Here is a 136,417-nt window from a genome sequence, read left to right on the forward strand (position 1 = left end):
GCTCCGGCACATGGCAAAGTGACACGGTTTATTACAGGAAAGGCCAGACTGTGACAGGAGATGGGTGCCATCCGCGCAACCGCCAGCCCTGGCTGAGCTGATGGTCCACCTAGCTGGAAAGCGGGAGGGCCCCACGGGTTGGGTAGGCGGGCGGGGAGGGCGGCAGGTCATACCCAGGGCCTTGGGAGCTCGGCCTCCCTCCCTCTCCCATGCATGTGCACGCACACACGCATGTGCACACCTGAACGCACACAAGCCACCTGGGTCCCTGGGCTGGGAGCCTGGGAGCCTCCCATGTGCCCAAGCGGGCAACCCCTGGCCCTCCTCTCCCCACAGACCCCACCACACTGCACAGCTGGCCACCCTCTGGCACTTCCTACTCCTTTGTTCATTTGAGGACCTTGAGCCCCTGGGGCCATCAGTGAAATCCCCAGGCTGTTGGCGGGGGCCACTGCCCCCTGCTGCTGCTGTACCCAAGCCACTGGACAAGGATCCCAGGACAAGGGCCTGGCCAGGCCTCCAGAGCAGTGGCCGCTAGCCAATTCTTTGAAAAGCCATTCCTTAATACAAGTTCTCCGTGGATCTTCCCTCCTCCAGGGCATTCTCTTAGGGCAGTTGGGAGAGGTTTATAAACTGTTTTCCAGCGTACTGTTTGTGAATTTTAAAGATTTCCTCCAAATCTTTGCCAGGAGATTGCAGAGGGCTGCACAGGCTCCCAGAGGACGAAGATTCTACACCTGGCCCAAGTGGGACAAGGCACGTGACTTGAGATAAATCCTGGCCTTTCGGAACGTCATTTATAAAACGAAAGATTTGGACTCAATGGCCTCTAATGGGCCTTCCCCTTTTATACTGCATTTGTCCAAATATGGGCTTCAGCCCTGTCCAGGGAAATGCAAACTGAAGTGTGCACACCCCCTGGATGCCTGCAGCCCAAACAGGAGAGGGCATATAAAAGAAACCCACAGGGCCCCCAGAAGTTCCCGATGTTCTCAGAAGGGACAGTGGCCACAGAGGGCAGAGCTAATACCCCCTGACCACAGCCTTTGCAAGCAGCTTCCCAAAGGCCTGACTCCCCATGGAGATGACAAGTTCAGAGGAGCAAGCCCGGCCACCCCAGCCAGCTGTCTTCCTTGGATCACACACGCCTCTTTCTCCTGCGAGCCCAGCAAGACCCACTGAGTCTGTGGCCTGTGGACTGCTGAGGGTCGGCCCCAACCACGGGCTCAAGGCTGGCCTGCCCAGAGGCGCCAGGATCCAGCTGCCCCAGGCCAGTTAATTTACCTTCCCTCTTGCTTTTCAGATGCTTAAAGTTTCATGTGTGTTAGCCACCCCAAAACATTGCATTTTAAAAATTGCAATTTCAATGAAATTCTTAAGGTAGTTTTTTCAATAGTCTGGAATATACTAAGCCGTTTCATGTGTGTTAGCCACCCCAAAACATTGCATTTTAAAAATTGCAATTTTCTTAATTGGCTCACGAACAGTTTGACTTGGTCTCATTTGGCAGAGTTAATAGCTTTAAGAAAAAAATACACACATGCACACACACACACACACATTTTTAATCAAGGAAGAAAAGTATTTTAAAGACACACCAACTTAAAAAGTTATCACAGTAAAAAATAATAATAATAAAAGTAAATACTTAAAACTACAACAATTAAAAAATTAAATAACTCACCAGTTAAATGGATGAAAAAGAAAACTATGCAGTGAAAAACAAGCTAATATAAAGCATTCCAATTGGTGAAATGGAAATTTTTTTAGTTTTATGATTTTTTCCAAGGAATTGCTTCAATGGAAATTTTGAAATACTACAAGTGATTAGTTCATGTAGATTTTAGGTGCCCATGTTAAAATTTAAAATTCTGCATAGAAGATTTACCAAAGGAACACTGGTAAAATACCAGGATTTGTAAAATTTTAAGTTTTGGCAAATATTGTAACTATCATAATTGGTTGGCATTGGAAAGTCAGGATGGATTCAGAATTAGGTGAAAATCTATTTCACAAATATTTCATTTGATTAAAAATAACAGAGTTGCATGTTTGAAATGAACCCATAAAATCATATCTTAACAAAAGAAAAGATTGTAATTTTAAAGTAATCTATATAGGGCCATGGTGGCTCAGCAGGCAAGAATGCTTGCCTGCCATGCCAGAGGACCCAGGTTCGATTCCCGGTGCCTGCCCATGTTTAAAAAAAAAAGGTAATCTATATACCTTTAGTTGCCATTGGAGGAAAAAAAGCAAAAACCTAACAACCAAAAAACATAGAAAACATTAAGACTGTGTAAAGTAACCCTACAATGCTGCCATGCATACATTACAAGAAAAAAAAGCTGTATACATTTATGAATTAACAGTTTCTCCATCAGTTAATATACAGAGCTCTCTTTATACCAATGTCTCCTACTGTTCGTCACTTAACTGGACTTTGTCTCTTGCTTTCAGAACTCAGGCAGTGTTTGATGTGCTTCCACACTCCTGGTGTCTTCCGCGTGTGTGCACTGGAACTAGAATAACACTGGAGACGTATGCCCTTCTCTGGGCTTTGACATCTGACGCAGAGGGGTTGTTCTCTTTGCTGTCTCCTTCCAGCTCTGGCTTTTCTGCTGGAAAGGGGAACAGTGGTCTGAATGCACTTGAACCACTGCTGCCAAGGGAACACATCGCTGGCCTGCAGAGCGTGAGACTGGCCTGGAGAGGGGTCGCGGAAGCAAACTCTCAAGATATTTTTAGCTTTATCTGAGTTGCTGGAACCCCTGGAAAGGATCCTTCCAATCCCACAAGTCCTGCAGGTCTTCTGAGGTGGCCAGTAACCTTGCAAGAGTGATGCTCATTCTGTGTCAAAACCAAGATGCCTTGAAACAGGAAAATGTAAAGTTTATGTCGTTTTCATTCTTCACTCCCCATAGTAAAGCATTGCCTGTTTTGATTCTAGGATCCTTCTGCTTTTCACCCAGATACTCAAGTTTTTCAATATACTATTGGCATTCTGATTCACCTTTGTTCAAGTTGATATCAGAGAGAACTTCTTGTATTATCGATACAGCTTCCTCCAGAAGCTGAATGTTAGGGGGTCTTTTGGAGTATGTCTAAGAATTTCTTTTAATAGCAATGGGTATTTGACTAGGCAACTTTGAGGAATAATTAGGAAGTTCCAAAGATCTTTTTGACTGAAAGGAGACTCAAGACATCACCAAAGGAAGTCTCGGACTCTTGAATCTTGTTCTTTTTTATCAAAAAGAGCTTTGGTTGCCAACTGGTTACTACAATAGCATCTGCAGGCACTCAGGTTTGGCATCCTGTCCACAAGAACCAGACCAACTTGCTCCACCATTCCATCAGGCTTGGCTGCTGCTCCTATTCTTGACAAATCTTCATGCAAAGGTATGTAAATGTTCAAATCACTAAAAATGTGTGTGTTCCTCTTCTGACATAATAGACAACATGGGATCATGGGAAGCCCTTCTTGCAAGTTTGAGAGCCTCAATTAAATTCTGTTCACCTCGAGACATTTCATATATTGCCTCCTAACATTTAAGTTCTCTGCTCTCCTCTATTCTGCAGTCAAACACCTCTGACCACAGGCGCATGATCTCTTCTTCTGGCAGGTATTAGGACTGCTGATCTGCCATATGAATTCTGGGCAGAAGCCAGGGATCTGTTGTCATCACAGGGGGGTAAGCATTGTTTGACCAAAGCATCTGCCTGCTCCATTTCTTACAGGAGAGACCAAATGTGCCAAGGAGGTGACCCAAGTTAGAGGTCAAAGTCTTTTGTTCTTGGCTCCTCTTGTTCTCTGAAGGACTGATTATTAACATCTAGGACTCAAATGGTCCTATTAAAAGGTAGGAGACCTCCAATCTCATCATGTGCCATCATGCTTTGCCAAGTATCCCTTACAATCTTTAAGACTAATCCACATTTGAGTCAGCCCTGCAAAAAATTGCCTCAGAGCTACACAGGCTTTTCTTCTGAGCGCCACACTTGGCAGCCCTTTGTAGGGCTTGCGATGGAGCTAATTGCTTCCAGTCATTAGGATTTCTTAAAGATGGGGTAAAAGATACCTCTCAAAGATGGCGGACCAAGATGGCAGCTTAGCAATGTCTGTGATTTAGTTTGTCCTCCAGAACAGCTACTAAATAACCAGAAACATTACAGAACAGCTCCTGGGCCACATCAGTGACCGGACACAGAGCGTACCCCAGTCTGGACCAGCTGGATTACAAGCCTCCCCAGAACCGTGAGTTCCCCAAGGCACAGAGGCTGGTGCCCCTCCCCCACAGGCCGCTTCCCAGAGGGGAAAGGAAAGGAACTTTACCAACAGCAGGGGCTGAGCCCCACCAGACACCAATTTTGGAATTAATTAACAAATTCTGAGTACTAAAAACAGGCCCCCAGCTCAGGTGGACCTGGTCAAAGCAGAGGTCAATCATTTTTGCCCTGGTGCCAAGGGGGCAGGGCTGACAGAAAAAGAAAAAAAGAAAAGAAACACACGTTTTTGTGGCTTGACTGCCTTTGGATACAGTGGCAGGGCTTCTCAGGCTGCAACTGCCCCAGGGGTACACAGAAACAAACTCGTTGGAGGGCTTGTCTGGAGCCTGTGCCTTCCCCAGGGCAGGGATGAGGCCCAACTCAGGTGGAATCCCTCCCTCAAGGAATTCAGACCCCAGGGCTTGGAAATTTGAAGCCATTAAAACCAGCCTACAACCTCTCCTCTGTCTCTACCATGCCCCAGCAGGGAGAGTCTGCCAAAATTAAAGGTACTAAATCATCTTAAGCTGGTGGGAACTGCAGGCAGACAAGCACCACATACTGGGCAGCATAAGAAAAACAGAGCCCAGAGACTTCACAGGAAAGTCTTTCAACCTGCTGGGTCTCACCCTCAGGGAAAATTGATGCAAGTGACTCTCTCTTCCTGACAGAAGGCCAGCTTGGTCTAGGAAAATCCAGCTGGGGTCTATAATACCTAAGTAGACCCTCCTAAGGGTGGCAGGGTGGTGGGGTGGGGGTGGGGTGGGGTGGAAGGCACCATACAGGCAGGGCAAGAAACAAGAAAACAAGAACTGAAAAATTCTTCTCTGTTAAACAAAACCTAAGCTGGAGGTCCGGAAAAAGCTGAACTGAATGTGAAAGAACAGATAGACAACAAATTAATCCAGCAAGAAAACACTAGGTAAAAGAAGTGAAAGCAATCTCCAGAATAAACTAATTAAGGTAATTAAAAACCTAGACACCAGCAAAAATAACAAATCACACTAGGAAAACTGAAGATATGGCCCAGTCAAAGGGAACAAACCAACAATTCAAATGAGATACAGGATTTGAAACAATTAATTCAGAATGTACTATATATTAATAAAAGTAACAATTCAGCACGAAGACATAACAATCATAAATATATATGCACTGACCAGAATGCTCCAAAATACATGCAGCAAACACTGAAAACACTGAAAAGAGAAGTAGACACATCTACCATAATAGTTGGAGACTTCAATTCACCACTCTCATCAATGGACAGAACATCTAGACAGAAGATCATAAAAAAACAGAGAATTTGAATAATACAATAAATGAGCTAGACTTAACAGACATTATAGAACATTATACCCCACAACAGCAGGATACACCTTTTTCTCAAGTGCTCATGGATCATTCTCAAAGATAGACCATATGCTGGGTCACAAAGCAAGGCTCAATAAATTTAAAAAGATTGAAATCATACAGAACACTTTCCCAGATCATAAAGGAATGAAGTTGGAAATCAATAATAGGCAGAGTGCCAGAAAATTCACAAATATGTGGAGGCTCAGCAGCACACTCTTAAACAACCAGTGGGTCAAAGAAGAAATTACAACAGAAATCAGTAAATATCTCAAGGCAAATGAAAATGAAAACACAACATATCAAAACTTATGGGACACAGCAAAGGCATTGCTAAGAGGGAAATTTAATGCCCTAAATGCCTATATCAGAAAAGAAGAATGGGCAAAAATCGAGGCATTAACTGCCCACTTGGAAGAACTAGAGAAAGAACAGCAAACTAACCCAAAAGCAAGCAAAACAAAAGAAATAATGAAGATTAGAGCAGAAATAACTGAAATTGAGAACATGAAAACAATTGAGAAAATCAACAAAACCAGAAGCTGGTTTTATGAGAAAATCAGTAAGATTGATGGACCCTTAGTAAGACTGACAAAAAGAAGAAGAGAGAGGATGCAAATAAATAAGATCAGAAATGGAAGAGGAGACATAACCACTGACCCCACAGAAATAAAGGAAGTAATGAGAGGATACTATGAACAACTTTATACTAATGAATACAACAATGTAGATGAAACAGACAACTTTCTAGAAAGGCATGAACAACCAACTTTGACTCGAGAAGAAATAGACGACCTCAACAAACCAATCACAAGTGAAGAAACTGAATCAGTCATTAAGAAGCTCCCCAAAAAGAAAAGTCCAGGACCAGATGGCTTCACATGTGAATTCTACCAAACATTCCAGAAAGAATTAGTACCAATCCTGCTCAAACTCTTCAAAAAAATTGAAGAGAAGGGAAAGCTACCTAACTCATTCTACAAAGCCAACATCACCCTCATACCAAAGCCAGACAAAGACATTACAAAAAAAGAAAACTACAGACCAATCTCTCTAATGAATATAGACGTAAAAATCTTCAACAAAATCTAGCAGATCGAATCCAGCAACACATTAAAAGAATTATATGTCATGACCAAGTAGGATTCATCCCAGGTATGCAAGGATGGTTCAACATAAGAAAATCAATTAATGTAATACACCATATCAACAAATAAAAGCAGAAAAACCACATAATCATCTCGATTGATGCAGAAAAGGCATTTGACAAAATTCAACATCCTTTCCTGTTGAAAACACTTCAAAGGATAAGAATACAAGGGAACTTCCTTAAAATAATAAAGGGAATATATGAAAAACCCACAGCTAATATCATCCTCAATGGGGAAACACTGAAAACTTTCCCCCTAAGATCAGGAACAAGACAAGGATGTCCACTATCACCATTGTTATTCAACACTGTGTTGGAAGTTCTAGCCAGAGCAATTAGACAAGAAAAAGAAATACAAGGCATCAAAATTGGAAAGGAAGAAGTAAAACTATCACTGTTTGCAGATGATATGATACTATATGTCGAAACCCTGAAAAATCCACAGCAAAACTACTAGAGCTAATAAACGAGTACAGCAAAGTGGCAGGTTACAAGATCAACATTCAAAAATCTGTAGTGTTTCTATACACTAGTAATTAATAATCTGAGGGGGAAATCAAGAAACAAATTCCATTTACAACTGCAACCAAAAGAATAAAATATTTAGGAATAAATTTAACTAAAGAGACAAAAGACCTATACAAAGAAAATTACAAGAACTTGTTAAAAGAAATCACAGAAGACCTAAGTAGATAGAAGGGAATACCATGTTCATGGATTGGAAGACTAAATATAGTTAAGATGGCAATTCTACCTAAATTGATTTACAGATTCAATGCAATTCCAATCAAAATCCCAACTACTTACTTTTCAGAAATAGAAAAACCAATAAGCAAATTTATCTGGAAGGGCAGGGTGCCCTGAATTGCCAAAAGTATCTTGAGGGAAAAAAAAACGAAGCTGGAGGTCTCACGCTGCCTGACTTTAAGGCATACTGTGAAGCTACAGTGGGCAACAGCATGGTACTGGCATAAAGATAGATCTATTGACCAATGGAATTGAATAGAGTGTTCAGCTATAGACCCTCTCATCTATGGACATTTGATCTTTGATAAGGCAGTCAAGCCAACTCCCCTGGGACAGAACAGTCTCTTCAAAAAATGGTGCCTAGAGAACTGGATCTCCACATGCAAAAGAATGAAAGAGGACCCATATCTCACACACTATACAAAAGTTAACTCAAAATGGATCAAAGATGTAAACATTAGGTCTAAGACCATAAAACAGTTAGAGGAAAATGTAGGGAAATATCTTATAAATATTATAATTGGAGGCGGATTTATAGACCTTACACCCAAAGCAAGAGCACTGAAGAAAGAAAGAAATAAATGGGAATGCCTCAAAATTAAACACTTTTGCGCATCAAAGAAATTCATCAAGAAAGTAAAAACTAAGAAATGATGATCATGCATCTATGTGATGATATTAAGAATTACTGATTGCATATGTAGAATGGAATGATTTCTAAATGTTGGGTTCTTTGTTTTTCTTTAATTAATAAAAAAAAAAAAAAAGAAAGTAAAAAGACAGCCTACACAATGGGAGACAATATTTGGAAACGACATATCAGATAAAGGTCTAGTATCCAGAATTTATAAAGAGATTGTTCAACTCAACAACAAAAAGACAGACAATCCAATTACAAAATGGGAAAAAGACTTGAACAGACGCTTCTCAGAAGAGGAAATACAAATGGCCAAAAGGCACATGAAGAGATGCTCAACATCCCTGGCCATTAGAGAAATGCAAATCAAAACCAATGGCCATTATCAACAAAACAGAAAATGACAAGTGCTGGAGAGGATGTGGAGAAAGAGGCACACTTATTCACTGTTGGTGGGAATGTCAAATGGTGCAACTGCTGTGGAAGGCAGTTTGGCGGTTCCTCAAAAAGCTGAATATAGAATTGCCATATGACCCAGCAATACCATTGCTAGGTATCTACTCAAAGGACATAAGGGCAAAGACACAAACAGACATTTGCACACCAATGTTTATAGTAGCACTATTTACAATTGCAAAGAGATGGAACCAGCCAAAATGTCCACCAACAAACGAGTGGCTAAACAAACTGTGGTATATACATATGATAGAATATTATGCAGCTTTAAGACAGAATAAAGTTATGAAGTATGTAAAAACATGGATGGACCTTAAGAACATTATGCTGAGTGAGACTAGCCAAAAACAAAAGGAAAAATATTGTATGGTCTCACTGATATGAACTGACATTAGTGAATAAACTTGGAATATGTCGTTGGTAACAAGGACCATCAGGAGATAGAAATAGGGTAAGATATTGGGTAATAGGAGCTGAAGGGATACAGACTGTGCAACAGGACTGGATACAAAAACTCAGAAACAGACAGCACAGTACTACCTAACTACAATACAATTACGTTAAAACACTGAATGAAGTTGCATGTGAGAATGATAGGAGGAGGGCTGGGGGCATAAATGAAATCAGAAAGAAAGAGAGATGTTAAAGATTGAGATGGTATAATCTAGGAATGCCTAAGTATATAATAATAGTGACTAAATGTACAAATTTTAAAAATGTCTTTGCATGAGGAAGAACAAAGGAATGTCATTACTGCAGGGTACTGAAAATAGATGGTAATTAATATTTTAAAATGTCACCTTATGTGTGAGACTAAAGCAAAAAATGTTTGTTACAAAATTTATATTTTGACTAGTGCATTTCCTAATATAACTTATGTAGGGAGTTTGATTGAATACTATAACTACTTGGAATCTCAGGTAGGACATGAGATTTTGTTGGTTTGTCCAGAGTGATGCCCCGATGAATCTCAGAGTGATTCGATCAGCGAGTGGAAAAGTATTTGCAAAGCCCCCTTTGGGGAATGGTGAGAACGGGGAGAAATTCAACTTACCCAAGTTGAATGCTTGATAGTCTCACAAGCAGTGTGGACAACCAAAGCTATAGACTTAGCCCTCAGTCTTGGGGGTTGTTCATATGAAACTTAACCCCACAAAGGGTAGGTCAAGCCTACTTAAAATTTAGGCCTAAGAGTCACCCCCAGGAGAGCCTCTTTTGTTGCTCAGATGTGGCCTCTCTGTCCAGCCAACACAACAAGCAATCTCACCACCCTTCCCTGTCTACATGGGACATGATTCCCAGGGGTGTGGACCTTCTGGCAACATGGGACAGAAATCCTAGAATGAGCTGAGACTCAGCATCAAGGGATTGAGAAAACCTTCTCGACCAAAAGGGGGAAGAGTAAAATGAGACAAAGCCTCAATGGCTGAGAGATTACAAACAGAGTTGAGAGGTTATCCTGGAGGTTATTCTTATGCTTTAAGTAGGTATCACCTTATTATTCAAGATGTAGTGGAGAGGCTGGAGGGAACTGCCTGAAAGTGAAGAGCTGTGTTCTAGTAGCCAAGTTTCTTGAGGATGATTGAATAATGATACAGCTTTCACAATGTGACTGTGTGATTGTGAAAACCTTGTGTCTGATGCTCCTTTTATCTACCTTGTCAACAGATGAGTAGAACATATGGAATAAAATTAAATAATAGTGGGAACAAATGTTAAAATAAATTTAGTTGGAATGCTAGTGATCAATGAAAATAAATTTAGTTGGAATGCTAGTGATCAATGAAAGGGAGGGGTAAGGGGTATAGTATGTATGAATTTTTTTTTGTTTTCGTTTTACTTCTTTTTCTGAATAGATGCAAATGTTCCAAGAAATGATCATGATGATGAATATGCAACTATGTGACGATATTGTGAATTACTGATTATATATGTAGAACGGAATGATCAAAAGAGGAATGCTTGCGTTTGTTACGTGTTTTTTGGTATTTAAAAAAATTAAACTAAAAATTAAAAAAAAAGATGGGGTAAAAGGTCCCAGAATTACCAGTCAATTGGTTTGATGTTGATGCCAAATAAAATTCTAGAATCCCACATCATACAGCTGTTTGGACAATTAAAATGTCCAATTTATTCACATTTAAAACGAAACAAAACCATGATGAAATATCAGTAAAGTAACAAATATTAATAATACCCAGTGCTGATGAGAAAGAAAAACTCTTTAGTTGCTGGTGGGAATGCAAAGACATTCTGGGAAACAGTGTGGCAGTTTCTCTTTAAAGTTAAACATAAAAAGAATATATAAACTAGCAATACTACTCCTTGGTATTCACCGTAGAGAAATGAAACCTACGTTGATGCAAAAAGTTGTATACAAATGTTTACAGCAGCTCCATGCATAATTGCTAAAAGCAGAAGCAACCTAAATGTCCTCAACAGATGAAAGGATTAACAATCACGGTCCGTCCATCCATCCATCATATATACTAGAAACATACATACTCCCACGGAATATGAAAAACATGGAGTACTGATACAGGCAATAACATGACTCAATCTCCCAGGCATTATGCTGAGTGCAAGAAGCCAGCTCCAAAGTTAAAAACTGTGTGATTCCATTTATATGACATTCTCAAAAGGAAAAAACTATAGTGACAGATTTCCAATGGTTAGGTGTGCGGTAGGGCATGACTACAAAGCGTTAGCAGGAGTTTTGGGGGTAATGAGAGCTACTCTGAGATTTGTGTAGTTACAAGTTCACATAGGTGCTAACATTCATAGAACTGTATGCCCTGAAAAAGTAAACTTTACTGTTAATTAAAAATTAAGTTAAAAAAAAACTTACACACACATATTTTTTTGTCAAGCCAAGCACTCTGTGTTGCAAAATTATAAAAATTGTAAAAAATTTCTAATTTGCCAGTTGTCTCCTTCTCTCCTTCCTCAGCAAAAAATACCTCTGAATTTTAACTGGGCACCTGGCTGCTAAGACATGACTCCCCAGCTCCCCTTGTGTGACTAAATTCTGGCCATGGAGCTGTCAGGCTGTGCCATTCTGGGAAATGCCCGTGGAGGCAGGAGACATGCTTTGCTCTTTTCTCTGGTGGGGCACAGACATGGCGGCTGTCCAGGTAACACAGTAGCCGGGACCAGGCCCCACTGAAGCAGTCAGTGCGCCAGACGTGGTTCCTGTCCTCAAGATGCTCACCTTCTGGGCCCCACATTTCGGGAAGGGCATTAGCCAACTACAGTATACCAGAAATATTACTGAATAGCAAAATTATTATAAAATAGCAGAAACACACTGAGTGCTGTTGGGGATTGAATCTTGTACTCCTCAGGACAAGTTCAAGTCTTAATCTGCACTCCCGTGGTGTGAACCCATTGGGAAGCAGGGTCTTTGAATATGTGGTGTCATTTATGAGTAGAGTCCTCCGAGATTCTCTCCAGGTGTGGGGCACGTCTTAATTCAGATTATTGGAGGCCTTACAAAGAGTAGCTGGAAAACAGTAAGGACTGGAAGTCAGAGAAAGCCACAAGAGGACACCAAAGAGATAGCTTGCCACATGACAGAGGCAGAGATGCAACCAAAGAACCTCAAGGAATGTGGCAAGCTGGCACTAGGACACTACAGACTCTGAGATGGCATGGCCTGTCCAGTTCTTGATGATGGACTTTTGGCCTCCAAACTGTGAGCCTATGTGGATCGGCTGGTGTTTCCCTGGAACTCAGAGTAATTTTATGACACCCAAGACCCAGCAATAGAGTGCTGCAGCCCTAAAAGTTAGCGTAGCTACATACAGCAACAGTTAAAGTAACCAAAAATGAGATCAGGCCTCAATTAGAGATAAAAAGGAAGCCAATCTGGCTGGGACTAAGGTAAATCAGAATAGAGGATAAAAGTTGATAATGTTTGTACTCTAGAACTTCATCTCCTGTATGAACCCAAAGGCAGAGAGGTTTACGAAGTCTAGACATATAGATTGTTCTATAACAAACAATCGAAACCAACCTATATGGATAGCTCATTAAACAACTCAAACTGCTTGAGTCCAGAATGGGAACGAGGCCTTGTAATTCTGTGTAGCTTAATATAATCAGACTACAGTGGGCTGACAAAAAGTATTGGTAGAGAGCACATATTCTAACTCAGTCTGTCTGGATAGATCATTTAAACAATCCAAACACAGGAAGCCTAGAATAAGAATGAGGGCCTTAAATCCTGTATAGATTTAATGTAATGCCTGGATATATCCCAGAGTATATTAAGCAGATAATTAGAAAGTATTGACAAAGTCCCTTGAAGGATGGGAGGAAAGAAAATAAGGAACTATTAAACTATTAAACCACTAGGGAAACCCCCAATACTGTGTCAAACATTAGGGACACCCAAATCAATAGGCCAAGCCCTTGATCTTGAGGCTTGCTCTTGTGAAGCTTATTCATGTACGTAGCAATGAAGCTTAGCCTACCCGTAGGTATGCCTAGGAATTACTTCCAGAGGACCTCTTGGCCAATCTCTAAGACCAACTCTGCAAGTGAAATCATTGCCCTCCCATCTACGTGGGACATGACATCCAGGGGTGAAAGTCTCCCTGGCAGCGTGGGAGAGAACTACCTAGGGATGAGTCTGGCCCTGGCACCATGGGATCAACAATGCCATCCTGACCCAAAGGGGGAAAAGAAATGTAACAAGTAAGATATCAGTGGCTGAGAGGGTTCAAATAGAGTCGAGAGGCTACTCTTATGCAAGCTTCAGTTGGATATTACAACCTATCATAACTTGCCAAACCCCAACCTAAGCCATTCCTGCCAATCCTAAAGAACATCTAGGGCATTATATAAGATTCAACAAAGGTTCCATACACTAGGGTAACTTTCCAGAAACCTACAACCACCAGATGGGTCCCTGGACCAGATAAGTCCTGAAATGCAGAGGGGTCAGCCTCTCCAGAACATCAACTAGTTCTATCCCCCATCCTACATTATTGATAGCCCATTCCAACATGAAAAAGTTAGAATGGGTATAGCTCAAATACCCCTAAAGAGTAGGAGAAAGATCAAAGGTGATGGTGGAGTTATACAGAGAAGGTAGGGTTTAACAAACGAGTATGAATGCTGAATCATTATATTGATATTTCTTTTAGTCTCCAGTATCTTAGAGCAGCTGGAAGTAAAAACCTAAAATTGTGGAATTGTAACCCATCCCAAACTCTGAAATCTGTTCTACAACTAGTTGTTGTGATGTGCTTTGAAATGTATTGGTTTTTTGTATATGTTATTTTTCACACATAAAATATATATATATTTCTTCTAAGCCTCCAATGTTCTGGAGAAGCTAGAAGGAAAAATCTGAAATAGAAGAATGGTAACCCATAACAAACTCTGAAATCTATTCTGTAACTATTTGTTGAAGTGTACTTGTTGCTTTTTCTTTCTTTTCTTTGTGTATGTTATATTTAACAATTAAAGATGTTTTTAAAAAAATGTTTAAGAACATTAAATTTTTTATTCCCTTGATTCACTGGTAAATCACTAACATAAACATAAACACCAATACTACCCAAATAAAATTAGGTATGGATGACTTAATAGCATACGAAGGTATGAAATTCATAGTTCTTTTTCTAGGACCAGGAAAGCAACGTTTTACCATGTATCAAACAGGATTGATAATCGATGCTGACGAGACTGGAATACATTTCAGTGATCAGCTAGATGACTGTTAGTATACTAACACTTCTAGTAACTTATACTGATAAGCAAATTGATCAGTTCACTAAAACTACTACTGTGAAACACTGTAGTGAGAATGGATATACCATAGTGCATCCGAGTACCACAGATTCTACAAACTTAATTTTCCATTAACCAAAATAATCAAACTCCACACCTTGTACAGCTTGAGTGCCACGCCTGCCGATTTGTGCTTTTGTAGCTTTTTGTAGTCTATTCCTTCCAAAGTGCATAGAAGGTACTGTCTTGAAAACGTAACTATGCAAGTTCAAGTATACTCTGAGCAGGGATTACAGAGTGTCCAAAAACTTGGATGGCCGCAGCAATTACAAAGATGATTTTTATTATCATGAGACAAAATTTAATAAAGTTTGTTCTTATTCACCAAGGGTTGCATCAACAAACTGGTCATGATGCTGCTTATAGCATTGCTACTAACTCTGTTTTCCAAGCCCAATGTGCCAGCTGGCTGATAGTATGTTCTACAACGGGGCCAGAACAGTGTTGAATTACATCCTTTGGCATGAAGCCATGATCCTTCCTCTGTGCCAGTGATGTTTAGAAAAGCTAGAAAAGAAATTTCGAGACATGGTATTTATGCCCCTCATGCTTGCCTGATTTCAGCAGGAGTAAATTAGGTTGAACATGGCCTATACCCACAACGTTCTGCAACTACAACAGGTGTTGCCTCAGCACAAGGGAGTACACTGGTGGGTGTAAATACTGATGAAAGACACCAGCCTCTAAGAGGCAGCACATGAGGCTGAAGCACAACTTAAACGCAACAGAGACTTGAGAGAAGCTCAAAATACAAATCTACCAATGAAAAGGACATCATAATTAAGTTTCTAACAAGATGTTTCTAGCAAGCATCCAATACCAGCAACAAAAAGGTCACCCAGGCTAGAAGTGCTCTTCTAGAATGACTAAAAAGTCAGTTAGACCCTGCATTTAATGCTCTTTTCATCCAGGGCATGGACAAAGAAATTTAAAAATAAAGATAAAAAAATAAAATAGGAAGAATAAGCGGTAAAATAAATTGGGTAGATTAAAATACTAGTGATCAATGAGAGGGAGGGGTAAGGGGCATGAGACGCATGAATTTTTTATTTCTTTTTCTGGAGTAATGCAAACGTTCTAAAAATGATCATGGTGATGAATATTCAACTGTTATACCGTGAACAACTGATTGTACACCATGTACAGATGATAGGTATGTGGTTTGTAGAAAAAATATTTTTTACAAAAGAATTGCTTGTTCTTTCTTTTCTTTGTATGTATGTTATATTTCACAATAAAAGAACGTTAAAAAGAATTAACAAGGATGGACATAAAGAAAGTCTGTGATCCAAGTTTCAAAATAAAGTCAACCGACTAAGGGAAAGAAATTTAGCATGACAGCATTTAAAAGAAACTAACCTAAGTCTTAAGACCTGTTGCCAGCAGTCTTTAAAGAGGCCAAATAGGTCTGCCCATGGTTCTGTCACTTACTGTGTGACTGTGAGCAAACTACTTAACCCCCATATTCATGTCCTAGCTGCTACGACAAATACCAAACAATGGGGCTGGCAAAACAGGAATTTACCGTCTCAGTTTCAGAGGTTAGAGGTTGAAACCATCTGGCTGGCTGGCAACATCTGGGGTTCCTTGCCTTTTCCATTATGTGGCAATACACATGTTGAGGTCCTCTCTCTTCTGTTCCAGGCTCTGTTGACCACCAGTTTCTTTCTTTCTTTCTTTTTTTTCAGGATTACGTCTCTTCTTTAATTCTGAATGATTATTCAGCGTGACACTGTCCAATACAGTAGTCACAATATTGACAAAGGAGCACTTGAAATGTGGCCAGTCCATATTGAAATGTGGTTTAAGTATAGAATATAAGCCAAATTCTAAAGAATCAGCATACACACACACACACACAAAAAGAATGTAATATAATAATATTTTGAACCTGCCAAGCTACATAAAATATACTCTTAAATTTATTTTACCTGATTCTTTCTACCTTTTTAACATGGCTACTAGAAAATTTAAAATTTCACACCTGGTTCACATTATATTTCTGTTGGACAGAATTGGTCTAGCCACATGTAGTAGGCTTGAACAACTCCAGCAAAAGAGAACTCAGTATGTCCCAAGGCAGACATTATATCTTTAAACTAGTTCTCTCCAGATACTCAAATAGATTAGCATTCTCAACATTAATAGACCTAGAGATGGGGTCTAACTTTTCAGCTGTACATGCACAGAAGCAAATGCCAGAGTATCCTTTCAAAATCTCCCACTAATATTTCACCCTCAATTTAAAAAAAAAATTTTTTATTAATAAAACATATACACATTCTTAACATATGAACATTCCATATAGTGTAATCAATGGCTCACAATATCATCACATAGTTGTGCATTCATCACCATGATCATTTTTTTGAACATTTGCATTGCTCCCGAAAAAGAAATCAAAAAGAAAAACTCATACCTACCATACCCCTTACCCCTCTGTCTCACTGACCACAAGTATTTCCTTCTACTCAATTTATTTTAACCTTTGTTCTCCCTATTATTTATTTTTATCCATATTTTCAAAAATATTTTATTGTAAACCACAAACAGACTTACAAACATTACTGACATACAAACATTCTTGACGGTTATCACACAGTTGTGATCCCGTTTCTTGCCTGTCTCATGGCTTCTCCTGGGCCCAATTTCCTTTGTTCGTAAGGACTTCAGCCAGACTGGATTAAGTCCCACTCTCATTCAATTTTGGCCACTCCTTAGCTAATACTATCTTCTAAGGTCCTATTTACAAATGAGTTCACACCTCAGGACCAGGAGAAGGGAGGTGACTCAATCCCCAAGAGCCTGTCATTTTCTTGTCCATAAAGACCATGTGTTCACAGGGTTGTCAGGATTAGATGACACATGTATAAAAGCATACAGCATGTGGCCTGGAACAAGTGCTCGGGGATGGTGACTCTGATTAGCTGACCCCCTTCATCAACATAAGCCAACAGCTGTGACCTGACCAATGACAAATTAATGACATCTTTTCCTGTATTAGAATGCAGATCGAGGAGGTACCTGACTGCTTTTGACATTCAACCCTTGCACACAGCACTGAAAGACATCGGTGCCATTTATCTGTGTGCCACGGTTACCCTGCTTAGGTACACCTGGCTAGGTGAAACGGTCTTAGGCTTGTAAAAACCACAGGCGCAAATGTTAAGGGGTGAAATGTTATGACGCTTCCAACTTCCTTTTAAATGGTTATGAGAAAGGGGACAGACAAAGAGATAAAACACATAGGAAGATTTAAACCAGTCATCATAGCGGAAAGCTAGATAAGATGTTCTCTTATTATCCTTTCAATTTTTCAGTATATATAAAAATTTTCAAAGCAAAATTTTCTTTGGAGGGGAGGCTTGTCTTTTTTTTTTTTAACAGGTGAAGCTGCTGGTGATATAAAGTCTGGAAAAAGCTTAGGGACATGTGAGCTCTGTCTTTAAGAATTTGAAGAACTATCCCACAGATGTTTTCCTGTGATACTCCAAAAACAAAGAACATCAGGAGGAGGAGGCTTAGTATATATACTGTAGATACTTAGTATATATAAAGCCAGAGTTGCCTGATACGGCAAACTCTGCTCTCACTGAGGGCACCACTGCTTGTCACACAGTTGCTGGCAATGTCATCACGGAGGCTGTGCAGGGGACCTCAGCGGCAGGGTGGAGGTTGGGACATTTAAAACCCACAAGTTTACACCTCTGACAAGAAGTCTACAAGCAGAGATTTGCTTTGAAATGATTACCTTGGAGCAATCTGTAGAAGAGTTATAATCATTCACATTCCCTGCTTCCCAAGAATCAGAAATCCAGCTCACACTGGCTCAACCAAAAGGAGAAAGTCAGCCTCAGGCACAAGTGTTTCCAGAAACTCAGGAGGTATTTGCAGAGCTGGGCATTTATTTCAACTCTTGGGTTGTTTTTCTGTGTTTGCTCTCAGGCAAGCTCTCCCTTCCAGTCCAGGCTGACACCCTCAGCTCAACAACCTCAGCAGCTTCCCTTACCCCACAATTTCCACAGGAATCCCAGAACGGGGTCTTATCTGGCTAAATTGAACCTATGAAGGGTGGGCCCTGGTTCTCAGGGCCTACTCACTACTCCGACTTCACAGTCCCCTGGGACAATTTCTTCCTCCACTGCTCAAACACCGTGGCTTGAGCTAAGCCATGACCCTACCTAAGTCAGACAAAAGCCAACAGCTTTTCTGCTTGTTCTTGCCTTCTCTTTGACCCCTCACATGCTGTACCCATGAGGGCAACAGGAGGAGAGAAGAGAGACACCAGGACTGTGGGCTCACCTATAGAGTCCAGCCAGTTTCCCACTAACGAGAGGAAGAGGCTCCACTGGGCCAATGTCACTGCACTCTGGGAATTACATGTAGGCCAGACCCGCACTGGCTCTTTCCACTGTACCGTTCTCCTGTTCCACAGTGTTATCACTTCTGCAACGCAACACTGCATTCCTACATGACCCCACGCCATGCAAAATCACACAATGAAAACCACAGGGCTTACGGAAAAACCACGGTAAGCGCATAACACTTCAAAACCTTGCTGATGACACATAAAAATGGCAGAACAGCTTTATATACTTTAAATGGTTAAGAAATACAGAAAAATTATAATACACGCAGCACTTGACCTTGAAAACAACCTGCTGTTTACTGTAGCAGTCTGCCAGCCTACCCACTCAGCTCCCACAGACACCAACCTGTGAGGAGAGGAATAGAACAAGAGAAATAGAAAGGGAAAAAGTACAGGGACAAAAAGAAATTAGGGCAGGTTGTGGGGCCCAGGGCCAGGAAGCCCTGGAAGGGCTGTAGCCTGAGTGACCATTAAGATGGGAGCTGGAGGGTTCTCCGCAATAACGTGGAAGCTGTACCAGACAGGGCCAGGAGGGGCTTGCTGTCCTTGGGGTGTGCACACGGTGTATTGCCATGCAGCCAGATTCTGCCGGCCACAATCTTACATAAACGAACTTAAAGTTCATGCCATGCTCATACACTAGAGAGCTCAAAGGGCTCTCTAGTACATGAACTGCACTGACATATGCGTTTTCAAAACAAGCACCATGGTGGACTTGCCAGTAAATCTACCTCTATATCCTGCCATGCACAGTGGGTTTTGAGCTCACCACCTCCCCTCTGACAAAGACAGGGAGCTGTCCCCAGCTCCTCTATACTGTGCTGCTAGAGTCCCCTCCCTCCTCTCCTTACTCACTCCCAGGTCTCACGGTCTGCAAAGCTCCATCACCCATTCCCCCAGCCTGGTCCTTCTTTAAGAGCAAAGGACACAGGTTAGTAGGTCGAGTCAAAGGGGTGGAAATTAGGGGCTTATTTACAAAGTTCCACCACCAGTTCCTCCAGTCTGGCCCTTCCTTAAGAGCAAAGGGCACCCGTTAGCAGGTCAAGATGAGGGAGGAGGAAGTGGGAGCCTATTTTGTTGCTAAATTGGTCACCTGGAAGAGCTCACACTCTAGACAAGGTTATAGCACTGTCAGCCGCTGAATACCAAGGCTGAGGCCCCACACACCAACCTGCATAAAGAACACTCTTCTGATCAGGAGACAGGCCCCACACACCATATTTCCCCACCACTACCTTTCCAAAGACAAACGCTCTTTAGGTACTAATCCTTATGTTTTTATTCACACGTTTAATAAAAATGTCACAGTTAGGAGTGAGATCATTACAATAACACAAATGGATGTACAGACAGACCCTAAGTGCAGTCAAACTGCTGTGAATCAGACCATGGAGCCACACCCGACTCCTCAGTACCTGCTGCACACACACCCTCACACAAACACCGTTGGCGCACGCGCCAACAACTGTGGGTGTCAGGTTTGGATATAACCCTGGACTGTTTTGTCAGGACCTGGGGATCAGAAGAGAAATGATCAAGGAAAAGAAGCTGGGACTCTCAATATATCTCTAAGCTCTGCCAACAACTCAGAAGGCAAGACTAAAGCACTGGGGCAGTTATTTCCTTGGCACAAAATTTAACTGGCAACAAGGCCAAGGAGAGGCTTAAGTTAGTCTCAGGTTTAGACTTCTTTTTCAGGGCCACAAAAGGGTAGCAAGCAGGGAAAAAAAAGGAAAAATCCTGCCATTTAAATTCTAGAAAAAAAGTTAAGGAAATATTTAAAACTTGATCCCTATTCTCATTAGACCGAGGCATGGCCTGAAGGAAAACCAGATAAGCCAAGCTGACACCATATGATCATGACTTCTTCAGAACAGTATAGCTTTTATTTTTAGCGGTGAAGGGAGGAAGAAAACTTTTCAGAGAAGCGAAAGGACCATAAACCACATCCCCATCCTATTAGTATCTTGGGCAAGATCACATCTACTCTTTCCCAGTCAGTTTATGGCTTGGAGGGAGGCATGTGCCCATTCCTCTGCCTTTAGCCTGAAAAGGATGAGTCCACGGCATCGAGGCAAAACTAAAGTGTGAAAATAATGTTGGAATCAAAAGAACTCACTCAACTCCCTAATTTCTTCTTTTTGATACAAAAGATTAAACACAAACACTAACTACACTTAAAGGTGGTATTTTCAGCAGCTCCACTGATCCTATGAGAACACTGACAGCACAGAGACTACTGTCTGAGAGGGTTCACTTTCAGTGCTCTTGGTAAATGGGGTGAGGACAGGCAGGAGGCAATGTACAACCTGAATACATTGTGGATTCAAAGGACACCTCCACAGGTACGGGTGAGTCTGTGGGCAGTAATGACATGTGAGGAGAGCAGAGGGGTATTTCCTGTACAGACGTTATGGCCCTAAAGCTGAAATGAGGTGAGGACAAGGCACTTGCACTGCACGGTGACCCTTCACATCCAACCCCCATAGCCTGTTACCAGGAGCATGCCCCAAATCCTTTCCTGGAAGACTTAACCAGCCACCTCCACTTTCCAGTTGCACCTTCAGAACTGAAGAAATCCAAAGCACTGTAGAACCAAGTGGGAATTGGAATGCTGGCAGAGGAAACCACTCAGAGGAAACAACGGAAGTTGTCCCCTTCTGGCTTGAGGTGAGAAGTTTGTTCCAGATTAGATCAGTGAAATACCAAATTTCAAAATGCTTGGCCTGAGAATATGATGATATCCCCCTGGACGTCTTCTTCTTCTCCATGTTTTGAAAAGGCGCAGTAAGGGCTCTGGTGATCACAGCAGATACCTTCTAGTACACATGGTGTCTCGTCCCCATTCCGCAACCAAGTGATATGGGACTGAGATGAGGGCAGAAGTAGCCTGTCTTCTCCCAAAGCCTTTTAGGCATACTCGATCCGGGCAGGACCCCGACTACCTTCATTCTTCCTCTCAGATGACTGGGTGGTGGCCTTGGCCTCACCACCCATTTCCAGAGGCTTAGCTGAGATGTAGTCCTTTACTTTGATCTCCATATTCTTGGCTTTCAGGGTGGCCATGTGCAGCTTCTCCAGGAAATCAGGCATGCCTGCCGATTGACGGGAAAATTTGGTTAGGCTGGCATATAACCAGTAGGATCAAAGTTAGAAGGCCTTATTTATTTGATGGAAGGGAGCTAGGTCTTCTTTACTAAGAGACCACAGTCTGACTGATAACCTATGAGCAACAGCTGCCTCCCAGAAGGTACATGGAGTGAAAACAAGCTATGACCTCCAATGCTTTCACAGGGGTACTCATCAAGCCTGACAAGTTCCAAAAGACTTCCTTTTTGGCCGATTAAAATATCAGTTATCAGTGCGGCACAGCCTAAATCACTGCTGATTTGATTCAGATAAATGTCAATCAGAAATACCCTATCGCCGCTCCATTCTCTCCCTAAGAAAGAAGCTGCCTATAGATGACCAGAAAAAGAAAGTTATATGAGGAGCCTTTTGAAGCAAGAAATGGGAAGGGAAAGATACAGCTACTACTGTGGCAAGGAGCCTTTGCCTACCACATTTTCCATGTGAGATTTTATGGTCTCAAACACTACCTACGAAAAAGCATTAATATGCATGAACCTGTGCCGGTTTGAAGCTATTATGTACCCCAGAAAAGCCATGTCCTTTAATCCTTATTAAAGGATTAGTTGGGTGGGACCTTTCTGATTGTTCATGGAGATGTGGCCCACCCAATTGTGGGGGGTAACTTTTGATTACAAGGCTTCCACGGAGATGTGTCTCCACCCATTTAAGATGGGTTGCTTTCTGGAGTTCTTTAGAGGGAATCATTTTGGAAAAAACTTTAGAGCCACCAGAGCAACCAGAACCAACAGAGTTCACATAGCCAGAGACCTTTGGAGACGAAGAAGGAAAATGCCCCTGGGGGAACTTCATGAAACAAGAAGCTGGAAGAGAAGGCTTGCAGACATTGCCATGTGCCCACCCAGTTGAGAGAAAAACCTGGACCTTCACCGGGCTTTCTTAAATTAAGGTAATCTCTTGGTGGTGTCTGAATTTGGACGTTTTCACAACCTTAGAACTATAAACTTGTAACTTAATAAATCCCCCTTTTTAAAAAGCTGTTCCGTTTCTGGTATATCTCATTCCAGCAGCTTGCAAACTAGAACAACCCCTATTTAAGCCACTGAAACAAATGTTCTTTCTAAAACTCTTCTCTGGGTCCAAGTTCCTTTCTGGGACCCTATAAATCTCCTCCCTCCAAACCCAAGCTGGAGGCTTTGATATCTATACAATATTTAAGACAGGACTTTGAAGGACACTGCATTCTCTCCTGGAGGGCTCCATGAGACAAGTACTGGTCTTCTTGCTGCCATTAAATAGCCACAGAAAAATGAAATGCTCACTCCAGGTTCTAAGCCACCCCCCACCCCGGCACCCATCACCACTCACCACTGGAAACCATCCAACTAACACAGTAGCGAGGAAATACAGTCTGGGGATTATCACTATATGTCAACAAGTAGTCAAAGCCATTCTGAAAAAAGAAAAGAAAGCAAAGATGAGAGTATCAAATGATTTACCACAACCTCCATAACCAGTACCATAGAATAACGATTCGATTCTGGGGCAGGGAGTGCTGTAGATTTCACTCTGTGCAGAAAAGAGTTAACACAGAAGGCCCAACACTGCTCTCCTCAGAATGACCTGCTCACAAGGCAGGTCCCTGGTTGACCTTTAGGAACCGGGCTCTCAGTGCCCTGGTCAGCAGTTACTGAGGAGGGTGGCTCACTGTGCCTGGGTTATGCAAACAATGCAGCTGATGCTGATCACTGGTTTTTCTTCTGGAGGCCTGAATTTTTAGTATGTGCTAAGTAAAGGGCACCTATTGACAACCCCAATAAAAGAACCTGGGCACTGAGTCTAATAGGTTTTCCTGGAAAGAAATCTCGCAAATGTTACTGTACTCTCACAGTTGGGGGAGGAATGAACTCTGTGACCCTCATGGGAGGGAGGGCATATGAGGAACTATGCACATGGATGCTTCCAGACTCCACCTTCTTCTGCCTAAGGATCTGGCTGGGTATCCTGTGTCCCTGTCATAAATGTTAGCCATAAGTACATCTGCTAAGTCCTGCGAGTCCTTTGAGTAAGTCTCCAAATCTGGGGGTGGTCTTGGGGACCCCAACACACACTGGGTATGAGCTTGTGCTGTCTGGGATGATGGAAATGTTCTGCAACAGATAGCAGTGAAAGTTACACACTATCATCAATGTACTTTATATAACTAAATTGTTCACTTAAAAATGACTTTCATTAAAACATTTTCAGACAAAAAATCACTGAGAGAATTTGTGACCAAGAGACCAGCTCTGCAAGAAATACTAAAGGGAGCACTAGAGACAGATACGAAAAGACAGAAGAGAGAGGTGTGGAGAAGAGTGTAGAAAGGAAGACTATGAGTAAAGGTAAAAAGAAGGAAAATTATATACGACATATAAAATCCAGAAGGCAAAATAGTAGAAGAAAGTACTACCCGTGCAGTAATAACACTAAATGTTAATGGATTAAACTCCCCAATCAAAAGACACAGACTGGCAGAATGGATTAAAAAAACAAGACCCATCTATATGCTGTCTCTATTCAAAGGACATGAGAGCAAGGACACAAATGGACATCTGCACATCAATGTTTATAGCAGCATTATTTACAATTACCAAGAGATGGAAACAACCAAAATGTCCATCAATGAACGGGTGGCTAAACAAACTGGGGCATATACATACGATGGAATATTATGCAGCTGTAAGACAGAATAAAGTTATGATGTAACAACATGGATGGACCTTAAGGACATTATGCTGAGTGTGATTAGCCAAAAACAAAAGGACAAATACTGTACAGTCTCACCGATATAAACTCATTAGTGAATAAACTTGGAATATGTCGTTGGTAACAGAGACCATCAGGAGATAGAAATAGGGTAAGATATTGGGTAACTGGAGCTGAAGGGATAGACTGTGCAACAGGACTGAATATAAAAACTCAGAAATGGACAGCACAACACTACCTAACTGTAATACAATTATGTTAAAACATTGAATGAAGCTGAATGTGAGAATGATAGAGGGAGGAGGGCTGGGGGCATAAATGAAATCACAAAGAAAGACAGACAATAAAGACTGAGATGGTATAATCTAGAAATGCTTAGAGTGTATAATGATAATGACTAAATGTACAAATTTAAAAATGTTTTTGCATGAGGAAGAACAAAGGAATGTCATTAATGCAGGATGCTGAAAATAGATGGTAATTAATATTTTAAAATTTTAATTTATGTGTGAGACTAAAGCAAAAAATGTTTATTTGGTACAAAATTTATATTTTGACTAGTGTATCTCCTAATACAACTTATGTACATAGTTGGTTGAACAATGTAAGTACATGGAAAGTTGGGTAGGACATTAGATTTTATTTGTTTGTCCAGAGTGATGCCCTGATGAATCCCACAGTGATTTGATCAGTGAGTGGAAAAGTATTTGCAAAGTCCCCTTTGGGAAATGGTGAGAACAGGGGAAAATTCAACCTCCCCAACTTGAATTATTGATATTCTCACAAGCAGTGTGGACAACCAAAGCTATAGGCTGAGCCCCCAGTCTTGGGATTTGTTCATATGAAACTTAACCCCACAAAGGATAGGTCAAGCCTCCTTAAAACTAGGCCTAAGAGTCACCCCCAAGAGAACCTCTTTTGTTGCTCAGATGTGGCCTCTCTCTCCAGTCAACACAACAAGCAAACTCACTGCCCTTCCTGTCTACATGGAACATGACTCCCGGGGTGTGGATCTTCCTGGCAATGCGGGACAGAAATCCTAGAATGAGCTGAGACTCAGCATCAAGGGATTGAGAAAACCTCGACCAAAAGGGGGAAGAGCAAAATGAGACAAAATAAAGTGTCAATGGCTGAGAGATTCCAAACAGAGTCGAGAGGTTATCCTGGAGGTTATTCTTACGCATTAAACAGATATCACCTTGTTATCCAAGATGTAATGGAGAGGCTGGAGGGAACTGCCTGAAAATGTAGAGCTGTGTTTCAACAGCCATGTTTCTTGATGATGATTATATAAATGATATAGCTTTCACAATGTGCTCTGTGATTATGAAAACCTTGTGTCTGATGCTCCTTTTATCTACCTTGTCAACAGACAAGTAGAACATATGGAATAAAAATAAATAATAGGGGGAACAAACGTTAAAATAAATTCAGTTTGAAATGCTAGTGATCAATGAAAGGGAAGGGTAAGGAATATGGACTGTAAAAGTTTTTTTTTCTTTTTCTGTTTTTGTTTTACTTTTTTGTTGTCTTTTTATTTCTTTTTCTGAATTGATGCAAATGTTCTAAGAAATGATCATGATGATGAATATGCAACTATGTGATGATATTGTGAATTACTGATTATATATGTGGAATGAAATGAGCATATATTAAGGATGTTTGCATTTCTTTCTTGTAATTTTAATTAATAAAAAATTATTTAAAAAGATGACTTTCATGTTATGTCCATTTTACTATAATTTTAAAAAATAAATAAACCAAAAGATACACACACAAACCCCTACAAAAAGGAACCAGGACTCCATAACAAAGATGAATTTCCAGTTCTGCAGCTAAAACATCAGATGAGCCGGAAACATCTTGTAATTCCAAGAACCAAGAAAGTGGGTGGGCCACACTGGCTCAGCAGGCAGAGTTCTCGCCTGCCATGCCAGAGACCCGGGTTTGATTTCCACTGCCTGCCCATGCAAAAAAAAAAAAAAAAAAAACCAAGAAAAGCTGCTAGAGCCATGTCAAAAGGACTCAGGAGACAACGTGAAGAGACTCCCAAAGGCCAAAAATGGGATAATTTGAGCATCTTAAGAATAATTATAATGGATTAAAACTAACTAAATATGTTTAAAATCTGTGAGTTACTAACAATATATTCTTTTTTATTAAAAACAAAATAAAACCAAAAAACCCAAAAACTTGCCTTTAGAGGATGCCTAGTTGAAGGAACAAACTCATTATTTTGAAAACTAATCAAGCGTTTCTCTTATTTACCTTTCTTATTTGAACTATAGGAAACCAAATAGCTGCCGAGGACATTTTTCTCTAAAATATTCCAGCTAATACATGAAAATAAACAAATAATGAAGCAATTATAAAATCAACATTTTTAAACCTCTTATGAAACAGTGAATCTAAGCAATAATCATCAATAGCTTCTAAATTCACAAAAAATGAATCAGTCATTATTTGCCACCTGAAAATGGTCTTACCCAAACAAGCAAAAGACCTGAATCTGTTCAAGTCTCCAGACCTAACTAACAATCAATATCCAGGAGAGGCAGGGGCCAAAGGAGGATGTCACGTGACCCTGTGGACACCATGGAGTCACAGCCACCAGGCCCAGGACAAAGAGTTGCAACACTTAAGGGCACAAGAGGAGAAAGCAGACGGGGCTTACTGATTTTCAAGTAACTCAAGAGATAATATTAATAAATTTCAATGTTTAGATCTTATTTGGATCTTGATCTAAATTTAACTTATAAATTAATAAAAACTCAGAGACAATCAGGAAAATCTGAACACAGACTAGATACCTGATATTAGGGATTATCGTCTTTAATAACTGATTCTGATATTAAGGTTAAGTTTCTAAAATTCTTTATCAGATGAATACTGAAACAGTTATAGATGAATTAATATGATGGCTAGGATTTATATTAAAATTATCAGGGGAATGAGAATGATTAGGGGTACAGATAACAAGCTTGGCCATGAGTTCTAATCGTTGGAACTGGGTAACAGATATATACGATTCAGTATATCATTCTCTCTAGTTCTCTTTTTTATCAATCTCAAATTTTTCATAATAAAAAAGTAGAACAAACAAGACACTATAGCTTGGCACAAGGATCTACTTTCCATCTGGCAAAGTCAAACCCGGCTACTTGGTTTCCAAATAGTCTCCCTATACATGGTCAATGTAACTGACCACTAACGTAATTTACCCCTAATCGCTACCTTCCCTTCTAATTGCATGGGCCTCTGGACGAGTCTCCATCGTTCATTCTTACCTTTCCCTTTGTTGGGGTCATGTCTTCTTTTTCTACCATTGTCCTTGATTTCTTCTACTTGTCCATGGTCTGTCTTTTTATAAAGATCAACTCAAGTGCTACTTTTTTCTTAAGTGCATGCCACAGATATACTAAAAAGTTTTATTTGTAATTCCTAACTGTTGCCCCATCCCAGCTGAAAGAAATATTTTCTCAGGTACCTACTAGATGCTAAACACTCTGCATTGAACTGTTTCACAGCATTGTTTCCAAAGGCAGAAATGCTGGAAACAAGTCACTTCTTTTTTTTTTCAAATAAGCAATACAAGGACAAGGTCCAAATTTTAAAAGTCAAAAGCAACATAAGGGAATAAAGTGAAACTTGAGTATTCCTCTCACACTGTTCCCAGCTTCACCAAGTACATTCTTCTTAAAGGCAACTAACCATCTGTGTTAGTTAGATTCAGTTGTCAACTTGGCCAGGTAAGCATACCTAGTTCTGTTGCTGCGGACACAAGCCAATGGTACATGAATCTCATCTGTTGCTAATTACATCTGCAGTAGGCTAGGAGGTGCGTCTGCTGCAATGAGTGACGTTTGACTTAATTGGCTGGTGCTTAAATGAGAGAACGCAATGTAGCACAGTCAAGCAGCTCAGCATTCCTCATCTCAGCACTAGCAGCTCAGCCCAGGCCTTTGGAGATGCAGAAAGAAGTTACCCCGGGGAAAGTTGTTGGAACCCAGGGGCCTGGAGAGAAGACCAGCAGAGACCATCCTGTGCCTTCCACGTAAGAAAGAACCTCAGTGGAAAGTTAGCTGCCTTTCATCTGAAGAACCAACAAAATAAATCCCCTTTTATTTAAAGCCAATCCGTCTCTGGTGTGTTGCATTCCGGCAGCTAGCAAACTAGAACACCATCCATAGTGGCCTTAGCTGTTTTCTATCTCCTAAAGCAAGGACTTTGAAATATTTTTAACCACAGCACAGAGAAAATAATTTTTTTTAACACTGTAGCCCAGTTTGCTCTCTCACACACACACATGCATACACACTTGTACACACCTAAGTAACCACAGAACACCCTTACTACGTCAGATACACAGTTTGTATTCTATTTCTTCTTTTTGAAACTAGTCATAACCCACTAAATTAATTTTATCTTCCAAAATGAATAACAGTTCATAGTTTGAAAAATAGTAAGCAGTATTCTAAAAATAGCACAGAAGTAGATACTGGTCCCCCATTTGAAACAAAAAAATAGTCAAATTTTATTTTGATTGAAGTTAACTACTGTTTCTGTCATACTTGTAAGTCAGGTAGTGAAAATAAAATAATTTAATGAAAACAACAAAACCATATTACAGGACACAGTCCATTCAGTGCTAAAAGAAAACTAAACTGATAGGGAGAAACAAAGACATCAAAAAGTGAAATAGAACTAAAAACAGCCACCACTGTGTCAATACATAATTCATCAGTCCAATCTTCTCATTTTTCAGACAAGGAACAGGTCCAGAGAGGTTTGAAGACTGTTGCCCACTGTAATGAGACTCTAACTGAATAGGTGCTTGCTCTAAGAACTGAAGAATGTTCCAATGATGGGCTAGTAATCATCTCTAGGAAAAAGGGATGTGATGAACCATCCCCATTTGGTCTTGCAGGATCTTCCAGTGTATCACCCATCAGTGGTGGCTCAAGTGTGGTTCCTTCATCTGGGAACTTGCTAGAAATTCAACTTTGTACCCTAGACCTGCTGAATCTAAAACAGAGGTGGGCCCAGAAAGTTCCAGTGGATTTGCATTTATAGCATGCTGCCCTACAGTAAACCATCCCCTCCAAATTCAGATGAAAGGCATTCCTTGAGAATCTCTTAGATGATGTAAAACTCACCTCATCAAATGACTTGTGGGGACGGATAACCATCTGGGATTCATATGACCTGACCCTGACGAATTCTGGAGACTCTGGCACACTGGGATGCTCCACAGCTCTGGTAAAGAGAAAGAGGTGGGGCAAACGTTGTAAAATCTATATATAAAACAACAGAGGAGTCAATTGTGATGATAAACAAGTACTTAAGCCCTCTAGCCTCCTATATTCTGGAGCAGCTAGAAGGAAAAATATGAGAGGATAGTATAGTAGCCCATGAAAAACTCTGGGATCTATCCTATAACCACTTTTTATATTTTTTATTTTTTATTAATTTTTTATTTTTTTTAAATACCAAAAAACACCAAATAAATGTAAACATCCTCAACTTTTGATCATTCCATTCTACATATATACAAACAGTAATTCACAATATCATCACATAATTGCATATTCATCATCATGATCATTTCTTAGAACATTTGCATCTATTCAGAAAAAGAAATAAAACAAAAACAGAAGAAGATTCATACATACCATACCCCTTAGCACTCCCTTTCATTGATCACTAGCATTTCAATCTAAATTTATTTTAACATTTGTTCCCCCTATTATTTATTTTTATTCCATATGTTCTACTCATCTGTTGACAAGGTAGATAAAAGGAGCATCAGACACAAGGTTTTCACAATCACACAGTCACACTGTGAAAGCTATGTCATATACAATCATCTTCAAGAAACATGGCTACTGGAACACAGCTCCACATTTTCAGGCAGTTCCCTCCAGCCTCTCCATTACATCTTGGATAACAAGGTGATATCTACTTAATGCGTAAGAATAACCTCCAGGATAACCTCTCGACTCTGTTTGGAATCTCTCAGCCATTGACACTTTATTTTGTCTCATTTAGTTCTTCCCCATTTTGGTCGAGAAGGTTTTCTCAATCCCTTGATGCTGAGTCTCAGCTCATTCTAGGATTTCTGTCCCGCATTGCCAGGAAGGTCCACACCCCTGGGAGTCATGTCCTGCGTAGACAGGGAGGGTGGTGAGTTTGCTTGTTGTGTTGCCTGGAGAGAGAGGCCACATCTGAGCAACAAAAGAGGTTCTCCTGGGGGTGACTCTTAGGCCTACTTTTTTTTGTTTGTTTGTTTATTTTATTTTATTTTTATTTATTTATTTTTTTAGGAAACTATGTTTGTTTGTTTTTTTTAACACGGGCAGGCACCGGGAATCGAACCCGGGTCCTCGCGCTTGGCAGGCAAGCATTCTTACCTGCTGAGCCACCGTGGCCCACCCATTAGGCCTAGTTTTAAGGAGGCTTGACCTATCCTTTGTGGGGTTAAGTTTCATATGAACAAACCCCAAGACTGGGGGCTCAGCCTATAACTTTGGTTGTCCACACTGCTTGTGAGAATATCAAGAATTCAACTTGGGCAAGTTGAATTTTCCCCCTTTCTCACCATTCCCCAAAAGGGACTTCACAAATACTTTTTTATTCACTGTTCAAATCACTTGGGGGTTTATCAGGGTATCACTCTGGACAAACCAACAAAATCTCATGTCCTACTCAAGGTTCCACGTAAGTTCACTTAAGCTGTCTACATAAGTTATATTAGGAAATGCACTAGTCAAAATATAAATTTTGTACCAAATAAACATTTTTTGCTTTAGTCTCACACATAAAATTTTAAAATATTAATTACCATCTATTTTCAGCACCCTGCAGTAATGACATTCCTTTGTTCTTCCTCATGCAAAAACATTTTTAAAATTTGTACATTTAGCCACTATCATTACACACTCTAGGCATTCCGAGATCATAACATCTCAGTCTTTACTGTCAATCTTTCTTTCTGATTTCATTTGTGCCCCCAGCCCTCCTCCCTCTATCATTCTCACATTCAGCTTCATTCAGTGCTGTAACCACTTTTTGAAGAGTGCTTCAAAAACTATTGCTTTTTTTCTTTTCTTTGTATATGTTATACTACACAATAAAAAAAGTTAACAAAAAAAAAAAAAAAACACCACACAGAAGCTGAGACTAAGGAAAAGACCTTAAAAACTGGCTCTAACTTTCCAAACAAACAAAACAGTAGACTTAATTAAGACAAAAGGCCATATACTAAGTTCTAAAAATGAAACAAGAGTCTTTGCTGATTCATGTCACACTGAGCTTTTTTTAAAATTAATCAAATTAAGAAACATGAAGAAATGTTTTTAACTGAAACCTTACCTCTCTTTAACCTTCCTAGACAATCAGAGACCACTTGCCTTCCACCTGGGATGGATGGGGTGATGGCTACAGGGCACCCCAATGGGAAAACACTTAAGGGGACCAAGAACACACACTCTTACAATCACTATACATGAAGAAAGGACACACCTAAAGGAACTTAGCAAGAGCCACAATCAGCCATACATACCGTGACACCAACACCATCACGTTGTTTTCCTGATCCACGCTATACCGCCGCACATAAACATAATCCCGCGAGTACATCGGATACTAGGGCAACGGAAAGTGAGAATTAGTGTTCTGTCATCACATGAAATTGACAAAAGTAAAACCAAAAGTAGAAATACTCACAGGAAAATGGGTTACCCAGTGCAGAACCTCAGAACCACTAACCGCATCCCTCTCAACCACCTCCAGCTTGATGACCAGGGCGTCCCACTTCTTCCGATACTCTGTGTCCAGCTGCGGAAAGGGAGAAGACCATGGAGTCCTGAGGGAGCCAGAACAAAGCAGCAGAAGGCTCGTGGGATACTCTGACCTAACAGCCTTAATATGAGTAAACACTCACCTGACCTGGGTGTGTTCACTACAGATGGTTCTTTTAAAAGAGGTACTGAAAGGGAATCTTAAAAAGGACAAACCAAAGAAAAGAATAAGAAAAAATACTGTAATAAATATATGAGGAGAAAATAGAACAGATAGTGATACAGCTATATTAACGTGAGACAATTCTAAAAAAGTTGTAAACAGACAAAAAGTCCAAAAGCATGAGTAGACACCTCACCCAAAGAAATGGACTCAGCATTCTTAAAATGCTGGCATCTAAGAGATGGTTCCAGGAAACCTCTTCAGTTACTCAGATGTGGCCTTTCTCTCTTTAAGCCCAATTCTGCAAGTGAAATCACTGCCCTCCCTGCTAGCATGGAACATGACATGCAGGGGTGGAAGTCTCCCTGGCAACATGAGACATGACTTGCAGAGATAAGCCAGGCCCTGGCACCGTGGGATTGACTATGTTTTCCTGACCAAAAGGGGTAAAGAAATGTAACAAAATAAGTTATCAGTGGCTAAGAGAATTCAAATAAGAGTCCAGAGGCTATTCTGGAGGCTACTCTTAACACAAGCTTTAGCTACATTTTGCTAGTTACCACAATTTGCCAATCCCCAACCAAAAGCAGCCCTGTTAATACTAAGGAATACCTAGGTCTCTATCTCAGAGTCTGCAAAAGTTTCATGCACTAAGATTACTTTCCGGATACCTATAAACTCCAGATGGGTTCCAAGGCCAGATAAGTCCTGAAATCCAGAGGGGCCAGCTCTCCAAGAACATCAACCAGTTTCATCCCTCATCCCATATTATCAACACCTCTTCCAAACACAAAAAAGTTGGAATGAGCAGAGACCAAACACCCCCTAAAGACTGGGAACAAAGGAGAAGGAGGAGTGTAACACAGAAGATGGGATCTAACAAATGAGTGTGACGGCTGAATCACTATACTGATATTTCTGTTAGCCTTCTGTGTCTTAGAGCAGCTAGAAGGAAACACCTAAAATTGTGAAACTGTAACCCTCACCAAACTCTGAAATCACTTGTTACAATGTTCTTTGAAATTTACTGCTTTTTGGTATACATTATATTTCACAATAAAAAAATATTTAAAACAAATAAATGAAGTGCTGGCATCTCTAGTAACTAAGGTATTTCAAGTTAAGATAAAATGATCAAACACATCCAAAGTAACAAAAATCCAATACAACTTGACGACTTCAGTGCTCAGGGGAAAGTGGGTACTCGCATACTAGGGGTGGGTGTCACAGTCAATAAACTAGTTACTGAGAGTCAGGCAAAGCAAATGAAAAATTCAGGAAGAAAAAATTTTTTTCTACAACCCTAGGTGATCCTACCCTTATCTTTTCATTTTTATTTTAAACACCATCCCGTTTCCAGGAGTAATGTGTTTTATAGTATTTTTACTCTTACAATTTTCCTATAAGTTTGAAGTTATAGCCAAATAAAAAGTGGGAAAAAACTCAAAACACCTCCTCTTCAAAACACACCTTTGGGGGGGCAAGTCTCTCATCACTGATTATTTTCACAGGTCCCTACACTTTTTAAATGGTATCCTCCAATGTGACCTCTTCTCAGCCCAGCTACTCTGGGCTCAGCGCGATGCTTCTGAAAGCCACCCATGTTTACTGTGTATAACAGGAGACCGCACCTTTTTACAGACAAGCAGTGCTCCATTGTCTGAAGGGACCACAATCTGTCCATTTATCTGTTGATGGACACTGGAGTTGTTTACAGCCTTTGTAATTAGGATTATTTATGGGAAAATTGACTTCAAAATACCTTACTGTAAATAACTGTCAATAATTCACCTAGCACACACATATGCCTGGAGCTGGAGATGAAACAAATCAGTTACATGCAGAGAGTGACCCTCAGATATCACACTACTCCATGTTAACCCTCCACAGGGAGCCCTCAATTTGGTGCCTACCCATGCTTAATTTTTATTAAGCAAGTTAAGAAACAAAGCTCAACTAACTTCAAACTTTAAACAGAGGCAAAATTTTGAGATATAAAAGGAAACCTGGTATGATTTAAGAAGGCAAGCTGGATCATGAAAAAAGTTGAAACCATCTAATCTAAATAGCACACAAAACAAATCCCACTTCATGCCATTTCAATTACTACAAGTTCCAAGAAAAACTAGAAGGAATTTTCTATATTATTCTGGCTGGAACTCTAACATCTTTATCACAAAATTGATTTTTTAAATGTTAAATATGAAACAATAAAGCCATACAAAATACCTTAAAATATTCAAATCCATTCCTCTGTTTTGTCTTTCCAACAGCACTGTGAGGGGGCAGAACAGTCTCATGTCATGGGATAGATGAAGAAATTACAAGTTAAATGTTTACCCAGATGCTATTCAACATGGGATGAGAGGTAGAAAGGTACATAGATGGATGGACAGAAGCAAATGTCATCTGAGTCAGAGAAATTATTCACTGGGACAGAGGCAAGTGCAACTGGCTGTCTCGACAAAGAGATTCAAAATCTGGGAAGAAAACTAACTCACCTGAACATTGAAGAACTGCCGGGGAGTCACATCTGTGTAGGTTCCAAAAACTAGAACGACAAGAAAGCATGAGGGAACACTCCTGCACTCTCCCAGCACTCACCCTGCTCCTATGACAGAGTGACATTTCATCTGAGTACTGACTGAGCTTACAGTGGACTTAGACGCTACAAGTCACACTGGAGCAGCAGAGCAAGACACAGACAATCTAGAGCAATGGAGACAGACACCCTGTCAGCTTGGAGAGGAAAAACAACAAACTAAAAAACATGACAGGTTTTCTGAGAAACAAGAAGAGAGTAACTGAGAAAGGTGAGACACACAGAAAGTCCCATGCATCCAGCAACCACATGACACACTGAAAGGCAGCCAAGCCAGGCCTTACCTCGATACTGATAAAGGTGGGTGCCTGTAATTGGGCGCCGCCACAGCTTAAAATGTTTCTTATCCATCACCATTTCCCACGGTTGCTCTTGGCTGCCTAAATTCTCCTTCCCTTCTCTTTGGGATTTTGGTTCTGGGGGACGGCACTCAATTCCAGAACTCTGAAACATGCCTGACATTTCCTCCAACCGTTTCATCTCATCAATGGATCTGAAAAGGAGAGGAACAGATGTGAGGCAGGTGGTTGGAGTTAGTCTCTGCTTTCCCCGGAAAAGAAACAAATTTTCAAGATGTTGGCCATAAAGTTCTAAGATTTTCATTTGTAAAAGCAAATATTGTCAAACTGAAATATAAATAATCCTCCTTGGTAGCTGGATACTGGATTACAATACGGAAAATGTATTTGTTCATTTCCACTACTTTTTATGTTAACAACACTTGAACATTTATGTAGACATAAAATAAAATGTAGACAAAAACATACCCATGTAACCATCTCCCAAATCACGAGGAAGAGTATTTTCAGCACCTCAAGAAGTTTCACGTTCCCTTCTACCCCTTACCAGTCAATCCCCATCCCCACAGGCAACTGCTATCCTGACTACTAGCGCCTTATATTAGTTTCACCTGCTCTTGAATGTCACAGAAATGTACTCTACAGTATGCATTCTTTAACTGACTTCTCTCAATGTTTTTGAGTTTCATTTATATTGGTGTGTATATTAGTTTGTTTTTTAAATTATTATCCCTTACTCCATTATTTGAAAACACCTATTTGTCCATTCACATGCTCATGGACACTTATACTGATTCCACTTTTGGTCTTAATGAATAAAGTTGCTCAAGAACATTCTTTGTGTGACATATGATTTCATTTCCCTTGGATAAATACAAAGGAGTGGAACAGCTGGGTTATAGGGTTATAGGGTTGTGTTGCCAATTTTCCAAAGTGGTTAAACTGTTTTACATTCACACCAGTAACGTGTTAAAGAGTTCTGGTTGTGCCACGTCTTGCTGGAACTTGGTATTATTAACCTTTTACATTTTAGACATTTTGATAAGTGGCAAAGAACAGAGATTTGAAATAAGCCACCAATGAAAAACTGGAAGAAAAAAAACACTTAACAGAACCATTAAGTGAACTCAAATGTTCTTTGCGGCATCATTCAAAGTAATGCTCAATGATCATATACTTTGTCTAGCTAGCACAGCACCTGGCACAGAGTGCAATGAATGAATATATGGAATGTGCTACAGAGGAAACAAAACAATGAGATGGCCTTTGACCTCAGCAAGTTTACAAATGAATTGTGCCACTCTTAGCCAAAGGAGGGGGAAAAAAATATTTAAGGGGGAAAAAAACAGTGAACCATTTAAAGTAAGAATTAAAACATTAAAATATTTTTCAAAACCAACAAATATTTCATTAAAAGCTGAACTCTTAGGGGTGCAAGGGTAGTTCAGTGGTAGAATTCTCGCCTGCCATGGGGGAAGCCTGAGTTCAATTCTCAGGCATGCAATTCCCAAAAAAACAAACCAAAAAAAAAATTCAACAAATAGTGCTGCAATAATGGGATACTCACATGGAAAAAGAATGAAATGTGATCCCCACCATATAGCATACAAAAAAAAAAAGCTGGAGACTCTTAATTGAATCAGGCTTTACCAATGCAAATTTAACAATGTAAATTCCTCAACACTCCTCGCCAGAAAGAAATGCAGTTTGTAGGACAATCGTGCTTATAAACGCTTTAAGGACAATTAGTTTTTTAATGTAATATTGTATTATACCTGATTCAGTCCCCCGTACACAACAGAAACTCAAAACCTAAACCCCTTAAAAGGGGAGAATTAGAATTTTTGAGGCATTCTCTCTTGAGACACTGGATACAAAAAGACTCATTCTAAGGCAACAGGTTACTCACAGGGCAAGCAGGACCAATGTCCACAGGGCTTCCACAGAACCACTGGACTGCCACTCTTAGGGGAGCTACTGACACAGCAGCCTCCTTAAACTGCCAAGTATTCACACGGAGTGGCAATGGCTGAATTTTTTCCTTAAATTTCCCATGATAAATGAAAATTTCCCTCTGTCACTTCCATGTGATTATTTTATATGTGATATATTTAAACACTCAAACTGAGTTTCATAGCAAAAAAAAAAAAGTCCAACATTCTGCCCAATAATCTTCAGGCCAGGGTCCTGGGCCAGCTGACTGTGAAGGATGTGGGAGGCCATCTCATACAACACCTCAGTGGGGGAGATAAAGAAGAGTGCACATGTCACTCAATTCAGTGACTCTCTTGACCTAATCCAAAATGAAGTGCGACGGCAGGATGAAAACCTGTAGCACTCAGGCTTTTTAAAACTTACAAGTGGTTTTTAGTATATTCACAAATTGTACAGACATTGCCACTATTTAATTCCAGAACACTTTCTTCAGCCCAAAAAAAGAACTCCCTACCCTTCAGCAGTCACTCCCCATACTCCTCTCCCTTCGTCCCTGGCAACCACGGATTGACTTTCTGTCTCTGGATTTGTCTGCTCTGAACATTCCATAAAAATGGAATCATACAATAAGTGACCTTTTGTCTAGCTTCTTTCACTTTGCACAATGTTTCCGAGGTTCATCCACGTTTTTCTGGCATAATATTGGATGGTATGGTTATCTCACATTGTGTTTATCCATTCATTAGCTGATAGAAATCTGGGTATTCTGCTCTGGGGCTAGTCTGAATAATGCTACAAACGGTCATGTCCAGTCTAGCAGTTTAACACAGCTCCCAATTTCAGTGAGGCTACTTTGAGGCTCTTGGTAGGGGCTTTGAATCCTGAGGAATTCACACACAAGCAGAGGGTCTTTTGGAGATTAGCTTCGGTGAACCTGAGGGAGCCGAGTGGCCAGCAGGCTGCTTAAGCAGATTACTACCGTGCAGGTCTTGGCAGGTCTCCTGGCCTTCCTGCCAATGCCAAGAGACCCACACCTCGGACCACTCTGACTCTTCAGGATGACCTTAACCACTATCAGTTTCTCTGCTTGTAGCCAAGAACCATGACCAGTACGAAACAAAGGTTTAACCATTTTTTGAAGGTTCTAAATTTGCATTAAAGTTGCAAACAGGATTGACTGCTGCCACCACAAACAAGTACAGAAATAAGGAAACTTAGAGTAGACAGTAAGATCTTGCAGAGGAGAAACGCAAAAACTAAACCACTGCTAGCCCTGCTCAGGTAACAATTCCAGAGTCATGGCCACCAGTGATGGCGTTTCTCAGAACTAGCAGCCCTCCTTCAATAAGCATCTCTCCTGAATGTCATTTCATCACAAACGACAAGGGGCAGGAATCTGTTTCCTTCTGTGGAATGTCTTAGTAAATCAGGAGCTCATAAAAGAATTATATAGTAACAAGGTTCTAAAAGGCACGACAATAGGAAATATTTTTTAATGGCCATCTAAGACTCAGTTCAGTACAAGGCTCTGACCCACCGCTTAATCAAGCACTCCTATATAATTAAGGGTACTAGATGGCCTTGATTTAAACTATAAAACTAAGACCCTGAAGAGAGATGGAAATGCCTTGTAGAGGCATGACAGTCATTCTTTGAACAGCACATCATCACTGCAAAACTGAATCGTGCAATGTAAACTTCTCTTTAGCCTACTGTGCCAAATCTTGTTTAAATGGAATGGGTGTTTAAACTTTGGTCTCTAAGAGACTTAAGCAATAAGAACTGAGGAAAAAAGGACAAAAGGTTACTTCCAAAATAGTGATAGAATTAGCCCATTAGTAAAAGGATTAAGAAAAGAAGCCAATACTTTCCTTTCCCCAAAACTAAAATCATTTCAGTATTTGACATAGTCTGGGTTGAGACTCATGGAAACTGAAGCACATAACCTTGGGAAAAAACCAAAATAATTAGCATAACCACGTTTGGTTCACCTAGTGGCAGTACTCTCAGCCTAGAGCTTGACGGAAGGCTCCAAAGTGATCCAAATAAAGCCACCTCTTCATTAAGGAATTTCAATAAGACAACTACCTCATTTCACACGACCCACTAAATTCCCAAATTATTGTCATTGTCAAAGTTAGGGACTTTCAATACTATTGATATGGGACACGCCTAGAAATAAAAAACAGACTCATTGCAATTCTGAGCCAACTGAATAATAGTTAAGTTCAAGTCAGCTTTTATGTAGTTCTGATGACCTAAGAAGGGTACAGTAAGACGTGACAGTGGCAAAAAGTAGTAATTCCTTTAAGCCAAGAGGATTTTACGCTCTGCATCTATCTAGTTAGTAAATACTGAATTACAGTATTTTGAATGCCTTGGAAGACAGAAATAAGGGAAATGGCCAATTTTCTTATGAAACTTATGCACTCAAATTTCTAGAGCAATGAACTGCAACTTAAAAAGGAAGGTACTATAATCTAGAAATGCCTACAGTGTATAATGATAGTGACTAAATGTACAAATTTTAAAATGTTTTTGCATGAGGAAGAACAAAGGAATGTTATTACTGCAGGGTGCTGAAAACAGATGGTAGTTAATATTTTAAAGTTTCAACTTATGTGTGAGACTAAAGCAAAAAATATTTATCTGGTACAAAATTTATATTTTGACTAGTGCATCTACTAATATAATTTATGTGGATAGCTTAATTGAACACCGTAAATACATGGAACCTTGACTAGGACATGAGATTTTGTTGGTTTGTCCAGAGTGATGCCCTGATAAACCCCCGAGTGATTTGATCAGTGAATAAAAAAGTATTTGCAAAGTCCCCTTCGGGAACAAGTAGAACATATGGAATAAAATAAATAATAGGGGGAACAAATGTTAAAATAAATTTAGTTTGAAATACTAGTGATCAATGAAAGGGAGGAGTAAGGGGTATGGTACATATAACTTTTTTTTCTGTTTTCGTTATTTCTTTTTCTGTTGTCTTTTTATTTCTTTTTCTGAATTGACGCAAATGTTCTAAGAAATGATCATGATGATGAATATGCAACTATGTGATGATATTGTGAAGTACCAATTATATATGTAGAACAGAATGATATGTTAAGAATGTTTGTGTTTCTTCCTTGTCATATATTTTTTTAAAATTTAAAAATTAATAAAAAAGTTTATCTCCCCAGGGAAGTGGGGGTGAAGATGAGGATGACCCAGATGAAGGGGATGATGATTCCCTAAGTGAGGGCAGTACATCTGAGCAGCAGGACGAGCTACAGGAAGAGTCAGAAATGTCAGAAAAAAAGTCCTGCTCCTCCTCTCCTACCCAAAGTGAGGTATCCACATCTCTGCCTCCAGACAAAGAAAGGCGAAAAAGAGAGCTTCGCACTTTTTCATTTTCTGATGATGAGAATAAACCTCCTTCACCAAGGGAAATAAGGATTGAAGTTGCTAAAAGGCTTCACCTGGACAGTAATCCCCTGAAATGGAGTGTGGCAGATGCTGTGTGGTTCATCAGATCCACAGACTGTGCTCCATTAGCACGAATATTCCTGGACCAGGAAATTGATGGACAGGCTCTGTTGCTACTTACCCTTCCCGCTGTTCAAGAGTGCACGGACTTAAAACTGGGCCCTGCCATCAAGCTTTGCCATCACACAGAGAGGATCAAGTTTGCTTTTTATGAGCAGTTTGCCAACTGAGAAGGCCAACCAAAGTGAACTGGATCTTTGAAGCACAAATGCAGTGAATCCTTTGCCCTGCTCTAGAAGGGGAGCTGAAATAGTCCTGGGGCTCTGGCCCTGCAGGTGTCAGCTTGTTCTCTTTGCACTTTCAGGGAAGGAGGACCTATACCAAGGAAGCAAAACTGTTCACAGGAGTAGCTCTCCTGCCAGTGGAAATGTGGGCATCTCTTGTTCAGCAGATTGCAGTTTTTTAAAAAAATAAAGGTTGTGAGGAAATGACTCATATAAGAAGAATAAGCATTTCTAGTGGTGTGGCCTGAACACAAAGAAGAATCTAGTCTGGTGGAAAGCATCGTTTTGGTTGTTTTCTTTTAGTTCTGTACCTTCCCGTTGTAGATTGAACTTTGTTCTGTTTTCTCTTTCTTGGAAAGAGAGGACTTAGCTTTAAGTTGGCACTGATTAGGGACTTGTTTAAGGCACATCAGTGCTTCATTGTTATTGTTTTTTTAAGCTTTTCTAAATTAAAGCAGTTCATTCTGGGGATGATTATACGGCTCTAGGGTTTTGAATGTACAGTCACATTCTGATCCATTTAAAAATCTATTCCTAGGAGTTCCTTTGTTACTACCTCTGTTGATAACTGAACTTATAGCCATGTATGTGGTATTTTTGTATGATGACATTTTAAAGCTATAGTAACACTAAAATTATGAAAAACATTGGAAGAAAAAAACATTACTTTCTTAAAAACATTGTGTGGGCATTTACACCTGTTCATTAACTGAATCTAATCTAAGAACTCTAATGTATTTTTCTTCTATCTTGACCCAACTTGGGCTACCTATTTTAAGTATCATCTCAAAGATTGTCTGTATTTCAGTTGAACTGCTATTTTCCCATTAGTTCTCAGAGGGACTTCAGAGGCTTTTGACTTTACTTTCTTCTGCAGTTCTTTATTTAACTCTGTTTCATTTCCAGAGTTCTTATTTTGGGTGGAAGTCAGCAAGTGTTCTTGGACTCAAAATAAAGCCCATTTCCACTTCTCCCTCAGTATATCCAGGTAGAAAGTGTAGGAGCTCGAGAAATAAAAAACGTGTTTGGGAGTTGAAAAAAAAAGTTTAAACAAAAAGGAAGGTGTAGGCATTAATGGAATATTTCTTCCCCAGCCCTTAGTATTTCTTCCTTCTTCTTTCTGCTGTTTCACTTTTTTTAGCATTCCAAAGCAATAAAAAAAAAATTGCTTCTATAATTTTTCATAAAGATTTGCCTTTGGCTCCAGCTAGCACCAAATTCAGTGGAGAGGTATTTTGCTTGATGGCTTAAGTGAGTCAATTGGATAAGAACACAAAAAGATTCCTACCCCTGACCCCAGCAGTGAGTGGAAATCACTCTGTGTAAGCCATTTCCTTTCTCAAACTTTCTTCTTGCAGTTACTGTTGATGAGACCCTATTTGGTAAGATGTTAAGCACAAAAGAATAGAAAGCAAGATTGTTTCTCATTCTGAATAAAAACTCTAAAATGGGAATATGTATGTCAGTTAAAGCACACACAGAGATATCCTGCACACCTCATATAATTTTACCAACATGGTAATATAAGAATTAATTTGCATCAAGATGGTACAGAAATAGCACAAAAGAACAAAAGGTTTTGATTTTAGGGGCGAGATAACAGTCATGCTTTTGCCCCATTAACAAGGAAAGAAAAGCACTTGCAGAGATACACTCAACTGAGCTCCACCACGGAAGCTACCCCAAATCAACCAGCAATGACGTGTCCTACACCAGCCATGACGACTTCAGCACTGATTATTTTAAAGCCAACAGAATAATCACCAAGCAAAAATTTAACCAGTACCCAGAATATTTTACTCAATAAAATATAAACAGCACAAGCTATCAGAACAAAAACTTAAGGGACTATTGTCCAACCAAGATGTAGCAGAATAGCATATTATTTACTTCTCTATCAAGGTAACAAATACTAAAACAAAAACACAAATGATCCTCAGGATGGGTAACTTGATCAAATTTTAAGTGTAAGAAAAAATACAAGTAAGAACACAACAAAGGGTTCAAAGAAGGCCTTTACTATCATCACCCTGAGGAGGGCTGAAAGCAACCTAAAAGCATTCTGCCTGTCTTCATCTAAGCTTCTGAAATGCAAAGCTGGTAACCCAGAGATTATGCCTTTTTTGGAGGAGGATTAGAATTAAGAATGTTTCAACTGCACCCAGGTTGGAGAGAGCCAAAGTGAGGGTAAAAGAATGAATACCTGGCCAGGTCAGTCTGACTCTCCCACATACAGGTTGACTACTGACTCAAATATATTTCCCACACTCATTCCCTAGCTTGTTTTTTCCCTCTAGTTTCTGCAAATGGGACAACTGGAAAAGAGGCTCCTGGACATAACCATAAAAACACATGAGGGGAGCCCAAGAGTAAAAAGCCTACCACCTAAGCCTCAACACTATTCAACCCCTACCCCCAAAATAGCATCTTCTCTGTCTTTTGCACCCAGCAGCCCTCTGGTCTTCCTCCTCTTTTCCACATGATCCAAATGGGGATCTTCATCACTGTAGAACGCTAAGTATTTTATCATCAAAAATAAAATAACCAAAGTCCAAACAATTAATGGGTAATTTCTCAATTTAAAAGTTATCTTCCCATAAATTCTTCTCACACCTAAAATTGATTAAAACGGATAAGTAGGTTTTTTCCCTTTCTTTTTGTATGCTGTGTGGCGGAGTCACATTTAATTCTTCCACGTGAGTATCCTGTTATTGCAGCACCATTTGTCAAATTTTTGTTTTTCGGGAAGTGCACTCAGACTGGGAATTGAACCCAGGTCTCCCACATGGCAGGCGAAATTTCTACCACTGCACTACCCTTGCAACCCCTATAAGTAGGTATTTTATCTAGTTTGTTTTTTTCTCTCTCTACTTGCATAAGTTGTTTGCAGTTATGATTTTAAATTGCATTCATAAGTCATCTGTCCTACTAGGAAAAGTATTCCCGGTCCTTAAAATAGCCTTCCATTTACCCACAATTCATAGAGTTGCACAAACAGCTGCATGGCAATCAGATGCTTTGCCTCCCAAGAGGCCACACTTTCAACTTCTTCAATGGGGTATTTCTCCATTTTTAACCTAACCAAAAAACTGAACAAAAGGCCAAAAAGTTGTGCCCCTGTTAAAGAAAAGTCCAAATTAAACTTATCAGGAAGAAGGGGATGTCCCAGGATCCTCAAAGCAGTCTTAGGGAAGTTCCAAAGTTGAGGATGGGATGGGGGTGGGGGGTGCACTGTTCACGAATCTGTTTAAAAGGATATACAGAGGCAAAGCGTGTAAAATCACAAGCGCCAAGGCAGGTTTCCCCTTGTGCCTTCTGAAACACTCTAAAAAGGGCTCAGGTTCTGAACCACAGATGAACAAATTCGATCAATGGCACCGCACTTATTCCACGCAGTTCTGATGACAGTGCGAAATCAGAGCCTCAGAGACAGTACTTCCAAGGCTCTAATTAAAGTTACAAAAAACCCGACCTAATTCTTACAGGTCGAAACGTGGGCTACCGGCTTTCCTAAGGAGGGCACAACCCCTGGCAGCCTCCTAGTCTGCCTCGGTGCGAGTCACGATGGCAGAGAGCCCGCCTGGCATTCCCACAGGGCCTGGGTCCTTTTGGTGCGAAGGAATTTCGGCCAAATGCAGAATGAAATGCGGGTTTCCACCGCCCCTGCCCGAGAACGGCTCACTCCCAGGCGAGGTCTTCCTCCTTCCCTGGCCAACGCTGCTTCTCCCTTCCAGCCGCACGAGGCACAAAAAGACGCGACTAGCCCAACGCGGGGCAATCCCACCCCGGAGCCCCCTTCCCCCTTGCCCCCGTTCCGAGCCCACCTCTGCAGCTCCTCCTCCTGGATCCGCTCCTCGTCCCACGCGAAGACGCCGGCCAGAGCCGCCATCAGCGCCGACGCATGGCCGGGGCGGCCGCGCAGCCGGCGCCAGAACCGGCCGAGGAGGACGCGGCGGGAGCTGTCTGTGTAGAGGCGGCCGTAGAGCTGCCCGATCTGCTGGGCGCGCCGCACGCGCAGGCCCGTCACGAAGCGGCACTGATTGGCCAGCAGGGCCAGCAGGCCCCCGGCGCGCGCCCCCGCGCGCCCCACCAGCCAGGCCGCCACCGCGACGGGCGGCCTCCGCGGGAACATGGCGGCACGCGCGTCCCTTACAGCCGCCCGCTTCCCCCGCGCCGGAACAGGCCTCCCTCACGAGCCGCCGCGCCGCTTCCCCCGCGCCCGGACAGGCCTCCTCTAACGAGCCGCCGCGCCGCTTCCCCCGCGCCCGGACAGGCCTCCTCTAACGAGCGGTCGCGCCGCTTCCCCTGCGCCGGGACAGGCCTCCTCTAACGAGCCGCCGCGCCGCTTCCCCCCGCGCCCGGACAGGCCTCCTCTAACGAGCGGTCGCGCCGCTTCCCCTGCGCCGGGACAGGCCTCCTCTAACGAGCCGCCGCGCCGCTTCCCCTGCGCCGAGACAGGCCTCCCTCACGAGCCGCCGCGCCGCTTCCCCCGCGCCGGGACAGGCCTCCTCTAACGAGCGGTCGCGTCGCTTCCCCCGCGCCGGGACAGGCCTCCTCTAACGAGCCGCCGCGCCGCTTCCCCCGCGCCCGGACAGGCCTCCTCTAACGAGCGGTCGCGCCGCTTCCCCTGCGCCGGGACAGGCCTCCTCTAACGAGCCGCCGCGCCGCTTCCCCTGCGCCGAGACAGGCCTCCCTCACGAGCCGCCGCGCCGCTTCCCCCGCGCCGGGACAGGCCTCCTCTAACGAGCGGTCGCGTCGCTTCCCCCGCGCCGGGACAGGCCTCCTCTAACGAGCCGCCGCGCCGCTTCCCCCGCGCCCGGACAGGCCTCCTCTAACGAGCGGTCGCGCCGCTTCCCCTGCGCCGGGACAGGCCTCCTCTAACGAGCCGCCGCGCCGCTTCCCCTGCGCCGAGACAGGCCTCCCTCACGAGCCGCCGCGCCGCTTCCCCCGCGCCGGGACAGGCCTCCTCTAACGAGCGGTCGCGTCGCTTCCCCCGCGCCGGGACAGGCCTCCTCTAACGAGCCGCCACGCCGGGACAGGCCTCCCTCACGAGCCGCCGCGCCGCTTCCCCCGCGCCCGGACAGGCCTCCCCTAACGAGCCGCCGCGCCGCTTCCCCCGCGCCCGGACAGGCCTCCTCTACCGAGCGGTCGCGCCGGGACAGGCCTCCCTCACGAGCCGCCGCGCCGCTCGCCTCCCCCGCGCCTTCCCGCACACCCTCCTTAGCCGGCCGGCGCGGAGCCCGTGTCCCTGTCCCGAGGCCAGGAGACGCCCCTCATCTCGCAGCCACAGCTGAGGAAAAGTCCCGTTTGGTGGGGGGGGGGCGAGTCGGTCCCGGCGGCGGCCGTACAAGAGGCAGCCAGATCCTCCCTTCCGCCCTCGCGGGAACCGCAAAGCCCAGCCCGCGAACAGCGTGAGGCGAGGCTGGGGCAGGCGGACCGCGGCCCCCGCGCGGCCTTCCGCGCGCATCCCTCCCCCGGCCCTGATTGGGCGCGGCCCGGAACCGCGGCTGCTCATTGGTCCCGCGCGCCGCCAATCTCCGCGGCCCCGCCCCGCGGCCGCTCGGTAGTGAGGAAGGTGGCGCGGGCCGGTCAAGGGCGTGGGGGAGCGTCCCTCGGGCCCCGCCGCCGCCATCTTCGGCCTCCCTCTTCTGCCTGACTGCTCGAGGGCGCTGCGGGGCGACGGGGCGTCCCCGGACGAGCCGCAGAGGCCGCCGGAGACCCGCAGAGTGGAGCCTCGTGGGGCCGGCGCCCCGCTTGCGACCAGGTGGCAGCCCCACCGGCGAGAGCGACCGCGAGCGTCAGCCTGCGGTTCCCGGGCCAGACGCAGGAAAGCCACACTGCCCGGGAAGACTTCGGGCTGAATGGCTTCCTTGTTTCCTTTTCGTGCTGGCCTTTAAACACCTAACAGACAAACAGGAAGCAGTACGGTCAGAGAGCAGGCTGGCGTGAAAGCCTTCGTCGGTCCACGCGCCGAGGATGGACGCGTGAGCCCGGTAGCCGTCCCCGAACCGGGCCGCTGCTCCAAGACGCCGGGCCCTCCGCGGCCCCCGGGCGGCGGGTGAGGAGGAAGAGGATGCTCCCAGAACGCTTCCACGGGCCGAGGCCCGGCCTGGCCGGAGGGCCCCGCTGGCCGCTTGCTCCTCGATTGACAGGGCTCTTCACCTCGGCTCGGTTCGGTTCGACCCAAGTGCGTCTTGAACTCCAGAGCCCTGGAAAAAGCGTGGAACCACCGAAAAAGAGGCTCCGACTCCCCTTCCCGGATGACGCCCCTCTTTCTTCCGCAGCCTGGACCTCGTTCCTGAACGCGGGGTGGCCGCCGCCCTGCTCTCCCCGCCGCTCTTCCGCCTTTTAAATCGGGTTCTTCCTCACCGCTTCCCCCCGGCTTCCAGGCCCGCCAGCAACATTTCCTTGCTGTACCCCAGAACAATTTTTAAAGACCTTATGTCCCCTTTGCCTATTTTTATGCTGACCCAGAATTCTCCATCATGAACTGAAATGATTACAAATGGTGCCATTTCTGATACATTGTATTATTTCTAAATAAAACTGTTCGTTTGCCTGCCATGCCAGAGACCCGGGTTGGATTCCTGGTGCCTGCCCTTGCGGAAAAAAATAAGTAAATAAAACTGTTCTTTGACTTTCAGCTGTATTTAGTAGACTCTACGATGGCAATTTGGTTCCCACTTTTATTCTTTTAAAAAAAAAATGTTCTTTTTTTCTGAGAGCTGGTCATTTTACCTTGTCACTTTTTTCCAAATCCTAATGTGGTCCATTCTGCTTCGCCTGCAGAATTTTATCTTAATGAACTATATTTGCACATAAATGCTTTACTGAGCTCTCATCATACTTCTCTCTGCCACACACTAAAAACTGTATCTATAGAGAAAAACAATTATTAAAAATTTTTCCACTCAAACCTCTCAATGTTAAAAAACATTTTTTCTGAAGTGGTTTATTTCCATTGTTAGATTAAAACAATATATATTATGTCAATAATTATTACACAAAAAAATAAAAATTTGTTGGAAACCTTTCATATGAGATACATAGGATTGATGATTTTTCAATTACTGTTGGAAGAATATCTTTACATATTGCTAGAAAATCCAGTGCTAAGCACCAAGTCTTATTTTTTCATTTTTGTTAGCACCAAAAAATTTTACATAATAGTTGATAATGAAAAATGTTTCTTTAAATATGTGTATGTGTGTGCCCATGCGCTATGTTGTTCTAGCGTCAGCTAAGTCAAGCAGGAACTGTATTTCCCATTAGAGCTGGCTGAAAGAGGAACTTGTGCCACATTTGGGAGGCAGAAGTAAAGCATGACAATGACTTTCTGAAAAACTGTAATCAAATAAGGTGCAGGACAACTACACAAGTGGCAGTTTCCAGCTTACGCTCAGTGTTCTCTGGTCTTTGTTCAAGACTTCCTCCCAATTTATGGCCCTAATGACTAAAGGCCCCAGACCCATCACCATTTGGCAGACTCACAGAGGGGACACCTCAAATTTCCCAGTGACCTTCCAGCTCCATGTCCTCAATTCAGATTGTTGCTGGGCTCCGACCAGGTGCCCTTTCCTGTGTTGCAATATGGAAACTCTCTAGGCAGTGAACTGAAACGCGCTTAAATTCATTACCACAATCATGCTATAAAATATTTCTTTTAACATCATCTGGAGAAGTTCCTTTGTGCCCCTTTGCAACTGATCCGTTCCCCCAACCTTGACAGCCATTAATCTGCGCTGTCGCTATGGCTTTGCCTCTAGACTGTCACGCGAATGAAATTGTGGAATTCTCACTTCTTTCCCACTTTTTTTTTAAGGCTTAGGCAACAAGAATTATCTCCTAGTTTGCAAGGTTAGCAATCCAAAATCAAGATCTCAGAAGGCCATGCTTTGTCCTGCAGTTTGCAGCATGCAGATGCTAGCTTGCTGCAGTTGGGATTCTTTGCCTTGTGTGTCTGCCTTCGTCACACGGGGATCCCCTCATTGGTCTGCCCCTGTGGCTTTCTCTTACTTCTGGCTTCTGTACTCTTCTGATTCAGTGTGCCCAAATTTCCTCTCTTTACAAGGCCTCCAGTCACATGGTTTGAGGACCACCTGATTCAATTTGGCCTCATCCAAAGTAGAATCTTCAGATACCCTATTCCCAAATAAGTCCATAACTCAGCTAATAATAGCATCTTCAGAGGTGCTATTTACAAATTACAAATGAGTTCACACCCACTGAAACATGGACTAAGACTTGAACATATCGTTTGTGGGGTACATGATATAATCTCCAACAGTTTCCTATATAAGATTTTTATTTTTTTGTGAAGTGCTATAATGCTTGTTAAATTGTATTGTTCTGAGAATTAAATAACACACATTTCATGTGTGTTAAGTTTGGCTGAAATAGTTATTTGGTGTTCAATAATCAGGTATTCTGTCTTCTGTGGTCCATCCACAGGGGCTGCTTTCAGATGGAGAATGTGTTGCCAGATGAAGGAAACCACATCTGAGCTCACAGGCTGGGAAGTCCTGGGAACATCCAGGCAGAGTCCTGACTGATCACAGAGTCCCAGGCAGAGCATCCTTTCTCTCTCAAAAGCTTTTCATTATAAAAGCTGAAGCATGATAATCTGCTGGAAAGTTGAGGTTTTAACACGCAAGTGAGAGTTTTTGGAGTGATTTGTCCTTTCTATGCTGTTATTTTCTGCTCTGAGCTATGACCACTGTCTCCATCTTCAGTCCATTGTGGCTGCCCTGTGAACCGCAGGGTGCTACTCCTTTTGCAGTCTCATATGATCTGTTCTTTCCCACATTTTGAGATTGACCCTTATTGTTATGTGTATCAGTAGTTTGTTCTTTTTTGTGCTGAGTAGTATTCCATTGTGTAGATATGCCGGATTTGCTTATCCACTCAACTCCTGGTGGAATTTGGGTTGTTTCCAATGTGGGCTGGTGGAACATTTGAGTGCAAGTCATCGTGTGAGCATATGTTTTTATTTATATGGAGTGAAAACTCGGAAGCAGAATTGCTAGGTTGTATGGTTAAGAAACTGCTGAACAGTTTTATATAGTTGTGTATTTTGTTTCCCACCAGCGATGTATGAGGGTCTGGTTGTTCCATGTCCTTGTCTACCTTTGGGATCATTAGCTCTTCCAGTAGTTGTGTAGCAGTATCACATTGTGGGTTTAATTTGTACTCCCTTGGTGACTAATCATATTGAGCATTTTTTCATGTGCTTAGTGACCATTTGTATATTTTCTTTTGTGAGTTGTCTTCTCAAATATTTTGCCCATTTTTTATTGTGGGCTTTTTGTCTTTTTATTAATTGAGTAGTAAGTGTTTGTGCCAGTCTGAATCTGTGGTGGACTCCAGAAAAGCCATGCCCTTTGATCCTCATTAAATATTGCTGGGTGGGAGCATTTTGATTGTTTCCATGAAGATGTGACCCACCTAATTGTGGGTGGTAACTTTTGATTAGATGATTTCCATGGAGGTGTGTCTCCACCCACTGAAGGTGGAATTGCTTGCTGGAATCCTTTAAAAGAGGAAACATTTTGGAGAGAGTCCCTTTTGGTAGAGCCACGTGAAAGCAAGCAGACGCTGCCATGTTCGCCATGTGCCCTTCCAGCTGAGAGAGAAACGTTGAACATCGTCGGCCTTCTTGAACCAAGGTATCTTTCCCCGGATGCCTTAAATTGGACATTTCTATAGACTAGTTTTTTCGGTTTTTTTTACATTTAAATATATTTTTTTATTTTTGTAATTTATTTATTAATTAAAAAATTAAGAAACCAAATAAAACATCAACATATATAATCAGTAATTCACAATATCATCACTTAGTTGCATATAGACTTGTTTTTATTGGGACATTTTCTCAGCCTTAGAACTGTAAACTAACAACTTATAAAATTCCCCTTTTTAAAAGCCACAGTGTTTCTGGTATATTGCATTCTGGCAGCTAGCAAACTAGAACAGAGTTATTTATTTATTCTTTATACAAGTTATTTGTTGGATATATGCATTGTAAATACCTTCTCCATGTCTGGGCTTACCTCTTCATTTTCTTAAATGTGTCTTTTGAAGAACACACGTATTCGATTTTGGTGAAAAACAATATATCAAATTTTTCTTTTTTTTAAATTTTTTTTATTAATCAAAGAAAATAAAAGAAATTAACACAACATTTAGAAATCATTCCATTCTACACATGCACTCAGTAATTCTTAGTATCATCACATAGATGTATGATCATCATTTCTTAGTACATTTGCATCGATTTAGGAAAAGAACTAGCAAAACAGCAGAAAAAGATATAGAATGTTAATATAGAGAAGAGAATTAAAATAATAATACTAATAAAAATATATATATATATATATAAAGGAAAAGAAAAAAACAAAAACAAAAGATACAAACAAACAAACAAACAAACAAAAAACTATATTTCAGGTGCAGCTTCATTCAGTGTTCCAACATAGTTACATTACACTTAGGTATTATTGTGCTGTCCATTTTTGAGTTTTTGTATCTAGTCCTGTTGCACAGTCTGTATCCCTTCAGCTCCAATTACCCATTATCTTACCCTGTTTCTAACTCCTGCTGGTCTCTGTTACCAATGATATATTCCAAGCTGATTCTCGAATGTCGATTCACATCAGTGGGACCATACAGTATTTGTCCTTTAGTTTTTGGCTAGACTCACTCAGCATAATGTTCTCTAGGTCCATCCATGTTATTACATAAGTTTAGTCTGTCTTAAAGCTGCATAATATTCCATCGTAGGTATACGCCACAGTTTGTTTAGCCACTCATCTGTTGATGGACATTTTGGCTGTTTCCATCTCTTTGCAATTGTAGATAATGCTGCTATAAACACTGGTGTGCAAATGTCCGTCTGTGTCTTTGCCCTCAAGTCCTTTGAGTAGATACCTAGCAGTGGTATTGCTGGGTCGTAATCCATTCTGCCATTCTATGTCTTTTGATTGGGAAATTCAGTCCATTAACTTTTAGTGTTATTACTGTTTGGATAATATTTTCCTCTACCATTTTGGCTTTTGTATTATATATATCATATCTGATTTTCCTTCTTTCTACACTTTAGTCCATACCTCTCTCTTCTGTCTTTTCGTATCTGACTCTAGTGTTCCCTTTAGTATTTCTTGCAGAGCTGGTCTCTTGGTCACAAATTCTCTCAGTGACTTTTTGTCTATAAATGTTTTAATTTCTCCTTCATTTTTGAAGGACAATTTTGTTGGATATAGAAGTCTTGGTTGGCAGTTTTTCTCTTTTAGTAATTCAAATATATCATCCCACTGTCTTCTAGCTTCCATGGTTTCTGCTGAGAAATCTACACATAGTCTTATTGGGTTTCCCTTGTATGTGATGGATTGTTTTTCTCTTGCTGCTTTCAAGATCCTCTCTTTCTCTTTGACCTCTGACATTCTAACTAGTAAGTGTCTTGGAGAACGCTTATTTGGGTCTATTCTCTATGGGGTGCGCTGCACTTCTTGGATCTGCAAATTTAGGTCTTTCATAAGAGTTGGGAAATTTTCAGTGATAATTTCTTCCATTAGTTTTTCTCCTCCTTTTCCCTTCTCTTCTCCTTCTGGGACACCCACAACACGTATATTTGTGCACTTCATATTGTCATTCAGTTCCCTGATCCCCTGCTCAAGTTTTTCCATTCTTTTCCCTATAGTTTCTGTTTCTTTTTGGAATTCAGATGTTCCATCCTCCAGTTCACTAATTGTAGCTTCTGTCTCTTTAGATCTACCATTGTAGGTATCCATTGTTTTTCCATTTTTTCTTCTTTGTCCTTCACTCCCATAAGTTCTGTGATTTGTTTTTTCAGATTTTCTATTTCTTGTTTTTGTTCAGCCCATGTTTTCTTCATGTCCTCCCTCAATTTATTGATTTGGTTTTTGAAGAGTTTTTCCATTTCTGTTCGTATATTCAGCATTAGTTGTCTCAGCTCCTGTATCTCATTTGAACTATTGGTTTGTTCCTTTGACTGGGCCATATGTTCAATTTTCCGAGCGTCATCCATTATTTTCTGCTGGTGTCTGGGCATTTGATCAGATTTCTCTGGGTGTGGGACCCGGCTGGTTGAAAGGTTTTTCTGTGAAATCTCTGGGCTCTGTTTTTCTTTTCCTGCCCAGTAGGTGGCGCTCGTCTGTCTGCGGGTCCCACCAGTAAAAGATGCTGTGGCTCCTTTAACTTGCCAATCCGAATCTCGCAGTCGGCCCGGGAAACCGAGCGTGGAGGGGGGGTTGCCGGCCACCGCGGCTTGGGGGAGTGCCGGTCCAAATTGCCCAGCTGGCCCGAGACGCCAAGCGTGGCGGGAGGGCCCCGCTATCCAACGTTCCCAGTCGGACCGGGAAGCCACGTGTGTGGAAGGGACCCTGGTCGCCAGCCGCCCCGGCCGGGAAAACGCACGCCCCTCGGGTATCTCACCGCAGCGGATTCTCCCTGCCCATTCAGCCGTTCCAGAATGGGGTACGCTGTTTTTTTGGTCTCTGTCGTGGCTCCGGGAGCTGTTTCGTATTGTTTCTGTTTCTTTAGTTGCTTTTCTGGAGGAGGAACTAAGACCCGCGCGTCTTACTAAGCCGCCATCTTCTCCCTCAAATTTTTCTTTTAATGGTTTATGTTCTTTGGATCTAAAGAATTTTTTTATTTCACAAAGGCCTTCTCCTTTGTTTTTCTCTAAAAATGTTCTACTTTCCACACTTACATCTATGCTGCATTTGGAGTTAGTTTTTGTATATGACGTGAGGTAAGGGTTCTTTAAATTCCGTTTACATCTGACGTACCATTTGTTGAACAGGCTTTCCTGTCCCCCCCACGCTCCCCATTAAATTGCCTTGGCACCTTTGTCAAAAGTCAACTGGCCAAGTATGTGTGGGCCAATGTGTAGACTTCCTGTGGGTTTCATTGTTTTATCCATTCCATATGTCTGTCCTATGTCAGTACCATACTGTCTTGACTACTACAGCTATAGAGTAAGCATTGAAATCAGTTCATGTAAGTTTCTCCAAACTGATTCTTATTTTACAAAAGTGTTTTGGCTATTCCAAGTCCTCTGCTTCAAAAGGCAAGCCTGATGGGATTTTGATTGGGATTGCAGTGAATCTTTAATTTGAAGAAAATTGACATCCTAACAATATGGAGTCTTCTCAGCCCCAAATATGGGGGTATAGCGCTCCATTTATTTAACTCTCCTTTAATATCTCTAGCAGTGTTGGTGGTTTTCAGTGTATAGGTCTTGTACATATTTTGTTAAATGTATCCCTAAGCATTTTTATGATTTTTGATGCTATTGCCAATGGTCTTTTAAAATTTCAATTTCCAGTTCTTTGTTCCTGGTATATAAAAATACAAAAGTTTTTTTTTTTTTTAACATTGGCCTTTTATCTTGCAATCTTGCTAAACTTACTTATTAGTTCTAGTAGCTTTTTCGTCAATTCCTTAGAAATTTCTACAAACATAATCAGGTTGTCTGAAAATACAGTTTTACTCCTTCCTTTCCAATCTGTTTCTTTTTTTTTTTTTTTTTTTTTTTTTTTAAAGGAAAGACAGAGAGAAGGAAGGAAGGATAGAAGGAAGGAAGGAAGGAAGAAAGGGAAACATCTTTAAACATTTTCTTGTTTTATTGTATTTTGTTTTTCCGTTTTTTGTTACATGGGCTGGGGCCGGGAATCGAACCGAGGTCCTCCGGCATAGCAGGCAAGCACTTTGCCCGCTGAGCCACCGCGGCCCACCAATCTGTTTCTTTTATTGCTGTATTTCACTGGCTAGAACTTCTCATATAGTGTTGGGTGGAAGTAGTGAGAGCAGACATCCTTGCCTTGTTCCCAGTCTCACTGGGAAAGCTTTCAATATTTTGCCCTCTGTCAACCGTGTTCCTTCAAGGGATATCTGCAACTCTGGCCCTCTTCCCTTTTGGGCAAAATGAACAACCAGGTATTCTGCTCAAAGTTCTGCTGATGGGTGAATTTCTTTTCACCGCTGTCCTCAGGGCCACCTCTGAGTGGAGTTGTAGTGCTGCAGTTGACCACTTTTGAAGGATTCCAGCATATGAAGCAGAGACATCTGTAGCAGGCTTGAACTTTTTCTTCCTTGGTCACCTGGCCATAAGGGCCTCCCCATGAGGCATAGGTGTTGGTTGAAAGAGGAGCTGCATGGCTGGAGCAGACCACAGCACTGGGCCCCCCATGCCAACAGTGCGTACATTCAGGGCCTGCTCACACCCAGCTCATTTACACCATCTCCATCTAATGATGAGTGCTCCTGCACACGCCCTATCTTGTGGCTTGGTGGGTCGGACAACACTTAGTTCATGCTGGGCTGCTCAGGTTGCTTGGTAACTTGGTGACTGTGTCAGGTGTTCAGTCTCTGCATGCCAGAAACTGCAGAACAGTGATCTGTAGACAGCATAGATTCACTCCAGAATCCTAAAGGTCTGTGCTGTGATCCAGCTCCTGGAGCCTGCCAAAGGCTCCACACAGCATCCCTGTCTGCCCTGCCACTTCAGCACCTTCATTGCTGCTGGTCCTGCGAGCCGAGTGGCAGAGCAGCTGCCCTGGCTGCCAGTGTTCTTGGCATTACCACCTGTTCTAGGCTTTTCAGGTCACTCAGCAGATGGGCTGGGGAAGCAGGTCCAGATGAAGCGGATGCAGCCACCCTTGTCCACTCACTGAGCGTCATGCCTCCTTCTTAGTGGTAGGAGGCTCCAGGTACAGCTACTTGCCCTTCACTTTGGAAGGCATAGTTCAACAGGGCCCAGACCTTTAGACTCCGAGAAGGGTCCCGGATGTTTTGTGGGGTTTATTTCCCACCCTCTGGCACAGATATGTCTAATCAAGGTGACTAGGGTAGTTGCTATTCTCAGTCAGCGTGAGAATACCAGTCTAGTGGACCATGTATCTTGTGGAATGGAGAGATCAAGGTCCCTGCAGACCAGAAGGTGGCAAAGGGCTGGGGGGTTGAGGTAGCCTTGAGGTTGGATAACATGGGCATTGCTGAAAGGGGGAGTTGACATTATGAGTAGCAGAATGAAACTGGTTGATGGCCTCAGAGAAACTTTTACCTCTAGGTTTCAGGGCTTATCTGGCCTAGGAACCATCTGGAGACTTTAAGGTTCTGAAAAAATTAACTTAATAAGTAAAGTTTTTATAGAGTCTTAAAGCTGAGATTTAGGGTTTTCAGGAAAACTGTTGGTTGGGGGTTGGCATACTGTGGCAAGCTGCGATATCGGCTGAAGCTTGCATAAGAGTAACCTCCAGGATGACCTCTTGACTCTATTTGAAATCTCTTAGCAATGGGAACTTTATTTTGTTTCATTTCTTTCCCTCCTTTTGGTTAAGAAGGCATTGTCAATCCCACGATGCCAGGGCCAGGCTCATTCCTGGCAGTCATGTCCTACACTGCCAGAGAGACATACATACCTCAAAATCATGTCCCACGTAGAGGGGAAAGTAGTGAGTTTATTTGCAGAGTTTGGCTTAGAAAGCAACCACATCTGAGCAATGAGAGGCTCTCTGGGGGCGACTCTTAGGCATAATTATAAGTAGGCTTAGCTTTGCCATCACAGAAATAAGTTTCATAAGCGAAAGCCTTAAAATCAAGGGTTTACCCAGAAGGAAAGATAGATGATAAAGACTGAGATGGTATAATCTAGGAATGCCTAGAGTGTACAATGATAGTGACTAAATTTACAAATTTAAAAATGTTTTTGCATGAGGAAGAACAAAGGAGTGTCAATATTGCAGGGCGTTGAAAATAGATAGTAATCAATATTTTAAAACTTTATAACTTATTTGTGTGACTAAGCAAAAATGTTTATTTGGTTCAAAATTTATATTTTGACTAGTGCATTTCCTAATATAACTTATATGGACGGTTTAATTGAACACCATAAGTACATGGAACCTTGAATAGGGCATGAGATTTTGTAGGTTTGCCCAGTGTGATATCCTGATAAATCCCAGAGTGATTTGAACAGTGAAGAAAAAAGTATTTGCAAAGTCCCCTTGGGGGAATGTGGAGAAAGGGAGAAAATTCAACTTCCCCATATGGAGAATTCCTGATAGTCTCACAAGCATTGAAGACAAACAAATCATTAGGTCAAACCCTCAATCTTGGGGTTTGTTCATATGAAACATCCCCACAAAGAATAGGCTAGGCCTACTTTAAATTAGGACTAAGAGTCACCCCCAGAGAACCTCTTTTGTTGCTCAGATGTGGCCTCTCTCAGCCAACATGACAAGCAAACTCACTGCCCTCCCCCTCTCTACATGGGACATGACTCCCAGGGATGTAAACTTACCTGGCAACGTGGGACAGAAATCCTAGAATTAGCTGAGACTCAGCATCAAGGGATTGAGAAAACCTTCTCGACCGAAAGGGGGAAGAGAGAAATGAGACAAAATGAAGTGTCAGTAAGTGGCTGAGAGATTCCAAACAGAGTTGAGAGGTTATCCTGGAGATTATTCTTATGCATTATATAGATGACCCCTTTTTAGTTTAAGGTGTATTAGAGAGGTTAGAGGAAAGTGCCTGAAACTATAGAGCTGTGTTCCAGTAGCCATGTTTCTTGAAAATGATTGTATAATGATACAGCTTTTGCAATGTGACTATGTGATTGTGAAAACCTTGGGTCTTGTTGCTCCTTTTATCTACGATATGGACAGATGAGTAAAAAAATATAGATTAAAAATAAGTAATAGGAGAACAAATGTTAAAATAAATTGGGTAGAGGGAAATACTAGTGCTCAATGAGAGGGAGGGGGTATGGTTATGTATGAGTTTCTTCTTTTTACTTTTTCTGGAGTGATGCAAATGTTCTAATAAATGATCATGGTGATGATTATACAACTATGTGATGATATTGTGAGCTATTGATTGCACACCAAGTATGGAATGTTCATATGTTGGGAATGTTCATGTTTGTATGTTGTTTTGTTTTATCAATAAAAATTTTAAGAAAACGATCAAGGGTTTACACCAGAATGGCCATTATCAATAAAACAGAAAACAACAAGTGCTGGAGAGGATGTGGAGAAAGAGGCACACTTATCCCCTGTTGGTGGGAATGTCAAATGGTACAACCGCAGTGGAAGGCAGTTTGGCTGTTCCTCAGGAAGCAAAGTATAGAATTGCCATATGACCCAGCAATACCATTGCTAGGTATCTACTCAGAGGACATGAGGGCAAGGAAACAAACAGACATTTGCACGCCAGTGTTTATAGCAGCGTTATATTTACAATTGCAAAGAGATGGAAACAGCCCAAATGTCAATCAACAGATGAGTGACTAAACAAACTGTGGTACATGCATACGATGGAAATATTATGCAGCTGTAAGACAGAATAAAGTCGTGAAGCATGTAACAATGTGGATGAACCTTGAGGACATTATGCTGAGTGAGATTAGCCAGAAACAAAAGGACAAATACCATATGATCTCACTGATATGAACCAATATTAATGAATGAACATGGAAACTTTCAGTTAAGAACAGAGACCATCAGGAGATAGATATATGGTAGATATGGTAATTGGAGCTAAAGGGATACAGATTGCGCAACAGAACCGATTGTAAAAATTCAGAAATGGATAGCACAATACTACCTGACTGTAGCACAATAACATTAGAACACTGAATGAAGCTGAATGTGAGAATGACAGAAGGAGGAGGGCTGGGGATACAAATGAAACCAGAAGGAAAGATAGACGATAAAGACTAAGATGGTATAATCTAGGAATGCCTAGAGTGTACATTGATAGTGACTAAATGTACAAATTAAAAAATGTTTCTGTATGAAGAAAAACAACAACAAAAATGAATGGTAAATATAAATGAAAAAAAAAAGATCAAGAGTTTAGCTTATTAAATTGGGAGTCCCTAATGCTTGAGAGAATATCAGGAATTTTCCAGTTGGGGAAGTTTAATAGCTCCATATTTTTTCTCCAGTCCTTCAATGGACTTCACAAATACTTTATTTTTCTTTTTCTTCCCAAAATACTCTGAAATATATCAGAGTAATACATTAAGCTATACAGAATAACAAGATCTCTTTCCCTATTCAAAGCTCCATGTAATTAGGTTGTTTAAATAAACTGGCTAGACAGATTAAGTTAGACAGTATGCTACAAAAAATTTAAATTTTGGAGAAAATAAACAACACTTTCTTTGGTCTCACACCAAATGTTAAAGTTTTAAAATACAGACAATATCATCCTTTACCCTGCATTCTGATCTACCTTAGTCTCAAGCACATCAGCTTCATTCATATCCCTGCTTGAAGTTTGATCTCTTTTTCCACTTCTGTATAGTTGCTGTATGGGGTGGTGGTGGCTGTCAGAGCTGTAGGACTCCAACTCTGAGTCTCGGGTGTCACACAGGTACCCAAAGTTCCAGGGAACTACCAGGTTAGACACAAACCACACAGTATCTCAGAATTTAGAAATAAGAATTAAAACTCAGGAACAAATGTGGTTGCAGTAAGAGCTTACAGCCTAGACCCTGGTTTTCTAACAAGCATTTTCTAAAGGAGGCCATACAATGTCTGTCCTTTTGTTTCTGGCTTATTTCATTCAACATAATATCCTCGTAGTTTGTTCACCTCGGTGCACGCCTTACAACATTATTCCTTTTTGTAGCCACACAATATTCCATCGTATGTATGCACAACAGTTCAGCCTTCTGCTTATCAGTCCACGGACACTTAGGCTACCTCCATCCATTGGCAACCATGGATAAATCATGGATGTTTCCATAAACATCAGTGTGCAAATGATGTTTCATTTCTTTCAAGTATATTCTAGTAATGGGACTGCATGATCATATGGCCGCCCTCTACGTAGCCTCCTGTGGATTCCACACCGCTCTCCAGTGGAGCTGCACTGTTCTACTTCCTTACCTCTCTCCACATCTTCTCCAGCACTTGGATCTTTCTGTTTATTTATTATTTCTTAAATCTGCCAAATTTGAGTTATATTCACATACTGTATATTCTATCCAAACTTGCAATGTCTCACAGTATTGTTACTTAGTTGTGCAAATATCATCACTCTCAATTTTAGACAACTCTCATTGCTCCAAAGAGGAAAATAACAGATACAGTCACCTATGAAAAAGAAAACCCCAAGCACCCCATATCCCTTACCCCGTTATTTACTCCTAGTACTGGTGTGGTGCATGTTACTATTGCTCAAGGATATTAAGGTATAGCTGTTAAATGTAGTCCACAGCATGCAATAGGTAATCTTTCCCCATATCCCACTCTACTATTAACTTTTTGTGCAAGTGTCATACATTTGTAGTAGTTCATGCAAGAACTTATTTATATTTGTATTGTTAATCAGAGACACATGTCTTTAAACAACCCCTTCCTATCAAATTCACCTACAATGCGGCACTATTATTCATAATCCCCATAACAAACTATCGTCACCTCTATCCACTCCCAGACATCTAAGTTCAACCTCATTAACAATTCTGTGCATGCTAGGTAACTGCTCCCCCTTTTCTAGCCTCTGTTTGTTCTAGATACCCTATAGCCTACATTCTAAGACTCTGAATTTACATTTTCTAGGTGGTTATATTGTGGAATCAGACAACTTCTATCCTTTTGTGTCTCGCTCATTTCGTTCAGCATTATGTCCTCAAGTACCACCCATGTTGCCACATACCTCAGGACCTCATCCTGTCTTACTCTGCTTGATATTCCATTGTACATTTATGCCACATTTTGTTTATCCACCTGTCTGTGGATGGGCAGTTTGGTTGTTTCCATCTTTTGGCAATTGTGACTAATGCTTCTATGAACATCGGTGTGCAAATGTTTGTGTCACTGTTTTCAGCTCTTTTGGGTATATACCCAAGTAGCAGAACTGCTGGATCTTAGGGCAACTCAGTATTTAGTTTTCTGAGGAGCTGCCAAACTGTCTTCTGCAGTGGCTGTACCATTCTATATTCCCACTAGCAGCGCATGAGTATTCCTATTTTTCTACATCCTCTCTAACGTTTGTAGCTTCCTGTTTGTTTAATAGTGGCCATTCTTATAGGTGTGAAGTGATACCTCATTGTGGTTTTGATTTGCATTTTCCTAATAGCTAATGAAGATGAGCCTCTTTTCGTGTGCTTTTCAGCCGCTGTATTTCATCTTTGAAAAATGTCCGCTCATATCTTTTGTCTATTTTATAATTTGTTTGTCCTTTTGTTGTCAGTTGTGGGATTTCTTTATATATACTGGATATCAAACCCTTATCAGATATACAGTTTCCAAATATTGTCCCCCTTTGAGTTCACTGCCTCTTCACCTTTTTGACGGAGCTTTTTGAAGCACAGAAGTGCTCAATCTTGAGGAATTCTCATTTATCTATGTTTTTCTTTCACTGCTTGTGTTTTGGGTGTAAAGTCTATGAAGCTACCTCCTATCACTGAGTCATGAAGATGTTTCCCTATATTTTCTTCTAGGAGCAGAATTGCTCTCTGGTCATGTGGTCATTTGCTTTGAGTTAGTTTTTGTATAGCGTGTGAGGTAGGGATCCTCTTTCGGTCCTTTGCATATGGATATCCAGTTCTCCCAGCACCATTTATTGAAGAGACTGTTCTGTCCCTGTTCAGTGGATTTGGGGGCCTTGTCAAAAAAACAACTGACATTAGTTATGAGGGCCTATTTCCAAACTCTCAATTTGATTCCATTGGTCAATATGTCTATCTTTGTGCCAACACCATGCTGTTTTGACCACTATGGCTTTGTAATGAGCTTTGAAGTCGTGAAGTCTGTCCTCCCACTGCACTCTTCTATTTTAGGATGCTTTGGCTATTTGAGGCTCCTTTTCCTTCCAAAAAAAGTTTTGATAACGAGCTTTTCCAAGTCTGCAAAGTAGGCTGTTGGAATTTTGGTTGGTATTGCATTGAATCTGTAGATCAGTTTGGGTAGAATTGACTTCTTAACAGTTTAACCTTCTTATCCATGGACATGGAATGTCTTTCCACCTATTGAGGTCTTCTTTTATTTCTTTTAGCAATGTTTTGTAGTTTTCTGTGTTCAGGTCCTTTATATCCTTGGTTTATTCCTAGGTACTTGATTCTTTTAGTTACTATTGTGAATGACATTTTTTTCTTAATTGTTCCCTTGGTGAGATCATTACTAGTGTATAGAAACACAATTGATTTTTGTGCATTAATTTTGTATCCTGCCACATTACTAAATTTCTTAGCTCAAGTAGCTTTGTTGTAGATTTCTTGAGGTTTTCTAAATATAGGCTCATGTCATCTCAAATAATGAAAGAGTTTTGCTTCCTCCTTTCTGATCTGGAAACGTTCTAGAATTGATCATGGGTGTGTATGCACAATTATGTGATGTTACTGTGAGCCAGTGATTGTATACTTCAGATGGTTTGTACAATATGTGAATTTATTTCAATAAAACTGCATTAAAAAAAAAAGAATGCCAAGAACTACTCAAGCAAAGCATTGAGCTCAGGGTGGGAATGGAAAAGCAAAGTCAAGTCAGAACTGGGTGGACAATAGAATGGAGCAAGAAGGGGGAAGGGCAGGAGAGAAGCAAAAGGTGGTAGGAACAAGGCCAGTGCAGTTGAGGCTCCGTCTGCCCCGTTTGAGAGTGGTCGGGCCTACTTCAAGACCAGCTGGCGCATTCTCTGAACACAATATTCAAAGGCAGGACACACAGAATTTCTGCAGGAGAGCAGAGCTGGTGAGTGGCTTCATGTCTTATCACAGGAGGGGTGCTGAGGGAGAGATTATGGGGGAGGCTCTCTCTATATTGTAGGGCAATTCCAGCCAGGACCTCTGGGGGGCGCAGGCCTTGCCCTTGTGCTCCCCCACCCCACCACCATCAGTGGTGCCACGTCTGGAATCACGTGGCCCCCCATCCTGGCCCACAGGATGAAGCTCCATGAACTTGTCCACAGTCCAGGGACAGGGGCGTGATCTAAATTGAGCAAAAGACCTTAGTTTATCCCAGAGCCTGAAACAAAGAGACCTCTGTGAGCCTGAGGGTGTCACCCTAGGGAGGGAATGCCCAAGCAGGGAGATGGAGAGAGGAACAGCGTCTTCATGCTTTCCTCTGAGTCCCGGGTCCAGCCAAGTTCCCGGACTACCCAGTCGTGGAAACCAGCACGCTCCAGTTCATTACAGGATCGAGGCCCGTGTCGTGCGGCTCTGAGTGGACTGACAATGACCTTGGCATTCCAGGGCTGGCTGGGCCACCCACCTACTCTCACCACACCAATCTGGTGTTTCCCCAAAGCCATGGCCTTTTCTCTCTTGCCTTCACGTTGATGATGGCTATCCCACCTACTGCGCCTCGCTTTACTGTGTTCTTACAAACTGAAGGTCTCCGGCAACCCTAAGCCAGGCAAGTTTATCAGCACCATTTCTAACAGCATATGCTCTCTCCAGATCTCTGCGTCTCATTTTAATTAATGTTCACTGCTGTTTATACATAAGGCTATTATGCACTTAAATAGTGTAACATTAATTTTTATATGCACCGGGAAACCAAAAACTGTGTGACTTGTTTTGTTGCAGTACTTGCTTTATTGCCGTGGTCTGGAACCAAGCCCGTGGCATCTCCGCCGTGTGTCACCATCATTCCCCCACCAATACCCACCCATTTCTGGGGACCAGATGCATGTACCCTTGGTGAGCCCTTTCTCACCCCAGGCTCTGCGGACTTGCTCTTTCCCAGTGGCCGAGCAGGCGGGCCCTGGAACTGCCCGGCCTCCCCCCCCAACACGCTGCCTTTAGACTTGGGGAATGAACACTGCATAGTAAAGAACGACCCGCTGGCCCCAATGAACCTCTGAAGAAAACACAAGACATAGCCTTGTTGACAGATGGCAATTGGGTGTGTTCGTGGGCCTGAGTGTGAGCTTCTCTCACCCTGGTAGAGCACAAGGTGCTGAGGGGATGGGTGGGTACCACCACCTTTATTAAAACAGAACCCACCCACCAGTCCAGTTATTCTAAAAGGAAACTCTCCTATGGGTGGTAGAAGCAATGCAGGTGGGAGAAGTGGGGAGCAGGGCCAGGTCTGCGGGATCTCACCTGTACGGGACAGTCCTTTACAGCTACTTGCCGTTTTGGCCTCAGAGACAGGAAGGAAGGACAAGGAACCTTCCAAGCCCTTTGGGCCCATCCTGAGACCTGGACAACCTCTTAAAACTGTTGGAACCACAGCTGCCTCTGAAAGTTCTTTCATTACCTAGCCGCTCAAGCCCAGGGTGGGGGCCTCTCCCTTTCCCTGCATACCTCAGAAAGCCCTTCCCTACCTCCCAGGCTGCTTTCCCACAGGCTCTGGAAAATCTTTCCTAAGGAAACTCCTCCCCTTGCATCCCTCCTGCCCTCAGCAACGATGCCAGGTATTGTCCAGGTACCTTAATTCTCAACCAGTGTCCCCAGGAGCGCCTCCCCTTCAGGGGGACTCTCCAGGCACCTCCCCACCCCCACTGAAACACCAGGCCTACAAACCCCGCAGCAGGGGAGGAAAGGACTAGGGGAAGGGAGCACCACCTGCTGCCACCCTAGTCCTCCCTTTGGTGGCCCTGGGAGGTGAGCTGACAGCCGGCAGAGCCCCCTTTCCTGGCTGCCCGGGGCTCTCTCTGCTGCCCTGCAGCCCACGCCCTTTGGGGGCACCCAGGCTCTCTCAGTCGGCCTGCCAGGCTCCCCTGCCAACTCTGCTGCCAGCATTTGGGGGTCCCGGTTCCCCGCAGAGACACCAGGCCTTGGGGTCCTGACTGCTGCCTGCCCCCCCCACCCAGAGGGCCCCCCAGGCTCTCCCAGCCCGCCTCCTTCTCAGCCTCCCCAGCCACGACCGCCCTCCTTCCTCCTCAGAACCCCTCCAGGGCTCCCCTGGGTCTGAGGCCACCGTGCCTTAGCCGGGACCTACCCTGCCCCAAATCCTCTCCCTCGGGCTGGGCAGCACCCTCAGCTGCACGGCTGAGCGAGACCCAGTGGCCCTCTGCCCCCGCCTCCCCCGCTCACGGACCCACCACCCTGAGCCTGGCACAGCCGCGGGGCCCCTGGGGTCTGTGCTGAAGTGACGGTGCCCACCCCCGCTGGAGGAAGTCTCTTCCCCAGGAGTGACGGAAGTATGCCTGGCGGAGACGATCCCCAAAGGGGCCCCTTCGGCGGGACACACCAGGCCGCGTAGAGTGGACCAAGGCCTGGCGGGCCCTCAGGGGCTCCTGTCCGAGTCCCCACCCACGGCCCCCACAGGGACCTTCCTCCCCGCGAAGGTGGCGTCCAGGGCAGCTCTCCCTGCAGCCACCGGGGTGCCCGCAGGGCCGAGGCGGGTGGGGTTCAGGGGACCCTGCGCTCCCCTTGCATCTCGCTTTTAATTACAAACCTCATCAACCTCTGCTTCTCTGAGAGGAAGGAAACAAACCAATCAGGGAAACTGTCACGGGAAAAAAGACAGGAGACCACTGGCATTTACATTCTTACTTGTGATTTCTGGTTTTTTGTTTTCTTTTAAAAGTTTTTTTCCTAGAAAAAAAAAAACACAACCAGAGGAATTTATATGACAAACTACCCGAGTCTGGATGGCGGGAAAGAGACAGACCAGAGGCGTGGGGGGGCTAATAAAAAGTGGCTCTGGACCCGCAGCCAGTCCGCTGGGCTGTGTCCAGGTCCTCGTGGGGCGAGTGGCTTTGGCGTGGGGACTCAGTGGCCGCTCTCCTGCCTGCCCACTCAGACACCCGCGGCCAGAGAGCTGGCCACTCCTCAGAAGGCTGCCGACAAGCTGGACACGTCCCCGCCTGGGAGCGGCCTGCAGACCGCTGGGTCACCCAGGACACGAGCGCCGCAGCAGGAGCACCAGGCGGCCAGGCACTCACGCGAATGTGGCCCTCGCCACCACATGGGCCTGTCCTTCCAGCTGAAGGACCAGGGCACTGGAATTACAGAACAGTCCCTTTCCACAGCAGCCCACAGCAGTGTCCGTTCTCCAGTCCTGCGGTCTCCTCAGGGGCAGGAGCCTGGGATCTCTCTCCCTTTCAGCTCCCACTGGACGCTAATTCCATGGAAGCTGGTAATTTGAGGACAGCTTGGCCATCTGAATCCACAAAGAAAGCCTCTCCGGTTTTGCCCATGTCACACCCAGAAAATTCAGCGAGACCCTCAGCCAGGTGGGTGCACAGGGCAGCTAAAGGGTGGCCCGGCAGGGAGAGGCCATAGGCCACGTGAGTCCAGAGCACACTGAGGAGGGGGAGTGGGGCCTGGGCAGCTGCAGCCTCGGCTGAGGGGCACAGACCATGCGGAGCCTGAGGGCCACAGCCCATGCGGAGCCTGAGGGCCACAGCCCGCTGCCCTGGCAGGGTATTCCCAGGCCCCTGTGGGGCCCACTGTGGAGCAAGGGGCACCTCCTGTCTGCTGTGGCCAGCTTACGTCTCAGCACTGCAGTCCTGGGGGGCGCCCCGCTGGCCGGCCAGTAGGCCACAGTCCTCGCAGCAGGGGCAGAGGGTGCGCCCCGGGGGGAGGGGCGGGGGGGTTGCATTCTGCTGGGAGAGTCAGGGAGGAACTACACAGGCTTGGGAGGAGCTAAGGCCCAAAAGACTACAGAGCCAGAGGGGGGGCAGGGCTGGGGAGGGGAGGGGACTTCTGAAAACTGACAGTAGCCTTGTCCCTGTATAAGCAGAGAGTATTGCTGCTGTGGCTTGGTTTAGTTTTTTTTAAAAACCACCCACAGTTTAAAAGGTGAAGGGGCTGTGGAGATTTCGCCTTCATCTGATCCTGGGTGGACACCAGGAGGCCCCGTCTCCTGTCAGCGCTGCTCGCTGGCCTGGACTCCAGCCCACGTGGAAAGGGTAGGGTGGGGAGGGCAGCTGCTCCGCTTCCCAGCAGCAATTCCTTCTCCCATAAAACCAGAGGGCATGCGCCAAAGTCCAAAGACTAAAGTGCAGAGAATGCCACGGAGTGGGTGGCCTGGGGTGGGCACTCCGGGCAGGAGTGGGGAGGGTCAGGAGCGAGCCTGCGGGGCCCTGCTGACTCTTCCATCTGGGACTGTCCTCTGCGAGGAGTCCCCCAAGGAGAGTCACAGCCCCAAAGACAGGGACCATGGTGGGAGAAAACATGACCACCCCGAGCTGTGCCATGACTGAAGGGAGAGGCAGGTGGCGAGAGGGCAAACGGTGCATTACATAAAACCTATGGACCCAGGTCTCAAGCACAGGGTATACAAACAGCCTGACGGCCGAGTCTCTCCTGGGAAAGGTGGGGCAGACGTTCAGGGTGCTGAGTGAGGCCTGCTGGGGAGGAGCTGCCGAGGTGGGGTGGGGGCTGAGGATGACCCCAGGGGCTGGTGTTAAGGGGTGTAGGCGGGGGGCGGCTGGAACTGGTTGATGACCTCGTACTCGGCTGGGTACGGCTCGTTCTCTTCCATCTCGGAGAGCAGTTCCAGCGCCTGCTCCTCTTCCTCCGTGGGGTAGTGGCGCAGAAGGTTGGCTGCTGTGGCCAGGATTGAGGCTCCACCAGCCCCTGCCACCAGGTAGAAGCTAACGGCAAAGGTGACGTAGACCTGGGAGCCGTGGTACTTCTTATGCTGCTGCTGCTGGGCAAGGATGAGTTCGGAAGCCCAGTAGGAAAAGCCGATGACAGTGGCGCACTGCAGGACTGGGGGCAGAGAGCAGCACGGGAGGGGTTGGCAGGCCCCCACATCTCTCCACCCAAACCCCCTGCCTGGCCCCAGATGCTGCACAGGGGAGCTCGCAGGGGCTGAGATTGGGGACAGATGCCTGATGCCGTCTGGGCCAGCTGGATTCTCTCCCAGGATCCCCGAGATTTGGAATTGGGGTACTGAGACGCTAAGGCCGCTGGCACTGGGTGTGCAAAAGGACTAGGTAAGGTCCTGCAGTGTGGGAGCCGCCACGGGCACCCCCATAAGTCAAACCAACGCGATAGCCCAGTTGTGACTGGAGAAAGCACACACAAGCAGGGAAGGCTGGTGGGCTGAGAAGCAGGAGAGGGGGGAGAGGACCAGTGAGACCACACCCCAGAGAGGCCGCGCAGTACCTCGGTGCCTCCTCACTCATTTCAGGGCCCAGAACCCCACTGAGCTTCAAAGCCTGAATTGAGAGAGCCCCATGGCTCTCGGGTATCCCAACAAGCGTGTGAGGGTCTGGCCGGGCCACTGTGCAAGGGCCAGCGCCCACCCTCAGGACACCCTCCACCCACCCCAACTCCACACGGCAGCCCCACTGCAAGTGGGCCCCGGGTTACCTGTGAGGATGTGGGCGAAGGCGTAGCGCCGGGTGATCTTCAGGGCCGGGTGCTTGGGCCCAAAGACGTCCAGGAGGAAGGCAGAGAGGCTGCACAGGATGCCCAGGAAGCAGAAGGCTGCGATCACCCGCAGCAGCAGCACCGTCTGGGGGTTCATGCAGAAGTCTGGGGGGACAGCCAGCGCGCAGGCCTGCAGGCACTCCCCGGGGCAGGAGGCCCCCACAGAAGCGCCCCCACCCTACCCCTGGCATCCCTGCTGCCACAGGTCCCACACTTCCCTGGGCAGGTGACCCAGCAGCTGCAGCCCACCCAGGGACCTGAGCCGAGGCCATCAGAGCGGCGAAACCAGAGGCCGCCTGAGGGCCACCCAGTCACTCACTCCTTCCCTCTGTCCCAAAACAGAAGCTGCAGCAGTTCAGAGGAACATGTAACTACAAGAGTACCAGATGAATTAGGAAAGATGGGAGACTCAACTTTCACATTTACTTTTTTTTAACTTTTTTTTTTTGGTAAAATATAACATACATACAAAGCAAAGAAAGAAAAAAGCAATAATTTTCAAAACACACTTCAACAAGCAGCTACAGAACAGGTCCCAGCGTTTGTCACGGGCTACCACCCCACTGTCTCAGATTTTCCCTTCCAGCTGCCCTAAAACACTGGTGGCTAGAAGGAATATTACTATAGTGACTCAGCAACCATAAATGTTATTAAATCCCCTTTTCTCTGTTATACCTCCGCCCTCTCCTTTAATTCCTCTTCACGTTTACTTTTGCTCCCTCCCCGAGCCCTACTAAAATCATAGAAAAGAATTTCTGTAAAAGGCAAAATTCCACCCAAAGAGAAGGAGAGGACATAAAAAAGTTCTGGAAGCCACAGAGCAAAGGGACAAATAGAGGATACCATGAGATGGTATCATGATATACCACACACCATGCCCGAAACCATGGAAACAGACGGCAGTGGGGAAAAGGTGAGACCACCAGAGCTACACCACCACGCCCAGAGGTTTGCAAATTGGCAGCACCAAGGACCTGTCCAAATGAGGGCTCAGCCACAGGGGGTGCTCCACCACACTGGGGGTCAGCCACGGGGGGGTGCTCCACCACACTGGGGGTCAGCCACAGGGGTGCTCCACCACACTGCGGGTCAGCCACGGGGGGTGCTCCACCACACTGGGGGTCAGCCACGGGGGGTACTCCACCACACTGGAGGTCAGCCACAGGGGTGCTCCACCACACTGGGGGTCAGCCACAGGGGTGCTCCACCACACTGCGGGTCAGCCACGGGGGGTGCTCCACCACACTGGGGGTCAGCCACAGGGGTGCTCCACCACACTGCAGGTCAGCCACAGGGGTGCTCCACCACACTGGGGGTCAGCCACGGGGGGGTGCTCCACCACACTGGGGGTCAGCCACGGGGGGGTGCTCCACCACACTGGGGCTCAGCCACGGGGGGTACTCCACCACACTGGAGGTCAGCCACAGGGGTGCTCCACCACACTGGGGGTCAGCCACAGGGGTGCTCCACCACACTGCGGGTCAGCCACGGGGGGTGCTCCACCACACTGGGGGTCAGCCACGGGGGGTGCTCCACCACACTGCGGGTCAGCCACGGGGGGTGCTCCACCACACTGGGGGTCAGCCACGGGGGGGTGCTCCACCACACTGGGGGTCAGCCACGGGGGGGTGCTCCACCACACTGGGGCTCAGCCACGGGGTGCTCCACCACAATGGGGTTCAGCCACGGGGGTGTTCCACCACACTGGGGGTCAGCCACAGGGGTGCTCCACCACACTGCGGGTCAGCCACAGGGGTGCTCCACCACACTGCGGGTCAGCCACAGGGGTGCTCCACCACACTGCGGGTCAGCCACGGGGGGTACTCCACCACACCGGGGGTCAGCCACAGGGGTGCTCCACCACACTGTGGGCCAGCCACGGGGGGGTGCTCCACCACACTGGGGCTCAGCCACGGGGTGCTCCACCACAATGGGGTTCAGCCACGGGGGTGTTCCACAATGAGAGTGTCGACCAGGAAATGGAAGCAGCTGACCTGGGCAACCCAGGATCAAAGGCCACCAGGGGTCCGGTGGCAGGAGAGCCCAGAGTGGCCCCTTGCACCAGACACGCAGTGGCATCTGCAATTCCTTCTGGCACTGTTATGCCATTCTTACTTTCTGGAAATTTCAACTAGACAAACGCTGGTCATCTCTTTCAATAGCTATGCAAATCAGCAGCGCTCCCAGAGCACACAGAATAAAGGCTGATCCAGAAAGTAACCAGGCCATAACAAAGTATTTTAAGTCTAATAAAAGGAGGCAGTGGGCCCTGACTGCCCTCTTCTGTCCCTGCCACTGACCAGCTCTTTCACTGTTTACTATATGGGTTACCCATGTGACATGGGCAGACTGGCAAGACTCAGATTATATAGGCTCCTTTCCCAAATCTTGATCTTTGATGAAAGGTTGTTTCATCAAACCACCTGTTTTGGCAGGTGGTTTAAGAACTGCCAGGGCGCTGGCTGAAAGTCCCTAGGCTGCATTTTCTAATATAACTTATGTACATAGTTGGTTGAACAACATAAGTACATGGAACCTTGGGTAGGACATGAGATTTTGTTGGTTTGTCCAGAGTGATGCCCCGAAGACTCCCAGAGTGATTTGATCAGTGAGTGGAAAAACATTTGCAAAGTCCCCTTTGGGGAATGGTGAGAACAGGGGAAAATTCAACCTCCCCAAGTTGAATTCTTGATATTCTCACAAGCAGCGTGGAGAACCAAAGCTATAGGCTGAGCCCCCAGTCTTGGGGTTTGTTCATACAAAACAACCCCACAAAGGATAGGTCAAGCCTACTTAAAATTAGGCCTAAGAGTCACCCCCAAGAGAGCCTCTTTTGTTGCTCAGATGTGGCCTCTCTCTCCAGTTAACACAACAAGCAAACTCACCACTCTCCCCCTGTCTATGTAGGACATGACTCCCAGGGGTGTGGACCTTCCTGGCAACGTGGGACAGAAACCCTAGAATGAGCTGAGACTCAGCATCAAAGGATTGAGAAAATCTTCTCGACCAAAAGGGGGAAGAGTGAAATGAGACAAAGTGTCGATGGCTGAGAGATTCCAAACAGAGTCGAGAGGTTATCCTGGAGGTTATTCTTACGCATTAAGTAGACATCACCTTGTTGTTCAAGATGTAATGGAGAGGCTGGAGGGAACTGCCTGAAAATGTAGAGCTGTGTTCCAGTGGCCATGTTTCTTGATGATGATTGTATAATGACATAGCTTTCACAATGTGACTGTGTGATTGTGAAAACCTTGTGTCTGGTGCTCCTTTTATGTACTGTGTCAACAGATGAGTAGGACATACGGAATAAAAATAAATAAAAGGGGGGAAAAAAAAAAAGAAAGTCCCTAGGCCCCACAGAGCCTGAGTTTTAGGTCTGGAGCACAGCCTAGGAATGTGGATTTAAAAAGCACCCACAGTAATTTCCACAAGGTGGTCCAGGACCCACACTCCAAGAAACACGGGTTCTGAACCTCAGAAGGTGGGCTGATGTAGTCAAGTCCGAAACCTGGGGAGGAGACCTGAGCCAATGAAGCAGGTTCAAACCACAGATGCTGACACCAGGAGCCCCGGGCAGGCGAAACCCAGGCAGGCTACAAGCAGCCCCGGGTGGACCCCACTGAGCACAGGCACCCTGCCTGGGCTCAGCACTCTGCAGCAGTCCCCAGACGGGACGCCTGTGTCTTGGCAAGGATCAGGGCAACCACGTTGCCCTCAGAGCTGCCTGCCCTGCACTCGTCTACTGCTGGCCACCTGCTTTGTCCCCGCGTGCAGGAAACCTGGTGCGGCTGGGCCTTGGCTGGGCAGCAAGCACGACTGGCCGGCATCAGACCCAGCCCGGCCGAGCCTAAGAACATGCTGCAAGCCTGGAAGAGCCCACCAAGTCCCGGGCCTCAGAGGAAGCTCAGGAGAGGAGCTGTCTTCTGGCCTTATTTGGAATATCATTAAAAAGCTCTCAAAGACAGACCTTCTCATGGCATGTGGCCGTGGCACGTGGGGCCGGCTGGGCCCTGCTCCAGCTCTTCCACGGACACCCCTGGGCCGTGGCACGTGGGGCCGGCTCACTGCGTCTGATGTTACCTGCGTGGTGAGGCAGTGACAGGTGCTGGGTTTCTTACACGGAGACTAAGGTTTACTTTGAGAATTGGTCTTAATGGAAAAGGTAACACACGGGGCCTCCCAGGTGTGTCTTACTCTGTTGCCTACGCTGGGTGGGAGCACGAGGCTGCCAGTTCTCTCACGCATTAGAAATGTGATACAGCCCCCGAAAGATGTCACACTCATGATGCCTCTTTGTAAATCAGGAAGACAAGCACGTGGAGAAACACTGCAGAGGCGCTGTCCCTCTCCTCGCGGTGGCCAATGCCCGCACCCCCAGACTCTGTGCTGCCCCCCAGAAGCGGGCTCCATCCACAGGCAGGCCAGGCACCACCCTGTTCGCACCCCAGCACCACTGGGGCTTTCGGCCTATGGCTCGGAGGAACTGCAACTCCGGGAGGGAGGGGAGGGCTCCCTCCGGGCCGAACCCAGGCACCAGGCAAGGCATCAGCTTCCAGTTCGCATGCTAACATGGACGCAGGCGCCCTCAGGACCACAAGCACCGGAAAATGAAATCGCTCCCGGTGCCAAGGGTTGGGGCTGCCAGTTCGTCACAGCACCCACAGTGGGAAGTGCCGGGCAAGACTGCTCAGCATGGCCACAGCATCCGCAGCCCTGCAGCTCGGGAGCGTGGCCCTCGGGAGCCGTAGGATATGCTCCCTCGGGCAGGTCACCCTGACCTCTCAGCCTCTGTCCCACGTGAGAGCAGCCAGCTGTGACATCCACTTACTGGTGCTGCAGGAAGAGGGCACCAGGGGGCCGGTTCTGGCTGGGCCACAGTGGGGTCACCTCGGCGAGCTTTTCCTTCTTGTACCAAATGTCCTTGGCCACCCAAAGGCCAGAGGGAGAGCCTGTCAAAAGCCAGTCTAAGGACCTGCCCCACTAGGGTGATGCTGGGGAAAGGAGAATTTTTTTTGGGAGTGGGGTGCGTGGTCCGGGATCTGGAGCCGGGTCTCCAGCATGGAAGGCACGCATTCTACCACTGAACCACCCGGGCACCCTAGGAGAATTCCGACATGAAACTCAAAAGGTTTTGTTTTGCCCTGTCTTTCTCCACTAAAAGCTTTGGGCAGCTAGGGGGCCATCGGATGCTGTTCCCCCGGGGCGATGCTCATTTAGTCCAGAAACTGCCTCCCAGCCCTGGGGGGATCTCAGCACGCACAACTTCAGGCAAGAGGCACCCTGGAAATGCCTAGAGGTGCTCTTGGGGTATCTCCAGGTCCTCCTCTCTCCACCTCTCCTCCCTTGAGAAGACTGCTAGAGAAACAAAACTGATGTGCAGTGATTGTTTTAGCTGTGGAGAGAAATGGCAATGCAGGGCAAGTCCTGATTTAAATTCAAACCAGGGAGCAGGCTGCTACTCTGGTGGGACCAAGAACACGTCCTGCCCTCCGGCAGTGCTCCGGCCTGCTTATTCTGGCAAGCACAGCCTGGCTGTCCACTCTAGTCACTGCGGAGGAAGGCAGCTGCTGCCGCCCTGGGATCCCAAGGAAGTGACTTTGCCCAAGATCACTGGTGAGTCACAGGCTGGGTTTGTTTTGAAGGCCCTGGCTCCTCCCTCTCCATGCCCAGTGCTCTGACCCCACCTGACCCAGCAGGTCGCAGGCAGGAAGGGTTACGTGGCCTCTGACAGTGCCCCCCTCCTGTCTTAGCTTCCTTCCACTGTAAGTCGGTGGCTCTTCCAGGTGGGGGGGGCCGCCTACCCCCCTCTCCCCCCCAGCCCCACTGGCCTAGCCAGGACGGCTCCCACAGGACTCCAGGGGCCCTTCCTGCCTGGCTGGTCACCACCCAGCACCCAGGGGTCCTCCACAGAACTGCTCCCCATCCCCCGAGCTGCCAGCTGTCAGGCACAGCCACCCTCCCAGGAAGCACCTGACCTCCTGTGGTTTGTTGTCAGTCATGATCCACCTGACTCCAAGTCCCAAACTTCCTCATTCTCCAAAGATGCTTCCTGAGGCTCCTCAGAGCTGCCCCTCCGGGCCACACCTGAGCTCTGAGCCACAGGAGGCAAGCCTGGTCATGGGCCATGGACCATGGGCCGTGGCCGTGGAAGGGCTGTGCATGTCCCTGCAGCTGGGCTGAGCTTTACGGGCTGTGCAAGAAGCAGGTCCCCCGTGGACAGAATCTCAGAATCTCTGGGGTTGGCTGGCACATACCAGTACCTCCCAGGCCTTGGGGGATGAGCATTTCTGTCTCGGGACCACCAACTCAAGTCCAAACACCAAGGCAATGAGGGACAAAAGGCCCAGCTTCGGCTGGGCTCCAGTAACAACAGAGCCAGGATGAGGAAATGAGAAGCCACTGGCAGTTCTGCTGAAGGAGAGAGAAACTCAGAGCCCTTCAGGGCATGAAGGTGCGGTGCTAAGAGGGTGGTCTCTAGAGCAGGACGCAGCTCCCAAAAGCTATGCCCTCACCAAGCTGCCTGAGCGCCTGAGCCCGAGGCCCTCGTGAAGTGGGCAAGGTAGCAGTACCTGCGAAATAAAGAGGCTGAGGATAAACGGAAATGTGGCGTGGACTGACACGTTGCTCGAGGGCTGGCCCTGGCACAGAAGGCTGTGCAGGGGGAAAGCGCTGGCCCTACACTCTCTGTGGCCTGCTGAGACCGCAGCGCACAATCTCCCTGGGGAGCGCCGTCACCCACCAGGTCGGGGCCCCCAGCTCCACTTCGTCTCCCAGGAATGGGAGTGCCCCAGGCACATGTGCCAGGAGATGAGTTAGGCCCTGAGGGTTGGCACACATGTCCCCCAAACCTAGCAGGTCCAGAGAAAAGGCAGGGGAGAAGCCATCGGGGGGCCTCCTTAAGTCTTGTCTTCTTGTGTGTGGCTCCCGGGGCTGCCAGTTCTCCTACTCGTGGGCATCGAGGGTCTCCGTGAAGACTGCAGGCAGGGCAGCCTGCAAGAACTCCGCCGGGCACAGGAGCCAGACCACCCAAAGGTGAAGGAAACGGGCCATGCAAGAGACAGCAACTGGCCTCCATAATTTCTTGGAAAGGGAAAATTCATATTTGAACAAGGGAGAACCTACAAAGAATTTGTTTTTATTTTTAGCATGGCTCTGACAAGAATTCAGACAAAGCGGAATAACCGTGAGCTCAGTTACAAGAGATGAAATTAAACAAAGGAAACAAAAACAAACGAGAGCATCATTGCATGCTGGCGGCAGTCCCAGCCGCAGGGCTCTGGGGAGCTTCCTGCACCTTGAAAGAAACATGTGAACTGGGGCACCTTTCACGGGATCCGACAAGGGGAGGGCTCGCCAACCTGCCCAGTTGGTGAGTGACACCCAACCCCTGAACCCCTGAAACCCCATGCGTCAACGCCAAAGCCCACTGCGAGAGTTGGGCAGGAGGCAGCTGTGCCAAGGAAGGCAGGGTGGGGGCCTCACCCGGATGGGCCTGGGACTTGCCCACAGGCCAGAGCAAAAGCTGTGGGTCTTAAGTCATACTTGCGACTTCAGCCCCAGCAAAGGCTACCTTCACCATGATCTGGAAACAAACTAGAAGCCTTCACTCTGCTCTTCATAAAACCAGCCCCAAGTCTCAAAAAGTGAAGCAAATGCTCAGAGACAACGTCGACCATGAGGCTACGGCTTTTCAGGATGGACCGCGGAAGTGCACATGGTCCAGGCATGTGGGGAGCCTGGGCCTTTCCACCAAATCCTTGTCCTTGACTCCCTAAAAAGGCAACTGGGTCTCTCAGCCCAGCTCTGCCAGCGAAATCCAGGGGAGAAAGTCTCTCCCTGGCGACATGGGAAAGGACTCCCAGGGATGAGTCCAGACCTGGCAAATGGGGGATCAACAGTTCCATCCTGACCAAAAGGGGGAAAAGAAGTGTAATTAATAAAGTATCAGTGGCAGAGAGAGTTCAAATAGAGTCAAGAGACTACTCTGGAGGTTGCTCTTACACAGTTTCAGTGAGACCTTGCTACTTATCATAACCTGCCAACCCCGAACCAGGACATTCCAGCCAATCCTAAAGAACACCCAGGGCAATATATAAGGGTTCCAGGCACTAGAGCAACTTTCCAAAAACCTACAACCTCCAGATGGGTCCCTGGTCCAGATGAGTCCTGAAACCTAGCCCAGCCTCTCCAGAAAATCAGATAGTTTCATCTCCCTACCCCATATTAGCAACAGACCCTTCCATTATCCAAAATCTAGAATTGCCATAGCCCAAACAACCCCAATGAGAGGTATGGAAAGATCAAAGGTGATGGTGGAATCATACGTAGAAGACAGGACTTAACAAATTAATACGAATGCTGAATCATTAAATTGATATCTCTTTTAGCTGCCCGTATTTTAGAGTAGCTAGAAGTAGAAACCCAAAATTGTGGACTTGTAACCCATGTCAGAATCTGAAATATTTTCTACAACTAATTGTGGGACTGTGCTTTGAAATTTATAGCTTTTTTGTATATATGCTGTCTTTCACAAAAAAATAAGGAAAAAAAGTCGACTGTGATGATAAAAAAATACTCAAGCCTTTTAGGCTCCTATATTTTGGAGCAGCTAGAAAGAAACATCTGAGAGGATGGTAGCCCATGACAAACTCTGGGATCTGTCCTGTAACCACTCATGGAAGAGTGCTTTGAAAACTATTGCTTTTTTATTTCTTTGCTTTGTATATATGTTATACTATACAATAAAAAAAGTAAAAAAAAAAGGCAATGTGAGGATATATAACACATGGGCAGTAAACACCCGGGGAGTGGGACCAGAGGAAAACATAAGACCTGTGAGAACGGCTCAGAAGACCTGGGGCGGGTGGCCACTCAATCAAGATGGCAGAGTGGGACTCGGGGGTTCCATCCCCTCCAGAACTGCCACAAGAACTGCCAGAAACATTTTCCTCAAAGCTCCAGGAAACAGTGAAAGGACGGCAGCAACTGGGGGAGCACTGAGTCAAGAGGAAGGCCACCTCCAGGTGCCCTGCTGGCCCTTCCCCCGCCCCCTGCCAGCTGCCTGCGGGTCCCTGTGCCGGCCTGGCCTTGGAGGGGCACAGGAGCCTGCACGCGACGGGGGGCAGGATGTCTTGCTGTCCTAGGACCCGCCCTGTGAGGAGAAGGTGGCTCTCCCGGCTGTGGGACAGCAGGCAAGCAGTGCTGGCCGTAGCACAGAACACCAGCGCCAGGACCGGGAACCCATTTCCTAGGGAAGAGGAGACAGCAGGAGCCATGGAAGCGGGGTAACTCCCAGGACCACACGCGCACGCCCAAGACAAGCTGCAGCCACAGAGAGGCCGGGAAGGCCTGCGCTGGGCCTGCAGCTGCTCTCTCAACTCACTGCCCTGGAGTGAGAGCCCTGGAGGAGAGCACGCCACCCGCCAACCCGCACAGACTGGGAAGTTCGTTCCTTTACTCCTTTTTAATTTTTTTTTGTTAGCTCCTGACATTTGAGAAAAGTTCTGTTATAACACTAGCTAGATAGAAGTTTAAGGATCAGATGCCTCAGAGTCTAAATTCCAGCTATTATACATTAAAATATCAGTATGTCCACATTTCAACTAAAGTTTACAAAACATATAAAGAAACAGGAAGTGATGGCCCAACAAATGATAGGATTAAAGCATTAGAAACCATCAACGAGAAGGAACAGACCTAGAACATTCCAAAGACTTTTAAAAAATGATCTTAAATGTGCTCAAAGAACGAAAGGAAATCGGGAAAACATCAGATGATACCAGTAGAAAAATGGGAATTATGAAAAGAAATCAAGCAGGGCTGAAGACTACAGAAATGGAAATTTAGAACTCCCTATAGGGGTTCAAAAGCAGATTGGAGCTGGCAGAGAATCTGAAGATAAGAAGACTGAAATCATGCGGTCTGAGGAATAGAAAGAAGAAAAAATGAAGAAAAGTGAACAGCACCTCGGACGCCTACCGGACACCATCAAGCGAAACAATGTCACTTAGTAGGAGTCCCAGGAGGAAAAGAACAGAAAAGGACAGAGAACATACTCAAAGAAGTAAAGGCTGAAAATTTCTCAAATTTAACTAAAAACAAAAGTATACAAATCCAGGACGCTCAACAAACCCCAAATGGGATAAACCCAAATAGACCCACATCTTGCCCCATTATACTCAAACTGTCAAATGCCAAAGATAAAAGGAGAGAATTCTGGAAGCCAAAGAGAGCAGCAACGTGAGGACCTCGATAAGGATAAGCGCCAACTTCTCACAGGAAACCATGAAGGCAAGATGGCAGTGGGGTGACACATTTAAAGCGCCAAAATCAGAAACTATCAGCCAAGAATTTTATATCTGGCAAAAATATCTTTCAAAAATGAAGGAGTGATTAAGACATTCCCAGATAAAAGCTGCGGGAGTTCATCACCACTAGACCTACCCTACAAGAGATGCTAAAGGGAGTTCTGTAGGTATAAAGGAAAGGAAAATACATAATAGGTCAAAGCCACATGAGGAAACAAAGGTTTCCTGTGAGAGTAACAACATGGGTAAACATAAATGCCAGGACTCTTACATTTTTGGTTTGTAACTCTACTTTTTACTTACTACAGGATCTAAAAGGCAAATGCATAAAATGTCATAATAAACCAGTTTGAGACTCACAATGCATGAACATATCAACTGTTAACTATGTGAAGGCAGGGGACAGAAGGGTCCAGGGGCATAGACCGTGTGTATATTAATGAAGTTAAGTTGGTATCAAAGCAAATGGCTGTTACAGATTTAGGATGTTAAATTTAAACCCCATGGTAACTGCAAATAAAATATTACAGAACATGCACGCTCACAGAGACAGAACTTAGAGAACAGGTTGCCAGAGGCAGGGCAAAGGAGGAATGGGGAGCTAAGGTTTCTGTTTGAGGAGATGGGGAAGCTTAAGGATGGAAGTTGTGAGAGTACCGCCACATTGTAACTATCGGTAACCTTATGGAATGGCATCTTGGGAATGGGTGACATGGGGAAGTACATGCTGTTTTTATGAAGGAAAAAAAAGCAAGGCAACTAAAAAGACCACGACAATTAAAGGCAATACATGATCCTGATGATATGGAACAAGGAAGAAGATGATAAGGCTCAAGAAGACATTATGGGAGCATATGAAAAAAATAGGAATACAGACTGCAAACTTCACACAAATGCTAAATTTCTTGAGTCTGACAGCTGCACTTAAGGTGGAAGTCCTCATTCGTGAAAAACGTACAGGGTGGAACTAAAGGTTCAAGGAGCATGATACGTACAACACACACCCAAGTGTTCAGAAGACAGATGGATAGACAAATGGACAGACAGATGGACAGGCAGATAGAATGAGACAGCAATGTTAAAGCTGGAGGATGTGTGCAGCTGCAGCGGGGTCAAGAAGAGGTTTGCTAGAGTTCTCTTTATCATGTTTCTATTATTTTTCTAAGTGTCCTATAAGTCTAAAAGACACATTTCTAAATAAAAAGTTAAAAAAAGAGTGGGAGGGGAAAAAAAGACCTTGGAGGTGATGAAAACATGCTGTCACTAAGGGCTTTTCTGGGTGGTCAGGTGGCCGCCTGCCCTATGCTCCGTCCTCACTCTCAGGCTGGGCTCCAGCCAGCCTCCCGCAGGCCTGACCTCCCCATGTCCGGCAAAGAGAACCCCCTTTTCCTTCCACTTGCCCCCCCCCCCCCCCGGCACTAAACAAAGCAATCTCCCCCGACACACGGGCCACGGCTCTCTCAGCCGCACGCCCATTGCTCTACTGAGGACGGCACCGGGCGACTGCCGGTTCCCACAAAACACCACAGGCTCCCCTTTTCTCTAAGAACCCAATTTTCCCGAGAACTCTAAGATCTTCCCATTCAAAGCTCCTTTCTCTTCATCAGCCCGGCTGGCTCAAAGCGGCCTCCCCGACCCCGCAGCGTCCTTGGACGGGGGTCCTGGCGCCTTAGCTTTGTGCACAGCGGGGCCCTTCCTCCGCAGCTCCCCAGCTCCGGCCCGAGGCGCGGGGCAGGGGGCGGCGCCCTCACCTTTCAGCAGGTCCGGGTGCACGTAGCCCAGCACGTCGGAGACCCCCAGCTCCTGGCGCGAACAGGTGCCGCCGTGGATGTGCAGCCAGGCGGGCTCGGCCAGCGCCGTGCACAGCGCCGTGATGGACAGCGCGCCCGGCAGGGCCGACGCCAGGCTCCGCTCCGGCTGCTTGGGCAGCGCGCTGCCTCCCGGGCTCCGCCGCCGGCGCCCGCCGGGCAGCCCCGCGCCTCCGGGGGCGTACATGCCCGGGGCCGCGGCCTCTGAGGGGCGCAGGGCCTGCCTGGGCGGGGAGCCCGCGCGGGGCGGCAGGGGCGGGGCCGGGGACCCCGGAATGGGGCTGCGGGGCTGGGGGGAAGAGGCCGGCGCAGACCGCAGTGGGTGCAGGGGCACGGGGCGCCGGAGGCCGGCCGCTGCGGAGGACCCGGAGTCTGCGCCGAGGTGCCGAGCCGGGAGGCCCGGGATGGGCCGCGGGGGCCGGGCACCGGGCGTCGGGGACGGCGCCCTGGGGTGCGACCCTCTCCACTCCGCGCCGCGCTCCTCGCCGCTCCGCAGGCCTCGGGGCCAGAATGGCGCCGCCGCTCCGTCACGGCCCCTCCGCTGCTCTGGCTGAGCTTAGCCCAGGCCCGACCCCGCAACGCCCGGCCCGACCCGGCCGGATCCACTTCCGGCTTCCGCCCCCTCCGCCCCGCCCCCGGCGCCCCGCCCCGGCCCCCGCGCGCGTCACAGCGCGGGCGCGCCGTCGGCCCCTGCGCACAGCCTCACGGGACGGGTAGTTCCGAGCCGGCCCGCGGCGCTCCCCGCAGCGGGAGCTGGAGACTACAATTCCCAGAGGGCAGCGCGGCCGGGGTCCCGGGCCGTTCAGTTCCCAGGATCCCCCGCCCAAGGCGGAAGCGGGCAGGTCCGACGGCCGCTGGTGTGGGGGCCTGTGGTTGTTTCGGGTCTGTGGCTGCCCACCTGCTCCTCCCCTGCGCCGGCTGCCATGAAGAACTCGCTGGTGCTGCTGAGCCGTGTCCCGGCCCACCCAGACTCCCGCTGCTGGTTCCTGGCTTGGAACCCCGCAGGGACCCTGCTGGCTTCGTGCGGGGGCGACCGTCGAGTCCGCATCTGGGGCATTGAGGGTAAAGCTCCCAACTGCGCGACCCCCGGCGCAGGGGTCTCCGCGTGCGCGTAGAGTAGATGTCGGGTGTGTGGGGGCCGCAGCCTGCCGCAGGGGTAGACCCTGGACCGGGGCACAGGGACGAAGAGGCGGAGGGACCTTCATGTGTCGCGTTCGCCACCGGGAGAAGGACTTTTTGGGAAAAGGAGCCGGCAAACAAGAAAGCAAAAAACAGCTGGAGGAGGGAAACAAGGAGAGAGAAGTAGTAGGAAAGCTGTCGGCAGGATAATTTGGGGCCCGATGGTAAAGTTTAAATTTTATCCCGAGGGCGTTTAGGAGCCTTTGACAATTTCATATTCGGAGGGTGACTCAGATTTTAGAAAGATGCCTCCAGGGGAAATAGAGGCACTTAACATCTTTCTAAAGTGTACTGTCACATACATAGATGGAGGTTGGACACTGGTAGGGCCTGAGCCCTTATCACCATACGGAGAGGGTAGAGCCTGCCACCTTCCTGTGCGCCCAGCTCCAGGGCCTGCCTTGTTCTCTGTCCATAGGGGGCACCTGGGTCTGTAAGTCTGTTCTTTCCGAGGGCCACCAGCGCACGGTCCGGAAGGTGGCCTGGTCTCCGTGTGGGAATTACCTGGCCTCTGCCAGCTTTGACGCCACCACTTGTATTTGGAAGAAAAACCAAGATGACTTTGAGGTAAACAGGCTGAATGGAACCAGAATTATTGCTTGTTTGCTCTACAGGTTCTGGGACCTGGGCCACCTGATTCTCATGCCTTTTTCCTTTCCGCAGTGTGTAACCACTCTGGAGGGTCACGAAAATGAGGTCAAATCAGTGGCCTGGGCCCCATCAGGCAACCTCCTGGCCACCTGCAGCCGAGATAAGAGTGTTTGGGTCTGGGAAGGTGAGTCTGGTCCCTCTTAGGGCAGTTGGGAACCAGCCAGCAGACGTTCCCCTCTGTGTCCCTGATGGGGTCAGCTCTTGAGGTGTTTTTTTTTTCCTTCCTGCAGTTGATGAGGAGGACGAGTACGAGTGTGTCAGTGTCCTCAATTCCCATACTCAGGACGTCAAGCACGTGGCTTGGCACCCACACCAGGAGGTAGGAATCAGGCAGGGTGCCTGGTGGGAATTCTGGTATGGAAAGTTGTCAGCATTCTGTTTTTAAACCCTGAACTGTAACTCATAATTGTTAGTCTTTTTATAAAGTCAGGTCCCTGGGGCTGTCCTGCCTTGGCAGGGAGAAGTATTGGAACTGCAGCCACTTCCCGGGTCGTACAGACAAGCATTGTACTTCCTGGGTCATCAGATAAGGGCTGTCTTCTCTTCTCCACCCCCAGCTTCTGGCCTCTGCCAGCTATGATGACACAGTGAAGCTCTACCGGGAGGAGGAAGATGACTGGGTGTGCTGTGCCACCCTCGAGGGCCACGAATCCACCGTGTGGAGCTTGGCCTTTGACCCTAGTGGCCAGCGCCTGGCATCTTGCAGTGATGACCGCACTGTGCGCATCTGGCGCCAGTACCCGCCAGGCAGCGAGCAAGGTGAGGGTCCAGTAGGAGAACGAGAGGAGACTCGTCTCCAGGGAGGTCTGATCTGTGGATGGGTTAAGATACAAGCGTGACATAGCATGGACTGGGGTAGGAAGTGACAGGTGCCACGGGGAATCCTCCAGATGAGCTGTTGGGAGAACCAGAGAGAGCTTTGTGGAGGAGGGACCATTGCACCCAAACTTGAAAGCATGCATACATAGGATTTTCATTAAAATTTTTTTTTTTTTTGGCTTGAGCTGACTCCGGGAACCGAACCCCAGTCTCCAGCGAGGCAGTCAAGAATTCTGCCACTGAGCCACCGTTGCACTGCCCCGTGTGCAAGGATTTTAACATGAGGAGAAGCAGTGAAGGGAATTCTAGGGCAAGCGGGACATCATGAGCAGGGGCACTGTTGGTGGGAAATCCTAGACTAAGACTGCGACGGAGATTCGCTTGCATGGAGTACAGGGGATGAGGGGCTTGGGGAGGAGTGAGGGGGTGGGGGCTGCAGGCTAACGCATCAAGATTAGTCCGCAGCTGGAAGTTTCTTTTTGACATTCTGCATTAGAAAGAGCAGCCTGGCCACAGTGCGTGAGGCAGACCTGTGAGCGTGGGACAGGAGTGGAGGCAGGGACTTGCATCTCTTCTGTTGCGGTGAGGGTGGGAGAGTAAGCGTCCCCTCTGCAGTGGGGCAGTCACCACCGACCCCCCCCCCCCAAAGGCGCCTGGGGCACAGGTGCACCTGAGGCTGAAGGGAGGTCTGTTGTGCAGGGGCGGCATGCGGCGGCTCCGACCCCAGCTGGAAATGTGTGTGCACTTTGTCCGGCTACCATTCCAGGACCATTTATGATGTCGCTTGGTAAGGCCTACATCTTCCCCTCCTGGGTGGGGTCTTTTGGGGAGTGAGGACTGTGGCAGCCCCCTGTTATCTTCAGATCAGGCCCGACTCCGCCATACTGGCTCCTCACTGGCTGGCCTGGGGTTCGCAGGAGCAGGAAACCGACTTGAGGGCCAGGTGCACACTGTGCTGGGATCCCAGGCTGCAGGTCAGCACCAACCCTTGGGGCTCACACAGTGTCCCCCCAGCCAGAAACAATAGTGAGTCTGTGGCTTCGGGGCTGGTTCCACATGTTTGTCAGCATCGACTGTGCCCTGAGCATGGCTAGAATGCTGTATTGTTAGGCAGGAGAGTGGTCGAGGGCAGTGCTGTCGAACCCAAGGAAATAACCTTAACCTGTGACAAAAAGTTGGTGCGCATCCATGCTTGGTTTATGCTAGCAAACGTTTGGAAATAAAATATATAGTCAACAAAAGTGGGCTGAAGTGAATTATGCTGAAACTCAAGGGACCTGTTAAATAGCTTAGAAAATAGTTAAGAATACATTACAACACGGGAAATTGCCCATGCTAAGTGAGAGGAGCACAATTCAGAACTGTATGTCATGTTTTTAGGGAGAAAGAGCCAGATGGAAGCACATGTGGACTCAATGGGCAATGTTTGTGACTGCCCATTGATTAGGGAAGCTCTTGGGTGGAGGCTTTTATCTGAGGATTGTAGAGAACCGGCCAGAGGCTAGAGCAAACCTCTCCCTGTGTGGCTGGCATTGGGGAGGAGCTGCTGTGTACTCACAGCCGTGTGTCCCCCCAGGTGTCAGCTGACAGGGGCCCTGGCCACGGCCTGCGGGGATGATGCCATCCGCGTGTTTGAGGAAGACCCCAGCGCGGATCCGCTGCAGCCCATCTTCTCTCTGACGGCCCACGTGCCCCAGGCCCACTCCCAGGATGTCAACTGTGTGGCCTGGAGCCCCAAGGAGGCAGGCCTCCTGGCCTCCTGCAGTGACGATGGGGAGGTAGCCTTCTGGAAATACCAGCAGCCCGAAGTCCTCTGAGCCGTCTCCTTTGGACAGGATTCTGGCTCCCCAGAAAACATTCTTAGACTTTGCCGGCCCCTGAGGGGGCCTGGAGGGTCCCCCATAATCTTCCTTTACCCCAGCCATCCCCCATTCAGAGCAGTGAAGTACGGAGCTGCAGAACTGCTCAGTCTTCCTTTGCCTTTGATACGGGCCCCTTGGTGAAGAGCTGCAGAGCGTGCTGCTTACTTTAAGGCACAGGGAGAAAAGTCAGGGCTCAGTTTAGGGGCAAGGGTAGGGTGGGGGTGAATATACACGTGGGAGGGGGTTGCATATCTAGCTACTTGGTCTGATATTGTAAGTTTTTATAAAGTAATCCATCTGAGCCCTATTGTACTTATTAGTGCATTCACAATTTAAAATATTTCCCTTATGAGTCCTTTTTCTGAACCAGGTTCTGCCTTCCCAATTTCTGGGTAAATCCTTGCATATTGAAAGAAATCTTTTTTTTTTTAATTTTAAGGTTTAAGAGTAAGGGACACCTTTTCCCCCTAGCAGCCCTCATCTTCTGAGCCAGCATGCTGTGCTGGCAGCTGAGGAATGCTGGAAAGTCAGTGGGAAAGATGGACGCTAAAGGAAAGTTATTGCCCATCCCAGACCAAGCAGTCTCAGCTGGGATGGAAATTGGTTTGTGGGTGGGGGCTAAAAATCTCAGATATGATGGTTTGTGGCCCTGGGACAGACTGCAGTACCTAAGTACACAGTACAGCATTTAGAATCTCACGCAGGGCAATGAAGACAAAGGTGGCCTAATAATTCTTGGGGAATGATAATGAGAAACAGGTTAGGAGACAATCCACAGGCAACCAGTTTCTCAGGTTGTCTCTGGGCAGTTGTTGGGACTCCAAGCTACAGCCTTCACTGAACTTGACACACTGCAGAATTCGTGGCCTCACCACACTTTCAAATGACAGCTGGGGTCGTGGGGCAGTGGTTCTCAGTGCAGTCTGCAGGTCGGGGACCCCTGAGACCCTCCTGGGGATGAGATCAACCGCTGGCGCCTTGGCACGCGGTGAGCAGTGGCCCACGGTATTAACTGCAGTCTTTTCCACCTTGTGCTCAATGGGAGTATGGCCAATTTCACTTTAAAATAGCCTTTATGGTAGCAGTAGAGCACTGTACTGACCTTGAGATCCTCTCTGTGATAAAATGGAGCATGTGCACTTAAGTGCAGTGGCTGTCTCAAGGAAAAGCAAGTGAGCAGTTGAGCTTTTCAGGCTGAGTTGCCTTGTCCTTCGTGGCATGCCATTTTTACTTGATAGAGCTAGCGACTTTGGGTACTTATCTGGCTACGTGGGTGAAGTGTTCTCGGAAATGAACAGAATAAGCCTTTCACTTTTAAGGAAACAACTGCCAATGCTGACAATGATTAAAGCTCTCAGGCAAAACCTAGAATTTTGAAAATGTCTGTTGTCCCCATGAGCTGCCTGCCGGCTAGCTTCCCAACACTTAAGACTTCCGTCAGGATTGGTAATCATGTTAACAAATGTAATTTTTCAAATTGTGTAATGAAATGTCAACATTTGGAGGCTCTGCATGATTCTGTGAACCAGCATTTTCCAAATTACTAATTCGTGTTACAGAATCAAGGGCAAGAGACCCACTCAAAGCCTCAGACAGACTGACAGATTTTAAGGTAACCACCGACAGTTCAGAATCCACTTTGCAACTCACCTGTACAACAACTACTTGTGGCAGCCTGGTGTATCAGACCAGCCACAAGAACCTGCAGAGGCTGGAAGCCCCTCCCCTTCCTAGCCACGCAGCAGGGGTGGGTGGGGGGTGGGGGGGGTGTCAGCTGTTCCTCATCAGCCTTAACACTGCCAGACTGTAGCAGCAGCTGAGACTCTTCGATTAAGCCAGACATTAAAAGGATTTGCAAAAATGTAAATGCCACCCTCCTTACTGGATTTGTTTTGGAAAAGTTGTTGACTTTTTGTTTTAATATAGTAGGCATCAGTGGATATAACCTAGATAATAAAAGTATCTTGGGGTTCTTAATTGTGCTATAAAAGGGTCTTAAGACCAAGTAAATTGAAAACTTGACTGAGGGAAGTTGTCCTTTAGAACTTCCTCAGGTCAGCACACATTTATTCCTTAAGAACAGTAGAAGGCAAGAATTTGAAGAGGAAAATTTAGGTTTGCATTATTAAATCGGTTTCCTAGGGTCACATCCAGCGGGTGAATTTTAATCCCCCTCTGGTACTGCCTCCTTATGGGGACACTGCAGAATATCAGAATAAAGATCTTAAGAAACCTCCAAGATTTGGTGTTTTCTGTGAGGAAAAAGGGATCTGCCGTTTGTGTGCAGGAGTGCTGACGCTGCTAGAGACCCAGGTGAGGAAGCACCCAATAATGTCCCCTCCAGACTGCAGTGGCCACAGAGACAGCCCATGTCAATGTCAAGAGCGGGTTTGTACTAATGACAAATTCAGAGATAACAACAACAAAAAAAGCCTTCCGCTGGAGAAGGGAAACTAATTTGGGATTGTTGCAAAGGCAAAAACAGTTTCTCTAAGTTGTTTTATTAGAAGGCTCAACTCAAAGGGAAGTACAAAGAACATGCCTAAGGACACTGTCCACAGCTCATGCCTGCCTGACAACACACCTACTAACCGTGGATTCAAAGTCTGGATGGCCAGGTGACAAAAGGGCACGTGAGGATGCTGGGAGGCCGACAGGCCTGGGTCTTGCGACCACGAGGCTGTGCAGCGGTACACATCTCTAACTGAAGTCCAGCTTCCCTCCCTTTGCAGACTCAATCCGAGTCACTGTCGGTCTCAGCTTCTTTCACGTCCACGCTGAATTTGTACTCCTGGTCACACCCCATGTATGCGTCACTCATAAAGTACAGAGTGTAGTTGTGGGCACCAGTGGCTGGGGCCACAAAGTCAAGCTTCACCTGGAAAGGGAGGGGAGAAGTCAGGATAAGCCTGGGCGCAGGGAGCGCTCCCCCCACCCCGGAGCAGACGCCAGGGCCAGCGGACACCTCACCTTGGCTTTCTGCTGCAGTGTCAGCCTCTTGATGGAGATGAGGCTGTTGGACTTGGCATCTCCGATCACCACCCACCAGCCCTCTTCACGTTTCTACAGGGAGGGCAGGGGGACAAAAACAAACCATCAGACAGCTTTTCCAAGTTTCTTCCCCCAAAATACTTTGATATAGGTAAGATTACGAAACTGTCAAAGGCAGGAAATGGTTCTGGCTCAGGTCCTTTTGTCAAAGGACCTTCTGTTTAGTGCCTTCCCCTGAATCAGAGATTCTATCAGAGATCGACTCGAGGCCCAGAAGCTTTGTGTTCCTCAGAAATCCTTTTAAATAAGAGGCAGAGATGCGGGATGAGAAAAGTACCTGAACACGGAGCTGCACCCCTTGCCTCAATCAAAAACACAACCTGCTAGTTACTCCACTGTCACGAGGCCCAGGGATTCCAGTCTGAAGTGCTGGCCCCAGGCTTATCAAGCTAGGAATTAAATGTTTGTGTGACTTCTACTTTCAACCTTCAGTTATTCTTCAACTATAAAGAGGGTCAAATTTCCTCTCTGGTGGTAAAGAACCAAGCAACCAGAAGCACAGTAAGTGGCAGTGAGAAAAGAGATAGAACACCCAGAAGAAGAGCCCACATGTCTTAGAGCTATTTGGGGTTAAAGGAAAATGCACCCCAGCACTCGGAGAGACCAACATGACTGTACAATTGGTTTTTAACCATCACCAGTTGTCTAAACTGTTTTATATAAAATTCAGCTTAAGCAGGGGCAGCAAAATACATACATGGCCAAGATTACTTCTTAGCCTGAGACCTCATTATGACTATCCACATCCCTCTCCCAGGGACTGGAGCTGATGGTGGGGCCCCAGGAAACAGCTGGCAAGGCCAGCTGAGAGGACCTACCTGTGGAAAGAGAGGTGCAATCACAGGGCCGGTGACCTCCTCCTCTCGCTCCAGCTGCACCAGCACCACCACGGGCCCACCGCTGAGGGAAAGACACCATCAGCAGTGTGGCTGGAGCTCCCAGGGCCCTAGGCTGTGCCCAGCAAGGACACGGAGTGGGAACCTGGCTCCCTGACTCACCTGCGGATGCTGTCCTTATCCACCACTTCATAGGATAGCTCGATGTTAGGGTAGCGGTTACAGAAGCGGGCCACGTCGGCAATCTGGCTGTCAGACAGCTGAAGCAGTGCGTTTCGTTCTTCATCCTCCATCTCCATAATGTCGAAAACACTCTCCACTCCCTGCAGCGAGTATTCAGAGGATATCCAGAGATCAGGGAAGAGCGAACACAGACCAAACGAAATTGGAAGCAGTTGCAAATAGCTAATTTTATTTCCTACACCATCACATCACCTAAACAAAACTGAACTACTGAGAGAACAAAACCCGCATTTGGCAAGCCCTTCTGCATCTCAACACGTAACACCTTCTGAGGAACCAAATAAGAAGCTCCCCCAATCTGACTCACCTCCCCCAACTCACCCCAGCCAGATCCAGGACACTGAACATGGGATCCCAGGGCCCCAGCTCAGCCGCCCAACACTCAGGGTTCAGACCCAGCTCACCTTGTCTGTGCAACGTTTGATATGCTCCGAAGTGAAGTGTGGCAGCTGCTTCAGGTATGAGTCCTTGGACCACATGGCCTGGGTGACCATCTGGGCCAGCTCCATGGCTGCCAGAGCAGGGCTGAGCCACCCATTGCTGGAGAGGACGTCCACACAGGCCTGGATGAGCCGGATTGCCTGGATGGGGCCAGAGGCACACGAGCAGACTGATGTAGAAAAGCCACCTCCTCGGCCCCCGCTACCCCTACTCCCACTCCTGCACCCCCTCTCCCAGGCCCCCCCATTTCTCTGTGCCCCTCCATGACACCCACGTACCTTGCTGAGGATCTCCTCTGTATCTGACTGCAACTCGGCACTCAGCTGCATGCGGGACAGGTGAGCCTGCAGGAGCAGGTTGGTCTTGACATGCGGGTCGTTGAACTTAGGGTTGTTCAGCTTGTGAGGGACCTTCTGGGCCAACTGCAGGGTGGAAGGGAAGCAGCCAGTGGGGGCAGGTCAGTTCTCAGGTCACAGGCGCCACGGGGCCCCGGTGTATGTGCAGCTGCACACCTGAGCGGGGGTTCTCCTACGGCGGAAGGGACACCCGTGCTGCGGGCACACGGGCCATGTTCCACTCCAACGATGCCGTCCTGAAGCAGAGCCTCACCTGCCGCAGAAGGCTGTCCTCGTGGTGCCGGATGGGAATGTTCTCGTACTCTGCCGCGTTGGAGATGATCTCAATCAGCCCCCGCACCTTGGTCTTGGCGTTGAGGGACATGCTGAAGAGCTCTGCCAGGAAAGAAGCACGTGGGGGCAGGGAGAGGGCCGTCCATCAGCTGTCTGGGCCGCCCTCTCCACCCCGCAGCCCAGCCCTCCCGGGCCATCGCCCCTGGCGGCCACACCGATGGTGGTGTAGTTGATGTAGTAGTAGGCGGCGATCATGCCGAGGTTCAGGGGTGCCACATCCATCTCATCCTCGATGCTGATGCACTTGGACTGCTCCAGGTCACTCAGGGTCTGCTCCACAAGCTCTGACAGGTGGTCAGACAGGTGGCGATGGGAAATGCCTGGAGCAAAGGGAGAAGAGAGGAGTCAGGGACATGCCGGGCCTGAGAGCCCCAAAAGGATAGCCGCGCGCTCCCAAGGCCCCTCACCCTGAAGGTTGTAGTAATTGGGGTTCTGGGTCATGCGGCGGTACAGAAAGGTCCAGGTGAGGTAGTCCACGGCATCCTGCTTGTTCTCGATGGTCTTGGTGACGATCTCAGCGTTGAAGTGGTCGTGCATGCAGTGGTCCAGGTGGGACTCCACTGGCAATGGCTCATAGAGGAACTTTTTGAAGAAATCCTGTGGGTGGGTGGGGAGGAGGGAGTAATAAGGAGTGAATGATGTTGGCCGGAAGGAAGGGCCAAAGGCAAACCATCGGGACAGCCCCTGAGTGAAAGATGTAGCCAGTACCAAACAGAAGAAGCTACAGGCTGGAAAGTGGAATCACTAGGTTTAAGATGCAGCAGAGACAGCGGCACGCCGAGTCACGCAGGCAGAGCAGAGTGCAAGGAAAGAGGAGCGGCCGCAGGGCAGATGCCGAAGCAGCCTGCAGGGCTCCACAAGGCTGAGAGGTTCATTACAAAGGCACGGTGGAAAATGGGGAGAAACTGAGGGAGAAAGAGCAGCCCTGAGGTTCAGCGTCTCCTGACCTTTTTGGAGCCCTGGCACATGATGACGCAGCGCCCCTCGTCGTCCTGCAGGGGGCGGTTGGCGTGGCCCACCATCTGCAGCACGTCGTAGATGGGGTAGTCCACATACCTGGCAGCAGAAAGGGGCAGGGGAGGGAAACGTGCATCAACACAGAGGCCAGGCCTGGAGGCTCTGCTCAGGAGCTAGTTTCGCTCTCTTGTGTATAAACTTTAGTTTACAAGTGTAACACTTGTGAATTTGCTGCTCAGGACCCCTGAACCAAAGCTGTAAACCCACCTACTGCCGAGAGTGCAACGACACCCTATTATAGGATCAGAGATGTAATAAACCAAGCTCTCCAAACTTCACAGCTGTTTATTTTGTGAATTATTAAAATCACTTAAATCCAAACCTAAAAACAGGTTCAGATATTAAAAATGGGCCCATGAAGTAATACTCATTTCAAAATAAATCACTGTTAAAGAGTTAAATCAGTCACCCCTGGTTGTCTGATCTTGACCGTGTCACCTCTCCTCGTCTATAAAACACACAGTGGGCCAGTTTGACTCTGTAGTGGACCCCAGAAAAGCCATGTCCCTTAATCCTCATTCAACATTGCTGGCTGGGAGCTTATTGATTATCCACGGGGATGTGACGCACCCAATTGTGGGTGGTAACTTCTGATTAGGTGGCTTCCAAGGAGCTGTAACCCCACCCATTGCAGCTGGGTCTTGATTCGTTTACTAGAATCCTCTAAGAGGAAGTCTTCTGGAGGAAGCTGAGAATGAGGAGAGCAGCAGACACACTAGAACAAGAGTTCCCCCAGTGACCTTTGGAGATAAGGAGAATGCCCTGGGGGAGCTTCATGAAGCAAGAAGCCTGGAGAGAAAGCTAGAAGACGTCACCAGGTTTGCCATGAGCCTTCCCAGAGTGAAGGTAACCTCTTGTTGTGCCTTCATTTGGACATTTTTATAGACTATCTTTAATTGGGGCATTTTCATGGCCCTAGAACTGTAAACTAGCAACTTATTAAATTCCCCCTTTTAAAGGCCATTCCATTTCTGGTATATCGCATTCCGGCAGCTAGCGAAGTAGGACACACAGGTTGACTAGGTAATCTTGGAGGGCCCCTGCACTATCCTCCTGTCTCTCCAACTTGATGGGCCACAGAAGGACAATGGCCATCAACGCAAATGGGACCTCAGGTCCTGAGACAGAAACCCCTGCCCTCCCCCACCCACTCCTGATAACATTTCAGCTTCTGCAGCTGCAGTTTCTACTCATCTCAGGAGGTCCCCACCCCTGTGCCAAGCAGCCACGACACTCACGCATGGATCTTGCCGTTGTAGCACTGGGTATCCATGATGATCACCAGGTGGGCAGCCACGCTCATGCCCCAGCAGAGACTCCGCGATGCAACCAGCACCTGGATGGCCCCTGGGGAGTGGGGAAAGGAAGACTGAGGCCAGGGCTCTCAGGGTGAAGCAGGCCTTGCTGCTTCCTGGGCAGGCTGAGGCTTATCTGGTTCTGCTTCAGAACTCAGAGCAGAGTGCACAAGGGACAAGGCCTAACATGACTAAGCACTCGAGTATTATGAGAGGGGGCCCCACGCCACCACTGCCTTGCTCTGGGGACTACCCTAGAGAAAATAGAGTCATCCTGGAGTGAAGTCTAAATCCTGGGGGAATGAGGGGGAATGGAAAGCACAGGCACCAATGAAGTACTGGCCTGGCTCCAGATATGGAGGCAAAATCGATCCATCTGAGTCTGCCCTAAACCAGCCAGGCTCAAGGCTCAAGGAGCGACAGCCTGTGGTCCTGGCAGGGGCATCTCCACTGAAGCGCCACCAACCGTGTCCAATGGAATACTCAGTGTGAAATGCCAGTGGTCAATGGGAAGAGCCCACAGGCCCCCGGGGCAGATGCAGAGCTCTACCGGTTATCCCATTTCTCAGATCAGACACCCTCAGGGAACCTGGTGTCCATGGAAAATCATGTCTCTTGGGCAGATGTCCTGGACTCTAAAGAAAGAGGTTCTGAAATCACACACCCTTATGTGCTTGTTTTCTTATCCAGCAAGTAGGGATAACATTTGTCCATTACAAGGTTCTTGGCAGGCTCAATGGGATAACAGAAAGAATGACCATAAAAGTATTAGGAAAATGGTTAGCATGTTGTCAAGAAGTACCATCGCCCAAGTTTCACTCAGTTCACTCAGCCAAACCCTTGGAGCTCTCTCTGAACCACAGGGCCTGGGGCCCTCCTGGGCTCACCTGAGCTGAAGAGCTGCCCCACCAAGCGCCGCTCCATGGGGCTGAGCCCCTCGTGCAGGTAGCCCACCCCGTTGAGCAGCGTCTCCTTGAGCGTGCTGTCGCTGAGTCTCTCCAGGTACGGGATCAGGTCTTTCTCGGTGCAGTGCAGGAACCTAGACGGCACAAGCACGGCCGTGCTTCACAGGGGTTCCCTGCCATCCCCCCGTCCCTGGCCCGGGGGTGCCTATCCCCCACCTGGATAGCAAAAGAAGGCCCCTTCAGGATGGACCCGGTCCAACGCCCCCATTCCCACCCCCAGCAGCCAGGCCGGTGAAGCGGCAGATGCAGCCTGGGCCTCTCAACCCCAGGCCAGGCACAGCCCTCACCGCTGCCGCTGGATGTCTGCAGCACACGTGGTGAGGATGTCAATGGCAGTGAGGCGCGTCTGCTTGCGAGATGGAACGAAAACAATGACAGGCTTCTTGGGGGAGTGTTTGGTGATGGCGTGATACACGGGCTTGGCCATGGACAGCAGGCGGGTCTGCGTGTGGCTGATGTTGAAGCCCTAGAAGCCGAGAAGAACCCAAGGTTATAAGACCTGCATGATGGGCTGGTGGGAGGTCTGCAGGACTGGGGACTGGGCGCTACCTGGATGTGTAGCTCCAAGGGTACAGGGCGCACATTGGGGTGGAAGTTGAACGTGGAGGTGGCGCTGCACCCCAGCCAGTGGGCCACATCCTTTGCATTGGAGAGCGAGGAGCTGAGGGCCACGATGCGAATGGGCCGCTCTATCTGGGAAGAGATGTAGCGCATCCGGGAGCAGATCACTTCCAGGACAGGCTGGAAGAGCGGGAGGAAGAGTCACTGTGGCTCAGCCCCTTCTCTGCCCTGAGCCACCCTTGGTGATGAACCGCCCTCCAGCCCGGCAGGGTCTCACTGCCCCCCTTCCCCCACCATCCCAGCAAGGTCTCACTGACCTCTCCCACAGCAGCCAGGCAGGGTCTCACCATCCCCCCAACCCCCGAAGAACCAACAGTCTCACTGCGCTCCCCTCCCCAGAGCAGCACATGCACACACAGTCTTGGCAGCATCTGTGACAAGCCTCCCCCGCCCCCTGAGCAGCCTCAGCAGGGTCTTACTGCACTCCCCATCTTTGGTCTCACACCTCCCTGCCAACAGCCAGCCCCCCAAACACGGCGCTGCTTTCCAAGAGCGCTCCAGAACACTTTCATGGGCACTCTGAAGGAAGGCAAGAGGCAGGACTCTCTCGGCACAGTTCCTGCCCTGGGGCGTCCGGCCCCCACACTCGAGCCCAGGGGCAGTCAGTGGACCAGTCCCAGCCCCCAGGGTGCAGTGAAGTCGAGCACGCACCCCGTTCTCGCCCCCGATCAGGTGGACCTCGTCCACCACGAACAGGTTGATGTTCTGGACGTTCTTGCGCTGCTTCCAGCGCCGGGAGAGGATGTCCCACTTCTCGGGCGTGCTGATGATGATGTTGCCCTTGCCCAGGAGCTTCAGGTCCGTGCTGGTCTCGCCCGTCAGGAGCACCACCTTCTTGCTGAGCCTGTCCTGGAACTTCTCGTACCAGTCCACGTACACCTGCGCGGGCGGGGCGGGCGGTCAGCCGGGCCAGGCGTGGCCCCTTACCGTGCGGAAAGCCCAAGGAGCCACACCAAGCGGTGGCTGCTCTGTGGCCCTGCCTGCCTTCAAGTGTCCTCTAGCACAGAAAATGAAAACACAGCCAAGGGACAGTAATCGTCCTGTCCCAGAGGACGCTGCAAATTGCAGGACTGAGAAAGTTTTGCTTAGGCCTCACAGGCAATGGCACCTGAGTGGCACACCTGCTCAGCCAGGGCCTCCATGGGGGTGATGTAGACGCAGCGCCCCTCGGCGTTCTGCAGCAGCATCCTCAGGATGGCGAACTCTGCACAGATGGTCTTCCCGCTGCCCGTAGGTGCCCCCACAAACACGTTGTCATCACTGTTGTACACGGTGTTGAACACTGCAAGCCAACAGAGCAGCAGCATGAAGAGCTAAGGGAGACGCGCAAAGACCCGGCGCCAAAGGCAGCGAAGGAGCGCCGAGCCAGGCAGCTGTGCAGAACAACACGGGGCGCAGGCAGCGCCTCCAGCTACCACATGGCCCCCCACCTGACTGCATCTCTCCCCTCGTTTTCTACCCTTCCACACAAAAGGAAAAGGGGGCAACACCGTGACCAACAGGTCAGGGTCCAGGGAGATTTGAGAAATGACGACAAAAGCAAAGGAAACCAAGTATCCTTCTCTGCTCCTCTGCCAGTCTTTGGGGAACAGAATGCAGAACAAACGAACCAGCTGCCTGGCTCAGGCCCTCTGACTCTGGAAACACACCTTACAGAAAAGGCAAGAGCCTAAGCCCTGGGTATCAAGACTGGGTTAAAACCAAGGTTCCACCAGTTACTAGCTGTGTCAACCGGAGCACCTCTCTAGGCCTCGGTGTCCTCATCTACAAAGCAGGACGCTAATAACAGTGCCTCAAATAGTAAGACCCTCCTGGGCCTGGTGGGAGGAATAAAAAAGCAAAGACCCAGGACATACTGGCCAAGTGCTCCGAACACAGGGAATGCTCCGTGACGATGGGGAGAGGGCCTCAAGCACCTGCCTGCGCGCTCTGGCTCAGTGCTGGAGCAGCAGGGGTAGGCATCCAGCCACCTGCACCTGGAGACCCTTGTAGGAAGATGTGCAAAGGAGCAATGCAGATTTAATAACAACTGCAGACTTCTGAGATGGAACACTGTCCTGGTGCACTCAGATGAGCCCTCAAGCCTGCCGAACACTGAGCACCCCACTTTCCTTCCTGCCATAGAACATACCTATCATTAGGTAACCCTAAGAGGCCTCCTAGGAATGGAGACACCTACCTTGGGTCTGAATGGGGTTGAAGAAAGGAAATTTATCTTGATAGAGGCTCTCAAAGGCACTGTTCCTCAGAGCAGACACGGGCAAGGGCTGCAAGTCCAGAAGTTCAGTTGGAGGAGGGTACTTCTCTGGGAGGATCAGGTGCCGGAAGGAAACAGGCAGCTGGGTCTCACAAGCTGCAGAAGAGCAGGCAGGATAGAAAGCACTCCTCACTTTACCTAATGGACCCCTAAGCCCTTCTACAAACACTGCAAAATCCAACCAAGTCACACCCAGCACAAAGGGCCTTTGGGGGACGTGTCCCTAGGGGGCCATACTCACACAGCCAGCGGTCGGAAACCACGCGGATGAAATACTGCGGAGGCAGTGGCTCAAAGACAGGCACGAAGAATGTAATGAGGTGCTCGTCCTGGGCGTACTTGGCCTTGAGGAGAAAGTATTCGTGGTGCAGAATCACCTCGCTGTCCACATCCTCCACCAGGACCCAGAATGCCTCTGAAGAGCCATGGACCTACCAGGGCAAGCACAGGTTCAAGGAACGGGAGCTGCACGGGAATGCAGCCCCTCTGATCCAGCACTCCTCAGAACCACCCTGAAACCAGTCCTGCAACAAGCAAAACCTTACCTTTTCATCCCACTGGAAATCGGGCGTGATGGTCAGCTCCACTTTGAGGGTGGAGCGTGTGATAGGCTGCAGGTGCACGGACAACTCCAACTTGGGAAACAGATGGACGTATTTGTGGATGGTTTTGCCCATCTTGGGCATGCGGATGAGCTCACCTAGGAGGAGACAGTGCCCAGGGCTACAGCCCAGCCAGCCAGGTATCTGCAAACCGGGCCCCAGTAGTAACTGGGGACACAGACCCCATGTTGGTTCTTCCCTTTACTCTCAGTGAAACCCAAGGGACCAACAGCCTTGCACTGGGACCTGAGCACAACCAGAGGCTACTGGAGCATGAGGCACAGGAGCTGGGGGAGTGCGAAGGCCCAGAGAGATGCCTGCGCTCCAAGGGCACCCACACACCTATCTCGTTATGATTCAGGTCGTACAGACGCTCAAAGGGGAAGTTTTTCTTCTCAATCTTCTTCACGACCTCCTCCGGGAGTTTCCGGAACTGGCGCAGAGGGCACATGGACTGCCACCTGTCCGGAAGGAGACAAAGCTATCAGTCCTACTTCTGTGGAGCCTCAGCATGGCTTCCTGGACCACACAAGATGGTTATCAGAGGAGGACACTCAAAACTGTGCCACCAATGAGACCAGAGAGCCATGACCCATCATCCCAACCCCAAAAGGCTTTACCCTATTTTCAGTACTCACCCAGGACTGTGCATCGAGGCCGGAGGCCAGATACACTCCAAGGCTTTCCCATCACCCACACCCTCAGCCTAGGGGCCCCACCTGGCGGTGACCAGGTTCCAGCGCACAGGCCTTACATGCGTTTGTCGATCATCTTGCAGAGGTTCAGGGTCTTGTCTGTAAGTTGCGCCCACCCGCGGTTCAGAACTATTTCAAAAATTGCACGCATCAACCGGCCAGCTGACTATGGGAAAACAAAGCATTCCCTTTCTTAGGGTTCAATTATCCCAGGCCTAATTAAGCTACTCTAGATACGGTTTAATCACCCCATGCTATGGAGCAATCACCTTCACAAACTCAGACACGTGCTCCTGAGCAAGAGCAGGTAGAAAAGTGCAGCTTCAGCCTGTCACCCAACATGTGGCCCTGCCCTTCACTGCATGACTGTAAAGCTTTTGGCCTGTTAAGCATTTTTGAATTCTAGCAAGAGACACAGTGCTAGTGGCCTGCCCTTAGAGGTAGAGACAAAAGTCACTAAGTCAGCCCTCGCATTTGTCTATCGGTGGACACTGCAACCACAGTGGGAGGCATGACTCTGTGAGAACTACACATTGTGTCACTGGCTCTCCCTGTCTCTCTGAGGGTCTACAGAGCCTCCCCAGCACTCTCTTTAGGCTTTATCCTTCCCAGGTGCTCAAGATCAGTAACGCAGAGTGATCACACACATCAACCAACTAGCCAACCAGGGCAAAACTAAGCATTCCTTCTCAGTGGTGTCAGGCCTACCTTCCCCAAGACACACACAGAATACAAGGAACTGGAGTGTGGAGACCCCTCCTCACAGCCCAGCCCTCACCTGGGTAACATACACCATGTCAGCCATCAGTGCAAAGCCCTCCAACTTCAGCTGGGAGATGAAGGCTTGGAGAAGCACATTGATCTAGAGAGAAAAGCAAGGGCAGCTCAGGAGGAAGCTAACCCTGAATGGTACAAGGGAGAGATTTACACTGTGCTCTGAGCATCTTCTACAGCTCCTGAGTTCCAGACATTAAACAGTCATCATCGCACAGGGAAAGAACATGTGGTAAGGGTTAGGTTACCAAGCACAAATGCTATCTCCAGCTGCGTCTTGTAGAGGATTACCAAGGATACCTGACTCGCACCCAAGCAAGGAGGAGTGGGCTCACCTTTGCACTGGGCTCCTCAATGCTCTCCTTCACAGGGATGGGCACCCTTTCCAGCAACTTCTGCAGCTCCAGCTTTTCCTCCTGCCACAAAAAGGAAGCAGGTCTAGGGATGGCCAGGTGGCCCTGGGAAAACAACACTTAGCTACTGGTTGTCAGCACCCACTCCCCTTTTCCAGCGTATGTCCCGGGCTCACCTCCCTCACGGTGATGTTCTTAAACTCGGAGGACAATGAGAAGACCCTGAAGAGCTCAATCTCGCTCAAGGTGGGCTTTAGCAGCTGGTTGTAAGTCTGCACTGTGTCATTGGTGATATAGTAGTGACTCGCTATCCGGCCCAGTTCGGTTACCTGGAGAGAAAGAGGACTCAGCCCAAAGCTGAACACGAATGAACTCCACTCTTAACTGTGGACGATGGGAACCCACTGGGGAAACTCCGGGCAATCAAAGTGGGAAGAGAAAGGCTCAATGAACTGACTCACAGCGAACTGATGTCCACACAGATGAGGCACTATTATCCACCTCGACTCGGAGTATGGCTAAGGGAAGTTTTACCACACTGTTTTGGAAGTTCTTAGGTTCAAAGAGCACAATCCAATTCTGATTGGATCCACCTTTCCCACTGTGCCAAGCAGTGGGCAATTAAGACAGGCAGGACTCGAATCAAGGGAGCAACGTGAAAATTCTTCTCCTAGACCTACACCTTTTGCTGAGGCCTCTGCTTGAACTCCTGCCCTTCTCACCTGGAAGTTGCCAGTCTTCTTGTCGTACTTGATTAGGTTGTTCTTGTCCAGCATCAAGGCAGCAGTGTGGACCAGGTCCAGGCGCCGCTGGTCCAGCAGGGGGTCCCCCTTAAGGTCGTCGTGAGAGATACCATAGAGCGTTGGGGACCGCAGCATTCGGATGTACAGGTAGGCATAGCCCAGCCAGTTCACTGCATCCTATGAGAAACAGCACACGTTCTTTACGTCTCCAGGTGAGAAGCTCCCGTGTTTAGGAACTAATGCCCAACTACAAGGAGGTATACCGTATTATCTTTCAAATGCTTATGGCAGCTCACTATTACAAAGACAGAATTCCTTCTAAGACTTTGGTGACAAGGGGAGCTGTCGGTCACAGACCTAAGAACTGCACAAGACAAATTACACTGGAGATGCAGGGCATGGGGCATGGGGAGTGGGGAGGACCTCAGATGCTGGGAGGTCAGCTGCACAATGGGGACCATCCCACTGCTGGTGCCTTGGCACTTCAGAGAAGGTAAGAAGTGCCAAGGTAAGTGCCATGGCCAGAGCTCTCCCCTACCTTTGCATTCTGGACGTTACCCAGAACGATTTCCGCATTGAGCATGTCGGGCAGTTTTGATACCATCTGGCTCTCGATGGGAAGTTGCTGGTTGAGGAGGGATAGGTAGTACTGCAGCTCCCCATGAGATGTGATGAGGATCCCTTCGCCCTTGGTGTCATACTGGGGTCTTCCAGCACGTCCCAACATCTAGGTCAGAGACAGCAAACCAAGAGGCTCAGGCAGCAGAGCATCAGGGTCTGGTTCAAGGCTTTCACGTTATGGAGCTCTGCTCTGCCATCTTTCCAGTATCCTCACATTTCATGCACAGGACAGTTTTCCTACTGAGAATAGACTCAAAGGCTCTGTACCTGCAGAATGTCCAGAGCCCCCAATTCCGTCCAGCGCCCCTTCTCTGGGCTGTACACCTGGGTGCCTTTGATGATGACTGTATGTGCAGGAAGATTCACACCCCAAGCCAGAGTTGCTGTGGAAACTAAAACCTACAGGGGTACATAAAGGTGAAGAGGGAAGCAGACATCATGAGACGGCGAATCTCCCAAATGTCTCGAGGCAACTGGCCCAGGACCGAGGTGGGCCCAAGTACTTGTCAATGTGACATCAGAATAAAGTAGAAAGGGTTCCTTGGGATTCTCACGTATTCAAGAAATAACATTTCAAGGTCCCAGAGACACCTAAGAATCAGACCTGCAGACCTGTATCAATCAACGTAAGGTTACCAGACAAAAATATGGGCTCTCCTGAAAGAGGGAGCACACAGGGTCCTGACATATGAAGGCAGTACCTGCAGCCACCTGCAGTCACTACCTAAGCACCTGCTCTGCTCTGCTCCTCAGACACTCCTCTCCTACAATATGTGAACGGCCGGGAGAGGCAGCAGTCACTTCCGCTCATCAAAACTACCATAGCATTCTGACTGGACCACTGGAGCCAGAAAAAAACTTGTAGCACAATCTCTAACGCTCCAGAGATTCTAACGTCCAAGTCCCCTGCTTCCCCAAAGCTCTGCCCACCCTCACCTGAATGTGCTTGTCAGCAAAAAGATCCTCCACCAGCGTTCGGTCCACTCGGGTCATGCCAGCATGATGAATAGCAAAGCCATAAGGCAGGAGATCCTTTAGCTCCAGGTTCTACGGGAACAGAAAAAAGAGGCCTCCTGTGGGAGCTCCTGAGGCAAACATCCATCACACCACATGCCAGAAGGTAAAATGAGACCCTCCCTCCTACCCTTCCACATAACCATCCACACCTGCCCAGCCAAGCCTCACCTAAGGGAGGCAATGACACTGCAATGCGGTCCCAGTGGAGTTGCCTGGGGCCTCGGAGAGAGCCAGTTACCTGGCAGGAATGAGGGACCCAGGGCCTCCCTCCTCACCTTGCACTGCTCGGCTTCCGTCCGAAGGACCTCTGTGGAGGCAGAGCCCTCCCTCAGAAAAAGACCCAGCGTGTCCTTCTCCAGACACATGTCCCGGATGGCCCTAGCAGTTTTCCCAGTCTCCTTCCGAGAGTGGACAAATACCAGCACCTATGTAAAAGTCACGATTTGCCAGTCAACAGACAGTTCCAAAAGCTGCACTCGGCTTTTCCAAAACCAGTTCCTGCGGCATCATGCAGCAGGAAGCAGAGGCTACACCATCACGAGGCCAGAAGCCAGTCGTGATAACGAAGCAATGGCAGGGATGTGTGCTGGCTCAGAGGCAGCCTGGCAGCAAGGCCCACGAGACCCTAGGGGAGTGAACCTACCAAGTACTGGGGAAGCTAAACTAATCGAGCACCCTAACTCTAACAGTAAATTTAAATATCCAATGGGTGCAATCTCAGAAATTTTGACTGAGAATCTGTGCAGGTACCTGACAAAATTCAAAGTCAAATGAAGAATGTGTTTGCAAAGTAGCAGCTAGAATATATATATAATAATGAGCACTGTCCTTAATAAAAGGACTTAGGAAATAAGTCTTAATATGAGATTAATACCATTTTGCAGGGAATAAAGTCCTTGCATTTAGTGTCTCTTCATTTAAACTCATGTGCTTCTTTCTGCACGTAACTTGTCACTTTTCCTTGTTTTTGTCTTAGTTAACATGGTTAAACGTGATGGTTGATTGAAAAAATTCACACTGCACTTAATAGTAAATTGCCCTCTTTCATAACTAGTTTTTAATTTTCATCTTTAATTTTATTGTCTTGTATTTTTCACTGTAAACCACCCTCGGAAATGGAGAAAAACAGGCTGACTGATTCTACAGGCCTGGGGATTTATTTTTAGGGTGCTTTTAAATTACAAATGCAATTTCTTTAATGGCTATCAGACTACTCAGGATATCTATTTTATCTTGATTGAGTTTTGACAGTTTGTGGTTCTCATGGAATTGGTTCATTTCGTCAAAATTACGAGCAGCATTACTAACCTTCTAATGGGCGCAGGGTCTGTAGTGAGACCCCACTGCACGCCTGATGCTAGCTAGTGACTGCTGTAGTGTCTTCTCTCTTTTCATCTTTGTTAATCTTGCCCAACTGAGCATCAATAAGCTAAGAATTCAAAAAAACAGGGTTCAAGAATAACAAGGATCATGGACAGACCTGGTTTTTCCCAGCATGTTCCATGATTTTCTCATAAACTATTTCATTCATGATCTGGAAGCGCTTGATAGCTTTCTTCTCTGTGATGCCCACATAAGTCTGTTCCAGAGGCACCGGGCGGAAGCTAGAAACCCAACCGTTAAACAAGTGAGGATTCCAGCAGAGAACACCAAAGGGACGAACAGTTCTTCCCACAGGCCCAGACGCACACTCATCTAATGTCCTCTTTTTACACTCACACCTCAGAAACCCTAAAGGCCCTTCTGAAACCAATCCAGAGCCTGTTGGAAAGGGGACAGAGACCAGGAAATGCCCCTGGCTGAGCTGCTGTGACACCTGTTGTCGAAGTAGAAGAGGCCCTTGGCAGGGTCGACGCGCAGAAAGGTGGCCACATCCTCGTAGTTGGGGAGGGTGGCGCTCAGACCAATGAGCCGGACATCCTCTTGGGTCATCTCAATGTTCCGGATGGCCCTGGCCACCAGGGCTTCTAATACAGGGCCTCTGTCATCGTGGAGGAGATGGATCTCATCCTAAGGAAGGAGAAGGTGCCAAAGTAACTCCAGGACTAAAGGATTCACACCTCCTCTCCTGAGACCAGCACCACTTTGTAGGCCTATAACCTAGAATTCCCAAAAATGAAGACAAGAAAGGAAACCCTAAGCCTGGACTTGTTACGAACCCAAAGATGAAGACAACATTCATCATGAAATACCCGAAGAGATAACACTCTGACCATGAGCTACTTTCACTTTCAGTGAAATAAAACAGTTCATGGTAAGAAAACGCGGTACTTCAGGTAAAGGAGTTCATAAATCCAAAAGTAATTTTCATTACTAAAAATGAAGCTTCTGATCAGACCATATTTATATCAAGCAAAGCTTTTCCCTTCTGGGTAGTTTTCCTTATTCAAGACAAAAGACACCATGCACCAAATGATGAGTTCACACGGTCTAAAGCAGTGATTCTCAAATTTCAGCATGCATAAAAGCACCAGGGGATTTTGTGAAAATGCAGATTATTTTCAGTAGGTCTGGGGTGGGGCCTGAGATTCTGCCTTTCTAACAAGCTTCCATTGGATCCTGCTGCTGCTGCTGTTGCTGCTGGTCCAGAGACTGGGCTTTGAGTTCCAAGGCTCTAAAGGAGGGGTCAGCAAATACTCAATTCTGCCACAGTATGGAAGCAGCCACAGACCACACACAAACAAATGGTGTGGCAATGTTCAGATACAACTTTAATTACAAAAACCAGAGGCCACAGATTGCCAAGTTCTGCCAAAACACTGAAAATCATCTTTCTCCTGCTCTGGACAACTTAAAAAAAAGCTACACTGATCAACACTGAAGTCATCCCTCTCTGGGTGCTTCCGCACAATATTCTAAACAGAACATTCATAAAACACTTTAACGATCCGAGATGATACAACTCACTTTTTTTTATCTTTTCACACTTACTTCAAAATATCTTAGACATTAAAAAAAAAAAAGCAAATAATGTGGCAAACACCCTGCACCTACTGTGGGATTTTTCAGTTACGTGTGGATTCTCACTCATTGGTATTGACAAAGTCAGCACCAGCTGTCACTCCCAAGGGCACTGCCCAACAGGCACTGTGGAAACACTTGGTAAGACCACACGCCCCTGCCCGGGACTGGCCCCCAGTCCGTCTGTGCGCTTCCTGCTCACCAGGATGACCAGCCGCACCAGCTGGGTGTAGGTGCGCTCCCCACCCTTGCGGGTGATGATGTCCCACTTCTCGGGCGTGCAGACGATGATCTGCGTGGCACTGATCTCCTCCTTGCACAGCTGGTGGTCCCCAGTCAGTTCTGCCACGGTGATGCCGTAGGTGGCCAAGCGCTGGGTGGAGGGAAGATGTATCAGGCAGGGATGTGGGAGGCCTGAGCACGGGGCAGAGAGCAGGTGTCCACTGCCAGGCACACAGCTGAATTAAATCTCATCAGCATCTACTCCTAAAACAAATCCACCTTACACACAGCAAACAGGGCACACAAAGCGTGTGTGGGGCCTCTACACACTCAAGTGGAGACGGAGGCCTGTGTGGAACCAGGACCTGGAACACCACCGCCATGCCCAGTCAGCCATGTTCCTGGGAGTGCTTCGTGAACAGCCCTCGAGTGCAATGACTCCAACAGCAGAGACTCACCAGAGAACGGTGAGAACCCACTGCAAACGTCTAAGACAGACTTGCTTCAGAAACTATCTGGGTCAAGTCCTAAGTGTGAAATGGAGAAAGACATCTCTGCCCAAGGCACTGCAGAGATGCCCCACCACAAGACTTAGGGACGGATCAGGCCTGTTCCCAGTTCGTAGATCACTGCACCTGGTGTCTTCTGGAGACAAGCAGCACCCCTCACCTTCCCAAAGCTGCCCACCATCTCCTGCACCAAGGAGCGCATGGGGGCGATGTAGATGATCTTGAAGTCATCCACGTTGATGGTGCCGTCCATGTTGATGTGCTTCCCTATCTCTCGGAGCATACACATCAGGGCCACATTGGTCTTGCCCGCACCCTACAACAGAGAGCAGGAATGAGCAGGCCCTAACTCCTGGGCTTATCACTACAACAGGAAACAGAAGATGACCTGCGGTTCTGGGGGCTGGAGGGTGAGGAGGAGGAGATGGAGAACAACCTTGTCACCAAAAATATATACCACACCCCCTAAGAACCAAGTTGTGAGGGCTGTGCTTACGGTAGGAGCACACAGCAACAGGTTCTCATCAGTCTCCAGGGCAGCACGGTACAGCTTACTCTGGATCCGATTCAGAGTTTTGAAGCCCTCGAATCCAGCCTGTGCATATTTTGGCAGCTTCTCCACTGGAAGCAGTTGCTGGAAGAAAGAAAGGTAATTGAATTCATATTGGCAGAACTATTTTTGGGCGATTACCAGGGTTGCAATTTCTGATAACCTGCATATTTAACTTCCTGAAAGTCAGTTCACAGAGATCAATATTGTTCCCTGGGCTCAAAATCAGAATGGAAAAACTGCGAAGCAGCTTCCAAACCCAGAATAAACTACCTATGCGACAAGGCCACCTTCTGCCCAAAAGGTACAGCAGAAACACTTCGCAAGACCAGCATGCTCCTTGACCGGGACTGGTCCCCAGGTCGTCCCAAGCACCTCCTGTCACCAGGATGACGATTTCAATGGGGTGAAAACTGAATGGGGAGGTGATCAGAGCAGAAAATGGAGACAAGCTATTCACTCACTTCTTCTGAGCCAAAAGGTTTGGGTTTCAGGGCAGGCACGTGCACCTCTTCATAGCCCTTGCGCTGGCGACGGAAGGACCCATCTGGGAGCTGACAGCGTTTATTGGCCATGAAGTGGCTTCCCTGGGTGAAAACCAGGTCCTCCAAGTCCAGAACCTGCCGTGGAGCCAGAGCCTGGGAGCATGAGAAACAGACCCGCAGAGGAAGTGAGGCAGCTGAGCAACCCAGTCTCCACCCACCCTCCCCAGGCACGGCCCCACGCCCCACCTCTCCTCCCTGCTCCAGATCCATGGTCTCCAGGTCTGTGTCCATGCGGGACTGACGCACTCGCTCTCGCCGGGTCCTTTCCTCCTGCAGTGGGGGGCGGGGGGGAGTAAAAAATATATACAGATCATTCGTCACTGTCCCAGGTTCTTATTCTTGTCAGCCACCGCCTCCCTGAGCCTGACTCATAGGCACCGACTAGTAAATCCCAAGAGAAAGGGCACTGCTTCCACTCAGACACCCACCACAGACCACGGGAACGATCAAAGCAAACATCTTTAAGGAACAAAATGCCATATTAGGCATCCAAGGTAGACATTCTACAATTCAGCATCAAGGGCTTTCCCGAGGTGTAGAAGTGTGGGTTCTTCATTAAGCAAACACATATTCACTGTATTTTCAGTTTTTGAAACAATCAAGTCTGCACGCCGCTGGTGAAGACAGCAGCAGGTCGGCAGTCCTGCGGTCACAACCACAGGAAACAGGCCGGTTTTAATCTGTACCTGTGGCAAACCCGAGAATCCAGAAAAATACTTCACTTCTTCACCTTCCCTTTTTATTTGGAATTGAGTTTTATGTTGCAATTGCTCAGCCAATGTCCCCTTTTCAAAGCAAATAACACAGCGCAGGAGTCAGACAGATAAACCAATCCAGACTTACTCGGATCAGATCCTCCTTCTCGGTTTCATGGAGCTGGTAGAGGAACTTGGATAACTCTGGATCAGCTTCCATTTTCCCCATGATTCTTTCCTTTTCAGCTTCACTCTGTGCGCTGGCCAGCAAGGTACAGTATAAAACTGCCAACGAAAGAGGAAGGGAAGGAGGGGATTAGAGAAAATGACTTCAACCTTGGGTGCAAGATAAAAAAAATGAAATGAGTGCCAAAGCTGTGAAAGCCGGTCTCCACGCTGCGCACAAGCACACACTGCAGAAAGGGCCCCGACATACTCATCATCCTGTGCTGCCGCAACACTTTAATGAAATCGAATGTGTTGAAGCCAAGGAGCAGAACCAGCTGGTTCTCACATTCTCGGTCGTCGCTGGCCGTCTGTAGAGGGAGGAGCACCATTAGGAAAGCCGCCATCTGCCATGTACTAGCCATCTGCCACGAGGCACTGATATTTTTCCCCACAGATATTGTTTTTCTTGGCCATACCTTCAAAATCTCCAATACTTCATCTGCCTTCTTCTGTGACACAATGGCATCATCATAGAAACGACTAAGCTGCCGCTGAAGCCAAAACGCATCAATATCCCGAGGGTGTAAATCCTTCTTCTTGGAACTCATCAGTTCACCTGAGGCCACGAGCTGCAAGAAGAACCAGGTACTCAGCTCACCAGGTCTCTGCTTCAACTGCTTTCTCATCACCCTGCAACAAAGTTCTGCTCTCCATCCCATAGCCCACCTTCTTTGGAGGACTTTCTGTCATCCTAAGTTGGGGAGCACACCAGACTAAAATTTCATCACCCCATTCAGGGAAGAGAGGATGGCTCTGGCTAAAATCTTCAGAAAATGAAGACACTAAATGCTTATCATGGCTAACCCTCTAACGTGGTGAGCCAATCAGCACATGGTAAGTGCTGGCACAGGAAGGAACGTGACACAGAGAAGTGACCTAGTCCTGCTATGGTGGGAAGCAGGGGCACTCACATTAGCAGAAAGGGTGCAGCGCACGACGGCCTCATCCCCTTCCATGTCATCGTCAGATGCCTCTTCTCGAACCTCCCCATACACATCTTCATCACCTTCCTGCAGAAACAGCCAACCCCCAGCCCATGACCTGGAGCTGCATGGCATCACCACAGAACCTCACCCTTGAGTCAGCCCATATTAGCCCCGTGGTTACAGCAGCAGCTGTGGGATGCTACCAACAGCTTCTCAGAGCTGAGGTCAGCCTAACCCAGAGCTACCTGAAGGAACGCCCTCACTACCCTCAGCCCTGCTGGCGTGGCGTTGTCAGACCATGTCCACACTCTCTTCTCACCCTTGGCCGCCGCAGCGTCAACTGGATTGCAGCCTCTCTTATGGGCACAAAATCAATACTCAAAAAGCATCGGAGGTTTTTAGACTATAGAAGCAGGCTTGGGAAAGCAGATAGTCATTGCAAGATGGAGAGACTACGCTTGGCTCACTCAGCACTGTATTCACAGAACTTAGCAGCGCCATGATCAAAGCAGGTACTTAGGAAATAAACATTTTCTAAGTGAATTAAGTGCTATGTGCAAAACAGTCTCCTAGTGTGTTATTATTTAAAAATCATAAAATCTTGTCCTCTAGGAGGGAGATTAGCAGTCACCTACTTCAGTCACCTTTTACGGAAAGTGAAACCGAGGCCAAATGACCTGCCCAAGATACAGGATTAAAATTCAAATCTCTCGGCTTCCAGTTCAGTGTTTTCTCTCCTGACTCTCCTGTGCCACCCCTTCTGCCTGTACAGTATATGATACTCCAGGGCCAGCGTTTTACCTTTCAGGAGCCAAGCCCACCCACACTGAGAACTCTAAGGTGACTGAAGTCTAAGATGGGTGTGCAATTCCTTGATTTCCCACTTGTCTCCATTTATATTCAAGAAATCCTTGTTAGAAGGTAAATGACAACAGTTAATCACTTAAACTGTTTGCAAACTGCGCCTGTGCTTGAGACAAAAGCACTTTCTTTCAAAACTGGCAGTGGGACACAGTGCTGGCTGAGATAATGAGAAATTATGACCACAAGGTTAAAATACAGTAAGAAAAAGACAAGTATCCACTGTACTTTATCTTTTGTGTCTTTATGTTCACTAACTTCATTTATTTTAAAATATCACAAATTAATTTAAATTTGTTTTACAGGTCTACAAACTTACCTAAAAATAGCAATAATAACTTTCCAGCAAAATAATACATATGTCCTACAGTTGACACCCATACACCATAAAACTAACCTGGCTTAAGCTAGGGTGCTTGTCTGCACAAAGGATCGTCCCGCCATAGCAACAATTTCAAAAACAGTACAGACTGGATCCATGTGCTTTATCACTCACCTCCTCATCAGACTCGAACTGCACATTCACTCCGTATGTCTCATCGATATTGTCATCTAAAATGATGAGGGGTTACAAGAAGAATGCAGTGAGTGGCTAGTGAAACCGCAGGCTCTACATCTCCTCCCCAGACCCCTCCTGACCTGCTCTCATGCAAAAAGGTCTAAAGTCTAAGGACTCACTGCCTGAATGGTCAACATCAGAGCCACCTTCACCGCCACCAGTGAGGCCTTCTCCAACCTACCAAGCCTCGTGTGGCTCTGCGCTCCTTTCCAGCCACCTGAATCCCAGGTTTTCCCCCCTGAACTACACAATAAGGGGGCTCCAGAAAACCCCAGAATAAGAAACAGCGGCTGGAATACAGGGAGGCTGGTGCTCATCAGTGTTAACATCAATAAACCCAAAACCGTCTGTAGATCTCACTAACACAGTCAGACCTTTTTATTAAGTGATGCACATTTACGATTCAACAAGCAACCAGTTAATATGAATGGAACAAAAAGAGCTCAGTTACCCATATTCTGGATTTCCTTGTCTCCACCATAGTCTGTGATCTTTTTGCCCAAGTTTACTAGCACATGGTATCTGGTGTCATCTGTCTGACCCAGCAGCAGGTCAATCTCCTTCCGCCTTTCCTTGTCCCGTAGCTTTTCATTCTTCAGGACAGCCAGCACTTCATCAGCTGCCCCACAAAGGATATCACGTGGCTGGTGGCAAAAAATCCAACCAAACACGGTTCAGAACAACGGCCTAGAGAACATCACCGAGCAGCTTTACGTGACGGCAGAGTATAAAGAGCCACACCTCGTCAAAACCTCCCCTCCTGCGTCACACCAGGCCCTGACCATTTTCATTAATGTGGACCAAAAATGACACTCAAGAGTCACACAACTTAATAAAGATAAGGTAAGTGGGAGGATGCAGCTTCCATGACATCTCCAAGTGGGAAAGGCACTCTGCCACCCTCCCCTAGCCTGTCACTTTTGGGAATTCTTTGTCCTCACTTCCTCTATCTCTCACTTTCCCAGAGCCTCTCAGAACTCTTAACCTAACCGTGCTTGTGTAAGGGCTAATAGCAGATTCTGTGAACTACCTGCGTTCCCATCCAGATACCTCCCCTGAGTCTCGGGAGAAGAATTTAACCATTCTGTGCTTCAGGTCTCTGTTTCATAACAGGGAAAATGAATAACAGCACTTATCTAAGAGAGTTTTTGCAAGGACCAAAAACACATAAAGTGAACTCTCAGTAATGGCCCACACAACAAATCCAAAAACAAGATTGTTCTGTGTCTCTCGGAACTGACCCTTTCCCTGGCTCTCTGATGCCTTACCTGGTCCCCAAGGGCGGCCTGGATGAAGCTGAGCAGCACCTCATAGGTCTCCCGGGTCTCTTTGGTCTTGGGCTTATAGATGATGCCCACCATCTCGTCAATGCCCTCTGACAGCAGGGTATAGCCCTTCATCTTGTTGATGTCATGCCGGTCCTCGTCACGCTTTCTTCGCCTAACAGACACACATTTGGCATTAAACAGGTAGACTCTTCCCTCTCCAAGGCAAAACCAAATCAAGACGGCACCCCTCTCTGTCTCAGCTTCATGGCGCACACCCAACATTTGAAAAGAAGAACCTACATCTCAGCAAATGATTCCATGTGCCCTTAGTCACCTGCGGGAAACACTTCTTTCTTTACTATATATTACTAAAGTAGTATAGGTTTACAGAAAAATCATGCAGAAAATATAGAGTTTCCATATACACCTGCCCCCACCCCATTATTAGCACTTTGCACTAGTGTAGTACCTTTGTTATAACTGACCAAAGAATATTATTATAATTGTACTTTATAACTGACATTTTTTGATGGGACACAGAAAAGGAATCCCCTTATTAGATACACTAAATTTACAATGGAACATTCCCCTCATTAATTAAAAGAAGACAACTCTTTACACTTTGTATAACATTATACCATCGGATTTTGACTTGTTTTTCACCGCTCAGAGGCATTTTCTTTCCCTACCTTCAAAAACTGAAGAGTCAAGATAAATCTACTGCCACTGACTCCCAACAAATTACAACAAAACTGGGACAGGCGGAATACTCTGTGAAGTAGAGGGCCAATGATATAAAACTGTTTGAAATGTAACTCCCTTAATCAAAACAGGCATAGGAACGTCTGAGACTTTATCACGAGGAGGAAACAGAGATGTTCAGGGGCAAAAGATAATGGTTTATTCGAAAGCTCCCATCCAAAACTTTCCTTTTCCACCCATTGCTATTTCCAGCACGATTTAAAACTGGAATCCTATCCACAGCAGATAGTTATATATGCTTGTCTGGCTTAAGGAGAAAATTAATTTTGCACGTAATTCTCCCCAGTGATCTGTAAGACAGGCCATTCTATTTCACCTTTTTTCTTTTCTTTTTTACAGAATATGAACCCACACCATTCTATCATTAAAAATGTCAAACTATTTTAAATGTTCTTGCTTAGATACTGCAAGTCTAAAAAAGCAAACTTTTTCTGGAGGGACTTAAACCCTGCAAAATAAAAGTTCTACATGTGTCTCTAAAAAAAAGATAATGGTGAGATAAAGTCAATAATTATTTAGGTTTTGAAATATATACCCCAAGAAGTACTCAAAAAAAAAAAAAGTTTTTCATACCAGTGGACGCTTAGGCGTTAGCTTAAGACTTAAAAAAAAAAAAAAAGTAGGAAGTGAGGAACAGCAAAGGAAAGTAAGGGCAGGAAGCCAGCAAAGGAATTAGAAAAAGAGCAACTGACTCAAGGGTCTCATAAATGCTGTGAAGATGAAGATGTCTGTGGACCAGAAAAAGATATGTTAGAAAAAGTTCCCAGAAAGTTATTTTCCACTGCAGCCACACTTGTTAAGGCCAAAGAACCTTTTAACTTTCAGGTACTGCTTTTACTTCCACCAAGGTGTCTGAATGACACTGACCTGTCTCTTGCACCAGGCGTTTCAGCAAAAATTCACTGAGAAGGGACTCTGATCTGGAGAAAAAACCTAGTATTCGCAGCGTACTCACTTGGCCCTTCTTTCCTCCTGCATCTGAGGTTTGGTCCGCTGAGCCTTATCTCCCATACGCGTGCCCTCCAATTTCCCCACCAGGGACAGCACCTCTCCTGTGGGTTCATCCCGGCGGGTGCGGTCAATAAGAGACCGGTCAGCTTGGAGGACAAGATTCGAATTCTGAAAAAATCACAATTTTATCGCAACTTTGACATCAGCTGGGCCGATATCCTATAACACAGGGATATCAACTGATGATGATAAAGGAAGGAGGCAGCTGTAGCATTTTATAAAACTGCACATGGGGCGAAGGGCTGAACTAAGTTCTATGGCCTGTCAACTCAGTCCAACCATCCTTACTCCTAGCAGAGCCCATAATAGGCCATAGGGAAAAGAGTGGGGGCCCGGCGGAGGGGACCTGTGCAAGGGGCAGGGAATGAACCCTCAGAGCCCCTGGCCAGGCCCGCCCGCCGCAGCCCCCAACGGGGTTATTCACAGCGCCGTGGACCCCGGTTTCTCCTCGGGTTTCCCGGCTCTCCCGTCGGCTTCCAGGCCGCAGCTCTGTTTCTCAGCCCCAGGGCCCCATCCCGCTCCTCCGCCCCGAGTCCTCCCGCCAGCCCAGACGCACCGCCTTGTACTCGTACTGCAGGCTACGGGCGGTCACGTCCGCCATGGCCGCGGCTGCCCCGCGCCCTCAGCGGATTCCTCCGCCTCACACCACACAGGGAACGGCCGCCGCTCTCCTGCCCGGAGAGATCGAACCACGCAGGAGAGACGCACAGGAGCAAAAAAAGAGAGAAATGGCCCCCTTCCGCTTCCGGGTCGCGCGCCGGAAGTGCGGGGAACGAGTTGCAGGCGAGCGCGCGCCGCCGTGTCCCGGTGTCTTTGTGGTCCCCCGGTGCCCGGGCCCCGCGACTCTAGTTCCGGTCTTGCCTGGGCATGAGCGCCCTGTCACCCCCGGCCCCTCAAATCCTGAGGAAGCGCACACCTCCGGCAGCCCCCGAGATGGGAGAGGGGCTCAGGACACACTAGGGGGCCGCTCGCAAAGAAAGAAGTCCTATTATGGTTGGCTGGTGAGCGTGCCTCTTCTGCGTGGGTGTTGTTTTCCTCTGGAATCGGACCCAGGCCTCCCCGCCTCCCCGCCCGGCTCTCTGCTCGGGAGCCCTTGAGCCGCGGTGCTGAGTGATTTTCGAAGTTGCTGCCCATGTGAGCTTTGCGAGGTTCTTCATCCATTTTTCTTAAATTCTGAGTAAAAGTTTGTCACTCACTGTGTTTTTATGGTACTTGAAGGGATGAAGGGATGGAGGGGTTCCAGAAAGAGTCGGAGTGGGAAGGGCTGCGTTATGGAGGCGAGACCCTGAGCCGAGGCAGGAAATGAAGTGAAAACAAGGAATTGGTGCAAGAAGCAGCGGCGGGGAAATGTGTCCCGGAGAATTCTCAGGCTCCTGGCAGTAAGGAGGTAACTTGTCTCCACGACATGTAGGGCGAGGCTAAAGCCAATTTATTGTAAGATTGAAAGAAAGACATACAGATCCAGGGACTAGAACTGAGAGTACAAAAATAAACCCGTGCGTTATGGTCAATTGAATTTTGACAAGGATGCCAAGATAATTCAAGGAAGAAAGAGTCATCTTGTCAACAGATGGTGCTGGGACACCTGGATAGCTACACGAGAAAGAACGAAGGTGGACCCCTACATCACCCCTTATGCAGACTTTATCTCAAAGTGGAGCACAGACATAAATGCAAGACCTAAAACTATTAAAATCTCTAGCAGAAGACAAAGGAGTAAGTTTTTGTGACCTTGGATTAGGCAATGATTTCTTAGATATGTCACCAAAAACAAAAGACAAAAAGACAAATTGGACTTCATCAAAATTTAAAACTTTTGTGCTTCGAAAGACACCACTAAGAAAGTGAGAAGATAACTCACAAAATGGGAGAAAATATTTGTAAATCATACATCTGATAAGAGACTAGTATCCAAAATATATAAAGAACTCTTACAAATTAATAATAATAATACAACTCGGAGATTCAGAGGGAGCAGAACAATGTAGCCATGAGATGCACAGAGTCTACCAGCCAGCAATCTTTGGAGGTGAAGAAGGAAAACGCCTCCTGGGGAGCTTCATGAAACCAGAAGCCAGGAGAGAAGGCTAGTAGATGATGCCATATTCGCCACATGCCCTTCCAGCCGAGAGAGAAGCCCTGACTGTTCACCATGTGCCTTCTCACATGGGAGGGAAACCCTGAACTTCATCGGCCTTCTTGAACCAAGGTATCTTTCCCCAGATGCCTTTGATTGGACATTTCTATAGACTTGTTTTAACTGGGACATTTTCTCGGCCTTAGAACTGTAAACTAGCAACTTATTAAATTCCCCTTGTTAAAAGCCAAAACAAATAAATAATAATAATAGTAACACAACTCAATTGAAAAATGGACAAGGGATTTAAATAGACATGCTTCCAAAGAAAAGATCTAAATGGACAGTAAATTTTAAAAATGCTCAATATCATATGCCATTAAGGAAATGCAAATTAAAACCATTTTAAATAACCACTACACACCCTCTACAATCTGTTTAATAAAAAGACAGACAATAGTAAGTGTTGTCAAGGATGTGGGAAAATTGGAGCCCTCATATGTTGCTGGTGGGATTGTAAAATGATACATCCACTTTGGAAAATAGATTGGCAGTTTCTTAAAAAGCTAAACAAAGTTACCATATGACTCAGCAACTCTACTCCTAGGTGTCTACCTAAGAGAAATGGAAACATTTGTTCACACAGACACTTTTACATGAAAGTTCACAGCATTAATTTGCAATTGCCAAAAAAATGGAAACAACCCAAATGTTCAAGTGATGAAGATATAAACAAAAAGTGGTATATCCGTACAGTAGAATATTATTTGGCAATAAAAAGAACTGTAATATTGGCATGACCCCCGTAGGGCTGGGGAGGAGGCTGAGCTTGCAGCTTGAGGGGGGTGGGGGCCCCGGACTCTGTGTCTGGAGAAGCGATGTGAGTGGAAGACTCAGTCCTTCCCTGCTGCTCTGATAATCAGGACTTTGGGCTGGACCTTTGGGCACACGCCGAAATCGCACGGAGCCAGGCAGAAAGCACACATGTGGGCTGACACGGATTAATAAGGAGCTCGGCAATTTGGCCCATGGCACACCCTCCCCCCAGCACAGTGTTCTGCAGGTCCAGTTGGGGACGAAAACTTTCATCGACAGTCCGCAATTCCAGGACCTAACGACAGCTCATAGCAAGGCGGTGTGTTCTTTTCGACAATTCATTTTCCTACAGCCCACCTCTCCAAAGAGTCAAGGTTGCATTTACCACAAGAATTTATCATCCAGATATTGACAGTAGCAGCGGCACTTGCTCACTATTCTAAGATGACAGTGGTCTCCAGTGTAACTGTTTCTGAAGTTCTGTTATCCATGTGTTTACTGCTGTGTGATCTGAACCCAGATGAACCCCCAGTGCCAGAGATGGCAGCCATCTGTGAAACAGCGATAAGTGCAGTTGAACATTTCGAGGATGGATTCAGAAGTATGCCATGGGATGAAAGTCAGAATACCTGCATTATAGTAGGAATAACTTTAATGTTTCCTTTTTTAATTTTCTTATCCAGCTGCTCTCCTGTCAGACTTCATCTTTGTGTGTGTGTGTGTCTGTATGCACTGAAGGGTGGGGGTCACATTTCATTCTTTTTTCGTATGACTATCCTGTTATTGCAGCACCATTTGTTGAATTTTGGGGGTGGGGTGCAGTGGGGAAGTGCATGGGCCGGGAATCGAACCCCAGTCTCCCGCATGGCAGGCGAGAATTCTACCATGGAACTACCCTTGCACCCCCAGACTTCATCATTTAAACTTTATTTTTGCTTACCTCCCTCCAATCATTCCATGCTCATCTGAGAAGACTTAAGTTCTTCCAGCTTTGGGCAATGACTGCTTTTAGAAACTGTAAGGTAGTTACAAGAGAATGGCTGCCCAAGATTCAGAATTATTTATAAAAAAAAAGGAAGCATGTGTATTATGTGCCCAGGTCTTTATTCTAACTTGGCTGTGAGACTGAAACCACTCCCCACTGCTCTGATGTACCGAAGGCGTCATCTGGGTGGGGGCCCGGACAGGAGATGGACGTTCAGTTGTCACATTGGAGGACACAGGCTTACCCCGTAGCAGCACCCGTGCTTGTCCAAGCCGTCCACTGCTGGAGAGCTGAGGGCACATGGTGACCCTAATGCTCATAACTGATGTGGCTGTAGAACTGGTATTGAATTTACAGCATCAGCAGAACAGAAAATGTGATGTGCTTTATGCCTGTCCATGAAGGGATGACTTCTTGTTCTACAGAAAATCGAAATTGGAAGTCATACACACTTTATATTCCAAGATAGGGTCTCAAACATTTTATAATTTTCCTTGAAATTATTAGGAAGCTTGGAGTTATTACTTACTCTATCTTCCAATATACTGTTTAATATAGCACTGAATAACTGGGGCAAATTGTCAATGGATGAATGGTCACCTAATAGCGCTGCTAGCAATTTATTTATTTTTCTTCAATAGAATTGCATAAGCCAATGAGTTAGTTGCAGGGATTAATCAGTATGGGAAACCACCTATTGTAAATTTAAAGCTGTTTCTTGTATATATTTTTGGGATTTGCTTCACTGTTTGACATCAAATGTAAAGCTCAGAAGAGGGACTATTTTGCCATGTTCAGTTAAAGTGTACAGTCTGTTACTGGTTGACACATTAATTGATCCAACTTGTGCAGAATTAATAAGCTAATCAGATGGTGTAGCTTCAGTCTGCTGCACATGATACTGACCGTCCTAGAGTTCAGAGATGGACTGGGGACCCAACTGTATATGGAGTTTAAGAAATTTATTTTCCAGATGCAACCGGATTTAACTAAATTTTTTTTCACGTAACACACTTGACAGATGATAGAGCCATAATGTAGGAGTCATAATGGGTCAAAATTTACAAAATAAAGTACAGTTTTGGTGTGGGAGTAGTAAAAAAAAAACAAACATAAGTGCTATAACGTAGATGAATCTCAAAAACATTATATTAAGTGACAGAAGCCTGTTCCAAAAGAACACTTACAGTATGAATCCGTTTATTGAAATGTCCACACCATGGGAGTCTATAAAGACAGAGAATAGATGCTGTCTATTCTCTGACCTGAGAAAGGGGTGCCCAGCAGGGAGGGAGAAATGGGGCGCAGGGGTGACTGCTAATGGAAACAAGGTCTCTGGCTGGAGTAATGAAGAAGTTCTAAAATTAGATATGGTGATGGTTGCACAATTCTGAATGAAACACTAAAAACCGTAAAACTGTCATCTTAAATGGGAGAATTTTATGGTGTGTAAAATCTTGGGACATCTTCCAAAGGCTCATCCCTTGGACGCTCGAGGTCTTGAGGATCCCGGCAGGCCAGACCCCTGAAGAGGCATCAGCTGGGGCCGGAGAGCGAGCCTTTAGCTTGCACCTCGCCTCTGTGCGCCCCACGGAGTTACCTCTCTCCAGGGACGGCCTTCGGGATGCGCCACTCCAGGCCCCTGGCCTACGCATAAGGTCACCCAGTGGCTTCCCCAGTCGTGCCTTTCTATGCCATGCGACCTGCCGCTTCGTTTAGTCATCCTGCAGATATTTACATGTGCACTCAATTCCGTGAGCACCTTTAGGGGGCAAGACAAAAACAATTACATACACGATGGCAACTTAGCCAGCAGAATGCAGTTGGTGTGGCAAGGGGGCACTGTGGGAGCCGGAGCTGGGGGTGACCACTTGTGCCACAGAGTCCAGGAGAGGCCGGGAGAGGCATGGAGGAGAAGCCACCTCCGCCCTGTGATGGAGAGGCAGCCCCCTCTGGGTGGGGCAGGCCCCCGGGGTACAGGAAGAGCAGAAGTGGGGCGGTGGGAAGACAGAGGCTCCTCCTGGGAACTAAGAGCCCAGTTCAGGAATGAAACAATGTGGCTACAGCTATAGTTTGGAATCTCTTTATTGAAAAAAATAATGCCATCATAAAGAGTTTTTAACTTTAACCACAAAACAGGAAACCGTAGCAGGTTTCTATTTATTTCCTTGCTTGTTTGTTTGTTTGTTTACGGCTACCTTGCAGATATTTTATAAGAGGGACCAACATTTGCATTAAGCAAAGATGTATTAAGTGCCTACATGTGATAAGCATTTGCAAGTACTACCTTGGCATACGCTTTCTCACTTAATCCCTGTAAAGTGTTATGATATAGATTATATTCCCCACTTCACCAGTGAAGATACTGGGGTCCAGAGAGTTGAATTGCCCGGTCTCACCTGCCACAAGGCCAGGCCTTCTCCTTTCTTGTCCTTTGCTCTTCCTTTGCCACAAAGGCTTCCTCCAAGCTGTGCTTCCAGAAGCTTCTCACGGCGCCAGGTGAGGTGGATGGGGGCGGGGTGGCGGAGACGGGGCATGCAGCTGGGAGGTCAGGCCCGAGGTTGGGGACGTGGATGGCAGGGGCATGGCAGGGGTTATGGACTGTGGAGGTGCAGGCAGGGAGAAACTCAGGGGAACTTGGCCGTGGCCTAAGCTGGGTCTGCACAGCGCTGAGGCTGCCTGGACTCTGGGGGCTGGAAGGGGGGTGCTGGTGCTGCTGCAGTGGCTCCCGGCCCGGCGTGTACTATGCACGGGAGAGGGCTAGAGTGAGGCAAAGTGCAAGGAGCTGGTGAACAGCTAACTCAGTACCCTAAATGGAGCAGGGGTTCGCTAGGTGGTCGGTGCCATCTTTATTTGCCTGGAGCCTCAATTCACCCAGTAATGCACACTGTGAACTACTTCATTCATCCACTCATTCAGCAAATCTAGGCGTTGTGCGAGGCCCACGGGGCTGGGCCAGGCAGCAGGGCTCACAGGAACGTGTATGGAAGATACGACCACACCGCGTCAATTGGTTTTCTAATCAACTCATCTGGTGTCTGTTTCTAAACAGGCCTCGTTCCCTTCCAAGTCTCCACTTTAGAAGGCAACACACACGTTTTCACCAGGAGACAGTTTGGTACCGTGATTAAAAGCATGGGTTCTGGTGCGGGGATGCTGGGGTTCAAATCCCAGCGTCACCCCTCACTAGCAGTGTAAGCTTGGGTAAGTTTGCAGCCCACTGTGTCTCAGGCTCATTATCTGCATAACAGAGATCAATTTACCTGCTCCAGAGGCTGCAGGGCACTTGGAAGTAGGCCGGGAGATAGTCCAGCTGTGCCGCATTTCTCAAAAGCATTTTTGAAACACCCTGCATTGGAGGCAGCCTGGGATTCACACAGGGGATACTGTCTCATTCTTTGCCGTATCCATCCTTTCTCACCCCAAATGGTCTGACCTCACCGGGTAAACCTTGCCCCCAGCCACCTTGGCTCTGAAAGACTGCTGGCTGTTCCTCAAACTCCAGACCTTGGGCAGAAGATGACAGCTGGCCCTCACTGGGTGAATTCACGAGCACAGCCGTAGCCAGGGTGGCTGTCCCTGAGCACTGCGGCTGTGGTTGCGTTGTTACATAAAGCATGATGCCTCACCATTTTCCCCAAGGCCTGAAAACTCATTTTGGTGTACAGGTTACTATACACTTGCTAAAACATGAAATGATATTAAATCAGTATACAAATGCACACTCCTTTCGGCTCCCGCTGGTTCTGAATTGGAGCCATTCCTAGACGGGCAGCAGGTGGCTTGCAGAGTTGCAAGGACTGGCCAGTGGGAGACACATTCTGGACAAGCAGAGTCTCCCGCTTGGTCTCCGGGCAGCCCCCCACTCCCGACTTGCCACTGGGCTCTAATTTCCCTTCATCTTGGCACCCCCAAGCCCCTGCCTGTTAGCCTCCCCCACCCCAGACTGCTGGTTGGATTGAAATCCAAGCCCCAAACTTTCATCCTTTTCCTCAAGGCATCATGGTCTTTCCAGCTGGGTGTCTGAGGAGCAACTCTTTCACAAGCCCGCCAGCATGGACACGGTGTGGGCCACGGGCTCAGGGTTGTGCCGGGGTGGGGAGGGCCGGGGCGGGCCCAGCGATGAGGAGAAGGTCTCAGAAGGCCTGGCACGCGGGGTCCTCCAGGTCGGGCACAGGTAGGTGTCTGTGCTTCCCGCGTCACCTCGGTTTTTCGCGCATCGTGCCTGGTACCCCAAACGCTGCCTCTCACGGGGGACCACTGCCCTCCTCAGACAAGGAACACGTGTCTGTCCTTCAGCCCGCAGCACCTTCCTTAGCCTGGGCTAAAGGCATGGAGACATTGCTTTAACACTTTATGGCGTTTCCCCTGATTATTAAGATGAGTAGAAATATTTAAGGTTGAAAATAGGTGATACTAGTGATATTATTTACTAATATCACTCGGAAGTCAACAGGTGGGCCCAAAGTGGCCAGTCTCTTGCCACAATTGTTTAGGAGCTCCCTGGACGATATGCTCAATTAGGAAATAAGATATTAAGTTAAAAGAATATGGACAATCCATCAACAGAGGAGTGGATGGACTTCCGGGTCAAGATGGCGGCTTAACAACGTGTGCGTTTTAGTTCTTCCTCCAGAACAACAACTAAATAACCAGAAACAGTACAGAACAGCTCCTGGGGCCACGTCAGTGACCAGACACACAGAGTACCCCAGTCTGGACTAGCTGGACCGGCTGCGAGCCCCCCCAGAACCATGAGTTCCCAAAGTAGCGGCGGCCAGCGCCCCTCCCCCACAGGCCGCTTCCCAGAGGGGAAATGAAAGGACTTTACCAGCAGCAGGGACTGGACACAATCAAACGCCAATTGTGGAACTAATTAACAAATTCTGACTATTAAAAATAGGCCCCCAGCTAAGGTGAACCTGATCAAAGCAGAGGTTGCTCATTTTTGCCCTGGCACCAAGGGGGCAGGACTGACAGAAAAAGGGGAAAAAAAAAAAAAAAGAAGGAAACAGAGGTTTTTGTGGCTGTGTATCTACAAAGCCTTGACTGCCTCTGGATAGAGCGGCAGGACTTTTCAGGCTGCAACTGCCCCAGGCATAGGCAGAAGTGAGCTCTTTTGGGGGCTTGTCTGGAGACTGTGCCTTCCCCAGGGGAGGGGTGAAGCCCAACTCAAGTGGAATCCCTCCATCAAGGAATTCAGACACCAGGGTTTGGTAATTTGAAGCCATTAAAACCAGCCTACAACCTCTCCTCTGTCTCCACCACGTCCGCAGCAGGGAGAGTCTGCCAAAGTTAAAGGTACCGCATCATCTTATGCTGGTGGGACCTGCAGTCAGACAAGCACTACATACTGGGCAGGATAAGAAAAACAGAGTCCAGAGACTTCACAGGAAAGTCTTTCAAGCTGCTGGGTCTCACCCTCAGGGAAAACCGACGCAGGTGACTCTTTCCTCCTGAAAGAAGGCCAGTTTGGTCTGGGTAAATCTGGCTGGGGTCTATAATATCTAAGTAGATCCTCTTAAGTGTGTGTGAGGGGAAAAGGCACCACACAAGCAGGGCAAGAAACAAGAAAACAAGAACTGAAAAATTCTCCTCTGTTAAACAAAACTTAAGCTAAAGGTCCAGATAAAGCTGAGCAGAATGTCAAAGAACAGATAGACAACAAATTCATCCAGCAAGAAAACCCTAGATAAAAGAAGTGAAAGCAATCTCCAGAATAAACTAATCAAGGTAATTAAATGCCTAGACACCAGCAAAAAATAACATCACACTAGGAAAATCGAAGATATGGCCCAGTCAAAGGAACAAACCAACAATTCAAATGACATACAGGAGCTGAAACAATTAATTCGGAATGTACGAACAGACATTCAAAACCAAATCAACAAATTGAGGGAGGATATAAAGAAGGCAAGGAAAGAACAAAAAGAAGAAACTGAAAGTCTGAAAAAACAAATCACAGAACTTATGGGAATAAAAGACACAGTAGAAGAGATGAAAAATACAATGGAAACCTACAATGGTAGATTTCGAGAGGCAGAACATAAGATTTCTGAATTGGAGGATGGAACATCTGAAATCCAACAAGAAACAGAAACTATAGGGAAAAAAATGGAAAAATATGAGCAGGGACTCAGGGAATTGAAAGACAATATGAAGCGCATGAATATACGTGTTGTGGGTGTCCCAGAAGGAGAAGAGAAGGGAAAAGGAGGAGAAAAACTAATGGAGGAAATTATCACTGAAAATTTCCCAACTCTTATGAAAGATTTAAAATTACAGATCCAAGAAGTGCAGTGTACCCCAAAGAGAATAGATCCAAATAGACATACTCGAAGACATTTAATAGTCAGAATGTCAGAGGTCAAAGAGAAAGAGAGGATCTTGAAAGCAGCAATAGGAGAGCAATCCATCACATACAAGGGAAGCCCAATAAGACTATGCACAGATCTCTCAGCAGAAACCATGGAGGTGAGAAGACAGTGGGATAATATATTTAAATTATTAAAAGAGAAAAACTGCCAACCAAGAATTCTATATCCAGCAAAATTGTCCTTCAAAAATGAGGGAGAAATTAAAACATTTTCAGACAAAAAATCACTGAGAGAATTTGTGACCAAGAGACCAGCTCTGCAAGAAATACTAAAGGGAACACTAGAGACAGATACAAAGACAGAAGAGAGAGGTGTGGAGAAGAGTGTAGAAAGGAAGACTATGAGTAAAGGTAAAAAGAAGGAAAATTAGATATGACATATAAAATCCAGAAGGCAAAATAGTAGAAGAAAGTACTACCCATGCAATAATAACACTGAATGTTAATGGATTAAACTCTCCAATCAAAAGACATAGTCTGTTGTATATGTAGAATGGAATGATTTCTGAATATTGTGTTAGTTAATTTTTTTAATTAATAAAAAAAATCTTTTAGGACATAATCTAAGCCATAGCAATGACAGTGAATTTTCATAAATAAACAATTATACAAAGCAAAAAAAAAAAAAAAAGACATAGTCTGGCAGAATGGATTAAAAAACAGGACCCATCTATATGCTGTCTCTACTCAAAGGACACGAGGCCAAGGACACAAATGGACATTTACACACCAATGTTTATAGCAGCATTATTAACAATTACCAAGAGATGGAAACAGCCAAAATGTCCATCAACAGACAGTTGACTAAACAAACTGTGACATTTACATAAGATGGAATATTATGCAGCTGTAAGACAGAATAAAGTTATGAAGTATGTAACAACATGAATGGACCTTAAGGACATTATGATGAGTGTGATTAGCCAGAAACAAAAGGACAAATACTGTATGGTCTCACTGATACGAACTGACATTAGTAAATAAACTTGGAATATCTCCTTGGTAACAGACCATCAGGAGATAGAAATAGGGTAAGATATTGGGTAATTGGAGCTGAAGGGATGCAGATTGTGCAACAGGACTGAATATAAAAACTCAGAAATGGACAACACAATATTACCTAGCTGTAATACAATTATGTTAAAGCACTGAATGAAACTACATATGAGAATGATAGAGGGAGGAGTGCTGGGGCATAAATGAAATCACAAAGAAAGATAGACGATAAAGATTGAGATGGTGTAATCTAGGAATGCCTAGAGTGTATAATGATAGTGACTAAATGTACAAATTTAAAAATGTTTTTGCATGAGGAAGAACAAAAGAATGTCATTACTGCAGTGTGCTGAAAATAGATGGTCCTTAATATTTTAAAATTTCAACTAATGTGTGAGACTAAAGCAAAAAATGTTTGTTTGGTACAAATCTATACTTTGACTAGTGCATCTCCTAATATAATTTACGTAGATAGTTGAATGAACACCTTAAGTACATGGAACTTTGTATAGGACATGAGATTTTGTTGGTTTGTCCAGGTGATGCCCTGATGAATCCCAGAGTGGTCTGATCAGTGAGTGGAAAAGTATTTGCATAGTCCCCTTCGGGGAATGGTGAAAATGGGTGAAAACTCAACTTCCCCAAGTTGAATTCTTGATATTCTCACAAGCAGTGTGGACAACCAAAGCTATAGGCTGAGCCCCCAGTCTTGGGGTTTGTTCATATGACACTTAACCCCACAGGGGATAGGTCAAGGCTACTTAAAATTAAGCCTAAGAGTCACCCCCAAGAGAACCTCTTTTGTTGCTCAGGTGTGGCCTCTCTCTCCAGCCAACACAGCAAGCAGATTCACCACCTTCCCCCTGTCTACGTGGGACATGACTCCCAGGGGTGTGGATCTTCCTGGCAGCGTGGGACAGAAATCCCAGAATGAGCTGAGATTCAGCATCAAGGGATTGAGAAAAACTCTAGAATGAGCTGAGACCCAGCATCAAGGGATTGAGAAAACCTTCTTGACGAAAAGGGGGAAGAGTGAAATGAGACAAAGTGTCAATGGTTGAGAGATTCCAAACAGAGTCGAGAGGTTATCCTGGAGGTTATTCTTATGCATTAAGTAAATATCACCTTGTTGTTCAAGATGTAGTGGAGAGGCTGGAGGGAACTGCCTGAAAATGTAGAGCTGTGTTCCAGTAGCCATGTTTCTTGATGATGATTGAACAATGATATAGCTTTCACAATGAGACTCTGTGAATGTGAAAACCCTGTGTCTGATGCTCCTTTTAGCTACTATATCAACAGAAGAGTAGAACATATGGAATAAAAATAAATAATAGGGGGAACAAATGTTAAAATAAATTTAGTTTGAAAGGCTAGTGGTAAATGAAAGCAAGGGGTAAGGGGTATGGTATATATAATCTTTTCTTTCTCTATTATCGTTTTATTTCTTTTTCTGTTGTCTTTTTATTTCTTTTTCTAAATCGATGCAAATATTCTAAGAAGTGATGAATATGCAACTATGTGATGATATTAAGAATTACTGATTGTATATGTAGAATGGAATGATATCTTAATGTTTTGTTTGTTAATTTTTTATTAATAAAAAAGTTTTTAAAAAACAAACAAAAAATGCTACGTATAACAGAATATTTATTGTCCATTAAAAGGAATGAATTTCTACCAGAATGTAACATCTTCAAATACGGAAGGTTCTTCCATTCCTTGTGTGCTGTTAGTTCTTTATTTGTAAGAGATGTAAATTTTTCTTAAATGTCATTCTGGGTTTTACTGAGATTTTTTAAAAAATTTTTTATTAATTAAAAAAAATTACAAGAAACACAAACATTCTCAACACATACACTCAGCAATTCACAATATCATCACATAGCTGCATATTCATCATCATTATCATTTCCCAGAACATTAGCATCAACTCAGAAAAAGAAATAAAAAGACAACAGAAAAATATAACAAACAAACAAAAAAATTTTTACAGGCCATACCCCTTACTGATCCCTTTCATTGATCACTAGCATTTCAAACTAAATGTATTCTAACATTTGTTCCCCCTATTATTTATTTTTATTCCATATGTTCCTCTCATCTGTTGACAAGGTAGACAAAAGGAGCATCAGACACAAGGTTTTCACAATCACACAGTCACATTGTGAAAGCTATATCATTATACAATCATCATCAAGAAACATGGCTACTGGAACACAGCTCTACAATTTCAGGCAGTTCCCTCCAGCCTCTCTATTATACCTTAACTAAAAAGGTGATATCTATATAATGTGTAAGAATAACCTCCAGGATAACCTCTCGACTCTGTTTGGAATCTCTCAGCCATTGACACTTGGTCTCATTTCACTCTTCCCTCTTTTGGTCGAGAAGGTTCTCTCAATCCCTTGATGTTAATTCTCAGATCATTCTAGGGTTTTTCTCAATCCCTTGATGCTGAGTCTCAGCTCATTCCAGGATCTCTGTCAGCATTTTCCTTCTGCATCACCAAAGTTCTCTGGCTGTGTGGGCTCTATTGGCACTGAAGCTTTTCCCAAGATGGTTCCCTCTTAAAGGGCTCCAGGAAGCAACCCTACCTTGAATGGGTGGGTCACATCTCCATGGAAACAGTCAAAAAGCTCCCACCCAGCAATACTGAGTGAGTATTAAAGGACATGGCTTTTCTAGGGTCCACCACAGTTTCAAACCAGCACAGGACAGATAGTAAATGCTTTAGGCTTTGTAGCCCAAGAGGTAGAATCTAGGATATGATGTAGGTACTTACATGATGAGAGAAAACAAATTCCCACAAATTTTTATCGACAAAATTAAAACTATAATAATAATGAGTACTGTTTTCGTTGAACATGGGTCTACTAATGAGAAGAATGGAATTCTTTTTCTGAAAAGCACACGTCAGTTTTCAAAGTGTTTCCCATTATCCAAATGGATTGCAGACATTCATCTGTTAATGATCTAATGAGATTGTACATGGTGCTTCCTTGAAATGGCTTTTCACACAGATAGGAACTGATAATATTGATATTAATCCACAAGCATGTAATTTTAATAAATTGAGTACAGTCATTGCCTAGAAGGCATTTATAGAATGAGATTCTTCATTGATATTTGCCCTTTAGCATGACATTCCATTGCAGGTTAATTACTTCTAATCACAGGCTGGGTGGATGCTCTCCCACTGCAAAGTTAAATGGATTTTGAAATAGGGAAATGTCTTTTCTGTTTGCATGAATGTCTCACAGACTCTGCTGGAGCATTGCTTTGAACTTAGAAAAGATATCCCCTGCAAATTTATGTAAGGATGGAGATCTTGCTTCTTGTTTTAACTTTTGACAGCACAGGAAGTGTATAAAGCAGCTTAGTGTTCATTGTGATTTAAACAAAGCTAGGGGTTGAAATGACTTTACCGCAGTGTACGAGTCACATGTAAGCACCACTTTGCCTGGCAATCTTAGGCTGAATTAGTTAAGAAAAATGATCAAGCCTGCAGCAAAAGCTCATTTCCAAAGCCATTCAGTGTTCCATACGAGTGGTTGAGGGCGGTTCTTCTCATCCAGAAAAATTGTAATCCTGGCCTGAGCTCAAAAACATCATGGAAAAGCTTTACTGCTGCCAAGCCACCAAACTGCTGGGGGTAGGACAAGTTAGAGCATTCAGCTTCTACCTCTGACAAAAACTCACAGACCAATGATATTTAAGTCTACACATGTGACAAAGTTCACCTGGACACTGCTGAGCGCTAACACCTCATGTTTCAACTGTTCTCCACAGAATCTCTGCTGCTGAATAATACCGTAAATTGGCTTTACGTACCTTACCTTTTCACAAGTTTTGCAAATTCGTCCAGCTAAGCCTTTTTCTGCACCACACTATATATTTTTACCACTATCTTAGTGGATTTTACTTCAGGTTGTACTGCATTTGTTTTCTCAGGGTCTTTAACTCTCTCACCTGTAGTTGTGCCACGTGGGCTGCTGCAGAGGCTCATCTTCAGGGGGTTAGAAGTCTGCCTTGACCCCTGTGACAAATGCACTGTCAGCAACTCACCCAAGTCCAAAGGCAACCACTCCAGGTCATGTGCTGCTCTTACATTCCACCACAGTGCTTCTCCACATCCTCGAGCTTTGAGCCACTGTTCTCACCGAAAGGCTAATGGTCTTAAACAGGTTTGAGGTTTCGTAGGCCAGGAAGCAGAATCAAGAATATTATGCGGTATATGTGGTACTTATTTTTTATGTATCTTATGATGTACTTACTTTTTAATGGTAAAAAACAAGTTTACGTGGGGGAAAAACTGCCTTATTTCCTTGCTTGACAAGGTGAACCCCCAGCGGTGCCTGGCTGTTAACGTGAGTAGCCTAAGCACTGGCTCCAGCTCAGGTCCACGTGCCACCTGTGATCCGCCACCACTCTGTGTGAGCGGCAAGGGGTCCAAATGACTCCTATCAACCTCTGACTAAGCCAACAGGCACTTCACGTCCTGCTGAAGAAGAAAAACCACAGGAAAACAGGCCCGGCCACCTCCGTGGCGAGAGCTTGTTGTTGGGTTACGTGTGAGCCTTAGAGGGCTAATGGCGCTCAGCTGGGAGCTCGTAACTCGGCAGAGCCGCCAACTCACTTCTGGGCAGAGCAAGAATTAACACGTGCCTTCAAACCAACAATCACTTTAAAAATAAGCACTTACTTGACTATGAACACTCCCCTTTAAACTAAACACATCGCTGTAAACCCTTGCTTTGCACACTCTGAAATGTTTTTTTTATCCCAACATTGTCATGTTATAAATTAGAAGACCAACAGAGAACTTCATTATCACACTCGAATGCACTAATGCTGGGGAGTAATCTGTGGTTTATACATCCTCCAAGTTTATAAGACTTTGGAATTTCAGACCTCCTGGGCAAGCCAGCAGTTACCTTCTTTCCAGCTCCACAGTGAAAGAAGTCAGTATTTTGGGAAGTACCTGCCCAGGTGACCTGACCACGGGGCACTGGATAAGGAGGCCTGAGATTTGAGGGTCTCTGAGCAGAAAGATTTTAGCTCCTAAGTGGCAAGTGGTCATTATGTCCTCTCCTCCGGGGAGAGTAGCTGCAGGGCAGGGCGCCAAGGCTCTCTCTGATAGTCTTTGCTACTTGGTTCCTTGAGGAACTCCAGGAAATGTTTCAGGAAACCTATTCTGTGCTATTTTTAAATGGTGTCCTAAGGCTTCTTCGGCCTCCAGACTTGACATACATAAATATGCCCATCGCATCAGCACAGCTAGACCCATGGGTTTAGGATTTTTATTCCCACCTGGCGGGTGGCGCCCAACTCCTCTGGCCAGGTCTTCTCTGGGCACCACCTCGTCCTTTGGGAGAGAGGGGTTGGCTTGGCGGAGGCACTTATAAGCTGAAGACAAACCTCCGAACCCAGGGGAGACTTCTGCCCGGGGGCCCCACGTGGGGACGCGTTTCCCGGTGTGTCCCTGAAGTGACACCCGGTCCCGGGGAGGCCGACCCGCGGGGGCGGGGCCCTTCCGCAGCGAGAGCGGGGCGGGGCCCGGAGCGCGCGCGGGGACAGGGCGGCGGCGGCCACAGGTGGGCGCTCCCGGGGCGGCCGAGCAGGCGGCGGGCAGGGCGGGGCGCGGCGGGCGCGGGAGGCTGCGGGAGGCCGGCGGCCCTCGGGACGCCCGGGGCGCAGCGCGAGCACAGAAGCACGCATCGCCGCGCGCGCCGGGAAGAGGGCCTCGCGCCCACCCCACCGACGGTGAGTAGCCCGGCCCCCAGATACGGGGGTCACCCCCGGGAGGCAGGGGGCCGTGGTTCCACAGGTTGGGTCGGGATGGGTGGAGAGGTGCATGCATCTCCTAGTCCCTGGGCAGGGCAATGGGGGAAGTTGTGGGCGGGGCACCCTGCTTTGAGCCACAGCCCCCCCGCCCCCCCCCCCCGGGTTCCTTGGACATTTTAACAGGGCTCCTGGTGAGACTAAGCAAGGCCGCAGTTCAAAGGGGAGAGCCCCCCAGCCGGCTTCCGTGCCACACAGCACGGTCCTAAATGACTACTGGTAAGCCCCATAGCCTGGGAACTAGTGTGGAGAATGCCAGGAGCTTCCAGCCTCCGGGGATGGGGAGGCAGAGAGAGCCACTCAGCGTGGCACTGCCGGGGCCACCTTGGCCACCAAGTTCCCCAGGCAGGTTGCCAGCTGGGGGTGGGGGTGGGGTGCGAGCTGTGCCTGCCCACCCACCAGGCCCTGGCAGCCCCTTGGGACTGCAAAGGACAGGGCAGCAGGCTGGTGCCTCCCTCGCAGCACCTGGGAATTGGGCCCTGGGGGGAGTCAGAAGGGGAGGGGCCGCAGGCTTTGATGACACAGAGTGAGCAGAACCAGGATTGTGAAGTCACAGAGGAAGTGGGATGGCGGGGGCTGGGCCGGCTGCCTGGAGGAAGGGAAGGCTTTGCCCAGGCTTTCTGCCCGTGGAAGGGCCCAGAGATCAGCAGGGCCTGGCTGCTGTCCACGGGGGACTGATGAGTCGGGTGAGGCCACCCCACCAGGGGCCCCCTCCCGACCTCTGCAGGAAGGACAGCCCCGTGTCCACACTCGGGAGGCCCAGGTACCACCCAAACCATGTGGAAGGAAGGTGGTAGAGGGACCGAGGGGCACATCCTACTGTCCCCCTTTCTCCCAAACCTCCTCCCAGGCAGGCTGCCTGTGCTCCGTCCCGCCGGAGCCCCTCCTCCCGCGCGGCTGGCTCTCAGGATTTGGGGTGACAGCGCTGGGGAGAACGCCCAGGCGAGGGCCCCCCCGACGGCCACCTCCCGCCCCTGCAGATGCAGCAGCCCCCATGGCTGTGATCAGCCTGCTGTTCCTGGCGGTCATGTACGTCGTTCACCACCCCTTGCTGGTCAGTGACCGCATGGACCTGGACACACTGGCCAGAAGCCGGCAGCTGGAGAAGCGGATGAGTCAGGAGATGCGTCAGCTAGAGCTCGAGTTTGAAGCGAGGAGGCGAGCAGCCGAGGAGAAGCAGAAGGCAGAGGACTTCTGGAGAGGAGACACGTCCAGGGATGAGCTGGTGCTGGGAAAGAAGGCCACGGGCTGGCCGTTCCGGGATGAGGGCCAGGAGGGGCCGCTGGGCTGGCTGCTGGGGAACCTGTGGAACACCGGCCTCTTCTGCCTCTTCCTCCTCTTCGAGCTCCTGCGGCAGAGCATGCAGCACGAGCCCGCCTTCGACTCCAGCAGCGACGATGAGGAGGAGGAAGTCCGTGTGGTCCCCAGCAGCCCCTGCGACTGGCTCTCCGGCTTCCCCCCCCAGGAGGCCCTGGAATCCTTTTACGAGCAGCACGTCCAGAGCGTCACCCGAGACCTGCCCTACACCTGTGAGTTCGTGGAGAGCTTCGTGGACGACCTGGTGGAGGCCTGCCGGGTGCTCAGCCGCCAGGAGGCTCACCCGCAGCTGGAGGACTGCCTGGGCATCGGGGCTGCCTTCGAGAAATGGGGCACCCTCCGGGACACCCGCAGGTTTGATATCCTGGTGCCCATGGCCCCCCCGCAGGGCACCGTGTTCATCTTGGAGATGAGGGACCAGGCTCAGGGTCACCGCTGTGGCTCGGTGCTGCTGGAGTCAGAGTGCGTGTGCAAGCGTGAGAAGCCCCTGGGTGAAGTGCTGTGCCTGCTGCACCGCCCCAGGGACCACGCAGCAGCCTCAGGCCCGGGCAGCAGCTGCGTGCAGGCGGCCCTGTGCACTGGCTCCCACCTGGACGTGTGCAAGGCCGTGCAGTGGTTCCGGACCATGGTGGGCAACGCCTGGGCCCTCGTGGCCCATAAGTACGACTTCAGGCTCAGCCTCCCTCCGTCTACCACCTGCTGCAAGCTCAGGCTGGACTACCGCTCGGGCCGCGTCCTCCTCATCAGCTTGATCCTGGGGGTGCAGCGGGAAGACACCTTGGTGTACCTGATGAGCCAGGCCCCGGACCAGGAGCAGCTCACCAGCGTGGACTGGCCGGAGTCCTTTGCAGCCTGCGAGCACTTGTTCCTGAAACTGGTCGGGCGCTTTGCCCCAGAGAACACCTGTCACCTCAAGTGCCTCCAGATCATCTTAAGTCTCCGGGACCGTCGCAGCGTGTCCCCGGGGGCCGCCCACCCCATCCTAACCTCTTACCACTTCAAAACAGTCCTCATGCACCTGCTGCTCCAGCTGCCCCTCTCGGAGTGGCGGCACGGCCTGCTCACCCAGCGGCTCCAGGACGTCCTGTGGTTCCTGGGCCGAGGCCTCCAGCAGAGGTCCCTCCCTCATTTCCTCATCGGCAACACCTGCCTGCCCCTGACCATCCCCATCCCCAAGTCATTTAGGGGCGCCAAGCCCGTCAACCTCTTCCAGCACCTCGTGCTCAACCCCACAGCCCACTCGCAGGCGGTGGAGGAGTTCCACCACCTCCTGGCCCAGGTGAAAGCTCTGCCCTGCGCCTCGCTGGCTGAGGCACCTTAACGCAGAGGCCATTAAAAAAGGGAGAAGCTAATCTGGTTCCTTAGGCTGCAAAGAGTTTGTTTTTCCGAGTTTTAGTGGGAGAGGAGGCCTTTGCGCTGCCCGCAGGGCCGAGGAGAGGCTGACATTGTCCCCAGTGCATGAGTGGGTCTTCAGGGGTCTCGAGGGTGGGGTGCAGCCTGCAGGGACTAGCCTGGGAGGGTCTTTCGGGGTTTTCTCCTGGCTCAGCTTTCACCAAGACTCAGCAGGGTCCAGGGAAATGGATGTTATGAGAGGGTCTTGCCACGAAAAGAGTCGACATCGTGCAGAGGCCCGCCAAGCTTGTTTTGTTGAGTGGAAGTGAAATGAAAGACAACCAGAGGATACCTCCGTTCCAGCTTGCTCCTGGTTACCAGTGACTCCCAGCGCGGCCCTGGCAAACCGCTCTCCTTGTTGAACTGTTAGCTTAATTCACCTCGGAGTCGGCATTCCATTTTATCCAACACTGTGATGGCAGCTTCTTGAACTTTGGGATCTAATTTTGCAGAACTTCATTATTTAAAACTATAACCAAAACGTTTCGTTTCCATTTTCTTAATTTAGCTCTATTTTCATGTGATAATAACATAGTTGTGTTTGTACATCTGAAAAAACAAAAACTCCAATACTACCCAAATAACTTATTGGCATTGATTTCCAAACAAACATTAACTCAGTAGTGACCAGCCCCATCGGTGAGATCATGTATTTACTGTAATTAGTGAAATAGCCAACACCCGACAAGGTTTTCTGTGTCTGGAAGGCACCTTAAAATGCCCTTCATGAGGATGATCTTTTGGGGGCTCTAAGATGAACAGTTACTTTCTCAGAGGGAACCACTCCTTTGTGAAATGGAAAGAAGGTTTAGCCACCGCTTCTTCCTGTGCTTTTTCTCAGTCTGGTAATGGCTTTGTCTTCTCTTTTTGAAAAAGACAAAGGCACAGCTGGAGCTGCTGTATGGTTTTGAATAGCAGGAGTGTCCCAGACAGGGCTGCCCGCCAAGGCTGGACAGGAAGGGGCTGTGGCAGGGCAGGCCAGCTCCAGCACAGGAGGGAGTCTGGAGAGAGAAGTGGTAGCCTTCCCCTCCTTCCAGACCTCCCCTATCCCAAGGAGAGTTAGATGGGACTTCGATGGTGGGCGTAGTTGTTTTGGAAGTACCCACCCCCCCTTCCTACTTAGCCCTGCCAGGAAGGCACACTGTGGAGGGGAGCCTGGCTCCACAGTCCCCTTGACCGCCATGGGCCCCATCGCAGAGCCCACGTCCCTCGACATCCCTCGCCCAGCACTAATAAACTAAAAGTGTCCCCAATGCTGCAGCTGGGCAATATCTGGCGTTCTCCTGCACAACAGCTGCTGCACTGCCCTCTCACCTCCTGGCAACCAGGTACTGCTTTCAGGTAAGGTGCAACGACGGTTTCTTCCGTCCTGGTGAGCTTTTGGCATCTTAGAAAAATATGCTTTTCAGAAAAGAATTTGCTGGTGTTTTAGTTTTGAAACAATAAAAGAGGCTATTTTCTGTATAAATTGTGGTTTGTGCGATCACATGCCTTGCAGCTATCCACACGCGCCTGTTCCCCTAAGTTCAAACCCCATCGAATGCTTCTTACTGCACCTTGCAGTCTGCCCTGGGTTCTCCCAGCAGTGTGGCCGGGAGTGAGGAAGGAATAATTAAGAATGATAAAGAACATATAGGCTGTTCATTTTAGAGGTGGTTCATGTTGGGGATGCCCAAACCAAAACAGCAGCCAGATTTAAAGATATTAGTAGGTGCGAGCAGCATGCCTCAATTCCAGAAGCCTGCTCAGGTAGAAAGGAGGTGGTATGATGCTCCAGGACTGCCTGTTTTTTCTAGTCGAACAGGCGAGAAAGAATTTATACAGTTGAGTGGGCAGAGACTAAAGGAACAGCCAGCAAAGCTTGGGTGGGGCCGAAGGCACAAGAAAGAGAACAGAAACAAGTGGTGATGGCAAGAGCTAGAGCTATTGTGTTCTGGGAACATGCTTACAATGAAAGGGGAAACTCTCCAGATATCTAGGAAGCTGAGATTTATTCCACAACAAAACCTGGCTGGCACCCAGGATCTGGCAGCTGTGATCTGATGGCGCTGGCTGAGCGTTGCTGATTATCGCAGCACCATCCCCACTACGCGATGGCAGTGACTTCTTTAGTCCTCATGCTGCCACCCAGGAAGTGGGTACGTTGTCCCCATGCTACAAGAACATGCCCCGACACTGGAAGGGAGCATGGCTTGTCCAGGATCACCTAGCTAGTAAGTGGTGGAGCCTGGATGAACGTTCCTGCCCTGGCCATGTGTCAAATGGGAATAAAATGAGAGGTGGGACAAAAGTGCTTGGAAAAGCAAAATGCACAGTGTTGACTTTAAGACAAAGGGTGGTATGTTATTCTTCGGAAATTCTAGAAGGCAGGAATTGTTGGTCCTTAGCCCTGTCTTTAGGAGGTGAGGCATTTCCTATCACATGCAAAGATTAAAGACATTCGCTCAGAGGCCAGAAAGAACGCAAAGTTGTTGTTACTTGTGTGCCTGTTGACTGGATGGTTCAGATCTTTCACCTACAACTAACTGAGCCCACACCCACTGTATTTGGGGTCTTAGAATTGCAATTTGGGGAGCACAGATTGAGTCAGCAACCCAATCATGTCCGGTCTTGGCACTTCCAAGCAAAGGGTTTTTTTTTTTCCGTTCTACATATATAATCAGTAATTCACAATATCATCACACAGTTGCATATTTATCATCATGATCATTTCTTGGAACATTTGCATCTATTCAGAAAAAAATAAAAAGAAAAAAAATTCGTACATACCATACCCCCACCCCTCCCCCTCCCCAATCACCAGCATTTCACTCTAAATTTATTTTAACATTTGTTCCCCCTATTATTCATCTTTATTCCGTATGTTCTACTCGTCTGTTGACAAGGTAGATAAAAGGAGCATCAGACACAAGGTTTTCACACTCACACAGCCACATTGTGAAAGCTATATCATTATACAATCATCTTCACGAAACATGGCTACTGGAACACAGCTCCACATTTTCAGGCAGTTCCCTCCAGCCTCTCCATTGCATCTTGACTAACAAGGTGGTATCTATTTAATGCATAAGAACAACCTCCAGGATAGACTCTGTTTGAAATCTCTCAGCCATTGACACTGTCTCATTTCTCTCTTCCCCCTTCTGGTTGAGAACGTTTTTTCAATCCCTTGATGCAGAGCCTCAGCTCATTCTATGGGTTTTCTCAATCCCTTGATGCTGAGTTCAGCTCATTCTAGGATTTCTGTCCTATGTTGCCAGGAAGGTCCACACCCCTGGGAGTCATGTCCCACGCAGAGAGGGGGAGGGTGGTGAGACCGCTCGTCGTGTTGGCTGGAGAGAGAGGCCACATATGAGCAACAAAAGAGGCTCTCTTGGGGGTGACTCTTAGGCCTAAATTTTAAGTAGACTTGACTTATCCTTTGTGGGGTTAAGTTTCATATGAACAAACCCCAAGACTGGGGGCTCAGCCTATAGCTTTGGTTGTCCACACTGCTCGTGAGAATATCAAGAATTGAACTTGGGGAAGTTGAATTTTCCCCCTTTCTCACCATTCCCCGAAGGGGACTTTGCAAATACTTTTTTATTCACTGTTCAAATCACTTCAAGCAGAGGTTTTTAAAGAAAAGGAAAGTTACATAAATTGTGACTGGTGGTGAGGCATATCCGTCCTGTTAGATTGTACAGAGTTCTTTTACCTGTGGTTTGTGCCTGGGGTCCGATGTCCTTGGGGTTTGAGGAACACTGTTGCTTGAAGCTTTGCACACTTTGGCAGTGTGTGATACCTGGTGGATTTGCATAAGACACACCTCCAGGATGAGACCCCTCCCCCCCCACCCCAGGCTCCATTTTAAACTTCTTAGCCATGGTGACTCTATTTTCTTTCTTTTTGGGAGAGCTTCATTGTGATGTTAAGTCAGCTGCAGGTTGGAAGGTCAGAGCAAATGTGAAGCAAAAGCTTGCCTTGTTCAGGTAGCCATCTGGCAACATAGCTGTTCCTCACGGAAACTAAGGATGCTCCCCATTTATTCTGGGGAAATAGAGTCCTTAGGGAGGCGCAGACATGGTGGTGGGTGCATGGAGAGCCCCTGCACTGCTTCTCTGGCAGCCGCGGAGTGGGAGCTTGGACCTGCTGCCGTTCATTCCTGCACAACAGAGGAATGAGCTTTGCGGTCTACCAGTGAGTCCTATCTTTGG

General features: G+C 46.9%; 5 protein-coding genes and 1 pseudogene across 9 annotated transcripts; 2 read left to right on the forward strand and 4 right to left on the reverse strand.

Annotated features, from left to right (window-relative positions):
- Window positions 1-1,374: 1,374 nt before the first annotated feature.
- Window positions 1,375-5,014, reverse strand: LOC143660594 (neuroepithelial cell-transforming gene 1 protein pseudogene; annotated as a pseudogene).
- A 3,274-nt stretch (window positions 5,015-8,288) lies between these two features.
- On the reverse strand, window positions 8,289-45,318 carry STARD7 (StAR related lipid transfer domain containing 7). The gene is made up of 8 exons (XM_077133759.1): window positions 44,996-45,318; window positions 35,461-35,669; window positions 35,076-35,125; window positions 32,338-32,448; window positions 32,174-32,256; window positions 29,769-29,868; window positions 23,233-23,317; window positions 8,289-21,869 (listed from the first exon to the last, which is right to left on the reverse strand). The coding sequence occupies exons 1-8, from the start codon at window positions 45,301-45,303 to the stop codon at window positions 21,685-21,687; spliced, it is 1,131 nt and encodes a 376-aa protein (XP_076989874.1). The 5' UTR covers window positions 45,304-45,318; the 3' UTR covers window positions 8,289-21,684.
- Window positions 45,319-66,489: 21,171 nt separating this feature from the next.
- TMEM127 (transmembrane protein 127) lies at window positions 66,490-80,780 on the reverse strand. 2 transcript variants are annotated; one of them, XM_077133760.1, is made up of 3 exons: window positions 80,537-80,780; window positions 68,419-68,583; window positions 66,490-67,812 (listed from the first exon to the last, which is right to left on the reverse strand). In XM_077133760.1, exons 1-3 carry the CDS (start codon window positions 80,778-80,780, stop codon window positions 67,505-67,507), a joined length of 717 nt encoding a protein of 238 aa, XP_076989875.1. In that variant the 3' UTR covers window positions 66,490-67,504. The 2 variants fall into 2 exon arrangements, with proteins under 2 accessions (XP_076989875.1, XP_076989876.1); XM_077133761.1 differs by lacking the exon at window positions 80,537-80,780 and adding an exon at window positions 71,593-77,198.
- Window positions 80,781-81,366: 586 nt separating this feature from the next.
- On the forward strand, window positions 81,367-86,863 carry CIAO1 (cytosolic iron-sulfur assembly component 1). The gene is made up of 7 exons (XM_077133763.1): window positions 81,367-81,655; window positions 82,191-82,339; window positions 82,436-82,547; window positions 82,654-82,742; window positions 82,981-83,182; window positions 83,942-84,029; window positions 84,819-86,863. The coding sequence occupies exons 1-7, from the start codon at window positions 81,517-81,519 to the stop codon at window positions 85,057-85,059; spliced, it is 1,020 nt and encodes a 339-aa protein (XP_076989878.1). The 5' UTR covers window positions 81,367-81,516; the 3' UTR covers window positions 85,060-86,863.
- Window positions 86,864-87,589: 726 nt separating this feature from the next.
- Window positions 87,590-113,153, reverse strand: SNRNP200 (small nuclear ribonucleoprotein U5 subunit 200). Its single transcript, XM_077133762.1, has 45 exons — window positions 112,978-113,153; window positions 112,366-112,529; window positions 110,649-110,820; window positions 109,832-110,024; window positions 109,318-109,373; window positions 107,946-108,044; window positions 107,451-107,603; window positions 107,243-107,342; window positions 106,955-107,091; window positions 106,298-106,381; window positions 106,031-106,204; window positions 105,513-105,650; window positions 105,177-105,332; window positions 104,488-104,658; window positions 103,141-103,334; window positions 102,805-102,928; window positions 101,600-101,749; window positions 101,244-101,354; window positions 100,575-100,706; window positions 100,225-100,413; window positions 99,666-99,863; window positions 99,120-99,272; window positions 98,926-99,006; window positions 98,595-98,678; window positions 97,876-97,982; window positions 97,464-97,582; window positions 97,065-97,219; window positions 96,761-96,950; window positions 96,442-96,615; window positions 95,384-95,544; window positions 94,914-95,141; window positions 94,191-94,382; window positions 93,929-94,107; window positions 93,564-93,715; window positions 92,620-92,728; window positions 91,312-91,420; window positions 90,772-90,961; window positions 90,520-90,684; window positions 90,285-90,406; window positions 89,954-90,097; window positions 89,639-89,815; window positions 89,154-89,314; window positions 88,974-89,055; window positions 88,075-88,167; window positions 87,590-87,982 (listed from the first exon to the last, which is right to left on the reverse strand). The coding sequence occupies exons 1-45, from the start codon at window positions 113,020-113,022 to the stop codon at window positions 87,839-87,841; spliced, it is 6,411 nt and encodes a 2,136-aa protein (XP_076989877.1). The 5' UTR covers window positions 113,023-113,153; the 3' UTR covers window positions 87,590-87,838.
- A 16,177-nt stretch (window positions 113,154-129,330) lies between these two features.
- On the forward strand, window positions 129,331-132,702 carry ITPRIPL1 (ITPRIP like 1). Of its 4 annotated transcripts, XM_077133764.1 has the most exons (3): window positions 129,331-129,434; window positions 129,639-129,731; window positions 130,493-132,702. In XM_077133764.1, exons 2-3 carry the CDS (start codon window positions 129,722-129,724, stop codon window positions 132,148-132,150), a joined length of 1,668 nt encoding a protein of 555 aa, XP_076989879.1. In that variant the 5' UTR covers window positions 129,331-129,434; window positions 129,639-129,721; the 3' UTR covers window positions 132,151-132,702. The 4 variants fall into 4 exon arrangements, with proteins under 4 accessions (XP_076989879.1, XP_076989882.1, XP_076989880.1 ...); XM_077133767.1 differs by lacking the exon at window positions 129,639-129,731 and having other exon boundaries at window positions 129,356-129,434; XM_077133765.1 differs by lacking the exons at window positions 129,331-129,434; window positions 129,639-129,731 and adding an exon at window positions 130,062-130,275.
- Window positions 132,703-136,417: the final 3,715 nt, after the last annotated feature.

Source organism: Tamandua tetradactyla, chromosome 17 (assembly GCF_023851605.1).
Source record: "Tamandua tetradactyla isolate mTamTet1 chromosome 17, mTamTet1.pri, whole genome shotgun sequence".
NCBI lineage: Eukaryota > Metazoa > Chordata > Mammalia > Pilosa > Myrmecophagidae > Tamandua > Tamandua tetradactyla.

What these genes read in the sequence shown, in the direction of transcription:
- TMEM127 (XM_077133760.1), bottom strand. Translation starts at nt 80,780, where the DNA reads ATGTACGCCCCCGGAGGCGCGGGGCTGCCCGGCGGGCGCCGGCGGCGG. An exon ending in GCACCCGGACCTGCTGAAAG is followed by an intron (nt 68,584 to 80,536) that starts GTGAGGGCGCCG and finishes CTGTCCCCCCAG; the next exon opens with ACTTCTGCATGAACCCCCAG. An exon ending in CTTCGCCCACATCCTCACAG is followed by an intron (nt 67,813 to 68,418) that starts GTAACCCGGGGC and finishes CTCTGCCCCCAG; the next exon opens with TCCTGCAGTGCGCCACTGTC.
- SNRNP200 (XM_077133762.1), bottom strand. Translation starts at nt 113,022, where the DNA reads ATGGCGGACGTGACCGCCCGTAGCCTGCAGTACGAGTACAAGGCG. An exon ending in TGTTGCTGTGTGCTCCTACC is followed by an intron (nt 105,333 to 105,512) that starts GTAAGCACAGCC and finishes TCTCTGTTGTAG; the next exon opens with GGTGCGGGCAAGACCAATGT. An exon ending in TCAAACGTTGCACAGACAAG is followed by an intron (nt 89,315 to 89,638) that starts GTGAGCTGGGTC and finishes TACTCGCTGCAG; the next exon opens with GGAGTGGAGAGTGTTTTCGA.
- STARD7 (XM_077133759.1), bottom strand. Translation starts at nt 45,303, where the DNA reads ATGTTCCCGCGGAGGCCGCCCGTCGCGGTGGCGGCCTGGCTGGTGGGG. An exon ending in CCACCTTTATCAGTATCGAG is followed by an intron (nt 35,126 to 35,460) that starts GTAAGGCCTGGC and finishes TTGTCGTTCTAG; the next exon opens with TTTTTGGAACCTACACAGAT. An exon ending in GTGATGGTGTTGGTGTCACG is followed by an intron (nt 29,869 to 32,173) that starts GTATGTATGGCT and finishes TCTCTTTACCAG; the next exon opens with AGCTGTGGAGCATCCCAGTG.
- CIAO1 (XM_077133763.1), top strand. Translation starts at nt 81,517, where the DNA reads ATGAAGAACTCGCTGGTGCTGCTGAGCCGTGTCCCGGCCCACCCAGAC. An exon ending in CCGCATCTGGGGCATTGAGG is followed by an intron (nt 81,656 to 82,190) that starts GTAAAGCTCCCA and finishes CTCTGTCCATAG; the next exon opens with GGGGCACCTGGGTCTGTAAG. An exon ending in AAAACCAAGATGACTTTGAG is followed by an intron (nt 82,340 to 82,435) that starts GTAAACAGGCTG and finishes TCCTTTCCGCAG; the next exon opens with TGTGTAACCACTCTGGAGGG.